Raw genomic sequence first — 144179 nt, 5'->3', positions numbered from 1 at the left:
TGCTTGGAGTGTAACGGTCTAATACGTGAAATATGTTTTGATCTTTGGAAACTTTTATATTATTGCCTATGATCTTGAGAGCCGGTATCTTGTGTACTGTAGAGCATCTTAACTATTGTTTGGCCAGCCTTGTATAATTTTATATAAGATTGCATTTCATTGGCTTTTCTTTAAATGATCATTTTAGTATATAAAGTTGCCACCCTTTCACCGTAAGACTTTTCTTAGAAGTTAACATCAAGTTGCACCTTCGGTGGCAAGGTTAATATTTTAATTGTTAGTGTTTTGTACCAATTGCATCCACCCTACGGGGGGTGCATAATTTGTGTGCTTGTGTAAATTGTTGAAACTCTTAGTTTAAAGTAATCTGGTGTGTTGCAGATTTTCACCAGTGTAGTCTTTCAGAGGCTGTTTTGAGCGGTCGTAACTACAGCCGTGTCAAAAGGGAGCGGCAAGGTTCTCTGCCCGAAAGCTCATACAGTCAAAACTTGTTTCTTTCTGCCTCTGAATCAATTGTTACTTTGATATTTAGAGGGTGCTTTCTGATTATAATTTTCAATCTGTTTCTTTCAAAAAATGCTTTTAGGTACTATTAAAGCGAATAAAATTCCCATTTGTTAAAAGGAATTTGGTTATGATTTTATCAGTTACTCCCTGGCAACTACTTCGATGCTTACATAGTGTGATTAAATGTGTTAATGTTCTTGATGAATCGCTCGTAAATAAAATAAATTGTTAAGAATATTATTTGAAAATAAATCACGGTTCAACTTGCTCTTTGCGAATGCTAACAGATACAATCTGAGCAGTGATTCAGGACGTATGACAGGTGGCGTCCAGGAGCATTGACGAATATGATCGTTTTGCTGGTCATGTTGTTATGCTATGGGTAAGCATACCGCGTACTGACCACCAAATCTTTGAACACGCTACAGTCACCGAATAACGTTATTGTGTCACTGAGCTACTTCCCCATATGTCTCTTGACACGGATGCATTCGTCGCAGACGTCACATTTAATTATTACAGTGTGTGACCGTATCGAACAGCGGAGATAAGAGGGTTGGAACGAGGTGATATTAAGGCGAATGGACTGGATTGTCCGTCCTCCAGACTAAAATACCATCGAGCTAGTGTGGGTTGCATTGGTGCGAGTTATTGTAGCACGTCCGCATGCACCAACGACCATCCAGCAGATATCATCAGCGCTGGTGGAGGAATGGAATTCTCTACCACAAGAACTCGTTACCAGCCTTGCGGTCACCATGGTAACACGTTGCATAGCATGCTTCAACGTCCATGGTAATAACACACCATACTGCGAACCATGTCCCGCCTATTGTATCGTCTCATTGTGTATTTCTGTCAGTTACCTTTGGACAAGAAGAGAATAGAAGCTTTCGAAATGTGGTGCTACAGAAGAATGATGAAGATTAGATGGGTAGATCACATAACTAATGAGGAGGTATTGAATAGAATTGGGGAGAAGAGGAGTTTGTGGCACAACTTGACCAGAAGAAGGGATCGGTTGGTAGGACATGTTCTGAGGCATCAAGGGATCACCAATTTAGTACTGGAGGGCAGCGTGAATGGTAAAAATCGTAGAGGGAGACCAAAATATGGATACACTAAGTAGATTCAGAAGGATGTAGGCTGCTGTAGGTACTGGGAGATGAAGAAGTTTGCACAGGGTAGAGTAGCATGGAGAGCTGCATCAAACGAGTCTCAGGACTGAAGACCACAACAACAACAACCTTCCGTGCTTGGCCATAGCAGTTGTTTCTATGTATGGTCCAAGTTTCGTCGATGTATATTACTTGGCAGGGACACATCACGAGAAATTTATTTTCTCGACTAAGTCTTGCACACCAGTCTCATGCATATAAGCTCAGCTTAAGCGTTAAATGCAAAACTACTCTATACACTAATTATACTTCGGCTGCATACAAGGAAGTTTCAGAGGAACGATTTATATAGTTGACAGCCAAATCTAAATGACACCGTATAATTATCATAACATTCGGAATACATAAAAAACTAAATCAGAACAATTACGTGCGAAACAGAGAATTGTTACTACACAACGTGATCGTGACTGAGGGATATAAAGACAGTGTTTACGAAAATGATTGAACGAAGTCGGTCTTAGCTTACTAAACACACTTACAATAACAACTGTGGTGGTTTTCTTAACATTCAGTGTAGTTATACATAGGTCATAGATCGGCTGTGTCATTTTCAAAGTAATATTCTCGGTATTTGCCTTAAGTGATTTCGGGAAACTGCGGAAAATCTAAACCAGGAAGAGCGTCTTCCGTAATGGGAGTCTTCCGCTGTATGTCTTCGATCCTTCGATTTCATAAATGTTTTAAAAGTGGCTTGAGGATGTGTATCACATGTAATAATTTAAGGCTTAGTACCGTCAGTGATCGTGCGTGAAGTGAAAGACTCATAATATCTTCACATTATGAATGAAAAGGCATATGACAGTGGTGTAATATTCAACGATATTTATTATTTTACGAACCGATTTTCGGTTGTTATTCCACCATCGGGTACAAAGACAAAAATTTATAGGTGTGAAATTTTTATAGAATCAAAGACTTTAAAGTAGGTGCATCTGCAGAGTGTCTATGAGGGTTTTCAAAGATTGCAGTTGTTTGTGTTCGATTTAGGACGAAAACGAGAGGGAATTTTGCAGTTAAATGCGATATAAAACTATTTAACTTATATAAAATATATGGCACGTTACATAATTAACTACATGACAAATTACAATAATCGTTCTGAGAAGAGAATGAAGCTGAACGGTATACAGGCAGCACGTTCCACGGGGGTAACTGACAAAAGTTATCTTGTCCTTAACACGTGTCGTACTAAAAACAGGTGAAATGTTACAACTGAGACTAAATAGGTAAGTGGGACAATTGTATACTGAGGTAAGAAAAGTCATAGAATACATCCAAGTATTGTGTTGGACCTTCTTTTGACCGACGTAGTGCAGCAACTCAACGCGTCTTCGACTCAACAGGTCGTTCGGAGACCCTGCCTGCAGAAATATTTAGCCATACCGCCTTTGTGCTGTCCACAACTGCGGAAGTTTTTCCGGTACAGGATTTTCTGCACGAACTAACATCTCGGTTATTTCCATAAATTTTCGATGGGATTCATGTTGGGTGATCGGAGCGGCCAAATTATTCGTACGAATTTTGCAGAATGTTCTTAAAACCAATCGCGAACAGCTGTGGCCCGGTGACATGGGGCATGATGATGAGGTTCCATACTCCGAGGAGTGTAGGGGACGATGCGGGAGGGACCCGCACCGCTGTACTAGGCAAGGTCCTTGTGGAGCTGCTTTGCCATTGCCTTGCTCCGTCCGTAATGGAGATGTGTGATGAAGACGACACAATAACACCCAATCATCACGAGGCAAGAAAAATCCTTCACCCCGAACGGAATCGAACTCGGGACCCCGTGCGCGAGAAGCGAGAACGCTACCTCAAGACCACGAGCTGCGGACACATGGGGCATTGTCACCCATAAAAATGAATTTCCTGAATGGCTGTAAATGGTCTCCAAGTAGCCGAACATAACCATACACAGCCAATGATAGGTCCATTTGGATCAGAGAACCTAGTCCATTCCACGCAAACATAGTCCACACCATTATGGAGCCACAACCGTCCTGCACAGTGCCACGTTGACAACCTCGGTCCATGCTTCGTGAGGTCCGCGCAGAACTCGAACCCTACTATTGGCTCTTACTAATTGAAATGGGGTCTCATCTGACCAGGTCAGGCTTTTCCAGTAGTTTAGGCTACAGCCGACATGGTTCAAAGCCTAGGAGAGGCGCTGCAGGCTACGTCATGCAGCTAGCGAAGGCACTCGCGTCGGTCGTCTGCTGTCTTAGCCCATAACTCCTAAACTCACCCCACCGCCCTAGCGGGAGTGTGCGTCGTACGTCTTACACTGATTTCTGCCGTTATTTCATGTAGCTTTGCTTGTCTTTTAGCACTGACGACTCTACGCAAAGCCGCGGCTCTCAGTCATTAAGCGAGGGGCGTCGGCCACTGTGTTGTCCGCGGTGTGAGGTAACGCCTGAAATTTGGCATTCTCTTGATCCTGTGGATCCCCGTATATTGAATTCCCGAAGGATTTCCGAAATACGAAGCCCCACGCGTCTAGCTCCACCTACCATTCCGCGTTCAAGCTCTGTTAATTCCCGTCGCGCGTCCATAATCACATCGGAAGCCTTCTCACACTAGTCGCCTTAATACAAATGAGATCTCCGCCAATGCGCTGCCTTTATATACCTTTTATACGCGATACCACAGCCATCTGTGCATATCGCTATTCCATCACTTTTGTCACCTCAGTGTAATTGTACAAAGCAAAAAATTAACACAGCAGGAAATCTACGCTAACTGAAATAAAGGAAACGATGGGGGAGACGAGTAGGAGGGGTAATTTACAAATTGTTCTGGATGGTACTATTAGCAGTCTCTGCAGTTGGAATTGGCGGCTAACGAAACTTCGTCCAATCATTTGGTACTAAGCATAGGCAAGTAAACATACGTTTATTAATTCCCATTATTTCAAGGAAGCTCTTCTTTCTACCTTTGTGGATGCTATGTAAGACTTCAAAAAGACTATAATACTTCCAATCCCAAAGAAAGCAGGTGTTGACAGATGTGAAAATTACCGAACTATCAGTTTAATAAGTCACAGCTGCAAAATACTAACACGAATTCTTTACAGACGAATGAAAAAACTGGTAGAAGCCGACCTCGGGGAAGATCGGTTTGGATTCCGCAGAAATGTTGGAACACGTGAGGCAATACTGAATTTACTGAATAGAAGAAAAATTAAGGAAAGGCAAACCTACGTTTCTAGCATTTGTAGACTTAGAGAAAGCTTTTGACAATGTTGACTGGAATACCCTCTTTCAAATTCTGAAGGTGGCAGGGCTAAAATACAAAGAACGAAAGGCTATTTACAGTTTGTGCAGAAACCAGAAGGCAGTTATAAGAGTCAAGGGGCATGAAACGGAAGCAGTGGTTGGGAAGGGAGTGAGACAGGATTGTAGCCTCTCCCCGATATTATTCAATCTGTATATTGAGCAAGCAGTAAAGGAAACAAAAGAAAAATTCGTAGTAGGAATTAAAATCCATGGAGAAGAAATAAAAACTTTGAGGTTCGCCAATGACATTGTAATTCTGTCAGAGACAGCAAAGGACCTGGAAGAACAGCTGAACGGAATGGACAGTTTCTAGAAAGGAGAATATAAGATGAACATCAACAAAAGCAAAACGAGGATAATGGAACGTAGTCGAATTAAGTCGGGTGATGCTGAGGGAATTAGAGTAGGAAATGAGAGGCTTAAAGAAGTAAATGAGATTTGCTATTTGGGAAGCAAAATAACTGTGATGGTCGAAATAGAGAGGATATAAAATGTTGTCTGGCATTGGTAAGGAAAGCATTTCTGAAGAAGAGAAATTTGTTAACATCGAGTATAGATTTAAGTGTCAGGAAGTCGTTTCTGAAAGTATTTGTATGGAGTGTAGCCATCTATGGAAGTGAAACGTGGACGATAAATAGTTTCGACAAGAAGAGAATAGAAGCTTTCGAAATGTGGTGCTACAGAAGAATGCTGAAGATTAGATTTGTAGATCACATAACTAATGAGGAGGTATTGAATAGAATTGGAGAGAAGAGAAATTTGTGGCACGACTAGAAGAAGGGATCGGTTGGTAGGGCATATTCTCAGGCATCAAGGGATCACCAATTTAGTATTGGAGGGCAGCGTGGAGGGTAAAAATCGTAGAGGGAGACCAAGAGATGAATACACTAAACGGATTTAGAAGGATGTAGGTTGCAGTAGGTACTGGGAGATGAAGAGGCTTGCACAGGATAAATTAGCATGGAGAGCAGCATCAAACCAGTCTCAGGACTGAAGACCACAACAACAACAACATGTAAGACTTCATGCTTCTCATTGTAACTGTCGCCGAAAACGGGTTTGTAAATTAATGAATGCCGTTGAATATTACACCAGCGTCGCGTGTTTTCCATTCGTTGTGTATAAAGTATTCCACCAAGAATCAACACAACAGTCAATTAACGTAACTTCTTGGGGTTTTTATCAACGGAGACATGAGTCTCATTCAGCGTGAACGATGTTATAGTTAAGCGTTGAAGAACGTTTCTAATGTGTGATTTTCACGTAAAATGCTTATGAATGTACAAAATTTGAAATTTTGGGTATTCTAGTTTTACATTTTACGTTACCCTGTAGGGTTAACGTTAAAAATCTTCCATTTGCATAAATGTTTGAACGGAGTTTTTTTCTATAATCAAGGACGAACCATTTACAGGAAAGCATTTAATAAAACGGAACCTCTGCAGGAGACGACTAAAATTCTTGTACAGTTTGTTCTCTAGATCGAGAATCGCCTAAAGGACTCCCTTCTGTGCTATTCTGTAAGTTGAAGTATAGCCGGCCCGCATCTCGTGGTCGTGCGGTAGCGTTCTCGCTTCCCACGCCCGGGTTCCCGGGTTCGATTCCCGGCGGGGTCAGGGATTTTCTCTGCCTCGTGATGGCTGGGTGTTGTGTGCTATCCTTAGGTTAGTTAGGTTTAAGTAGTGCTAAGTTCTAGGGGACTGATGACCATAGATGTTAAGTCCCATAGTGCTCAGAGCCATTTGAACCATTTTTTAAGTATAGCCGGAACTAAAAAAAAAAAACTGCGTTCATTACTATTCACTTGATGGCAAAGAAAGAAGAATCGCAACTGATATACTCGTCTGCTTACTCAAATATGTGTCAGGAGCATTATATCGTAGTAAGGTTTACTCGATCAATGTGTAATAGTGTTATTGTGCTACGATCGAAAAGCCATTTTATTCACACGCTGTGCGCGTGCTTCGTAGGTCCTCAGGCAGCAGAGGAATGTATACTCAGGTGTAAGACAATGTATGGTCGACGGTATTTCAAAAGGACATCTAAATTGTTGTGACAATATATCCACTGTCGCTGTTTCCGCGCCATTGAAAGCCCAATTTTAAAATAACGGACCCATATTTCGTCAGAAATTCCGACAAACGTGCACTACAAGAACCGACTTCGAAATTCTTTCCCTGTGCATTACATCGCATTATATAAAGCTCTCAGTAATCCAGCAGAGAGCAGTTATTAGCCTTTAGAACGAAAAAGGAATGAGTCCAGAGCACCGTTTCGCTGATGAAGACTGCACGCGATTGATATTTCACGGTTTAAAGAGCTGTTATCTTAATTTGAGAGAACGCCGCTTTAAAATTGATTTAATGCGGCAAGCACGTATCAGCCAGTGAGGTATCTCTGCAAAACAGGGCAGTGTCAGGGCGCTGCAGTGCGACACTGACCGCATTCTGAAGCCGTGACTTTCCGACCGCGTTTAGTTCCACCTCAGAGTGGAAGAGCGGTGTAACCGCCAAAGGGTCTATGGCACTGCCGAGGTAATTTTCCTCCGACGAATTTAATAGCACAGGGCTTCAGTAAACGGGCTTCTAATTGGCCCGCGTTGCCGTAACGCTCGTGACGTTGACTGGCGGACGCTGTTAATTGCGACTAGCGACTTGTGGGGCCTGGTGACGTAACGCCGAGTGGTTGCCTTTAGCGGTTCTGCAATAACAGCGTCGATCGCCGCTGGTAAAAGCACCGGACCAGCCGTAAATTTAAGGACTGAAGAGAAATTGGTCCTTCTATTTATTACTTTCCTTTACTGCTCCGCAGCGCGTTCTTCATGCATAATGATAACCCAAGCAAGAGTATGGCCGCAATACACGACTAACGCACGAATCAAAGAATGACCATAGTGTGTTACTGCGCATTATGTCCGGCGAGTAAACTGACCAATAAAAGCAAAGAAACGGTCTGTTTAATATCTCCGCCAACGGCCGGTATCGACCAGGCCTCACAGAAGGACTGTATGAACTTCTCGACACCTATTTGGTTTATACTGATAGGACGTGCAGGACACGACTAGGAACTGAAAATTATGCAAACAGGAAGACGGACCTCTCAACCGTTTAAATAAAATCGAGTCTGAAAATTTTATGCGTGTTTATACAGGGTGTTACAAAAAGGTACGGCCAAACTTTCAGGAAACATTCCTCACACACAAATAAAGAAAAGATGGTATGTGGAAAAGTGTCCGGAAACGCTAAATTCCATGTTAGAGCTCATTTTAGTTTCGTCAGTATGTACTGCACTTCCTCGATTCACCGCCAGTTGGCCCAATTGAAGGAAGGTAATGTTGACTTTGGTGCTTGTGTTGACATGCGACTCATTGCTCTACAGTACTAGCGTCAAGTACATCAGTACGTAGCATCAACTGGTTAGTGTTCATCACGAACGTGGTTTTGCAATCAGTGCAATGTTTACAATTGCGGAGTTGGCACAGGCCCATTTGATGTATGGATTAGCACGGGGCAATAGCCGTAGCGCGGTACGTTTGTATCGAGACAGATTTCCAGAACGAAGGTGTCACGACAGGAAGACGTTCGAAGCAATTGATCGGCGTCTTAGGGAGCACGGAACATTCCAGCCTATGACTCGCGGCTGGGGAAGACCTAGAACGACGAGGACACCTGCAATGGACGAGGCAATTCTCCGTGCAGTTGGCGATAACCCTAATGTCAGCGTCAGAGAAGTTGCTGCTGTACAAGGTAACGTTGACCACGTCACTGTATGGAGAGTGCTACGGGAGAACCAGTTGTTTCCGTACCATGCACAGCGTGTGCAGGCACTATCAGCAGCTGATTGGCCTCCACGGGTACACTCCTGCGAATGGTTCATCCAACAATGTGTCAATCCTCATTTCAGTGCAAATGTTCTCTTTACGGATGAGGCTTCATTCCAACGTGATCAAATTGTAAATTTTCACAGTCAACATGTGTGGGCTGACGAGAATCCGCACGCTATTGTGCAATCACGTCATCAACACACATTTTCTGTGAACATTTGGGCAGGCATTGTTGGTGATGTCTTCATTGGGCCCCATGTTCTTCCACCTACGCACAATGGAGCACGTTATCATGATTTCATACGGGATACTCTACCTGTGCTGCTAGAACATGTGCCTTTACAAGTACGACACAACATGTGGTTCATGCACGATGGAGCTCCTGCACATTTCAGTCGAAGTGTTCGTACGCTTCTCAACAACAGATTCGGTGGCCGCTGGATTGGTAGAGGCGGACCAATTCCATGGCCTCCACGCTCTCCTGACCTCAACCATCTTGACTTTCATTTATGGGAGCATTTGAAACCTCTTGTCCGCGCAACCCCGGTACCAAATGTAGAGACTCTTCGTGCCCGTATTGTGGACGGCTGTGATACAATACGCCATTCTCCAGGGCTGCATCAGTGCATCAGGGATTCCATGCGACGGAGGGTGGATGCATGTATCCTCGCTAACGGAGGACATTTTGAACATTTCCTGTAACAAAGTATTTGAAGTCACGCTGGTACGTTCTGTTGCTGTGTGTTTCCATTCCATGGTTAATGTGATTTGAAGAGAAGTAATAAAATGAGCTCTAACATGGGAAGTAAGCGTTTCCGGACACATGTCCACGTAACATATTTTCTTTCTTTGTGTGTGAGGAATGTTTCCTGAAAGTTTGGCCGTAACTTTTTGTAACAGCCCGTATATTCTGTAGAATCGGTAGCACACAATGAGTTTGCAGCCGAGGGTGATAGCGCAATGTTTTCAAATGGGCGATATACTGGGATCGAATCTCCTTGCTGGCACTCCTTTTTTCTCTTCCCCACAACAGGTGTGTTTCTAACAACAGATGAATTATGACTATGCAAATTATCACTATTTAATTATCCAGTTACACTGAAGAGGCAAAGAAACTGGTACACCAGCTTAATATCGTGCAGGGCCACCACGAGCACGCAGAAATGTCACAACACAAACTGGCATCGACTCGACTAACGTCTGAAGTAGTGCTGGAGGGAACTGACATCATGAATCCTGCACGGCTACCCACAAATCCGCAAGTGAATGAGGGGGTAGAGTTCTCTTCTGAACAGCTCGTTGCAAGGCATCCTAGAAACTCCCAATAATGTTCGTGTCTACGGAGTTTGGTGGCCATCGGAAGTGTTTAAACTCAGAAGAGTGTTCCTGAAGCCAATATGTTGCGATTCTGGACGTGTGGTGTGACGCATTGTCCTGCTGAAACTGCACAATGGTTATGAATGGATGCAGGTGATCAGACAGGATGCGTACGTGCGTATCACCTGTCAGACTCGTATCTAGATGTATCAGGGGTCCCGTATCATTCCAACTGCACACCTCCAACACCATTACAGAGCCTCCACCAGCTCCTGAACAGTTCCCTGCTCACATGCAGGTTCCCTGGATTCATGAGGTTGTCTTCATACCCATAAAAATCGATACAATTTAAAAAGAGACTCGTCCTACGAGGCAACATGTTTCCAGTCACCAACTATCCAATGTCAGTGTTGACGGGCCCAGGCGAGGCGTAAAGCTTTGTGTCGTGCAGTCATCAAGGGTACACGAATGGGCCTTCGGATTCGAAAGCCCATGTCGATGATGTTTCGTTGAATGGTTCGCACGCTGACACTTGTAGACGCGCAGCACTGAAATCTGCAGCAATTTGCGGAAGGGATGCACTTCTGTCACGCTGAACGATTCCGTTCGTTGTCATTGGTCCCGTTCTTGCAGGATCTTTTTCCAGCCACAGTGTTGTCGAAGATTTGATGTTTTAACGGTCTTCTGACATTCACGGTACACTCGTGAAATGGTCGTACGGGAAAAGACCCACTTCATCGTTATCTCTGAGCTGCTGTGTCACATCGCTGGTGTGCCGACTATGAAACTACGTTCAAACTCACTTAAATCTCGATAACTTGTCATTGTAGCAGCAGTAACCGATCTAACAAATGCGCCAAACGCTTGTTGCCTTATATAGGTGTTGCCAAACGCGGTACACCGCGCGGGATTAGCCGAGCGGTCAGTGACGCTGTAGTCATGGACTGTGCGGCTGGTCCCTGTGGAGGTTCGAGTCCTCCCTCGGCCATGGGTGTGTGTGTTTGTCCTCAGGATAATTTAGGTTAAGTAGTGTGTAAGCTTAGGGACTGATGACCTTAGCAGTTAAGTCCCTAAGATTTCAACACACATTTGAACATTTGAACATTTTGAACGCAGTGCCGTATTCTGCCTGTCTACATATCTCTGTATTTTGAATACGCATGCCTATACCAGTTTCTTTGGCACTTTAGAGTATTATATCTATAATCTTTATACTGAAAAAGGACAAATAAGTTTTAAAGAGATACAAAAAAAGATACAAATGAACTTAAATCACTACAGTAATTTCATATATGTTATTGTACGAACATTTGTGACAAGTATTGCGTGTAACCTATGAAGCACTGCAAGAAACAGGGTGACAATAATCATAGAAATGTAAGTACCAATAGTTATTTCTACAAACAGCACTTGTAATGAATGCCGAATTTATGCTTGTGCATGGTTTTTGAAATGTATCTGTTGACAGCGAAACTTGGTTTACAATCATAAACGATTCTCGAATCATCACCCAATTTCCTGTCGTAGCACGTGTATCTATTTCTAGAATTATGTGAAAATGAAACAAGTAGCGGTAGTGAGATTCAGTCCACAGACCTCACGCTTATGAAACGAAGAGCTTACTCTCTCGGCTAAAAACTCCATCGATCCTACTGACCACAGGAAGAATATAAGGACGTCTAAAATTCTGAAAGTCGATTTTCTCACAATCGGCTTGAGAGTTGTGTCTTCCTATTTATTTGTGTTGAAGTTCAGTTCGTTGCATTACCTGCTATCAGTCTCGTCATTCTGCTAACTGAATTTCGACCCTGCATTGTACAAGTTCCATGTCCTCGTGATTAACTTCCATTCAATGTTCTGCTGCCACTGAACTTGGCTTTGCTTACGGGCTCCACATCGGCGGACAGAAGGCCCTGTTTACCAACTGTATACTTTACATTCCGTATATGGTTCAAAAGAAAACAATCTCGAGTTGATACATTCGTCGGTCTTGTATTGGGGACTGAACTAGCTAAGCATAGAGTAACGCCGAGTGTCGCAGTAAATGCTTATCTGGGATAAGCCATTCATGGGTGCAACACTACAATCCTAAAAAGCTAGAATCCAAAAACGTTTCACAGTGTACTCTTTTATCTCACTTTTAGAAATGTGACAACGAAATTTTGAACCACCTGTCACAAGATGTTGGAAGGCCATATAAGCTACAGTCAGCAGTGTACCTTCTGTTGAGATAATGGTATGTCCCAGAAAACTTTATTTAAAGAACGGTGCGGGGATCATGGAGTGCAATTTTTCCTCCGACCTGTGTAATTTATCTCCAGACTCACTAATTTCGCACTTAATTCCAAACGTCATGTAAATGATATGCATTAAATTGGCCGACACATACCTGAAGCTTTCTAGCTGTTTTAGGACGTGTGTTGAAGAAGCAAGAGAATGTGTTGAAAACGCCACAAAACCTTACGCACCTAGAAGTTGCACCAACATCCTTCACTGAAATAAACAGAATTATGATAATTCTAAAAAAAAAAAACAGACCTTCATATGGTGTTCATAGAATTCCAAACAGTATTCTGAAAAGATGTTCCAACTTTATAAGTAACGTTCCCAGTAAAAATGCAGTCTGATACACGGAATTTTTCTGGACAGATTAAATTATATAATTGTTACACCTCTTCATAAGAAACGTAACAAGACTGGCTTGAACAGTTACCGTCCAATTTCATAACTAATTTCGTCTTCCTGAATATTCGAAAAAGTAATGTACTCAAGATTAGTCTCATACTTACACGAAAATAGTTTACTTAGCATATCACAGTTAGGACTCCAGAAGAGTTGCTCCAATGAAAATGCTATATATTCATTCACGAAACAGATAGTACAAGCCTTAAATAGTAAAATATCGCCAGCTGTATTTTTTGTGATCTTTTCAAAGCGCTTCGTTGTGTAGATCGTGCTACCCACTCAGAAAAACTGATGGCTTTTTTGCACAGCTGGTGTGAATCATACTCGACAAACAGAATGCAAAAGCATGTGCTGAATAAATCATACACTGTCAGAAGCGTCGAAAATTTTAGTTACTCGGGAAAATCCACACCCTCCCACAAGGCTCAACTTTTTGTCCACTCCTATTCCTTACACATATGAATGACTTTCCACTTAACGTTCAATAAGCAGAATTGGTACTTTTTGGAGACAGTATTAGTGTTACAATAAATTCCATTAGAGAAGGCAACACAGGAAATGGTAACAGATATTTTCCAAATGATTATAAAGTGGTTCTTCGAACACGGACTCTCTAAATTTTGAAAAGAAGAAGAAAAACACTATATTTCGGTTTGTAAACTACACAGTCGTATCAGTAGTTGGTGAAGCACACAAGCAGTAGTTAGTAGGGTAGAGTGTTCAAAATTTTTGAGGTGTACATATTAAGGAGACCACACCCTGTGTATCTAACCCATGTTAATTTAGGCAAGTATTTGACCCATTTCTGAAAATGCTATTTGATGCAGGACATTAATATTTTTCCTGTATGTTGCATGATGCTAATAGAGTTAACTGTACTAAAATCTACTTTATCCATTTTAGTTTTTAAGAAACAATTTTTTTAAATTTATTAACAAAAATATTAAGTTTTTTCTGCAGAAGATATTTTTTTTGTGAACTTCCCTGTGGGGGAATATTAATGAATGTGGTACCGGAGGTGGTTTCCTATGTTATGCAGAGTCTCTGAAAATTTCATTCATTTATGATACTTTCTGATATAATGGGGCATATGTATTGAAAATTTTAGTTTGCGGGAAATTGGCTTACTTACTTACAGTTAATTAAATCTGTACTGCTGCATATGATGGCTCTTCTTTGGCCTCTAGCAGGTGTTACAGCTTCTTTTTCACCTTCCTGGATGGTTGTCTTGCTTTCTTGGCCATTTCAGATGCAGACCTGTCTGCATCGGCTATCCTCATTTTATAGCAATGTTGCGGCCAGTGATCATATTTTTACCAGAATTGATTCCCAGCTTTTTCAGTACCCAACACTTTCGAATATTACGACAATTGAATGTAATAACAGCATCATGAACTCCTAGTTTCATTGTATGCATGCCTACAAATACAGTTTTAGGAAGGCGGTTCCAAATTATGCTGTTGAAACATTCATTTGGGTTCTGTGTCTGCCCATGCAGACATTTCCTTAGAAGGTCAGGATGAGCCAAGTCTCTGAAAATAGGTTTAATTGCAATAATAACAGCGGCAGGAAGAGGATGCTGGCGAGAATGAGATTCTTCAGTTGCCTGAGCCGTCCGCAGCTCGTGGTCATGCGGTAGCGTTCTCGCTTCCCGCGCCCGGGTTCCCGGGTTCGATTCCCGGCGGGGTCAGGGATTTTCTCTGCCTCGTGATGACTGGGTGTTGTGTGATGTCATTAGGTTAGTTAGGTTTAAGTAGTTCTAAGTTCTAGGGGACTGATGACCATAGCTGTTAAGTCCCATAGAATATGGCCCGCGTGTTTGAAAGCGTGTTGTTTACAAACAGCAGAAAGAAAAGAACACCGACCGTTGCATTTCAAGGATAGCAACACACCCAGGAGCAAAAAAAAAAAATCCCTAACGTGCAATGTAAGGGATTTAAAGGTCTAAAATATATGCAGAAAAGTGGGTGACAGAAAAGTGGGCGTGGCACACAAACACACGTGGTAGGAAAATGCTCTTTAAATGCTCGGAAAAAAATTTTTTCAGCAAAATCCTTTTCAGATTTTTTAAATAAGACCTTAATCTATCGAAATATGATGAAAACCGCAAATAGATTTTTTCGACCTAAACCACGGTGTGGTCCCCTTAATGAAAACGTGAACCGGAACAAGTATATTACTGAGATTCTCGAATAACTAAGGTCATCTACATTTGCTTCTCGTATAACTGCTAATCTTGGAAACAAATAAAATCAACCTTCTGACATATTTTGCATATAATGTCTTATGGAATGATTTTTTGGGGTAACCCATCACTTAGAAAGACAATATTTGTTGCACAAAAGCGAGCAGTTATTTAATGTGTGTTGTTCACCCACTGACGTCCAGCAGCTGCGCCTTGTCAAAAATAATCAGTCAAAACTTTTGAAGAACAGTGATGTATATACGTACAATACTAGAAGAAAAAATGACTATTATTGCCTATTACTAAAACTGTCAGTGGCTCAGAAAGGAGTTCAATATGCGGCAACAAAGATCTTCGATTATTTTTCCAATAACATGAAATATCTGACAGGTAGCAAAGATTTAAATCTGAATTAAAATTGTGTCTGTTGTACAACTCCTACTACTCCATTGACGAATTTCTAGAATTTCTAGTTAGAAAATAGGTTAATCATTAATAAATAATAAATAAAAATGAAATAAAAAACCTTGTTTTTAAGTGTAATTGCTAAGCGGGATTTTAATAACGTGTTCATTAATGTTGACGCCAATAATGTGTACATATCTCGTTCCATATTATTCCGATAAAGGCGTCGTTCCAATTATCTACGAAACGTGTAAATAACTAACTGTTGGAGCGAACCTCGAATTTTGAACTTGGTACCCTAGATTTTGCAGGCTATGCACTTACCGACGGAACTATGAAAAACGACTCACAACTCTCGACCTATCGTCACATCTTCAGTTCTACCGGTACCTCTCTACCCCCGTGACTAGCACTGCTTGAAGAAAGGATATCACAGAGAAACTGCTAAGTCAGAGTCTAAAAGGTTTGTTTCCAGAATGCATCTTCTGTGTTATCTTCGCCTATTTTCGTATTTTTTCTGGCTATTTATTATGCAAGTAAAATACGTTCTTTGCCTTCACCTCATTTAAATGTCTTTCGATATTATGTTGAAAATGAAATTACGCAGAATAATTTCATTACATTTAGAGGGTGACATTATTGAACTATACGAAAAAAAGTAAATTAATTACAAAGTACGGTGTGTACGAACATTATTCAACATGTAAATGTCACTACAGATATTCGTATTTAGGTTATAATATGTTCGATATGTCTGCCATCATTGGCGATGATGTAACGCAGACATATGGGGAAATTCTGCATGATCCGCTGGCGAGGTGGCGCAGTGGTTAGCACACTGGGCTCGCATTCGGGAGGACGACGGTTCAATCCCGTCTCCAACCATCCTGATTTAGGTTTTCCGTGATTTCCCTAAATCGTTTCAGGCAAATGCCGGGATGGTTCCTTTGAAAGGGCACGGCCGATTTCCTTCCCAATCCTTCCCTAACCCGAGCTTGGGCTCCGTCTCTAATGACCTCGTTGTCGACGGGACGTAAAATACTAACCACCATGATCCGCTAAACTGTCGGAACATCGATACTGTCGATGACCTCATGAATGGTTATTTTCAACTCAGCAATGGTTCTGGGCTTATTGCTGAACAACTTGTCTTTAATATAGCCCCACAAAAAGGAGTCGCATGTGTTCAGATCCGGAGAATGTGGCGGCCAATCAAGGCCCATGCCTGTGGCCTCTGGGTACCTCTGAGCCAGAATGCGGTCCCCAAAGTGCTCCTTCAGGACATCAGGCACTCTCCTGTTTCGATGGGGTCGAGCTCCGTCTTGGATGAACTACACTTGTCGAACTCAGGGTCAGTTTGGATAATGGGGATGAAATCATCTTCCAAAACCTTCGCGTACCGTTCGGTAGTCACCGTGCCATCAAAGAATACCATAGCGATTATTCCACGACTGGATACTGTACACCACACAGTCAATTGTTGAGGGTGAGGAGACTTCCCGATCGCGAAATGATCACTTTACGGCCCACAAATAAGCCAATTTTGCTTATTGACGAATACATCCAAATGAAAGTGGTCTTCTTCGCTAAACCAAACCGTACTGCGTTTGCTAATTCCCACCGTACCCCGCGCTCAAGCGTGCAGTTCAGAAATTATGACGATTTTATTTCATATAGTTCAATAATTGTCACTCTGTATGTACTTTATCGAAAAAAGAAATATTTATGTCAGACATAATTTAATCAATTACAGAAGAACTAACTGTGGAACCATACTTCATTGGAACATTGTAGAATGAAAGCATTACCACAAGTTCAAAGCTCTCTTCCTAGAAATCATCCTGCCGATCTATTAACGCTTCACTAGAGTCTGTAAACAACTGCATAGAGTACAGCACAACTTCACAATGTCCCGCATTTCTTGAAGACTTGTGAAGTTGCTTTTGCTCTAAATTCTGAAGGTATTTCTATCCCTTCAGAATTTGAACTCTGCTGAAGCCTGTAGTTCCAGGTATTCGAAACAGAATATTGGCCATATCGCCATTAGTAGAGTTCACCATATCATCATAGGGATGTGACAGACATTTACCTTGATCTGCAGTCGTAAGAATTGCAAACTTAGTTTGACAGTGTAGCCCAGTGAGTTTCAATGTCTCCTTCATTTCTGCCTGAAGGATTTCTCTTTTCATGTTTCTCAAAACTTCCTCATTTCATCACCAAAAATTCCTTTTCGCACAATGATCAGGCCGTCTTCAAACTATTAACCTAAAACAGCGATAACATTTACATCTGTAAATGTCAGATTCCTGGTACATTCGTACAAGAAACCCTGCAAAAAATGACAGGTTTCCGTGGACCTGTAATTCGGTTCACCGTTTAAACTGCATATTTCCGTTACGTCCGAGTACAAATACGAAAACGATAAAATGGGACACTTCAGCTTCACAGACACTCAAATGAAAAAGACGTAGTTTCGGTTTGCTTCAATCAGCCAACCACAGTTCAGTACACGAGACTTCATGCATATGTAACACAGAACAATGGAATCGTTTGTTTCAGTATTTACTCAATATTGCTTCTATCATTTAGAGAATCAAGTTTGTGGTGGCAGCCTGATGTTTAGCGTAGCTCGCTATGTGCTCTAGACTGAAAGGCTGTAACTTCTTTGTGAGTTAGCGAAGCCAGTTAACTTGACTCTATAAGAATCTGTCATACCAGCCGTGCCACGTATCCCGTGCTGTGATACAAGCAAACTGAGCAGACGCTAAAGTGCCTTACTCCTACAGCTACGCACATATTCGGTAAATCACTGCGAAGTGCATGGCAAAGGGTATTTCCAGTTGTACCACAGAGGTATAACTAGTGTGTTTTGTACTTATCCTTGCCTACTACAGATATGTACACTTTAAATCATGTAATGCGTTAAAAATATATCGAGAACTAGTTCTTTTGGCAATATCTTTTATGCAAACGTGTTGGAAAATGTGACGTCGGTGAAAAGAAATGGAATTTGTTCGGAGAAGCATATTTTTTTATTACGTCGCACCTAGGGACTCAGTACTGCAAAGGGTAAATAGCGATAAATTTAAATTTATACATGAATCTCAGTCTTGACAAACAAAAGAAACATCTAACTTCAACACTAAATTGCTATCATGTACCAACATTAACAAAAACCTCTTTTATTAATACCAGTTTTACTCGGTAACAGGGAACATGTTTAACTTAGCAACAGCTCGTAAAAACCGTCAATTCCTTGTTAAGCCGCTAAATACTATCAACTCAAAGTTATGTTTCGCGTTATCGTGTACGCGGAATTCACATGTCCGTAACACATACATGTCGAAAATAAGACTTCGTAATTTGATATTTGTACAATGAAATATAAAATTAATTGTATTCGTTGAGAAAAATAAAATTAACCTTTGCTTGTTGACTTCTGAACTTCAAAATTTGTGTTATCTCCTGGAATTGAATCGATACCGCTGGCGTTTTTAATCAAACAAGTCAGAATCAAATATTCGTTCATAAAGTACAATAACTAAATCGTTCATGACGCCGCACTTGCGTAGAAACAAAATTAATAACTCACAAAAGAAAATTACACGAGGAGATTAACCGCTAGGTGTGTGCGAAGACAAAACTTAATGATGGAGTGTGAGTAGTAATCTGTCGAGCTCGAAAAGTAGTTCGTCCCACTCATTATCCACGCTTGTTTTGTTGTGTGCAGATCTTTCAAATGACCTCAAACTAGCAATCAGAGAGAAACGGAACGCAAAGTAGCAAGAGTCATCGAAATACGAGTACAAAGGCAGATATTATACCAAAGTTAGCCGTTACGGTGTGTACGTTCTGCCACGAGAAACATTTCGTAACCTCGCAACCGCTATATTTTGTTGATTTGTTGATTTTTAATTGATACAGTTTCCTTTCAGTAAGGGTAACGGATGCTTAACAGAGATAATACGCGTCTTACTGTTCCTGACCATGTTGCCTAAGGCGAAACTGCGTCCCTTTCCTTTACGAATTTCTTCAGTTTAAGTGAAAAAGTTGCTCCGAAAGGAAAACCGTTCACACCATTTACTTCGTTTACTGCGTTCATAACACACTTCCAAACAATGCTATGACCCAATCTTGCTCATGTTAGGAGTTAAAATTCATTCCATTTTTACATGGAAATTTTCCGTTGCTTTATTGCTTTTCCATATGAAACTATCACGCAATGAAAGTTCACGATAACCTTAATAATTGTTCAAGTAATAATATAGTCCGACAGTAGATGCCATTGACTGGGAATGATAATACCGATTTGTTGTACAGACAGTCGTCTTTCATTCGCTCCATTTCCGAGTGGAACGGGGAAGGGAAGTATTATCAGTTGTATAAAGTACCCTCCACCATGCAACGTACAGTGGTCTGCAGAGTATACATATATAGGTGTAGGTAATGCCTCAACTGTGTGGAGGTACACTGTTGAAAGAATTTCTCCGCATGTTGTGGCCAGTGGTTTCTCGGGATTTTAAACTCATCTTTCACCATCAAGAACTTGAAACAAACACGCTGCTCTGTATCACAAATAGGATAGACTGAAAATGGAGATGTTGAACCTCAGACCTAGTGACTTGGCTCCTAGGTAAGTGAGGCAACCTAGGCTGTCAACTCCTGGTACTGTTTTGATGTTATGGAAGAGATTATTCCGATGTTCATACTTTTTAGAATGAGACTTTCACTCTGCAGCGGTGTCCGCTGATATGAAACTTCCTGGCAGATTAAAACTGTGTGCCCAACCGAGACTCGAACTCAGGACCTTTGCCTTTCGCGGGCAAGTGCTCTACCATCTCAGCTACCGAACCACGACTCACGCCCCGTCCTCGTAGCTTTATTTCTGCCAGTATTTTGTCCCCTACCTTCCAAACTTTACAGAAGCTCTCCTGCGAACCTTGCAGAACTAGCACCCCTGAAAGAAAGGATGTCGCGGAGACATGGCTTAGCCACAGCCTGGGGGATGTTTCCAGAATGAGATTTTCACTCTGCAGCGGAGTGTGCGCTGATATGAAACTTCCTGTCAGATTAAAACTGTGTGCCCGACCGAGACTCGAACTCGGGACCTTTGCCTTTCGCGGGCATGTCGTCTACCATCTGAACTACCGAAGCACGACTCACACCCGGTCGTCGCAGCTTTACTTGTGCCAGTATCTCGTCTCCTACCTTCCAAACTGTACGGAAGCTCTCCTGCGAATCTTGCAGAACTAGTACTCCTGAAAGAAAGGATGTTGCGGAAACATGGCTTAGCAACAGCCTGGGGGATGTTTCCAGAATGAGATTTTCACTCTGCAGCGGAGTGTGCGCTGATATGAAACTTCCTGGCAGATTAAAACTGTGTGCCCGACCGAGACTCGAACTCGGGACCTTTGCCTTTCGCGGGCATGTCGTCTACCATCTGAACTACCGAAGCACGACTCACACCCGGTCGTCGCAGCTTTACTTGTGCCAGTATCTCGTCTCCTACCTTCCAAACTGTACGGAAGCTCTCCTGCGAATCTTGCAGAACTAGTACTCCTGAAAGAAAGGATGTTGCGGAAACATGGCTTAGCAACAGCCTGGGGGATGTTTCCAGAATGAGATTTTCACTCTGCAGCGGAGTGTGCGCTGATATGAAACTTCCTGGCAGATTAAAACTGTGTGCCCGACCGAGACTCGAACTCGGGACCTTTGCCTTTCGCGGGCATGTCCTCTACCATCTGAGCTACCGAAGAACGACTCGCGCCCGGTCGTCGCAGCTTTATTTCTGCCAGTATCTCGTCTCCTACCTTCCAAACTTTACAGAAGCTCTCCTGCGAACCTTGCAGAACTAGCACTCCTGAAAGAAAGGATGTTGCAGAGACATGGCTTAGCCACAGCCTGGGGGTTGTTTCCAGAATGAGATTTTCACTCTGCAGCGTAGTGTGCGCTGATATGAAACTTCCTGGCAGATTAAAACTGTGTGCCCGAACGAGACTCGAACTTGGGACCTTTGCCTTTCGCGGGCAAGTCCCCGAGTTCGAGTCTCGGTCGGGCACACAGTTTTAATCTACCAGGAAGTTTGATACTTTTTTCCCAGAACGAGTGTAACTACATACTTCGGACACTCATGTAAGCCACATGTCTTGTGACTATGTGTCACATTCTTTGGTAGGCCATTAGACATCTTATACACGACATAGGGTTTAGTTTTTATTCACTCAGAACAACTGAAGTTAGCGCAACAAGAGGTGTGCATTGGATCGGAACGAAATTTGTTAGGTATAATGGTACAGCTGAGAGATCCACTTGGCCCCAACATCAAGATACGTAAACAAGCACAAGTAGACAAATACTGTCCAACATCAATGCTGGACCACCTCTTGCTGCGAAACATGCTGCAACACGGTTCGACATCGAGTTGATGAGAAATCTGATGATGTCCTGAGGTTGTTGGGTCCACAAATCTTGAACAGCCACTCGTCCGACCCATGTACAGAGTGACATGGCAGCATATGGTGTTTCAGCTTGACCACACTATATAGGGGACAAGCCGGGGAACAGGCAGGCCATGGAAGGGTCGGAACATGACACAGAAGTCTTGAGTAACTCAAGCTGTATGCGGGCGTGTCATACCTCTCTGGAAGAGTTTCCCTGGTAGACACATAGGAGAAGTCCCACATGAAGTTGAAGAACATCAACATAAACCTGGCCCATTATGGTACCACTTACCACAACTAAAGGGGCCCTGCTATCGTAGGCAACACGTTTTGCCAATCCGTGGCAGTCCAAGTCGTTCTGGCTTGACACCACTGTACATGGATGTCTCGGTGTTGACGACAGTACACGATAACGACACCTAAACTGCGAATTCGCATCTGCAAGGCGTCTAGAAATGTTTTGTGTAACAACTGGTGCCCGTGTATCTGCTTGTATCGTGGTGCGAGTCACTGTAGCATCACTGATCGCTTGCCCTTCGATCCTATCACCTAATCGTCTTTTTGGTCGCTCCAGACTCGGAACGTCGCACATGGGTGCCTGCTCTCGGAACCATCGATATGGCGTGCGCCACGGCGTGTCGCTCAGCCTGTGGTTTTCATGCAGACGATTAGACCCCTCTCAAAATGGCTTAACTGTGTGAAATGGCGTCTAACACGTCTACCTGACATTCTACGCTTATTAACGTACTCCTCGAGTCGGAATGTGATCATCACGTGTGTGACTCGTGCACTATACACAATTTAAATAGGGCCCCTGTCCGATTTCAGCCCGACGGCAAGGTCTGTGGTCATACGCAATTGCACCAAACTTGTATCTTTTGCATACCGAATCTCACTGTACCTATGTGCAAAGTTTCGCGTTTGTACATTTCTTCCCTCTGGATGCCGTATTTTCAATATTATTGACTTTCATTCAATACGGGAAGCGTAAGTTGCGTCAAGTATAGAACATTATAAAACATCTAGAAATTACGAGTCTTGTAGGCAGGAAGATGAAAAAAAAAAATATGAACAGAGACAAGTAACGCGGGGCGGGGAGAGGGAGGGGTGGAGTTTCACACTATTAGGGCTAGCAGCAGTGGTTTTGAGGGAAGGGGTGAAGCCGTGGACGGTGGACAGCAAGAAGAGTAAATGGGAGAAAATAAAAAAAGAAGTATGCGAGTACAATGTCACATGGCTACTAACAGACGTTGAGGACTGTAAAAGTATCCTTCATGAGCAATTCTACGCACTTGGATGCAAGAAGCTGCAACGATAAGCGTCAGCTACCGTGCGAGAGCGGACTGCCCTACTTTACTTGAAACGCGGTACGAAACCTCAGTCCCCCATGTGCTGAATGCTTTTCTTCCGAAACAAGTCCCGTTTCCCAAAGATGGCATACTCAGTGTAGAATTGCAGGGTGCTTGAGGACATAAATAAATCCGCGACACCTAAAAGGAAGGCCGTGGCTGTGAGGCGTCCGTGTTTGGAGCACCGCGAGTGTTCGCTGGGGTACCGTTAGAACCGGCGGCTACGGTACCGAGGAAAAAGGAGGAAGTGAAGAACACGAGCAAACAGTTACAGGACACTGTTATTTAGTGTGTACGCTCTGTGGATTGCTACCCATGGACTTCATTTTCTGCGTACCATTACACTGTATGCTCTCTGTGAAGCGTGTATGTCTTCGCTGGATCGTGCAAGTATAGTGCACATAACATCGACAGGAAAGCAATGACAACCGTTTCAAATCATTCGTGTCTTCAGACGTTTCATAAGTGTTTTTGTGTGGTAACAGCGTCTCGTGCCGGTTATTATGCATAGGTAATCTGCTAAGTTTTAGCATCAGACAGTTCAGAACTTCCCTTCTTTTAATTTTATCCTGTAATATTGCTTTCAGTTACGCAGCCAATCAGATAACTAATCTTGGTTGCTCGAATATGTGTCGAATTATGTACAGTGACACGTCAAAACATAATAACCACATGCTTAACAACTATATGAAATGTTTTCGCATTTGCGAATAGGGACAGTCATCAGGCGTGTAGTGAAATAACGACAATGGAAATCGTGCAGGACTGAGAGCACGATTGATTACCAGACCCAAAACTCCCATACGTCGTCAGCTATGATCTCTCAGTGCCTGTCTCTTCGGACATGGATCCTTCTCCGAAGTAACATTGCAGAGTACTTCTGAACAGTACAGGCACTGCAATCCCGTGCTTAACAACTTGTTGACCAAACTTAGGAACGCACGGCAGGAGCGATTCTGTATGGCATGGACTCGGGAAGTATTTGGTAGTTTTCCGGAGGTATGTGACATCGTATGTCGGCACACAAGTTACGTAATTTACATAAAATACGGGCCGCTAGTTGTGGGCGCTGAGACAGCTACCGGTAGCGTCCCGTTGGTTTCAGATCAGGCAAATTTGGTGTCCAAGATATCACATTGAGTTCAGTATCATGTTCCTTGCATGATTCTGATCTTGTTACACTGACAGTTATGCTGCTGAAAGACATGATCGACTTCGGAGGAAACAACATGTATGAAGGGATGCTGCTGGTCTGCAAAGAAGTTCTTGTAGTACGCATACGTCAAGGTGTCTCCGGTTACAAACGTAAGACCCAAGGACGCCCGGGTGGATGCCCTCCTTAGCATAATACGGCACAATCTGCGTCCGTGGACCACTGGATGTCCTGACCAACCTTCGCCTAAAGTCTTGATGTAGGCATCTCTGGGCACGATCATTGATCCGGTGCAACGGGAAACGTCATTCATCCGACCAGGCGACACACTTCAATTAATTCGCTGTGCAATCTCGATTATACAGGGCTATTACAAATGACTGAAGCGATTTCATAAATTCACTGTAGCTCCGTTCATTGACATATGGTCACGACACACTACAGATACGTAGAAAAACTCATAAAGTTTTGTTCGGCTGAAGCCGCACTTCAGGTTTCTGCCGCCAGAGCGCTCGAGAGCGCAGTGAGACAAAATGGCGACAGGAGCCGAGAAAGCGTATGTCGTGCTCGAAATGCACTCACATCAGTCAGTCATAACAGTGCAACGACACTTCAGGACGAAGATCAACAAAGATCCACCAACTGCTAACTCCATTCGGCGATGGTATGCGCAGTCTAAAGCTTCTGGATGCCTCTGTAAGGGGAAATCAACGGGTCGGCCTGCAGTGAGCGAAGAAACGGTTGAATGCGTGCGGGCAAGTTTCACGCGTAGCCCGCGGAAGTCAACGAATAAAGCAAGCAGGGAGCTAAACGGACCATAGCCGACGGTTTGGAAAATCTTACGGAAAAGGCTAAAGCAGAAGCCTTACCGTTTACAATTGCTACAATCCCTGACACCCGATGACAAAGTCAAACGCTTTGAATTTTCGGCGCGGTTGCAACAGCTCATGGAAGAGGAAGCGTTCAGTGCGAAACTTGTTTTCAGTGATGAAGCAACATTTTTTCTTGATGGTGAAGTGAACAGACACAATGTGCGAATCTGGGCGGTAGAGAATCCTCACGCATTCGTGCAGCAAATTCGCAATTCACCAAAAGTTAACGTGTTTTGTACAATCTCACGGTTTAAAGTTTACGGCCCCTTTTTCTGCTTCGAAAAAAAGTTACAGGACACGTGTATCTGTACATGCTGGAAAATTGGCTCATGCCACAACTGGAGACCGACAGCGCCGACTTCATCTTTCAACAGGATGGTGCTCCACTGCACTTCCAACATGATGTTCGGCATTTCTTAAACAGGAGATTGGTAACCGATGGATCGGTCGTGGTTGAGATCATGATCAGCAATTCGTGTCATGGCCTCCACGCTCTCCCGACTTAACCCCATGCGATTTCTTTCTGTGGGGTTATGTGAAAGATTCAGTGTTTAAACCTCCTCTACCAAGAAACGTGCCAGAACTGCGAGCTCGCATCAACGATGCTTTCGAACTCATTGATGGGGACATGCTGCGCCGAGTGTGGGAGGAACTTGATTATCGGCTTGATGTCTGCCGAATCACTAAAGGGGCACATATCGAACATTTGTGAATGCCTAAAAAAACTTTTTGAGTTTTTGTATGTGTGTGCAAAGCATTGTGAAAATATCTCAAATAATAAAGTTATTGTAGAGCTGTGAAATCGCTTGAATCATTTGTAATAACCCTGTACTTTGCCTAGTGCGAAACGTAGGGGTGGTCTGCTGTGGATACCCATCTCCTGCAGTGGGCAATGAACCAGAAACCCTTCTGCCTCCACCAGCAACGGACTCCTCCTGCAGATCTGTCACACGGTGTCGTCTATCCAGCCTTCCAGAAAGGAAAACCCTCCGACCTGAACGCTCTGGGATCAGGTGCGGGCATCCGACACCTTATCACCTACTGATGTTTAACCGGGCTTCAACCGCGTTACACTTATGCTCACGGCAGTAGCTTCACTGTTTCCAGCATACTCGTTCCCTGGTGCCGCGCCACAACAATCTGCAATTTGCCTAACCCGCTTGTGTCAGCGGTTTCCTGTTTTGTGGCCCCTATGGTCGCTAGAATTGTTTCCCACTCGTCTCTGCTCAGTTTATAAACTTTTACTAACGTATCTCCTGCCCACAATGCCACCAGGCGGCACTGAGTCTCTCCGTGCACAGTGCCAATCGTGTTTTGGAAGTAGTGAGAATAAGTGAGCCGTGGCCGGCTTGCATTGGTGCCGTTTGATCTTTGGCATTTTGTAGCAATCGAGTGGCGTCTTATTTCTCCTTGAGTTACTACCATAACGAGTTGCTGACTTGCCTCTGTCAGTGGCAACAGCACTGCTTATCGATACTAGTACTGCTGTACCATCTTTGGTGTGACCGCTATATTTCCGTCTGGTGGTTTGTGTGGATGTCGGTCGGTTGGGACAGAGCAGCGAGGAAGTCTCCGCGGCGAAAGGTCAGGCCGGGACCTCTGGCGGCGTGCACACGCGGTCGGATGGTGAGGTGCTAGCTGCGAGAGCTACAAGTTCGTTACCTACCGAATCTGAATTTGAGTGATCAGTTAACCTGTTATGAAACCTCAACTGCTGTGACATCTCTTCGTTCACTGCCAATGGTTGTTTCCTGGACCATTCAAAAGTGGTTCAAATGGCTCTGAGCACTATGATACTTAACTTCTAAGGTCATCAGTCCCCTAGAACCTAGAACTACTTAAACCTAGCTAACCTAAGGACATCACACACATCCATGCCCGAGGCAGGATTCGAACCTGCGACCATAATGGTCGCTCTGTTCCAGACTGTAGCGCCTAGAACCGCTTGGCCACCCTGGCCGGCGGACCACAGTGAATCGTCTCCTTAGAAAAATTATAGAATTACTGTGCTGATAAACCTCTTACATTATTTGCTTTTCAAACAGCTGAGCAAAACTGAACGTACTCAAACATTCACTAAAGTGACACAATATTTTTGACGCAACGCAATCTGACTTTCAAAAATCCCTACAAAAGAATGGCCCTGACTAACATTAACCTGTACCTTTCACAAATCACTTACCTCACAAAAATCTCCGTTACTCAAGCTACTGCAATACAGCGAGCGCCACTACTGCCAGCTAAATAAAAGATTCAAACTACAGAAGGCACTAACTACTGATAGGCATAGTTAGCAATTGAAAGATGTTAATAGAGAACAAACAATGTATTTACCTTAACAGTCATAATATTTATAGTAGTTCATGACATCCACTGTTACAAATTTCAAAACTCCATCTCTCTCCCCACATTTACCACTGCTGGCGGCTCACCTCCAACTGCGCAACGCTACGCGCTGTTCACATCCAGTTGCCGCTGCCCAACACTACAATGGCAGACAACAATGCAAACTAGCCACAGACTGCACACAGCACAGCCAGTGATTTTCATACAGAGCGCTACGTAACGTTGCCAATAAGAAAACATAAACAGCCTATTTACAATAGCAGCAATGTATGGTGTGTTGGAGTCGGCGATATTTTGCAGCCCTCTTCCTGTCTGGTCTTTAACTGTTAAATTGGTTGTTACTTATCAGTGAAGTGCACCAGTGGTATTTTCTGCCTTGTGGCCATTAACGCCCCAGTCACCTGCCCTGATCGTTAGCGTTTGCGTGCTTTTCCTCGCCGTGTTGATGCTGTCTTGCATGGCGTGTAGTTCGACAGCGTTTTAGTTGTTTGCTCACCTTCTTTTTCTTAAGTGTGGTTATTGTGCCTTGGCTGTTCTTAGGCGCCAATTTTGAAGACGTAGTGCTGCTGGTATCTTCATCCTTGGCTGATATTTTCGGTTGTCGTACCGCTGGTCGGGTGGAACGGAATTGATTAGGTTGTTGGTCAGTCCTTCAGATGCCCCTGGGTCGGCTTGCCATCGGATTATTTAACCTTTCTCTTGGCTGCCTGTCTCCCCTCACCTTACGTTAGAGCCACCTCCTCAGGCCGACCCTTGGAACACTTCTGAGCACCACTGTTCTGTTGGTTTCAGATTGTGATTTTCATTTTAGTCTGATGTACTGTGCAACACCTTCAGCCGTCTATTAATTTAGTTTGTTTAAAATTTAAAATAAGGCCTTTAGCTGTCTGAAATTAATATTTGGAGATTGATTTGTTTAAAAACTAAATTTTGAAAGTTTGTTCTATCTGAAATCCTTGTTATTCAGGCCTTAAGTCCTGTGTTGTTCATTGTCCAGAGTGTGGCCTTCAGCCGAGCTTTTATATGAACTTTTTTTAAAAAAAATAAGGCCTTCAGCCAACTTAAAGTTGAAGACTAATTTGTTTAATAACTAAAATTTTGAAAGTTTTTTTTATCTTAAATTCTTGTCATCCAGGATCTAAGTCCTGAGTTGTTCAGAGTCCAGTGTGTGGCCTTCAGCCGAGCTTTTACGTGAAATATTTTTGAGATAAGACCTTCAGCCGTCTTAAATTAACATTTTGAAAACTGATTTGTTTAAAACCAATTTTTTTTAAAAATTGCTCTATCTGAACTTCTTGTTATCCAGGCCCTAAGCCGTGAGCTGCTCCGTGTCTTGTGTGTGGCCTTCAGCTGAATATTTACGTGAAATATTTTTTTAAGTAAGGACTTCAGCCGTGTGTATTCTTTAAAGTAATTTTATAACTTGTGTTCAGGCCTTCAGCCATTCTTGTTTTTGGTGTGGTTTTGGGCCTTCAGTCCAGGAGGTATTGCAAGTTTTCTTAACTAGGCCTTCAGCCATATTGTTTTAAATTGATCCTTTTAAGGCAATGTGTAATTAAGTAGTTTTTCGGAAAATAAAGTTTGTGGGTTTTGTGCAACTAACAGTAACTAATTACGGCCCCTTCCACAATTATAACCTGATCCGCTCTATCCTGCGAAACCAGATTTCAATAGGCACACAGTAATGGCACATTCAGTACCCACAAATTTACGCGAAACAGAATTCGAACCCACGACCTCTTCTTTACGAGGAAGTAAAGCTAAACTAAGAGATACAGACTGATTTCAAAATTCCTTCAATTGCCAGCAAACAGAGTTTCGCAGCGCCTTCAACGATCGTATTCACAGCAAACGGAGTGTTCCGGGATACTCTGGGCAGTAATATCACTAATCCGCTACAACACCAAAATTAGTAAAAGTCAATAAAATTTATATTTACTGATCACGAGACGGTTTGAATATTTAATTTCATCTGATACTCAATCTAAGTCGAAAAATGTCAAGTTCGGCTGCAGATAACAGACAACGCAAATGGTAGAAAACTGCAGAAATACGGGTTGGTTGTAATTAAACTTGCGCTACTTGGCAGAATCCTGGTGAAGAAAGAGTGATCATAGGACAATTAAACTTTTGGAAACATTTAAAATGGCACACAGAAGGGAAATAACGAATAAAACATTGAAAGAAACACATTTTAACTTACACATGAGTAGATAAAATTTGATGATTGCGTACCATGTTAATATTCAATATTACAAATGTTGCTCAATGTCTGCTTCCACGACAGTCTGGCACATTCTCTACTGCTCCCTGAAACACCTCAGGTGGGATATTGGCTACTTACCTCCTATGCTCATCTTCAACCTCCAACATGTGTTAGTGTCCAGTTGATAAACCCTGTCCTTCTGGTAAATTAACGGCCGGAAGTCACACGGCTTCATATGTGGTGATCTTGTTAGCTCAGCAGTTTGGAACTATCGGTCAGCGATATGATTTTCTCCAGCAGCGTACAATTAGTCAGCGCCCATTAAAATAAAGATAGGAATCCCACAAAGCTCAGTGTTTGGGCATTTTCTGATCATTGTATATTTCAATGACTTTCCAATTATATGTAATGTGACAGTATACTGTATGCTGATGACGTAACACTATTTATAGATGGAGAAAATCAGGAAGATGTCTTAGCCTTCAACAAAGTAGTAACTGAAATGAGCAGTGACTGGTGCAGAGCGAATCTTTTATCTATAAATAAAATAAAAACTGAAGAAGTTTACTTCACCATTGAAACGTTTAAAACAAGATACACAAAGTGTAAATTACTGGTGTTGCACTGAGATCAAAAACACACATAGGATAAGCATACAAATCATCTATGTGGCAAACATACTCGTATTCTCTTCCTATTGCACAATCTGAGACACATTATTTATAAAAATTTATTATTCATTGCATACTTTGCTTTCTTTCAATCACAACTGCAGTATGGCGTATTACTTTGGGGGTAACTCATTGAGTTAAAATATCATCAAGTGGCAGAAGAACGCAGTTAGGTGTATACTAGGTCTAGTACAAAGACAAAGCTGCAAAAACACTTTAAGGAACTCAAGATGCCGGCCGAAGTGGCCGTGCGGTTCTAGGCGCTGCAGTCTGGAGCCGTGAGACCGCTACGGTCGCAGGTTCGAATCCTACATCGGGCATGGATGTGTGTGATGTCCTTAGGTTAGTTAGGTTTAACTAGTTCTAAGTTCTAGGGGACTAATGACCTCAGAAGTTGAGTCCCATAGTGCTCAGAGCCATTTGAACCATTTTTGAACTCAAGATAATGACCCTATCCAATATATATATCTACAACTGATTAATGTATTCTAAAGAAAGTATAAGCAATTTTAACTCAAGATCCCAAGTCCTTCCCCATAATACCTGATATAATAGTAACTTCGGTCTTCTGTACTTAAGACTGGCATTAACACGTAACAGCCATGAGTATCTTTGATATTCTATAACAAACGCCCAAAGACAGTGAGCTATCCACCAATGAATAGTTTTAAGCATACCATAGAAGTGTCACTCACATGTATGCCATACTACTCAACTGATAAGTTTGTAAACAGTGACACACAGGAGATATACAGAAAGCAATAGGTAACTACGTTATGAAGTATGTCTGTATATGTGTGACAAAAATGTATAAGCATTTGCACTTTTGTCTACATGGCACATAAGTTAAAATCTAATTATATATAATACAGTCAGGATAACATATGATTAATATATTGTATTACTACTACTACTATTACTACTATTATTATTATTATTATTACTGATATTATTATTATATTAACGTTGCCTAGTACCACTGTATGTATTATTGTTTTTACTGTCACCATTATTTTAGCATATGTATCTAGTTGCCCTACACATGAATATTTATATACTTATATTATATTTTTTTCATGTATTCAACACACTGACGAAGACAATTGTATGGAAAACATAACGAAAGGTAAATAAAGATTCTATTCTATTCTGGTTTTCCGTCAACATTGGCTCAAGCAGTGTAACGTTAATAGTAACCACCCTGTATAATGGCGCGTTGCACATGGGAGTTTTCGTTATGTTTTACAATTCAAGTATGTCTTCCGAAAACGGTACAACTTCTCCGAAACTGCAGTGACTAACGACTTGACAGTTACTTTTAATTGTTACTCAACTTGTTAGGCTTCGGTTTACCATTGTATATATCTCTCACAAAGGAAATATGGTTTTATTACAGCTACTTTGAAACTAGATGTACACTTGTAATTTCGCATACATTTATGTGTGCATTGACGCTATAGCATACACTTTACTTCTTTTTCCCGATGTGCTTCCAATTAGCATTGTTATCGAATGAGCTAGCACACATGGGTCAGAAATCGCCTCGCATTCGGGAGGTGGGTAATTCAAATTCCCAAGCGGCAAATATTTATTAATATATATTTCGATTTTCTATGGTTTCTCTAGATCACTGAAGGCAAACGTCCTGTCAGGTCTTGTGGAAGAAGGTTCACAGCCGATTTTCCTCCCCATCCTTCCATAGTTCGAGTTTGTGTTCCGTCTCTAAATCCTAATCTTATTATTGAGATTATTGTATAAGATTCATATTTTATTGTTAGCTTTTATCCGGTTTTGTTTTGTCAGTGGGACAGTTTATGATGCGGTATGTTCATGATGCTGAACATATTCTGTTGTACTAAGTTGTTGATGGCTTCGAGGCTACTTATTGGCTATTGTCTCGGGATCTTTGACTGACGTTTGTTTAATTTCCAACACAAATGGCTGGTACTGTCAAAGACTCACCCTCCGTAGCTCGTGGCGGACTACCGGACTTTTGCTGGCGAACTCTCTGACAGATCATTGAAGAAACGTTAGTTTAAGATCTCGGGACAATAGTCAACAGGAAATGAATCATATCCTTTGGTATTTAAATATTTCCTTTGGGGTATTTCAGTTTCACAATGTCTGACAGCACTGAAGGCGGATGTTGGACCGAATATCGTTTCCTGAACGCCGAATAAACATGCAGTGCGTGAAGTTTCAGTTTATCGAGATAAAAATGCTATTATTTATATTTTCTCGAAGACGTAGAGCAAAAGATAACAAATTATTCTTTCGGTTTTTCGGATGCGCCAGTCCATTCACAGGATCAAGCTGGATTCACTAATTACGAAAGTTACCTATTTCCTATATTTTCCTTCAGAGGTACTACTTGCTTTTGCAATTTTACTGAGTTTAGGTGATTCAGGTAGTCAGAAATAAACTACTATACAATTTTATGTCGTTTTAAGTAGTGTGTGAATATGCTAGCCAACCATTTACCGCATTTCTCATATACCATCAGTGTCTGTGGCACAAACGAAATTCATAGCCTAACATATGTCATTGTTGCACTTGATAAGCTGATGGTGTGCTTTAACTTTTCATAAGTAATCAATTCCGGCAATACCAAACTATTTTCTTACAGAGATTTGTGTTGCTTCTTAAGACGTTAACATCTTTTCCAAACAGCAGTTCTCCTCACTAGAACAATTTTTGTCTCAAACCTCAGCATTACATTTCGTATTGGACGACGACTCCAGACACCACCGAATTTGAGGAATTGCCTCACAGTCGATAGTAGACGTTCAGGAACTGCTGACAGCGATAAGAAAAAAAGAGACCACTGGCCGGTGCATTTTTTACAACGCGTAGGAAAATCTCTCTTTTGTAGCGTCCGCTCTGCTATGGTGCGTCGGTGATTTTCTTGTTGCTGGTACTGCTGTTGTTGCCAAGGACATACGGGAGCATAGTCATTAGTACGGATAACATGACCAAAATCAATGGAATATTGTAAGGCAAACTCTGAAATTTATAAACAGCTACAAAATGGAATAATGTTAAGGCCTGATTACTGCTGCCTGTCTAAGGAACACACTTTCATATACACACACTCTGCAGACCACCGTGCAGTCCAGTGCAGGAGGTGTTTAGCATTGTAGCAAATGTTGCGCATCTGTCCAGTTCCAATCGTGTGTGGACCACGCAAATAATTGGGGTTACACCCGTCTGGTACGAGATGTTCCAGTAGCGGGAGAGGGTTGGGAGGGTCCAGAGGGGGTCCACTGGGGGCTGAACCACACAATAACCTTGGGTTCGGTGTCGGGTGGAGGTAAGGTGGGTAGACTGCTGTGCCCTGTTTTGGGATTGTGAACCACTGAGGGCTACGGCGGGGACGAAGCCTCTCCGTCGTTTCTAGGTCCCTGGTTCAGTACACACAATACACAACTGTATCGTTAATGTATTGTTATATATTGTACTACTGACATCAAAAGCGGTACCATTTGACTGTATTTGTCGGTATCCTGCGTAACATACTACTGCATATACACTGTACACAACTATTCCAGCTGACAATGTTAATTTTTTCTCAAACATGAATGGTTTTGCACTGATTTCCACTACTATAATGTCACTAGAGTATACCGCAATGGACTGGTACAATGATCAGACCGTCACCACCTAAGCATGAGTGAGCTGACAAGCTAATGGAAGGAGCATTTCGATAGTGTAAACACAGTACTATATCTAAGAGTGGATCAGTAGACACATTTCAAAGTTCGAGCCGAATTCACAGTGAACCACAGCAAACAAATGAAAACTAACTAGTATGCACAGTTACTGGCGAATGTTTATCCGACCCCAGGGATTAACGACACCGGTGAAACGGTCCGCGGCTAGCAGTGTTTTGAGTTACACAATACAGACCAATTCAAAGGCGTGATAAACCTCAAAGACTGGACTGAGCTATTCCACGACCATGTAGATGACTTCATCTGACTCAGCCAGTCACTCTTCCATCCAATGCCACATAACACAGAGCGCTGTAACCTTCTGTGGAGAGAAACAATAGAGTGAAACAGAAGTTACGTGGTAAACACTCATGGTTGTTGCGTCCCCCAGTTCTTTATCCTGAATTCCCACATGCTCCAGTACCCAAAAACGTATCATTCCTCATACAGCCTCTAGAGACTAGGAAATGAGATAATGGAACAGATGAGGAATTTGCTCGAACAGTCCAAGGGTGTACTGGCGGTCTGTTGTGCCCAACGGGACTACCAACATACCAGGGTCTTGGCACAGACATCTAAATACTGGGACAACAGCCGGCCGGTGTGGCCGTGCGGTCTAGGCGCTTCAGTCTGGAACCGCGAGACCGCTCCGGTCGCAGGTTCGAATCCTGCCTCGAGCATGGATGTGTGTGATGTCCTTAGGTTAGTTAGGTTTAAGTAGTTCTAAGTTCTAGGGGACTGATGACCACAGATGATAAGTCCCATAGTGCTCAGAGCCATTTGAACCATTTGAACTGGGACAACATCGTTAGAGAGGCTATCGAAATTCGTACCAGGGACGGACTCATCAACTGAGATTGCGGCTACAACCTCAGGAGAGCGTGGGAACCAGCACTAAGTCCAATTAAAAAGACGCCCTCATGAGCTCAGTTCCTGAGCGCACCTGACAATGGCGACATGTCTGATCACCGAAATACTGTGCCCATTGGAGATTATGGACCGACAGTACACCGGTGGACTGTTCGAGCAAGAAATATGCCAAGAGAAACTGAAGAATCACAGATGAGGAATTGCATTGCTCAACTGTGACATCTGATCTGAGACTTAACTGTCAGATTAAAACTGCATGCAGGATCAAGACTCGGATCTGAAACCGATGTCTTTCAGCTTGAGCTATCAAGGCCCTATTTACGACCCACATCTACATCTACATGATTACTCTGCAATTCACAATTAGCTGCCGGCAGAGAGTTTATTGGACCATCTTTAAGCTACTTCTCTATATATAAAAAAAAGGAGAAAATCTGTGATTGAAATTTCATGAGATGGTCATGCTGCAGAAAAGAACACCTTTGCTATAATGACTTCCACACCAACTCGTGTATCATTTCATTTCCGTGGCACTCTCTCCTCTGTACACTCCCTTTCTTTGAACTTTTTCGATATACTACGTGAACCCTATCCGATGCGAATCCGTCACCGCACAGTAGTACTCCAGAAGAGGGCGGACATGGGTAGTGTAAATAGTTTCTTTAGTAGACCTGTTGCATCTTCTTAAAGGTTTGCCAGTAAATCGTAGTCCTGGGTTTGCTTTCCCCAGGACATCAGATATGTTAGTTCACACTTAAGTTACTCGTAATTGTAAGTCCTCAGTGTATTTGTTTGATTTATCGTCTAGCTGAGATCTACCGTTTAACTAAGATTTAATGCATTCTTTTTAGTGAATATGTGGATGACTTCCCAGTTTTCATGATTTAGAGTCAATTTCCGTTTCTTTCACCATAGAGATATCTTATTAAAATCGTTTTGGAAATCGTTTTGATCATCTGAATGCATTAAATGACGGTAAATGACAGCATCATCTGCAAACAATGTACGAGGGCTGCTCAGATTCTCCCAAATCGCTTATGTTGTTCAGGAACAAAAGAGCGCCTATAACACAACCTTGGGGAACGCCAGATATTATATCCGTTTTATTCGATGACCTTCTGTTAGTTGCGGCCAACTGTGACATCTCTGACCGGAAATCACAAATTCAGTCACATAACTGACACAATACACCATAGCAGGCAATTTAATTAAAAGTCGCTTGTGAGTAGCGGTGTCAATAACCTTCTGTAAATCTAAAAATATCGAGTCAGTTTTGCGTGCCCTGTCAATAGCACTCATTCCTTCGTGAAAATAAAGAGCTAGTAGCATTTCATAAGAACGATATTTTTTGAAGCTGTGTTGGCTATTTGTCAATAAATTGTTTTCTACTCTCGCAGTATCTACTACCCTTACTTCACAGAAGTTCTCTTTTACGTTTTACGGAATTAGCATTCCTGGAGAAAAGAACTTAGTGAATTGTTTCCGGAATGAAACATTCACTCTCAGGCGGACTGTGCGCTGATTCGAAACTTCTTGACAGATTAAAACTACACACTGCACCGGGACCCGTATGTGGTACCCTTGCTTCTGAGGGGTTTGGAGGGTATAGATGAGGTACTGACCGAAATGGTGCTGTGAGGGCGGGTCGAGAGTCGTGCTTGGACAGCTTATGTGCAAAGCACTAAATCACGAAAGATAAAGACCCTAGGTTCGATTAAACGGCAAAATGAAAAGCCCTTCTGGAAATGTAGCACCTGCTTCCGTGTCTTCAGGACGCATGAACATTGAAGCGCCGAAGAAACTGGTATTAGCATGCGTATTCCAATCCAGAGATATGTAATGAGGCAGAATACGACGCTGCAGTCAGCAACGCCTATACAACATGACAAGAGTCTGGCGCAGTTGTTAGGTCGGTTACTGCTGCTACAATAGCAGGTTTTCAAGATTTAAGAGACTTTGAACGTGGTGTTATAGTCGGCGCACGAGCGATTGGACACAGCATCTCCGAGGTAGCGATGAAGTGGGGATTTTCAAGTACGACCATTCCACGACTGTACCGTGAATATAAGGAACCCGATAAACATCGAAACTTCGACGTCGCTGCGGCCGGAAAAAGATCCTGCAAAGAACGGGAGCAACGACGACTGAAGAGAAACGTTCAACGTGACAAAAGTGCAACCCTTCCGCAAATTACTGCTGATTTCATTGGTGGGCCAGCATCAAGTGTCAGCACGTGAACCATTCAACGCAACATCATCGATACGGGCTTTTGGAGCCGAAGGCCCACTGGTATACCGTTGATGACTGCAGGACACAACGGTTTTCACATCGCGTGGGATTGTCAGCACAGACATTGGATTGCTGATGAGTGGAAACAAGTTGCCCGGTCGGACGAGTCTCGTTTCATATTACATCGAGTGGATGGACGTGTTCTATCCATAAGTTTAGGTGGCACATGGCTTCTCTTGTAGTTTTGTTTAATCCAGAATTCTGGCGGACAAAACGAGCGTGTTCCGAAAGGAAGCGATAAGCTGTTTCTGCATTACAGGTATTAGCGTTCTTCGCCTGTAGACCTCATGCTTCTTACTACTGCAAAGTGCCGTATCTTCAGGCGTTGGCAGTCTAGCTGTGTGAACCGGATCCGAGGCGACGAGGAAGCAGCAAGTTGCCATGACCGTGACAACGATAACCGAGGTGTCCGTCCGCGCCGCCAGCCTCCTAAACCAGGAGCTTAACGGCGCCGCTACACCTGGCTGGCTACCAGCCAACGGAGACACACTTCCTCAAACGTGGGGCGATGCTCCGCTATAGCACGGTCAACGTCAAACAAACCGTCCGCGTCCGCAGGTAGGAGACTCTGCAGTTACTGGATGGCTTAAACTCAGTGTAGCCGTGCTCGCTTCTTTGGATATCCGTAATGAAATCCCACGTATTCTGCAGACTTTGTTCTATTTCGAAATTTATTGAAAAATTAGGGGTGGATTTCAGATTGGCGTTCGAACCCGGACCTTGGCCTTTGGAAGACAGTGCTCTTACTTACTGGGACACAAAGGCAGGATTTTCGAACTGTCTCCACAATGTCAATACACTCCTCCATTACTTTAAACGGTGGCTATGGGACATGTCTTGACAACTGAGTCTGTGATAGCAGTACCGGTGAAATACAACGTTCGGGGTTTGAGTCTGGCACAGTTTTAATCTGCCAGAAACGGCGAAAACATCAGTAATGTATAGCACTACCAAGAAGCTGACATTCTGTAATGCTCTGTAACTAAAAAGGTCACTGATTGTGACGTTCTCGGAAATCGTTGTAGCTTCGCTTCTCAAGAAGTCTTCGCGTAAAAAAAAAAAAAAAAAAAAAAAAAAAAAAATTAAGAAGAGAGAGAGAAAATGCAGCGTCCCACGTAATGTGTAAACGTCTACTACTTCATAAGCGATTCATGATGTTCAAATAAGGTATTTGGCGGGCAATTAAATACAGTGAGGCAAGTGTATAACTTAATAATTAATACCGTTAAGTTTATGTACTAGCATATTGAACTAGATGAAGTTTCTTCAAATTGAACTATGAATTTCACTTAACGGCGTTTACATGCGTTTGAGAGGAGTTTTACAGAAACTTTTGCAGTGACGCTGTTCACTAAAGGAGGCAGCAAACATCCAGAAGTCCAGATCCCGTCCTGCTATACTACTGCTGGCCTCCCGTCCCCATTTCCTTAACCCCTGCGCCATCGTTGATTGTTTAAACAATCACATTCCGTGTACAAAACAGCCTGATGGTGAAGTTTTACTGCACGAACAGCGTAAATTTTATAAGTGATAAACTGTTTTTTCTTTAATAATTTTATCGGTGATATCAGCGAGAAAAAATCTCACGCGAGCAGATTACAAACTTCACCGTTTCGGAAACGCTCCCACACTTGGCTCGAAAGCGCAAGATCATGCCCTTTTGAATGCAGATAAATTTCCTCGTTTCTGCGTTACGACAACAACTGTACTGTCCATTACAATTATCCGGGCTGTTATGCCGTGGTCGGTTGATGAATTCTGTGTCGATTCCCAACGTTTCGTCTCCGACTGCGGGAGACATCTTCAAGGGGGTCCGTAGCTCGATGGAAGGTCCAACACACCCACTGGCTCGCTAGTAGCGAGCTACGGACCCCCTTGAAGATTTCTCCCGCAGTCGGAGACGAAACGTTGGGAATCGACACAGAATTCATCAACCGACCACGGCATAACAGCCCGGATAATTATAATGGACATGATATTTTCGGCGGTGAAAGTCTACATTTTAGTAACAACTGTACTGTTTCCCGCTTGCCCCCCACCCCCCTCTCCACCAACACGTTTTACATACCTTCCACAGGTAGTACTGAGGTAGAAATGACACATGCCATATGTGAGTTTTTATTGCACGTTGACTACGAGCATGGCGGTGGTCACACTGATGTGAATGGACCACGTAGTATCTAATAATTTGACTTATTATTTCCTTAACTGCTACCACTGTAGAGTAGGCACAATACATTGCGCACCGAGCGAGGTAGCACAGGGGTTAGCACACTAAACTCTCATCCGGGAGGACGACGGTTCAAACCCTCGTCCGGGCATCCTGTTATAAAATTTCCGTGATTTCACTAAATCGCTTCAGGTAAATGCCGGGATGGTTCCTTTGAGAGTGCACGACCGACTTCCTTCCCCATCCTTTCCTAATCTGATGGGACCGGTGACCTCGCTGTTTAGTCTCTTCCCCCAAATCAATGGCTCTGAGCACTATGGAACTTAACATCTGAGGTCATCAGTCTCCTAGAACTTAGAACTACTTAAACCTAACTAACCTAAGGACATCACATACATCCATGCCCGAGGCAGGATTCGAATCTGAGACCGTAGCGGTCGCGCTGTTCCGGACTGAAACACCAAGAACCTCTCGGCCACAGCGGCCGGCTCCCCCAAATCAACCAACCAAACAACCAATACTCCGTGCAAATCCCACGACATATTCGCCAGGGCCGTGTGGTTCTAAGCGCTTCAGTTTGGAATCGCGTGACCGCTACGGTCGCAGGTTCGAATCCTGCCTCAGGCATGGATGTGTGTGATGTCCTTAGGTTAGTTAGGTTTAAGTAGTTCTAAGTTCTAGGGGACTGATGACCACAGATGTTAAGTCCCATAGTTCTCAGAGCCATTTGAACCATATTCGCCAGTGGGTACTACAGAACTGTATGGCTGATCTTGTTTTTCCTGTGTACGTAACTGTTTTTGATGAAGCCTGTTTCACTATGGACGGTTTGCTCAATCGTCGCAACAGTCTCAACGTAACAGTTGAAGAGAATCATGACGAAACACTTGCAGTAACTTGTGGTCGTTCTTAATGCATGATTGGTTAGTAAACATGGATTTGCAATTACGTAGTTTTTACATGAACGAGCAGTAGCTCGCTCTGAACACCTTTTACGTAAACACATATCTCAGATGGTTGGTAAAACGTAGATAACAAGAGATCTTGTTTAGCATCCGGCATATTTATCTGTTTTAATACCACATGATTTTGTTGTTGTTTCATGAGAAGAATCGCAAATATCATACTCTTGTTGACACTGTAGCTGTCTTTGCAAGAACGTTCGCTCCCTGTGGTACCATTCCAGCTTCTCGGGGGCTGTTCGAATGGGTAAGACAGAATTTTGTAGGAAGATGTCATTCTTATTTTGATCATCTGTTATAAACGAAGCACGTTCTGAAACGGTTATCCGCATCCCTTCTGCATGTATTACGTACCCTCTACTATTAGATCTGCCCCTCCTGTCTATGAGAGGTTACTGAAGGTCGACATCGAATTTTAATGTGACTGGACGGTGTACAAACAATCAGCCAGAACTTCGTGTCGTAGGGGTGACTTGCAAATGCCAGGTCGTCTGCATATAGGAAGCTTCTTGTGTAGAGAGGAAGTAGTTAGTCATTGGTGTATATATTAAACAGCATTGGTGCTAAGACACTGCCTTGCAGGAGCCCATTCTTTTGTATTCTCCATCTGCTCCGTCTGCCTTGAAATTCTACAAAGAAACGTATGAGGACAGCATTTCCTAGCAGGTGTTTCTAGAATGGCGACGAGCCTTTTTACTAGGTGAATTTTACCATGGAGATCCAAAATGCAGACATCCACGAACGAGGTCTCCGCCAAGTTACTTATAGTTGGGAAAAAATTATACAGAGGGGCTAGCATCATCACGAAGTTGCGCGGTTGTCCCTTACTTTCTCAAGATGATAATTAGAACTTAATGGATAGTCCACTTATATTCCGATACGCTTAAAGAGAAATATTTTCTCTTTCTAACATATATGTCGCTTACTGGTCACCGCCACTAAATTTTAGAAATTGTGGCTTTTCACTATTGGATAGAGAGCGTCGCTCTTCGCTTCCGACATCCAAGAATGGGATAAGAATAAGCGTAAGTCATCGTGACAGACTGACCGCATTTGAGGGGGTTGGACAAAATGAAAAACCCCGAGAAATGCATGCTTGAACATAAATACAGCCTGCCGGTTGAGCTGCTGTATTTGACGACAAAGGGCACCTGTCCAATACCCTCAACATATTGCAAGTGTTAGTCGTGTTCCCAGCAGTGTTCCGCGTGCCTGGTTTTGAGTGCATTATGTGGTAACTCAGTGAATTTGAATGTGCGCAGATTGTTGGTGCTCGATGGTAGGCGCTTTTGTAAGTAATATTTAGTGTTTCAAGAGGAAGCGCTAGAAGATTTATATCGCATACAGGGAAAGCGGTAAAACACCATTCACTAAGTCACAATGTGAACGAACGTGTATGTTCAGTGATCATAACAGACAGTCATTGAACAGTGGTGTATCGACGAGTAAGAGGATGTATGACCATTGTGTATGACAGACGGTCGTTGAAGAGAGAAGCACGACGGCAAGTGTGTTCACTGACCGTGACAGTTGGTTGATGAAGAGGGGTGTCAGGGGACGTATGTGTTCATTGATCACGATAGGTGGTCATTGCGACGACAAGTAAGAGCACGTGTGTTCAGTGACTGTGAAATATGGTGGTTGATGACGGGTTTGACGACAAATAAGAAGAAAGTGGTGTTCACTGTCAGTGACAGACAGTCGTTGAAGAAGGGTGTGATGACAAATAAGAGGACATGTGTCTTCATTGACCGTAACTGATGGTCGCTGAAGTGGGGTGTGACGACAAGTAAGAGGACGACTGCTGCCAAGTCTCTGTAGAAGTGAATGTCCTCTTGTGTACCCTGATAGCATCAGAACAGGACGAAGGAAGCGCCATAAGCAGAGAATGTCAGGGAGATCTGGAATTACAAAACCAGTTGTCAGTGATGCAAATGCCCATGACAAGAAACAATCGTCTGAAGCTGTAAAACCTTGACTACAGAGCAAAGTAATAATGTCATTTGGTCGGCTGAGTCTTGTTCCACCGTGTTTCCAACTTCTGGTAAGTTCACGTTTTGGTTTATGATTTGATTAACCACACCGTGGCACTCCATGGATCCTATGGTCACTCTGCAGGATCGCATTAATGCCGAGGACTATGTGAACTATTTGGCTGATAAGTTCATCCCATCGGAAATGTTCGTCCACCCAAGGATGATGAAGCGTTCCACAGACAGAGGGTATTGCCGAGAAGTGGTTTTGCGAATATGAAGATCCATTATTATGTCTCCTCTAGCCACCACAGTGACCAGATCTCAGTACTGTTGAGCCTTTGTGGTCTACTTTAAAGATTCCGTTTTTGCTATCCATCTCCCTCATTAGCACTAGGCGGCCACATTCCCCAGGAGGGGAATCCCAACCACAAATTCCATAAGTGAATTTCATTTTCATCGTTGTCTGCAGTTGCCACTGTTTAACAGAAAGAATGGTATATGATACCCTCTGAAACGACACGGTCTGTATTTATCCTTTGCTAAACGACTGGAAGCTTTTTTGAATGCCAATAGTTTTCCTACACCGCAATAGGCATCGTAATGTGTCGTATTCGTAGTGTTTCCATATTTATGACGACGTTCATTAGTCCGGTAACTATCTAGTTTGAAAAAAAAAAGTCTGTTTATCATAATGAACGGGGGCTAAGGAGTGAATAACACATTAGCAGCTCAGACACATACTAATTTTATAACAGTCCTCAATGGTTTTTGCGTTTTCACAGTATTGAATGGTGCCGTTGTTATTTTAAAGGCACCTTCGATTGCTTCACGCTTTACTCGCTCTATATTAATGATAATGTGACTGAGTCCGCAGCTCGTGGTCGTGTGGTAGCGTTCTCGCTTCCCGCGCCAGGGTTCCCGGGTTCGATTCCCGGCGGGGTCAGGGATTTTCTCTGCCTCGTGATGACTGGGTGTTGTGTGCTGCCCGTAGGTTAGTTAGGTTTAAGTAGTTCTAAGTTCTAGGGGACTGATGACCATAGATGTTAAGTCCCATAGTGCTCAGAGCCATAATGTGGCTGATGCTAATGCATCAGATGTGAATAACGACGTTCATTCAGTATCACGTCGCTAACAAAACTTGGATCATAAACTACATCCTAAAAAGTCACAGATTGTCCTCATACCACACTGGAAGCCAATAAAATAGTGTATTAGTTTAGAAACATACATTACTGCCCAGTTTGTGTAGATATGTCTATAGTGACCAGTTATTTACCTTCATCTATGCCACTTGCATCCGTTGCTGAACTAATCTGTATTCTTGTCTTCGTAAGATGAAACCTACCCTAGCACTAAATTCACTGTTTCGAGTGGGTACACAGTCTCCCACTGCAAATTTTTGTCACTATGGATTTTACCACACAGCAACGCTGTGGATAACACTATGTTATTTCTCTGCTTACAAGATTTTTGCTGTTAAAGCTTTGTGTTATATCGTTTTCATCCTAGTTTCATGTAACAAATAATATCTCCTTGTTTTCTAGTTTTCAAGTGATAATTCCTTACACTATCGTCTTTGTCACTAGATTTCTCGATTTTCTGTGAGACATGAAAAGTAAAAACTAGAGAGTTTTTTTTCACTTGGGCTAGAGATGGGTTTGCTTCAGTGTCAGCTTTGCTTGTCGTGGTATCAAAAACATCCTAAGGTGCAATGGGATCGTAAGCAAATATTCTGGAGTGCTTAGTTGTACACAGCACTGCTTATAGACGAGCCCCACTGTACTCCACCTATTGCCATACTGCATCGACTGTGAAGGTGTTACGCTATTCTTACTTACTCATTTGTATTTGTAAAGACGTTTCTTAAACTTTCGACGGAGCTCCATATTTTCAAGGGTCTCATGAAAGTATTCCCTAGCAGTTTGTCAAAGCCTTCACGAGAGGTCCTCAATAAGCGAGCTTTCAAAAATACCCGTCATCTACGGCATATATCTTCCATCGAAAAACGAGTGTCGACCTTGTCTGCATTTCCTCCTGACATTTCGCCTATCGAACATCTCTAGAACGGTATTCTACGGCAATTTGTCGGTCACAATGCATCACGAAACGGTGATGATGTATTGTCAAATAACACACGAAAGTTGTGGACGGAGATTATCCAGAAATATATTCAGTGTCTATTTCATTCCGTTCCTCCGTGTTTACAGAGACTGACGGCATCACGCGTGGTTGTCACATCACACTGAATTTTCAGAGTCAGAAGTCATCTCTAGCTCCTCAACCCCAACCTTTTGACTACTGACATTCACCTAGTCTTAGTACAAAGTTCAATGGAATCATGCGTCTTGTTCATAATGCTGCAAACTTCACAAATACCAGGTATTCAATACTTTTACTTGTGCATTCCGTCCCAGGTGGAATGCTCAGTATTCATAGATATGACAGGAACGATCATTTGAAACAAGAACCTTCATATGGACGGATGCCATATTCCGTGTGGTTTCCAAACCAGAGCACATTAATTTACATTGTTTTCAAGTACCCTATTATTCAGTACATTGCCAGGTTTAGATATTTAAACATGTACAAGAATTAGTAAACATTACAACAGGAGTTTTACCAATTATCAACTGAAAAGTCCGTATTTTTAACACATTCAGCTCCAACAATTGTCGTACGTGACACATTACAGCTGTTGTACAATTCACAATTAATGTTAGAATATCTCGTCGTCAACTACAGTGCTTTTGTTCACTTTTAAAATGGTTCAAATGGCTCTGAGCACTATGAGACTTAAAATCTGAGGTCATCAGTCCCCTGGAACTTAGAATTACTTAAACCTAACTAACCTAAGGACATCACACACATCCATGCCCGCGGCAGGATTCGAACCTGCGACCGTAGCGGCCGCGCGGTTCCAGATTGAAGCGCCTAGAACCGCTCGGCCTCATAGGCCGGCTGCTCACCTTTAGGCAGCATGCTGTGTTCCTTGTGTGAGTGGCTCTTTACGTTCCATAGTGATGACAGCAATGTCCTTCATGTATCCGAGCACTTCATCTCGTGTATTCGCCTTTCGTTTGTACACTTCAGATTTCAACAAATCCATAACCCAAAATCTAACTGTGTTACGTTTGGCGATCTTGTTGCCCAGTTGATTGTAGCACCACCATGTCCAGCGATTAGGGTAAGTGTAGCTGAGAAGTTCCCTCATACGTTTGGGAAAATATAGAGACGTTCTGTCATGCTGCAAGTACGCTGTAGTCCATATGGCCAAAGAAACGTCCTCGGAGTATTCAACAAACGACTTTTGCAGGAAATGCGACTAATTCTGTTCCGTCATTCGCTGTTCTGAAATGATTAGTCCTATCAACATGTTACCGGTCACGACGTATCAAACAGTGATCGAAAAACGAACTGGGAAATTTGCTTCCACTGTAGCGTGTGGATTTCCTTGCGATTACCGATGATTATTACATATACTGTTGATTAAATTCCATATAAACGTGGCTTCATCAGTGAAACGTATTAATGGAAGCAAGTGACGATTGCCATTTAATAAGAAACAAAATTCAAGAAGCGTGGAATATCGCCAATTAGAAGATTGTGGATACGCTGTATGTAAAATAAGTACAACTTTTCCGCATGTAATGCCCGCCGTACAGGTATTCGTGGGACGTTGATACGTGCAGAATGTCACCATACGCTGATAGTAGGACTGCACTTCACCATGTCAACTATGTGTTGCTGTTGCCGAACAGGTTGTTAAATTACACGCTTCGAGGAAAAGTAGGATCTTGGAATACTACCTGCTTTACGAAATGTGCTGAAAACTAGTAAACACTCTAGGATCAGTAATTCGACGAGTCGGAAAGCACTGGTGGTATTCTTTGGCCGCGCGGAGTGGCCGCGCTGTTAGAGGCATCATGTCACGGATTGCGCGGCTCCTCATGCCGAAGGTCGAGTCTTCCCTCGAGCATGGGTGTGTGTTGTTCTTAGCATAAGTTAGTTTCAGTTAGTTTACGAAGTTTCCTTCTTAACAGATTACCGGTTTCGGTCTTTAATGACCATCATCAGATCTGTTTCATAAAAACAAAATCCTAATGTACTGCTGCCACAGTGGCATCGTCAAATGTTAAATGCTGGTGCTGATTCCGCATTTAACATTTGACGATGCTACTATGGCTGCGGTACATTAGGACTTTGTTTTTATGAAACAGATCTGATGATGCTCATTAAAGACCGAAACCGGTAATCTGTGAACAAAAGGTTTGTGACCATAGACGTAAATTAGTTTATATTGTGAGTAAGTCTGTTGTGACTTGGCAAGACAGCCAAGCCACTATGATTGGTAGCCGAAAGGCACGCGTTTAAGCTCACGCAGGCTGGCGTGAGGTGTGGAGCATTTAAGGAAGTTTGACTTTAGCAAAAAAGGTCTTAGCTGTTGGAATACTTAACTTTAATCCATAATTGGTGAACATCGGTCTGACGGTACATGCATCACAAGATAAATAGCAAATGATAATGGCGCCTTGCTAGGTCGTAGCAAATGACGTAGCTGAAGGCTATGCTAACTATCGTCTCGGCAAATGAGAGCGTAATTTGTCAGTGAACCATCTCTAGCAAAATCGGCTGTACAACTGGGGCGAGTGCTAGGAAGTGTCTCTAGACCTGCCGTGTGGCGGCGCTCGGTCTGCAATCACTGACAGTGGCTACACGCGGGTCCGTCGTATACTAGCGGACCGCGGCCGATTTAAAGGCTACCACCTAGCAAGTGTGGTGTCTGGCGGTGACACCACAAAGTCTAGGGACCTAGGACCTCAGCAGTTTTGTCCCTTAGGAATTCACATACGTTTGAACATGTTTTTGGTATTCTTTGACAGCTGGAGGAGCACACCACCGCAGAAACCGTGAACATACGTAATATCCGTATATTCTTCGTTAGCGTAGTTCTGTAGCATTTTAGTCAACTCGTGTAGAAACACAGTTAACCAATACTTCTCTTTCGTATACTCTCTGTCCCTCCCACTACTTCACTCAGAACACACAATGGACGACTGCGCATTCAGCGGGCTAATTTAATGGAAGGAAGACGACCCGAGCAAAGAGGCTGAAAACAACTAGGTAGGTTGGGCTGGACTGAAACGTCAAAGAGGTTGGGTGGACAAGACACATACGTGCGCGTCACTAGCCCCGGATTAAAATAAAATTACACTAAAATTACAGGTGTTCTATGTCGAAAACTATTCGGAATACGGCATATTTCCTTATGATTTTATTTTATTTATTTATTTATTTATTTATTCATTTTTTTTAAATTTTTTTTCCCAGATCAACGCGTTCCTATCATATCCCGAATACTGGCCATTCCTCCTGTAGTACAATTTAGGTTTATATGGTCTCTACCTTTCATACATTAAGTCATAATCTTGTAAGTGCTGCTACTAGTGCGGTAAAGCAATATTTGTTCAATTGGAATGTGGGCAGGCAACGGCTTTGCCGCTGTGGTAGTAGCACCGGTTCCCGTCAGACCACCGAAGCGCTATCGGGCTTGGCTAGCACTTTGATTGACCGTCCGGTTCTGTTGAGCGCAGTTGACAAGTGCGTTGCACCCACCACAATTGAGGAATTACCTCATTGAGAAGCATGGCTCCGAAAACTGGTAACGACAGGGAGAGCAATGGGCTGACCACATGCCCCTCCATATCCGCATCCAGTGGAGGATGACGCGACGGAGGATGACGCGGCGGTCGGTCGGCGCCGTTGGGCGTTGCGACAACTGTTCGGACGGAGTCTAAGTTTTTGATAAACGGCAACATAATCCACAAATCAAGAAGATGTTGCGTGCCAAAACGACGAATAAATGAAATGAAAAGTACAGAAGCAGATGTAATATCCATCTTCTGTAGCATATGCGGTAATTTAGAAGCTAGTGATGCGTTTGGAGACGTCTCTTACTCTTTACGTCCAGCGTGTTTCTCGTAGGTCGCAAGCGCTGTCTAAGGCGTTCCACCGGACGGCAAGCTGCCATCACTGCATGCCTCTCTGATCCGTTGATAGGACATTGTAGGACGTAGCATATCGGTGCCAACCGAGAGAAAATTGAACCAGTTAGAAGATTCTTTGGAATGAAGTCCGAGAAAATCAATCGCGCCATTTTTACTCACATAGCAGACCACTCTTGCGTCGTACGTGAATTACTCTGATAAAGCTAATACCATCTGTGACCCTTTTCTTTTCTACCGTTACATCTGAACGAAGCTGCGGTACGCCAAAGAAACGCAGTGCGCTTCATCAGGTCAATGGACTGCGACGCTGGTGCCCCTCCCTCTGCTTGTTGCGGCAGTAAAACAATGGCCGTGTCCGAAGTGACAGTAATGAGACAATTTATAATCTGGGGGAGGAACGCGCCTCGCATACGTCTCTCTGCCGGCAACAGACGTCGGCGGCAGTTAGCCGGCTCCACTTGTCTTCGGGGTCATCGGTCCACGTGGGACGCCGTGCCGGGTCGGCCTATGCCAACAGGAAGGGCGTTTTGCGGTCCCTACACTAACGGCACCCACCTACTCGCCGGCCGCAAACTTCACAGAAGAACATGCGGCGTGCGCCCTCGCGCTGGAGTTGACTTGTGAAGCGCTGACACACGCCACACACCTATGCGCCGAAGACCTGCATAGGAAAACGGTACCGTTGTTTGAAAGAACTCGCATACTTTGGTAACGTTTAATTGCATTCTACTGCTTTTGAACCTCACGTTTCGTCTGAGCAAGCTAATGGCCACTTCCATTCTGACGCTTCATTTTCATGTAAATAATGCAGTACGCTTTTTTGTTGGAAACTATTTCGTCACGTTAGCACCCGCAACGATTCACGTATTCTGCTACAATTTAAAACTAAATACCACAGACAGAATAATTTTTATCAGATGTCCTTGATATCTTTGAAGTGCAGTCAAGTTTCGGCAAAGTTTGTATTTCTTTGTTTTGTTCGTAATATCACTGTCATTGCAGCCAAAGAAAACAAATGTTTGTATCGTCAATAGGATGTGTATTGCGGACTTTGCTTCTAAATACTTAAGCCCCACAACGCTTTCAATGTGACTTTCCGTTTCTGATTCTGTTTTCCACTGGCTTGCTCAACTTTAACGCTTTGCTTAAACTTTGCGCAACTTTTTCCATCAGCATTGTCAGTCCTTCCTTCTTTGTCATGTCACTGAACTGAATGCCTTTAACAGTAAGCCATCATGGTTGTTGACAATCCTAGATGCGGCGACCACTTTTCATGCCTGCGCTGCGATGAGACTTCATGCACTCCTTTGAACTGGAACATTGCTCTACCTAGTCACATGATAAATTACCGCTGGGTTGCCCTCCGCGTTGTCGAATAATACGTAGCCTCAAAAAGCACCTAGAGAACCCGGGAGATTTTTAAACAGATAAAAAATTGGTTAAAATGGCTCTGAGCACTATGGGACTTAACTTCCGAGGTCATCAGTGCCCTAGAACTTAGAACTACTTAAACCAAACTAACATAAGGACGTCACACACATCCATGCCCGAGGCAGGATTCGAACCTGCGAGCGTAGCGGTCGCGGGGTTCCAGGCTGTAGCGCCTAGAACCACTCGGCCACCACGGCCGGCAACAGATAAAACTTAATATCTATATGGGAGACTACCGTCCACTTTTTTAATTTAATTTTTCGTACTGATTTGCCGCCGTTTATTTAGTTTTAATAAGGACGGTTTCATTCCAGCCTGTTACATAGACTATAATGTATTTGGAGAATATATTTACAGTACCTGTGACACACACACACACGGAAATGGCTATTTAAAACTCAAAAATGGTTCAAATGGCTCTGAGCACTATGGGACTTAACATCTATGGTCATCAGTCCCCTAGAACTTAGAACTACTTAAACCTAACTAACCTAAGGACAGCACACAACACCCAGCCACCACGAGGCAGAGAAAATCCCTGACCCCGCCGGGAATCGAACCCGGGCGTGGGAAGCGAGAACGCTACCGCACGACCACGAGATGCGGGCTTTAAAACTCACACCGTAGCTAAAAGCAGGAGTACAGCCCCTAAGTAAACCTGCAGTGAAGAGCTGTTTTATATCTTACGGATCATAGACATGCGAAAAAGGAGCGTTTTAGCTAAAGTCCAGTAGGAAGTGAACGTAGGCTTTCAGCCAAGGATGGAAGCATCTACGAAAAAGCTAGGCTTGTAAACTGATCGAATGTCGCTGTGGTTAAAATCTAGAGCTCATGGCCAAGAGGCGCTACCCATAACCGGCGCCAAGGCAACTGTGGGACGCCACGGTTCGTAAATGATGGTGGTAAACAAAGGCTGTGGAGATGTGTACAGGCAAATATATAAGGATCTGTTGAGCAACTCACTGCCCAGATGAACCAAGTGGTTACCAATAATGTCTTCTTAACGACGGTTCAGCGAACGTTCCTGTGTTTGGGCCTCAGCAGCAGTCACTGGGCTCATACACCCATTCTCAGTGCTGTTCATCAATGGCTAACACTAGAATTAGCACGCTAGTACCGCAACTGGTCGATGGGTAGATCACATAACTAATGAGGAGGTATTAAATAGAATTGGGGAGAAGAAGAGTTTGTGGCACACTTGACTAGAAGAAGGGATCGGTTGGTAGGAAATGTTCTGAGGTATCAAGGGTTTACAAATTTAGCATTGGAGGGCAGCGTGGAGGGAAAAAAAACGTAGAGGGAGAACAAGAGATGAATACACTAAGCAGATTCAGAAGGATGTAGGTTGCAGTAAGTACTGGGAGATGAAGAAGCTTTCACAGGATAGGGTAGCATGGAGAGCTGCATCAAACCAGTCTCAGGACTGAAGACCACAACAACAACAACCGCAACTGGACGTCTACGAAGTGGCGACATGTGACCTTCTCACATGAATCACGTTTTACGCACCATGGCCCTACAGCTGTCGTCCTAAGGGTCCATACCGGAGGAAGGAGTGTTGTGGTATGGGGAATGTTTTCGTGGCATTCTCTGCCTGACCTCGTCAGTGTGAACGACACAATGAATCAACAAAAATATACGTCTGTCCTTAGTGACCTGGTGTGGCCGAGCGGTTCTAGGCGCTTCAGTCTGGAACCGCGCTGCTGCTACGGTCGCAGGTTCGAATCCTGCCTCGGAGATGGATGTTTGTGATGTCCTTAGGTTAGTTAGGTTTAGGTAGTTCTAAATTCTAGTGGACTGATGACCTCAGAAGTTAAGTCCCATAGTGCTCAGAGCCATTTGAACCTTAGCGTATGTTAGTTTGAAAGGTCTCTGTTGGATTCCTTTCATGTTAATTTCTTAAATCTGTTGACATTTACGGCATAAATTCCTCTTCTAAATTTACTGTGGTGTTTCTGACTATCTGGGAGGAGACTGAGCAGTGAAACGTGTTACTTTTACACATAAACAAGAACGATCTGTCACGCTACTACACCTTAAAACACAGTTTATATGTAATTCATGTCACACAGTCTCATACGGAACCTACATCCGCTTTCTTTTATATACTGTATATGATAAGATACTGTCATTCCCCTTCCCTTCTGTGTGAGAGGATGAATGAGCAAATGTATTTCTAGTTGCAAGCTTGATGGTAGCAGACAAGCCTGTCTGCTAGAGAGCAGTAGGACCAACGTTGGAACAGGTAGCTACGCTTTCTAAAAGCAGAGAGGTTTCTATTGTTAGTATGGTCCTGTGCGTTCCTTTTAATGTTGGTATAGGAAGCTGCCTCTCTGCTCACTTCCGTCTGTATCTGTTAAGCACACTCGGTAGGGGCCCAGGTCAGTCTGTGTGCGGCGAGCGTCTGAAGTGGTAAGATCTCCGGCTAAGCGCGTGTCTGCTAAGTCCGTAGGGCAATGGACTTCTTAAGTTCAGCCTAACGGAAAATTTAATCACCTTTATTTCAGGTTTAGCTCAAAAATATCTAATGTTATCTTAAATTGCAACGCAGTGTAATTCGAGTGTGAAGTTCAGAATATCTTCCAGTAGTTGCTTTGTCACTACTTTGTGAGTAAAGTGGAACCACGTGTTGATCAGCAACTCTAACTAAGATCATCAATCTTAAATGCGAATGTGCGTGAGATTATAACGTCTCGTCTTGACAATATTTTTCAATATAGCAACTTTTCTTTTGTTCAACCCACATGGGGTGTACTTTGTGAGACCAGTACCACGTGCTTATACAATTGTTTGATCCATCAGATTAATAGTAAGACGATAGTAACCAGTTCGAGGTTTATCTTTTGTAAATTGCGTTTCGATGTAATTTATTTTAATTATCAAAATTACTGTGGAGTTACACTCTTTGTGTAAACCAAGTTGACCACGTGAAGCATGTAGTGTAAGAATCAAAGTAGCTATTATTTTCGGGAAGATTTCACAGAGAGTTAGTATCAATTTAGTATACCAGTGTGTGGTAATTTCATGACAGACAGGATTGCGCTACGAACGTAACTTTTTTGGGTGAAAATTGAATCGGTTGGTTGTGGTTAATTTCCTCTTGGATATGTTTCAACGTTCTTCGTGTGTTATTTTATGAATGCAGTGTTGTACGTAGTCTCCCAATCTTGGCTCCCTATTTCATGTGTTCCGTAAGATTAGAAACTCACATTTACACAATCCTAAATAAGGCACCAGTTTAGTTATGAATCAAGTTTGATATGCTGAAATTTTAACGGAACAATGATCAATGTTAAAATAAATATCCAAATATAAACTGATTTATTTCTTTTTACTTAAATTGTCTTTTTGTCTATATATCACTGGTTATCGTAAGATAAGTACTGAAAGATTATAATTAATGTTAGTCTGGTTGGGAATTTGGTAAGCTAGACTGGATACGTGGTGAAATAGTTGCGCAGTAATGCAAGGTTAACTTCCTCAGATAGCTCACAGCCTTTAACCCACTTTTATGGTCTTGAATATCAGCACCGCTTTCAGAACAAATTAATGCAACAACATTACACATGGCGACCCTGTTCTGTGATTCCGCTAGACTCTGGAATCTCTGAAACGTTAGATTGCGAGCGTTGTATAATCGTAATTTTTTTTCCCTGCAGCGCTCAAACAATTTCTGCGTTGTTTCTGAGCAGACTTTCAAAAGATTCACGGCGTTGTTGAGCAGCTTTGTGTTGTTTGTCTTGTTTTGTTTTCTATATTTGTGTTTTATATGTATGTGTTTTTTTTCTTGCTTATAAATTCCACTGACTTTGATCAAAGATATAAATTTGTTTTGCGTGTGAAAAAGTGAGTACTAGGTTGGGTACCTTTCGTGTGACTGTCGTAATTTTTGGGGGATACTGTTATTCTGATTAGTGTGTTGCGTACTGGGGGGGGGGGGTGGCAAAAATTTGACTGCAATAATCCGAAACTTTGAGTGGAACGTATGACGTGCAATACAAACTGATAAGTGTGCCTGTAATTTTACATCAACTCCTTTACTGGATACTACTCCTTTTACTTTAGTTTTGCCTCATGGTAACGTAGGATAAGTGTTCTCTTTGTTACATTCGTAGAAACCTTCTTCATTTATTACTGACATAGGTGATCCAGAATTGATTACTGCTGAAAATGTAGGTGATCCAATCTTTACTTCAATGACAGGGTGGGAAATATTGAAAGGTCTCTGTTGGATTCCTTTCATGTTTAATTTCTTAAATCTGTTGCCATTTATGGAATAAATTCCTCTTCTAAATGTACTGTGGCGTTTCTGACTATCTGGGAGGAGACTGAGCAGTGGAACATGTTACTTTTACACATAAACAAGAACGATCTGTCACACTACTACACTTTAAAGCACAGTTTATATGTAATTCTTATATGTAATTCATGTCACACAGTCTCATACGGAACCTACATCCGCTTTCTTTTATATACTGTATATGATAAGATACTGTCATCCCCCTTCCCTTTTGTGTGAGAGGATGAATGAGCACATGTATTTCTAGTTGCATGCTTGAGGGTAGCAGACAAGGCTGTCTGCTAGAGAACAGTAGGACCAACGTCGGAACAGGTAGCTACGCTTCCTAAAAGCAAAGAGGTTTCTATCCTTAGTATGGTCCTGTCCGTCCGTTGTCATGTTGGTATAGGAAGCTGCCCCTCTGGCCACTTCCGTTGGTCTTTGTGAGCCACCCTCAGGAAGCACGCTGGGCAGGAGGGCAGTTGCAGTGTGGCCGTGGCGAGCGTCTGAAGTGGTAAGATCTCCGGCTAAGCGCGTGTCTGTTAAGTCCGTAGGACAATGGATTTCTTAAGTTCAGCCTAACTGAAAATTTAATCACCTTTATTTCGGGTTTAGGTCTAAAATATCCGATGTTATCTTAAATTGCAGCGCAGTGTAATTATCGTGTGAAGTTCAGATTATTTTCCGGTAGTTGCTTTGTTACTACTTTGTGAGTAAAGTGGAACCACGTGTTGATCAGTAACTCTAAATAAGTTCATCAATCTTAAATCCGAATGTGCGTGGGATTATAACGTCTCGTCTTGACTATATTTTCAATATAGCAACTTTTCTTTATGCTTTTCTTTGTGTTCAACCCACGTGGGGTGTACTTTGCGAGACCAGTACCACGTGCTTATATAACTGTTTGACCCATCAGGTTAATAGTAAGACGTTAGTAACCAGTTCAAGGTTTTTCTTTTGTCAATTGCTTTTCGATCGAATTTATTTTAATTACCAAAATTATTGTGGAGTTATACGCTTTGTGTAAACCAAGTTGACCACGTGAAGCATGCGGTGTAATCATCAAGGTAGCCTTCAGCTATTCTTTTTGGGAAGATTTCACAAAGAGTTAATATGAATTTAGTATACCAGTGTGTGGTAATTACATGACGGACAGGATTGTGCTATGAACGTAATTTCTTTGGGTGAAAACTGAATCTGTTGGTTGTGGTTAATTTCTTCTCGCTTATGTTTCAATGTTCTTCGTGTGTTATTTTATGAATGCAGTGTAGTATGCAGTCTCCCAATCTTGGCTCCATATTTTATGTGTTCCGTAAGATTACAATCTCACTTTTTTTTTCAATCGTAAATAAGGCACCAGCTCAGTTATAACTCACGTATAATATGCTGAAATTTCAATGAACAATCTTAAAATAAATTTCCAAATATAAACTGATTTCTTTCTTTTTATTTAAATTCTCCTTTATATATATATATATATATATATATATTACCGGTTTTGTATGACTATTAAAAGATTATCATTAATGTTAGTCTGCTTGGTAAACCTAGACTAAATATCTGATGAAACAGTTGCCCAGTAATCCACGGTTAACGTCCCCAGACAGATCACAGCTTTTAACCCACTTTCATTGTCAATTAGCACCGATTTCAGCATACAAAATTAAAGTTACAATATTACAATATTTTTTTGAATAACTGGTTTTTTATGCAAAAGAGTGTCTCGGATGTCGTCAAAAGTAATACCATTTTCGTGAACAAGAGTCTGTGTGTCAAAAGTATTGCTTACGTTGCTGGAAGATTCAATCTGTATTGTATCTAGTCTAATTCCTACTGACGTGCTGTTATTTGCGGGAGCATCTTGTGGCATCTCGACTATTTGTACTGTTCTGTTATTTCTTCCTGACGTATTAGGTTCGGGATAATACCGACTGTCTGGTTCATTCATGATAAGCTGTTGTTGTGGTTGATTCTACTGCTGGTAAGACCAGCTGTTATTAAACGTACGCTGAAAACTGTGGTCTTTACTCTTACGTATGTCATAATAATCGTTGCTATACGGCGCATTGCGACAGGATCTGAAATGGAGCGTTTTCTGTACGTAGTGATTTCCTTGTTGCTGTGCGTTACTATTTGCTGAAGCCGACGCTATACGTGTAGGCGGCGAAACGTTAAAGCTTGGTTGACCTTTCACACTACATTGTTGGTTAGGTTTGCTAACCGACTGGTTTTGTTGATGTTGTGGGGAAAAGCCAAACTGTCTTTGCTGTTGCTGATAACTATGAGGATACTGATAATTAAAATTTTGTCTGTTATTGAAGTTCTGGTGGTTGTCATTCCTGGACCGTCTATCACCTTTGCTATTAAAATAGTGTGGCTGATCGTAGTTGCCGTATGCTTGTTGGCCTTGGTTATGATGTGAAAAATTTTTGTTTACGAAGGAATAGTCTGATTGCTGAACTTCCAAAAGCTGTAATAGATCTCTAAATACCGAAATATTTTCTTTCTGCTATCCTGTTAAAAGTGATACTCTTAACGATCGTGGTAATTTAGAAATACATAATTGGATATATCACTGTATGGCTCATAAATATTGGTTTTGTTGTACCATATGTTCAAAGAATTGCGTCACAGTGGGAAAATTTGAGTTCTCATAATTCGGTAACTGCAAAAAGGTGGGAATTTAAGGAGATGGGACCTGGATAAGCTGACTAAACCAGAGGTTGTAAAGAGTTTCAGGGAGAGCATAAGGGAGCAATTGACAGGAATGGGGGAAAGAAATACAGTAGAAGAAGAATGGGTAGCTTTGAGGGATGAAGTAGTGAAGGCAGCAGAGGATCAAGTAGGTAAAAAGACGAGGGCTAGTAGGAATCCTTGGGTAACGGAAGAAACATCGAATTTAATTGATGAAAGGAGAAAATATAAAAATGCAGTAAACGAAGCAGGCAAAAAGGAATACAAACGTCTCAAAAATGAGATCGACAGGAAGTGCAAAATGGCTAAACAGGGATGGCTAAAGGACAAATGTAAGGATGTAGAGGCTCATCTCACTAGGGGTGAGTTAGATACTGCCTACAGGAAAATTAAAGAGACCTTTGGAGAAAAGAGAACCACTTGTATGAATATCACTAGCTCAGATGGAAACCCAGTTCTAAGCAAAGAAGGGAAAGCAGAAAGGTGGAAGGCGTATATAGAGGGTCTATACAAGGGCGATGTACTTGACGACAATATTATGGAAATGGAAGAGGATGAAGATGAAGGTGAAATGGGAGATATGATACTGCGTGAAGAGTCTGACAGAGCACTGAAAGAGCTGAGTCGAAACAAGGCCCCGGGCGTAAATAACATTCAATTAGAACTACTGACGACTTTGGGGAACCAGTCCTAACAAAACTCTACCATCTGGTGAGCAAGATGTATGAGAAGGGCGAAATACCCTCAGACTTCAAGAAGAATATAATAATTCCAATCCCAAAGAAAGCAGGTGTTGACAGATTTGAAAATTACCGAACTATCAGTTTAATAAGTCACAGCTGCAAAATACTAACGCGAATTCTCTACAGACGAATGGAAAAACTGATAGAAGCCGACCTCGTGGAAGATCAGTTTGGATTCCGTAGAAATGTTGGAACACGTGAGGCAATACTGACCCTACGACGTATCTTAGAAGCTAAATTAAGGAAAGGCAAACCTACGTTTCTAGCATTTGTAGACTTAGAGAAAGCTCTAGCATTTGTAGACTTAGAGAAAGCTCTAGCATTTGTAGACTTAGAGAAAGCTCTAGCATTTGTAGACTTAGAGAAAGCTCTAGCATTTGTAGACTTAGAGAAAGCTTTTGACAATGTTGACTGGAATACTCTCTTTCAAATTCTGAAGGTGGCAGGGGAAAAATACAGGGAGCGAAAGGCTATTTTCAATTTGTATAGAAACCAAATGGCAGTTATAAGAGTTCAGGGGCATGAAAGGGAACCAGTGGTTGGGAAGGGAGTGAGACAGGGTTGTAGCCTCTCCCCGATGTTATTCAATCTGTATATTGAGCAAGCAATGAAGGAAACAAAAGAAAAATTCGGAGTAGGTATTAAAATCCATGGAGAAGAAATAAAAACTTTGAGGTTTGCCGATGACATTGTAATTCTGTCAGAGACAGCAAAGGACTTGGAAGAGCAGTTGAACGGAATGGACAGTGTCTTGAAAGGAGGATATAAGATGAGCATCAACAAAAGCAAAACGAGGATAATGTAATGTAGTCGAATTAAGTCGGGTGATGCTGAGGGTATTAGATTAGGAAATGAGACACTTAAAGTAGTAAAGGAGTTTTGCTATTTGGGGAGCAAAATAACTGATGATGGTCGAAGTACAGAAGATATAAAATGTAGGCTGGCAATGGCAAGGGAAGCGTTTCTGAAGAAGAAAAATTTGTTAACATCGAGTATTGATTTATGTGTCAGGAAGTCGTTTCTGAAAGTATTTGTATGGAGTGTAGCCATGTATGGAAGTGAAACATGGACAATAAATAGTTTAGACAAGAAGAGAATAGAAGCTTTTGAAATGTGGTGCTGCAGAAGAATGCTGAAGATTAGATGGGTAGATCACATAACTAATGAGGAGGTATTGAATAGGACTGGGGAGAAGAGGAGTTTGTGGCACAACTTGACTAGAAGAAGGGATAGATTGGTAGGACATGTTCTGAGGCATCAAGGGATCACCAATTTAGTATTGGAGGGCAGCGTGGAGGGTAAAAATCGTAGAGGGAGATCAAGAGATGAATACACCAAGCAGATTCAGTAGGATGTAGGTTGCAGTAGGTACTGGGAAATGAAGAAGCTTGCACAGGATAGAGTAGCATGGAGAGCTGCATGAAACCAGCCTCAGGACTGAAGACCACAACAACAACAATTCGGTAACCTAATTAACTGATCCTTGATTCCGCGCTGTGTCGTCTTCGACCAATATGCTGACAGAAAAGCATTCTGAAATTCTTCTACCGAATAACATTGTCTCGCGATCGGTCTTATACGAGTTGCCGGTTCGCCTTCCAAAAAATTGCAAATACATTCAAGTTTATGTGTTACGGGACAAGTTGGTGGAAATGCAAAACTAAATTGTTGTATCCAATCCAAAGTGTGAATCTGTGTTCTGTCATTTTTAAATACCTTAAATTTCCTAACAGATAGAAAGTGCTTGTAATCAAAATTATCGTCTCTGAATGTCTGAGCACGTACTCTCTGTAAATTACGTAAGTTATACTGGCTGTGTGAGTGTGACAAATGTTGAGAATGTGGCGTATGCTTTGACGTGTTAGAGGCTGAAATATTTTTCATTTCTGTCACTTCTTGCTGTAAAGATGACAATTTTCTACGTAATGTATTATTGGATGTACCTATCTCATTGTCTGCTTTATGTTTTGGAATTCGGGTGTTTGATTGAACGGATCTGGTGACGTATCGTTCGCTGTTCAACTGTTTGATTTCGTCTGATACTGTAGCAATGTTGTTGCCTACGTATGTTTTCGCTTTCGTAAACAACTTACGCTTATCTTCCGGCCTCTGTGCAGTAATTGTTTCCATGACTTGTTTCATTACTTTATTCTGTTCCTGTATAAATTTACGGTAACGCGTTTCACTGTTTTGTAAGTGGTGATTAAAACGTTCGTCAATTTGGCTTTTCTGTTGGTCAAATTTCGTGTCTAGTTTCGCATCCAGTGTGCGTGAAAGTTCTGCTGACATTAGTTTAAACTCGTCGCGTAACTGTGTTTTCTGAACATTGTTTAGCAACTGCACTAATTTCATCTCGAAGTAATTTAGTAGTGGCAGCATGTGTATTGCGTATCTCTTCACTGTTATTCCTGGCACAGGCCTTAATTTCCCCACGTAATTGTTTTTTAGTTTCATTACATTGCTCCGCAACGGCTGTAATCTGTTCAGTAATCTGTTCAATAGACGTGACAAGTTTTTCATTAATTTGTTTGAACGACCTGTCGTGGTTTTCATTCGACTGTTTGAAGCTTTCATTTAGTTTGAAATTGTTATCGTGTTTTTCATTCGACTGTTTGAGATTTTCATTAATTTGCTTGTTCGATTCATTAACTTGTTTGTTCGATTCAATAAGGTCTTCGTATTTTTCATTCAACTATTTGAAATTTTCATTAAGTTGTTTGTTCGATTCATTAAGTTGTAGTAATACTGCCATAACTTGATCCATGCCAACATTAGCGACTCTATTTTCTGTGCTATGTGATCGTGTATCTGCATTTGTCACGTATTGTGTAACCATTTGGTCATTGTCTGAGTCACAAAAATGTTTGCTAATTGGATGTGCACTGTTGGTCACTACATCGGAATCAAATAAATATGACATATTTTGACTACATTGTTCATTTTCGTTTGAAACATTTATCTGTTCACTGTGTAAATTTTGCAAATCAAGTGTGTCAAACTGGGCGGCGTTCATTGAATCGGAACGTGCCGCCTCATCAATTGTTAATTTACTGTGGGCATAATTGAATTTGTTTGCTCATCATTAGGATTAAAATCATTACTAGTGGTCGGTACACACTGGTTACCTGTAATTGGAATATCATCATAATGACACTGAGCGTCGCTAGTATTATCAGTCAAATTATGCAAGTCAGCTTTTTCACTCATCGCACATCGCGATGTACTGTTAGCAGTTTTTCGCGGCATTTTCACAAGTCAAAGGTAAGCACAAAATCAAACAAAGACAAAGTAAAAATGGAACAAATACAATAACAACTAAGAGCAATAAATTGCCGATTATCTGTGAAAGAAAGAGTGACAAGTTAGTAATTGCGTGGCGCCAGATGCAAACTACATTTAACATTAAGTAAATAAGAACAGGTATATAACTGACAACTTCTCAGAAATTCACAAAAATACGATCCTGGCAGGGTCGCCAAGTGTAACCTCCCAACAGTATATATATATATATATATATATATATATATATATATATATATATATATATATATATATACACTCCTGGAAATTGAAATAAGAACACCGTGAATTCATTGTCCCAGGAAGGGGAAACTTTATTGACACATTCCTGGGGTCAGATACATCACATGATCACACTGACAGAACCACAGGCACATAGACACAGGCAACAGAGCATGCACAATGTCGGCACTAGTACAGTGTATATCCACCTTTCGCAGCAATGCAGGCTGCTATTCTCCCATGGAGACGATCGTAGAGATGCTGGATGTAGTCCTGTGGAACGGCTTGCCATGCCATTTCCACCTGGCGCCTCAGTTGGACCAGCGTTCGTGCTGGACGTGCAGACCGCGTGAGACGACGCTTCATCCAGTCCCAAACATGCTCAATGAGGGACAGATCCGGAGATCTTGCTGGCCAGGGTAGTTGACTTACACCTTCTAGAGCACGTTGGGTGGCACGGGATACATGCGGACGTGCATTGTCCTGTTGGAACAGCAAGTTCCCTTGCCGGTCTAGGAATGGTAGAACGATGGGTTTGATGACGGTTTGGATGTACCGTGCACTATTCAGTGTCCCCTCGACGATCACCAGTGGTGTACGGCCAGTGTAGGAGATCGCTCCCCACACCATGATGCCGGGTGTTGGCCCTGTGTGCCTCGGTCGTATGCAGTCCTGATTGTGGCGCTCACCTGCACGGCGCCAAACACGCATACGACCATCATTGGCACCAAGGCAGAAGCGACTCTCATCGCTGAAGACGACACGTCTCCATTCGTCCCTCCATTCACGCCTGTCGCGACACCACTGGAGGCGGGCTGCACGATGTTGGGGCGTGAGCGGAAGACGGCCTAACGGTGTGCGGGACCTTAGCCCAGCTTCATGGAGACGGTTGCGAATGGTCCTCGCCGATACCCCAGGAGCAACAGTGTCCCTAATTTGCTGGGAAGTGGCGGTGCGGTCCCCTACGGCACTGCGTAGGATCCTACGGTCTTGGCGTGCATCCGTGCTTCGCTGCGGTCCGGTCCCAGGTCGACGGGCACGTGCACCTTCCGCCGACCACTGGCGACAACATCGATGTACTGTGGAGACCTCACGCCCCACGTGTTGAGCAATTCGGCGGTACGTCCACCCGGCCTCCCGCATGCCCACTATACGCCCTCGCTCAAAGTCCGTCAACTGCACATACGGTTCACGTCCACGCTGTCGCGGCATGCTACCAGTGTTAAAGACTGCGATGGAGCTCCGTATGCCACGGCAAACTGGCTGACACTGACGGCGGCGGTGCACAAATGCTGCGCAGCTAGCGCCATTCGACGGCCAACACCGCGGTTCCTGGCGTGTCCGCTGTGCCGTGCGTGTGATCATTGCTTGTACAGCCCTCTCGCAGTGTCCGGAGCAAGTATGGTGGGTCTGACACACCGGTGTCAATGTGTTCTTTTTTCCATTTCCAGGAGTGTATATATATATATTGCATTCACTTTTAGTGTAACCTCCCCACAGCAAAAAATACCTCCCAACAGTAAAATATATAATTATGTCATTCACATTCTGCGTAACCTACCAACAGATAAAATCCGTAACCTACCGATAATACAATGTGACTAATCTGTCAATAAAACTGTGGCTCACTTATAACCTTTCAATAATTGACTGAGAATTTAAACTGGAAAATTTGGATGTCAGCAGTGCTGCATCATGGCCCTGAAAGATCATTCTGAATAAATTGAAATTCTTACCCCAATAAGGTCGCCAGATAACCCATATATATCTACTCCTATAAGAAATGTTTCTGGCACAGCCCAGTGCAATGCTGCCCGATAGATTTGTTATGTATAAAAAGAAACAGCTGCTGTTTCTTTACAATAATCAGGATGACCATGGATTGGAGAAATTAGTAAATTCTTTAAATTGAGATGAATGATTGTCAAAAGTTAATTTTTATACGAAAGATTATTACTAAGAGATTTTTTTTAAATATTTACATGGGACTTGATATTACAATAGTACATATGCGCGAGGCTGCTTTTACCTTATACTACAACGCTCAGGCAACGCCATCGCTCCACACGACCGGCCGAGCCAACTCCATACACCAGACTGCTAGCTACTACCACTACTACTGCTACGCAGTTCCTACTGCTGACAACACTGCTCTCTGGTCTGAGATTCTATTATAACTTACATATCGCAGGCAGCGCGTGTGCAATCCATCGAAATTACTCGTACATCTGCTTGAGTGCGCTAGCAACAAATTCCTTAATCATGGACCTCTTACATGGTCATTCATGCTTTTGGCGGAACCGTGTGTTATTAAAGATCCTATCACTTCGGTTAAGGGTGCATTGTACTTCTGATTATGTCTAACCTTGAAAGTTGACGTAATTATTTCTATACATAATATCGTTCATACTGAGACAAAACAGTCATAATTCGCGATCACTGTTAGAGTGCAAATCGAGTTTTCGAAACTACCTCAGCAATTAGCAACGCTCACGGCGTAGGAACTCAGATTCTGAGAGGCAAGAAAATGTCTTTAGAGGAAGCCTGAACTACGCCACTGAGGTCAGCTCAAATTTTAATACGGCTGCGAATATCCTGGAAGCAAATAGAGTCCTTTAGTTCCGCAAAACCCAACAGTTTGTAACTGAAAATGCACTGTGGGTCACTGGACAGGAATGATGTCAGCATAGTATTAAGGATCCAACTTATGGGAGAGATTAACAACTATGAAATTGTTAATGACGGGGCAAAATTTATCTTTGCCGAAACGGGAGGACACGTTGGAATGGGTTCTGGAACAGAATTACACGCGTCATCGCTGCACGTAGTTGCGTTCCCCGTCACGTAGGCCTCATTGAAGGATGTTTCTCGCATATTACAGGGGACTCGGCGTAATTGGAGGGTAAACGTATTGAACGTAGCGAGTCGCTAGCGGCGAGCACACCGGGAACCCGTTGAGGTAGCGGAGGCGCGGCAATCACAGATTAGCCACGGGCGACCGTGTGTGAGAGAGGAGGGGTCATAAGGGTTTAAAGAACCCACAGCCGCCGCCTTAAGAGAACACAACGAATTCGCCGTGCGGACGGCGCCCATTTGTCCGGACTCCGGCCTAGAGCTGGCACGACAGTCGAATTCCGTCCGTGTTCGCCAGAGGTTTTTGCACTTCAGCCAACGCTATTTCAGGTCATGTGGCAGACTGTAACCTAGCCCGTATCTTTGGAGAATCGCGTAGTCTAGACTTGCAACACGTTGAGAATAATTGATATTGTGTAATGGTTTCGATAGAATAATAGTGAAAATAAATACATATTTACTGTAATTTCTCATAATAAGAAATGAGAAGGAACGATACGCACATAATTTAAAGAATTTATAGCCACGATCAAGTTCAAAACAGTTTTTTATTGACCGTTTTCGACAGGTAAGATTGTCATCTTCAGGTCTTTAAGAACTTATGTCGTTTTGGGTCGTGTTCTATTGTGAGTTTATTACTCATTACATGTTAACATTTGAGTGGAGAGTATATTGCACATTCCACACAAGTTTGTCGAGAATAAAATTTATAAACAGGGTGGTGACAAGTGGAAATATACGAGGTATGTCCACAAAGTAAGTTCTGTTTGGTTATATAAAACAAACGTGTACAGATATAGAAAAAAAATATTTATTGTACAAAGCTCTACAACTGTTAAACTACTTTTCTTCCGAAATTTTGTAGGCTCTTATCACAGCGTGGCACAAGTTTTTGTATGCCTTCTTCATACAAGGTTGCCGCCTGTGTATTCAGCCATGTGTAACATTTTCTTTCAGCTCGTCATCATCGATGAAGGACAGATTTTAGGTGTAAGAAGAGATGAAAGTTGCTAGGAGCAAGGTCCGAGCTGCACGGAGGATGATCAAACGCGTCCCAGTGAAATTCCCGTTAGAGTTGTTTGATCACATTCGCCGTGTGAAGTGGGACGTTACCGTGGAGAAAAACCACCTTTTGACAGTAACCCTCTGCGCTTGTTCTATATTCCGCGGCACAATTTCTTAATGGTGTAGCAGTAACCATGTGCACTGATTGCTTGGCCTCGTGGTAAGAAATCAATCAGAAAAATGTCTTTGTGTCCCATAAAACGGCGCACATGACTTTTCGAGGTGTCAAGATTTGCTTAGGCTTAACCTTTGTTGGGGATGAAGTGTGCCTCCATTCTACTGATTGCCTTCTTGTTTCAGGGGTGTCATACGATACCCAAGTTTGAACCCCCGAGAAAACCATTGCCTTCTTCATTGTAGCATGTCAAAAACTAAAGTTCAACGCCCATCCGTTGTTTTTTGTGTTTTTCAGTAAGAATTTTGGGTGCCCAACGTGAGAAAAGTTTGCGAAATTTCAGTTTTTCAGTGACAGTTTCGGGAATTAGTGATCGTGAGATCTGCGGGACTTCCATAGCAAGGGTATTAAGTGTAAACTTACGGTTGTGCTTAGTCTTCTCTTCAGTTGTGTGAACCAGTTCATCAGTAACCACAGACGGGCGTCCACTCCGTTCTTCATCATGCACTTGATCACGTCCTTCATTGAACAGTCTGACCCATCTTCTAACCATGGAATCACTCATAGCATGTTGTCCGTAAACGTCACAGATTTGCCGATGAATTTCCTTTGGTTTAACTTTCTTTGGATTTAGAAAACGAATCACAGATCTGATTTCACACGCGGCGGAATTTTCAATTACGGCTGACATTATAAAGAAGCACTACAAAGCACACGTCGGCAGCATCGATCTGAAAATGGCGTACATGTCTTCTCCTTGAGTCAGAGTAACTGCCGCCCATGCTCGGAACTGCGTTCGTAGCGTTGCCGCAGATAGAAATAGAAACCGAACTTACTTAGTGGACGACCCTCGTACAAAGCTAAAATACACCTTGTTGAATTTGGCGTATCTACTTATGCAGCAACTCTTTGATGCTTCTTAGTTTCTAAAATCCACAAAATGCAGTAAAAATGCACGATTCTTGCCAATGTTTACATTTACATGACGAGTGAAGCACATCTTGGAACCTTATCGCTCGAAATACACAGTACTACTCATCATGTAAATTTAAGAATTGGCATAAATGTGCACTTTTACTGTATATTGTGGATTTTAACCACTGACAAGCATCAAAGGAGTGCTTATATGTAACCATACGAGCTTTTTGATTGTGACAAACCTGTTTGTAATTTTATTTTTGACAAATCTGTGCGGAATGTGCGATTTACTCTACACTAAAATGTTAACATGGCACGAGTATCCAGTTATCTTCTAGTAGGCGTTAATAACGAATGTGTGTTCACCCTTCGCTTTATGACGTCCTGAACTCTGCTAAGGGCTCTTTCAATGAGGTGCCTGAATGTCTGTGGAAAAACGGCATCACATTTTAAAGTAAAAGCTGAAACCAGAGAAGGTATGGACGGTGGATGCTAGAGCCTGGAGCGAAGTCGAAGTTATAACTCATCTCAAAGATTTTCCGTTGGTTCGGCTTGTAGCTCTGGGCAGGACAGTTCATTTCCAGAATATTATTTCCCACAAACCACTGTTTCACAGTTGATGGTTTATCAGGCGTACATTGATATGCTGATGCAATCATCGTGTCCGATATGTTCCTCCACTTTGCTCAATACACAATTCGGTAAACTGTAAACATGTCTTTCCATGTTTAGCACTTTCACAAGCGCAATAAGGGGTCCATCCCGTAAACACGAAAAACACTCCCATACCGTAACACCAACACCTCCATACTTACTCGTGGGCTCTAAACATGAAGGCAGGTAATGTTCTCTCTTTATTCGCCAAACCCACATCCTTCCATCGGATTTCCACAGGTTGTAGGGTGATTCATCAATCCAAATCACTCGTTTCCAATCACGCAAAGTCAAATGGCATCGATTTTTGCGCCATCTCAAGAGTCGACTACAGAAATGAGTGGCTCCCCGCGCACACCCATTGAGCTAGTTACAGTGCCAGTAGCTGTTTTTGAACCCTGGATTTCATTCGATGTTTCACAGTCACCCTCCGCAGTGCTCGACGTTTCCCGTCCGTCAGTACGTGAGGTCTGCCTGCTCTTTGTTTAGTTGTGGTCGTTCCTTAGTGTTTCCACTTCACAGCCACGTCACAAACAGTCTATTAGGGTATCGTTAAAGGAGTTGAAATGTCTGATGGATTTGTTACTCCTATTATATCCAAATGATTTTCCACATTTGAAGTTACTCAGCTATCATGATTGACCCATCGTGTATCTGCCTTCCTACTGACAACAAAACACTCCCCGCCCTTAGCCGGCCGCGGTGGCTGTGCGGTTCTAGGCGCTCCAGTCCGGAGCCGCGCTGCTGCTACGGTCGCAGGTTCGAATCCTGCTTCGGGCATGGGCGTGTGTGATGTCCTTAGGTTAGTTCGGTTTAAGTAGTTCTAAGTTCTAGGGGACTGATGACCACAGCAGTTGAGTCCCATAGTGCTCAGAGCCATTTGAACCATTTGAACTCCCCGCCCTTCTCTTACACTGGCGGTCCGCCTATCGTAATAACCACTGCTCAGTGCCGCATTACATATCGGTGTCCGGATACCTCCTATAATAGTGTATATCAAGCATCCCAAAACAAGAACTACACTGACGGAAAAAAATCTGCAGCACAAAAAATAATTTGTGTAGACTAATGAAATTTCAGGAATACATGTGTGAAGGTAAAATATTGAAGTGATTAATATTACAAGATCGCATGTCAATGTAAGAACGAGGTAAGCCATTCCAAATGTGAAATGCTAGTATATTAATAACCGTTGTAACCCCCAGAATGTGCAAACATGCTTGCTTCATTTTGTGCACTTCCGGATGTCAGTGTGTGGGAAGGAGTTTCATGCGTGTTGCACATGGTGGGTCAGTACGGAGACGGTTAACGCTGTTTGTGGACGACGCTGGAATTGTCTTCCGATGAAGTGCCACATGTGCTGAATTGGAGACACATCTGGTAATCGAGCAGGCCAAGGCAACATGTCGACACTCTGTAGTGCACGATGGGCTAAAACAGCGATATGTGGGAGAGAGTTATTCTGTTGGAAAACACTCCCTGGAATTCTGTTCATGAACGGCAGCACAACAGCTTGAATTACCAGGCTGACGTAAAAATTTGCAGTCAGGGTGTAGTTAGAGGACTGCTCCCACCATCATACGAAATCGCACGCCAGACCATTACCCCAGGTGTAGGTCCAGTGTGCCTAGCACGCAGAGAGGTTGGCTGCACGCCCTTAACTGGCCTCCTACTACCCAACGCACGGCCATCACTGGCACTGCGCCAGAACCAGCTTTCATCAGAAAACACAACAGACCTCCACCCTGTTCTCCGATGAGCTCTCGCTTGACACCACTGAAGTCGCAAATGGTGGTGGTTCGGGGTCAGTGGAATGCGCGCTATAGAGCGTCTGGCTCGGCTCGGAGATGTCCTCGAAGTAACGGATTTGTAACAAATCGCTGTGCCACTGTGGTGCCAACTACTGCTCAAATTGCTGCTGCAGATTCAGTACGATGCACCACAGTCAAACGCCGAGCGCGATGATCTTCCCTCTCGGCAGTGCCAGGTGGCCGTCCAGAGACCAGTCTTGTTGCGATCGTACAGGGTTATTACAAATGATTGAAGCGATTTCACAGCTCTACAATAACTTTATTATTTGAGATATTTTCAAAATGCTTTGCACACACATACAAAAACTCAAATTTTTTTTAGGCATTCACAAATGTTCGATATTTGCCCCTTTAGTGATTCGGCAGACATCAAGCCGATAATCAAGTTCCTCCCACACTCGGCGCAGCATGTCCCCATCAATGAGTTCGAAAGCATCGTTAATGCGAACTCGCAGTTCTGGCACGTTTCTTGGTAGAGGAGGTTTAAACACTGAATCTTTCACATAACCCCACAGAAAGAAATCGCATGGGGTTAAGTCGGGAGAGCGTGGAGGCCATGACATGAATTGCTGATCATGATCTCCACCACGACCGATCCATCCAGTCTCCTGTTTAAGAAATGCCCAAAATCATGATGGAAGTGCGGTGGAGCACCATCCTGTTGAAAGATGAAGTCGGCGCTGTCGGTCTACAGTTGTGGTATGAGCCAATTTTCCGCGGGCTACGCGTGAAACTTGTCCGCACGCGTTCAACCGTTTCTTCGCTCACTGCAGGCCGACCCGTTGATTTCCCCTTACAGAGGCATCCAGAAGCTTTAAACTGCGCATACCATCGCCGAATGGAGTTAGCAGTTGGTGGATCTTTGTTGAACTTCGTCCTGAAGTGTCGTTGCACTGTTATGACTGACTGATGTGAGTGCATTTCAAGCACGACATACGCTTTCTCGGATCCTGTCGCCATTTTGTCTCACCGCGCTCTCGAGCGCTCTGACGGCAGAAACCTGAAGTGCAGCTTCAGCCGAACAAAACTTTATGAGTTTTTCTACGTATTTGTAGTGTGTCGTGACCATATGTCAATGAATGGAGCTACAGTGAATTTATGAAATCGCTTCAATCATTTGTAATAGCCCTGTAGATTCTCGTGACCACAGCTGCCAGCAATGATGTTTAGTGCCTATATTTCTGCCAAGTCTTTCTGCAATATCGCAGAAACAACATCCAGCTTCTTGTAGCTCTATTACACGACCACGTTGGAACTCAGTGGGATATTGATAGTGGCGTCTTTGTCGCCTTAAGGCTTTCTTGACTAACATCAACTCACCAAGTCCAATCTCAAAGGTAACTAACGCTCATGACCGTTCCAGCGTATATTTAACGCAACCGTAGTTTTCATCTGCTACGAGCGACACTCTTATGCGACTGGCGCGAAATTTGACCAGACATAATCTTTCAGATGATGCAGAAACACACCTAACAACTTTCTGTTATGTCGCACAATTCCTTCTTGTTTTTTCCAGCGGAGCATCAAAGCCTGGTGATCAGATTACCAATCACTACTAATTTCGCAGCAATGTTAGCGAGACACGGAAAGCTGGAAAGCTGAAGGCCTACTACCATCGATTCGGAATAGCCAATGATGCTACGTGTCCATTTACAGGAGGTTATTGGTAATTAAATTGTGCACCACGCGTTACTGGAATGTAGCAACTATGGCAAGCGGAGAAATATACTATTGAGAAGTGTAATAATGAAAAGCGGAAATGGTAAGAATGAACGGATACCATTTTATATAGGACTACTATAAATTCTGTAATTCAATCGAACTTCGAAATGTATGAATTTCAGTCACCACTGCGGGAAAAAACTCTGTACGAATTTAAGGCATAACCACCGCAAGAGATGTTATGTTATATTTAAAAATATCTTTTTTCTTGTAATAAAGTACACCAACATATGTATCATTACCCTCTATAATGGAAGATATAATAAAAATAATAATAATGACGGAATATTAAATTTGGGGGGGAGGGGGGCACTGCAAAATATCACGTATATTTTAATAGCGAAAAGTAGTGTCTTTGGGCGACCTTACTTTCATAACATCATATCACTGCACCAGTCTTCACGACCCATTACTCTAACAACTTTAATAACTACACGATGTCGATTGCCATAGCAAATTACAGAGTTCGTAGATAGCCTCTTACAGATTACTGAACTCCTAAAATAAATACTACTGTTCGTTTTGCTGCTCTTCGTGCTTTGAAACGGACTCGATTTTACTGCCCGGCGGTTACTAACACTTGAATTTATTACGCTTAACTGTGGCCCATCACCATCTTCATACTCATTTGCTACCTGCGTTAAAGAATTACTGAAAATAATCTTATGTGGGCAGCCCGTAGTTACCACCTCTTTAAAACATACCGGTACCAATATTTTTACATCTTCATTTTTCCATTTACAGCATTCATTTACTACCGTAATGTGGTCTCCACTCGTCTGTTATTTTAATGACTATTAACAACAGAAAACTGGACACATCTATACGAGACTGAGATTAAACGTTGATCTCCAGACAGTAAAGGCTGTCTCTTTCGGAGCAAAAAGTCCTTGTTTTTCTTGTTATCCCTATTGGAGCAGTGCCATCCGTGCAAGGTTTTTCCATTTAGGATATTCAACTGATGAAGTGAAAATCTAGAACGTAACAACCTCACTGCTAACCTCTGAGGTCAGAAACTACTGCAATAATTAATGTAAGTTTGAGAGTTTCAACCTGGATGATCAGAGGAATGATGCAACAATTTTCTTCAGAGCTCTGCCTGTTAAAGCACTTTTAACGTCATTCTGCACAGGAAATACTTGTGTAATATTCACCAGTTAAAGTTGTAAAGCAGCCAGTTAGTGGGCTTTATTTTGCATATCGGAGAAACATGGCATAATGTTTTCGGAAAATGAAACAACGTTGCACCTTTTTGCGTGATGAGCAGTTTCAGTCTACTGCTTTTTGCTACTTCGTTTCTTGTGTGGATGTCCCATGCCTCATCGTTTTAAGAGACTCCATTCCAACTATGATTTCAAACATTTTTCCGTTCCGAAAGTGCAGTATACATCTTCCGCAAAGCATTTTTAGAGTTTCCCCATGCAAAATGTAACGTGATTTCTCTTCTGATGGATTCGTAGCGCGATACATTTCATATAATTTTAATAATTTCCCAATCTTAACATTGCGCAGTTTGTTGATGGTTTCTTCGTGGTTGTATTTTGGAATGTCTTTCCTAGAGAAGGATCATTTTCGATAGAAGTACAGTCACGCCTAAATTCAGTTCCACATTTCCTTAACAACTGAAAATTGAGTAGCAGGCTGTTTATAAGTATTTGCCAACTTTGGATGAACCGCTGTTTGTGATGAACCATCCACAACTAAACATTTTACGATGGAGGGATATTCCTGTTTATCTTCCTCTTCGTTTTCTTTTTCCTTCGGCCAGCAGCTACACAGGGTCGGCATGGTTAATATGGATTTGATATGGTTAATATAAGGGGTGGCTGTGTGCGCTTCCTATCACCAGCCCGTTACCGCCAAAGGGGGTTGGTTGATCCCAACTGTCTGCATGCAGTGTTATTCATACGAAACAATACGAACGTTTTTTTCTAAATGGTTGCGAATCGTGTAACAGGCGAGACTTGGGTACCATCCCAGTATTCCCCTAGTCAAATGTGAAAAACCGCCTAAAATCCACGATGGCCGGCTCACCAACCTTCGTTGTTAATCCGACGGGCGTATTCAATCCGGGGCAACGTACCTACCCGTCCTGGAAGTGTCGCTGTAACGCGCACGGAAATCGAGGCAGGTCGGACTGTTCCATTTTATCTTTGTGAACGAAAAACGCAGAGCACTGCTAATCTACAAAGCTGTAGAAACAAAACTACTTCATTTAAACTGTTGCACAACTTGCGCAACATGAACCAACACATAAACATAACTATTTCCATCAGTGCCATATCTATGGCGGATAACAAATGGTTGTCATGTTCACGCTTCTCATTATAAAAATACTGAGCTCGCTCTACATGTTTTAATAGGTATCAGGTGTATACTGTATTTTTACGCAAAAGATGCAGATGGTGTCCTGGTTACTGCTATGTTGCAAAATTAAATGTTCCTGCCTAGGTGTAGTTTGTTATGTTGGCAGCTTTGAAAAATTTCACGACACAATTCCTTAGAAATTAATAGCATTAATTTCGCAATGACTATGACCAGTTATAAAGCCCAACTTCATTTGATAATTACATGTATGATATACGGGAAGAAAATTTGTTGTGTCGGGTGCTATATCTCGATAGTCTAGTTCTATGACCCACTGGTTTAGTTTGTTATGTCAATAATTTAGTGTGTCAATACATGGGTAAGACAAAAATTCAAGGAAAAAAGCGTCTCACTGGACAATGAAAAAAAGGGAAATTCGCTGTTTTACCTGTATTTCTTCCACAATAATGCAAAATTGATAGGTCTGGTAAGACTGAGTACACACCGAAAGCTTAACTGCCCAAGAGGACATGGAGATTGCTGTTACTGTGGACGTCAGCAAATTAAAAATTGCTCATTAAGACACTAAAAATCCAGTTTTTATAGGTTTGGTCTTCTTTAGCGCGTGCTACGTGCACGTTATTTAGGAACAACGAACATTGCAGACAAATAATTGGATTAAAGGGACGAAAACTCTGAGATGGCCAGTCAGATATGAAGAAATACACAGAGTGAAGTTTGAACACTGCCTGTACAGACTTATAAGAGTTTTACAAAAACAGATGCTAGGCAAGCCTCCAAGTTCCATTGCTGTATTTGACCACCAACAGCAACTGTGTACGTCGTCAATACGTTGCAAGTGACAGATATGGTCAGCAGAGGGTTTTGTGTAGGTGTGAATGCGTTTTGTCGGAGCTAAACGAATTCGAATGTGGACAAATTATAGGTGCTCTTCTTGTGGGTGCTTCCGTAACCAAGGTAGACGAAGTGTTTGCTGCTTCAAAAGACACTGTACTGAAGATTTATACCGCATTAAGGCAAAGCGGGAAAACATCATCCGCTACGTCACAACGACGACCGAGGCTTGTGTTAGGTTATCGTAACGAACGATCTTTGAAGAGATTATGACGAAAAATAAGAGGAGAACAGCTGCAAAATCACTGCAGAATCTAACGTCGCACTCTCGAATCCTGTCAGCATCTAAACAACACGAAGCAGAGGATTTCACGCGGAACTGGAATTACAAATCCATTAATCAGTGATTCAGATGAACATAATAGATAAATCTGGTGCCGAATCCATAAAATCTGGTCTGTGTGACCAATGGAAGAATTTCATTTAATTGCCTAGTTTTCGCCTCAACAGTGAAACATAGCAGGTGTTCGATGATGATGTCGGAAGCCATATCGTAGAACTTGGTATTTCATGGGCTCCATGGTGCCTCTTGAAGGTCGCATTACTTCTAAGAATTATATGACAATTATAGCTGATCTAGTCCATCCCAGCGTACAATGTTTGTTTCCCAATTGTGATGCTTTGTTCCAAGACGACAGGATCACTATTCACACAGCTTGCATAGACCGAGACTGATTTTGTGAGCACGAGGATGAACAGTCGCATATTCCATGGCCACTACACTCACCAGATCTCAATAACATTAAGTCTTTCTGGAGAGGACGGTACGCGATCGCTATCAACCATCATCGTTACGTGGACTTGCCACTATTTGGCAGGAAGAATGGTATAGGATTCTCGTGAGAGCCGTACATGACCAGTATTTATCCATTCCGAGGCCACTGGAAGCTGTTTAGAATGCCAACGGTCTTCCTGTGCTGTATTAGGCATGTGTGTTTGTGGTGTATCCATATTTTGTCCACTTTCTGTATATTCGTTCTCACTTTAAGGGCTCATTTACAACCAGGACTGACGTGAAACAATGTCTGCTGGGGGACGGGGGCCCTCCTTAATGCATTGATTGGGCTTTTGAGCGGTGACCATCAGGTTTATCAATTGCTGCTAAGGTATGGGGCCATTCAAGCAGAACCGGACCAGTGAACGCTAAGAAGTCAGTGCCTGTTGTCTCACATTCGCAGCGAGTGACTTCGCGCCACAATGCCGGCAACGGACCACCTGGTGAACAGGTGCACTTCAGTATTCCAACAGCAAAAGCCTGCCTGCCGATATCTCAGTCGTCTCCAAGTATAAAATGACACCCAACAACTGACCCAGAGACAATAATACTAAGACCATATTACTGATTTTTCATAAATCTGAGTTTGTGATGAAGAGATCTGAATTGTTTCAAAATAGCTTTTGTAAAGGGTAATTGCATTCAGGCCAGCTTTTTCCTAGAGTAAGACAAATTTTCTAAAACAATATACCTTTCTGGAAGAATATACTTTAATTCTTGAAGCTAACACACCTAATTCCTTAAATTGACATTCATTGGTAATGGTATATTGAAGTAGAGTTAATAAATGTAATTAATATAAATTATTACAATTAATATACACTCCTGGAAATTGAAATAAGAACACCGTGAATTCATTGTCCCAGGAAAGGGAAACTTTATTGACACATTCCTGGGGTCAGATACATCACATGATCACACTGACAGAACCACAGGCACATAGACACAGGCAACAGAGCATGCACAATGTCGGCACTAGTACAATGTATATCCACCTTTCGCAGCAATGCAGGCTGCTATTCTCCCATGGAGACGATCGTAGAGATGCTGGATGTAGTCCTGTGGAACGGCTTGCCATGCCATTTCCACCTGGCGCCTCAGTTGGACCAGCGTTCGTGCTGGACGTGCAGACCGCGTGCGACGACGCTTCATCCAGTCCCAAACATGCTCAATGGGGGACAGATCCGGAGATCTTGCTGGCCAGGGTAGTTGACTTACACCTTCTAGAGCACGTTGGGTGGCACGGGATACATGCGGACGTGCATTGTCCTGTTGGAACAGCAAGTTCCCTTGCCGGTCTAGGAATGGTAGAACGATGGGTTCGATGACGGTTTGGATGTACCGTGCACTATTCAGTGTCCCCTCGACGATCAGCAGTGGTGTACGGCCAGTGTAGGAGATCGCTCCCCACACCATGATGCCGGGTGTTGGCCCTGTGTGCCTCGGTCGTATGCAGTCCTGGTTGTGGCGCTCACCTGCACGGCGCCAAACACGCATACGACCATCATTGGCACCAAGGCGGAAGCGACTCTCATCGCTGAAGACGACACGTCTCCATTCGTCCCTCCATTCACGCCTGTCGCGACACCACTGGAGGCGGGCTGCACGATGTTGGGGCGTGAGCGGAAGACGGCCTAACGGTGTGCGGGACCGTACCCCAGCTTCATGGAGACTGTTGCGAATGGTCCTCGCCAATACCCCAGGAGCAACAGTGTCCCTAATTTGCTGGGAAGTGGCGGTGCGGTCCCCTACGGCACTGCGTAGGATCCTACGGTCTTGGCGTGCATCTGTGCGTCGCTGCGGTCCGGTCCCAGGTCGACGGGCACGTGCACCTTCCGCCGACCCCTGGTGACAACATCGATGTACTGTGGAGACCTCACGCCCCACGTGTTGAGCAATTCGGCGGTACGTCCACCCGGCCTCCCGCATGCCCACTATACGCCCTCGCTCAAAGTCCGTCAACTGCACATACGGTTCACGTCCACGCTGTCGTGGCATGCTACCAGTGTTAAAGACTGCGATGGATCTCCGTATGCCACGGCAAACTGGCTGACACTGACGGCGGCGGTGCACAAATGCTGCGCAGCTAGCGCCATTCGACGGCCAACACCGCGGTTCCTGGCGTGACCGCTGTGCCGTGCGTGTGATCATTGCTTGTACAGCCCTCTCGCAGTGTCCGGAGCAAGTATGGTGGGTCTGACACACCGGTGTCAATGTGTTCTTTTTTCCATTTCCAGGAGTGTAATTTAGCATCTCAAGCTGTAAAACATAACAAATTAATCTCTATTAAATTGGTTACCAAGTACCTGAATAAAATGTATCATTATAATCTTCTTTATTCGCTTCCGCCTTTGTTCTGCAATTTTGGCAGGGTTGGCGTTGTTACAATCGGATTTAGCATGTTTAGTGTGAAGGGGTGGCCAGGTGCCCTTCCTGCCGCCACCGACCCCCCTGAGACTGAATCAGTGTACCCCAACTGTTTGCATCTTGTGTAAATCAGGAAAGAGTGCGAACGTGTTTCAAATGTCTGCGAGTCGTGTAACTGCGGCGGAAGGTGGGGACCAGCCCAGTGTTCACCTAGGGGGATGTGGAAAACCGCCTTAAAGCAGATTCAGGCTGGCCGGCACGCCGGCTCTCGTCGTTAATCCGCCAGGTGGGTTCGATCCGGGGCCGGCGCGCCTACCCGAGTCCAGGAAGCAGCGTATTTTCGCTCTCGGCTATCCTGCCAGGTAAAATTCATTATTATAATATTAACTATAAATGGAATGGTGGAACATGGGATTAAATTTGCAGACACATACATTCCCGTTCTTCTACAGTGCAGAAGGAGAAATACCTTTAAAATGCACCCGAAAATATTATGTAATAAGCGCTTTTGTGTTTTGTAACTGTACATTACGAGCCTTCAAGTGCCATACGTGGATTTGATATAGGGTAGTGCATGTTGGTTCTTGTAGTTGCTTCAGTATCTCGACGGTTAAAAACGTTACAGTCGTTGTAAAGAAAACAGTAGGTACCCATTTGCGTACTGATATACTAAGTAATCAAAAGTATCTGGACACCACCAAAAATATACGTTTTTCACGTTAGGTGCACTGTGCTGCCACCTACCGCCAGGTACTCCATATCAGCGACCTCAGTAGTCATTAGACGTCGTGAGAGAGCAGAATGGGGCGTTCCGCGGAACTCGCGGACTTCGAAAGTGGGCAGGTGACTGGGTGTCACTTGTGTCATAGGTCTGTACGCGAGATCTCCACACTCCTAAACATCCCTAGGTCCACTGTTTCCAATGTGATAGTGAAGTGCAAACGTGAAGGGACACGTACAGCACAAAAGCGTGCAGGCCGTCCTCGTCTGTTGTCTGACAGACACCGCCGACAGTTGAAGAGGGTGGTAATGTGTAATAGGCAGACATCTATCCAGACCATCACACAGGAATTCCACACTGCATCAGGATCCACTGCAATTACTATGACAGTTAGGCAGGAGGTGAGGAGACTTGGATTTCATAGTCGAGCGGCAGCACGTAAGTCACACATCACGCCGGTAATTGAGAAACGACGCCTCGTTTGGTGTAAGGAGCGTAAACATTGGACGATTGAACGGTGGAAAAACATTGTGAGGAGGGACGAATCACGGTACACAATGTGGCGATCCGATGGCAGGGTGTGGGTATGGCGGATGGCCAGTGAACGACATCTGACAGCGTGCGTAGTGCCAGCAGTAAAATTCGGAGGCGGTGGTGCTGTGTTGTGATAGTGTTATTCATGGAAGGTACTTGCACCGCTTGTTTTGAGTGGCACTATCACAGCACAGGCTTACATTGATGTTTTAAGCACCTTATTGGTTCCCACTGTTGAAGAGCAATTCGGGGATTGCGACTGCATCTTTCAACACGATCGAGCACCTGTTCATAGCGCACGGCCTGTGGCGGAGTGGTTGCACGACAGTAACATCCCTGTAATGAATTGGCCTGCCCAGAGTACTGACCTGAATCTTATAGAACACCTTTGGGATGTTTTTGAACGCTGACATTGTGCCAGGCCTCACCGACCGACCTCGATGCCTCTCCTTAATGCAGCATTCCATGACGAATTTGCTGCCATTTCCCTAGAAACCTTTCAGCACCTGACTGAACGGTTCCTGCGAGAGTGAAAGCCGTCATCAGCGCTAGGGTGGGCCAACACCTTATTGAATTCCAGCATTACCCGTGGAGGGTGCCACGAACTTGTAAATCATTTCCAGCCAGGTGTCTGGATACTTTTGATCACGTATTGTATTTCTCACCAACCTCGTTTGACATCATGAACTGTTTAAAATAAAAAAGGATATATTCAATTCGGAGCATAATAGGTAGGTTTCCCTGAGCAAAAAGGGCTTTCAAAGCATCTTGGTATACTTATTGGCAAGTTCACTGGGTCTCAGAACGTCTTCTTGAACTCAGTTACACACATCAAAAAAAGTTCTGCATCACTGGTTCCCAGAGCTCCTGAAGACAGACGTTGACTGTAAATACTGTATCACACACACAGTCCCTCTGACTATTTAGAGATGTCACTAAACCCTCCCAAGGATGTAAACAACCATGCATGAGCAGTGACTAATACATTCCTGGAAATGGAAAAAAGAACACATTGACACCGGTGTGTCAGACCCACCATACTTGCTCCGGACACTGCGAGAGGGCTGTACAAGCAATGATCACACGCACGGCACAGCGGACACACCAGGAACCGCGGTGTTGGCCGTCGAATGGCGCTAGCTGCGCAGCATTTGTGCACCGCCGCCGTCAGTGTCAGCCAGTTTGCCGTGGCATACGGAGCTCCATCGCAGTCTTTAACACTGGTAGCATGCCGCGACAGCGTGGACGTGAACCTTATGTGCAGTTGACGGACTTTGAGCGAGGGCGTATAGTGGGCATGCGGGAGGCCGGGTGGACGTACCGCCGAATTGCTCAACACGTGGGGCGTGAGGTCTCCACAGTACATCGATGTTATCGCCAGTGGTCGGCGGAAGGTGCACGTGCCCGTCGACCTGGGACCGGACCGCAGCGACGCACGGATGCACGCCAAGACCGTAGGATCCTACGCAGTGCCGTAGGGGACCGCACCGCCACTTCCCAGCAAATTAGGGACACTGTTGCTCCTGGGGTATCGGCGAGGACCATTCGCAACCGTCTCCATGAAGCTGGGCTACGGTCCCGCACACCGTTAGGCCGTCTTCCGCTCACGCCCCAACATCGTGCAGCCCGCCTCCAGTGGTGTCGCGACAGGCGTGAATGGAGGGACGAATGGAGACGTTTCGTCTTCAGCGATGAGAGTCGCTTCTGCCTTGGTGCCAATGATGGTCGTATGCGTGTTTGGCGCCGTGCAGGTGAGCGCCACAATCAGGACTGCATACGACCGAGGCACACAGGGCCAACACCCGGCATCATGGTGTGGTGAGCGATCTCCTACACTGGCCGTACACCACTGGTGATCGTCGAGGGGACGCTGAATAGTGCACGGTACATCCAAACCGTCATCGAACCCATCGTTCTACCATTCCTAGACCGGCAAGGGAACTTGCTGTTCCAACAGGACAATGCACGTCCGCATGTATCCCGTGCCACCCAACGTGCTCTAGAAGGTGTAAGTCAACTACCCTGGCCAGCAAGATCTCCGGATCTGTCCCCCATTGAGCATGTTTGGGACTGGATGAAGCGTCGTCTCACGCGGTCTGCACGTCCAGCACGAACGCTGGTCCAACTGAGGCGCCAGGTGGAAATGGCATGGCAAGCCGTTCCACAGGACTACATCCAGCATCTCTACGATCGTCTCCGTGGGAGAATAGCAGCCTGCATCGCTGCGAAAGGTGGATATACACTGTACTAGTGCCGACATTGTGCATGCTCTGTTGCCTGTGTCTATGTGCCTGTGGTTCTGTCAGTGTGATCATGTGATGTATCTGACCCCAGGAATGTGTCAATAAAGTTTCCCCATCCTGGGACAATAAATTCACGGTGTTCTTATTTCAATTTCCAGGAGTGTAGATGGAGGGGTCCGACAGCTGATCAGTTTCAGTCATTCTACCAGGAAGGAAGTACACGGGCCGGCCGCGGTGGCCATGCGGTTCTAGGCGCTTCAGTCCGGAACCGCGCGACTGCCACGGTCGCAGGTTCGAATCCTGCCTTGGGCATGGATGTGTGTGATGTCCATAGGTTAGTTAGGTTTAAGTAGTTCTAAGTTCTAGGGGACTGATGACCTTAGATGTTAAGTCCCATAGTGCTCAGAGCCATTTGAAGTACACGGCTCGTGTTGTCTGTAGTTCAACCATGCCTAGACGTTCAATACCGCGGTTCGATCGTGTCCACATTGTAAGTTTGTGCCAGGACGTGCTCTCAACAAGGGAAGTGTCCAGTAGTCTCGGAGTGAACCAAAGCGATGTTGTTCGGACATGGAGGAGATACAGAGCGACTGGAACTGTCGATGACATGCCTCGCTCAGACCGCCCAAGGGCTACTACAGCATAAACTCTGCGCAATAGGTTGCATGATGTGCAACGTCCATGGCGAGGTCCAGCTTTGCAAACCACGACATAATGCAGCGCGGTACAGATTGGCCCAACAACGTGCCGAATGGACCGCTAAGGATTGACATAACGTTCTCTTCACCGATGAGTGTCGAATATGCCTTGAACCACACAATCGTCGGAGACGTGTTTGGAGGCAATCCGGTGAGTCTCAAGGCCTTAGACACTCTGTTCGTCGAGTGCAGTAAGGTGGAAGTTCCCAGCTGTTTTGGGGTGGCGTTATGTGGTGCCGACGTACGCCACTGGTGGCCATGGAAGGCGCCGTAACGGCTGTAAGATACGTGAATGCTATCCTCCGACTGATAGTGCAACCGTATCGGCAGCATATTGGTGAGGCATTCGTCTTCATGGACGACAATTCGTGCCCCCATCGTGCACATCTTGTGAATGGCATCCTTCAGGATAACGACATCGCTCCGGTAGATTGACCAGCATGTTCTCCAGACATGAACCCTGTCGAACAACCTGGAATAGACTGAAAAGGGCTGTTTATGGACGACATGACTCACCAACAAATCTGAGGGATCTACGCCAAATCGCCATTGAGGAGTGGGACAATCTGGACCAACATTGCCTTGATAACCTTGTGAATAGTATGCCACGATGAATACAGGCATGCATCAATGCAAGAGGACGTGCTACTGGGTATTAGAGGTACCGGTGTGTAGAGCAATCTGGACCACCACCTCTGAAATTCTCTCTCTATGGTAATACAACATGCAATGTGTGGTTTTCATGAGCAATAAAAAGGGCGGAAATGATGTTTATGTTGCTCTGTATTCCAATTTTCTATACAGGTTCCGGAACTGTCGGAACCGAGGTGACGCAGAACTTCTTTTGATGTGTGCACATAGAAATACACTTCTGTATTGCCGCCGACTCGAGGGAAAGTAATGTGCCTGTTTAACAGGGGTAAGAAGCCAATAGGAGTGAAAGAATGAAAGAAGTTAACTAATCTCAGAAATTTATGAAAAATTACACACATGTTCCTTACGTACACATCATTGTGGATATTACTACAATAACATGCTTGTTTTATCTTTTGTGTGTTCACTTACGTGAACTCAAAACACAGCATTCCTTGATCAGCACCCACTACACAGTGAATATACGCACACATATAACATAGCATCAGAAATGATCTCCCATTGATAAAAGTTGGCCTCATGGCTGAGAATCAAGACATCTGACTACTTACTGTTCCACTGAATTTACTACAGGAGTTTAACTTAATTCTCACAGTTTCTTATCGAAATTCTTACATATATTTACTTTTTTCCTTATCCCACTCTTTGAATATAGGGTTATATTATTGAACCTTCTGTATGCTCGCTGTTTTCCTTTTTGCATCATGACATAAAGTGATGTTGTAGCCTTATTGACATTAATTATATGGGAAGTATGGCACGAATTTCAATGATAACTAACGGAATAAAACCTGTACATGATTCAGGTCCAACGATCTATGACAGACGGCTGTCTGTAGGTGTAGTACTGTCTAGGCACGGTCGTTCTTATACAACTAAATAAAGGAAAACGATCTGAACGGGGAAGTACAGCAGTGCATACCTGTGGTTAGTACGCGGAAATCTGTCAACCCACGCGTCGCGCCGAAATTCTGTTTCGCATGCATCAACCGTGTTTCTAGAGAATGCAATCTCTACCGGGAAAAGGGGGACTGATTTCTTCGAAGATTCCACTGGGTGTCTTAACATTTTGTTCAAAAAATCCTTAAATGGATGAACTCCGATGTGGTTACAGATCTACAAGAAAATTTGGGGAATAACACGAAGAAATGTTTCGTTCAGCCACTTTGAGATGTGTGTGTGTGAGTGTCCTCATCGTTCCAAAAACCAGGTTAGAACGCGAACATGACTGCTAAGTAGTAGTGGTCTTCTTCAACATGATCTGTTGTTCAGTGAGCTGTTACAACAGTGAGGTACTCTATTACAATTGTATTCGTTATCGAAGTGAACAGTAACAGCTACCATCTTGCTACTGGCGAATAAATGTGAATAATTTTACGTTCATGTAAACATCGTGATTGACACAACATTGTGAAAACGGTATAACTCGAAAGCAGAAGGAAAAATAGTGTTTAAGATTCCGTCGACGGCTAGGGCATTTGAGAGGGAACACCAACTTAATCTGGAGTGTATAGCAAACGCTGAGAAAGATTTAAGGCCTAGATAGAAACTATTCCTGCATATGGCTGAAGTAATTTAGGGAAACAACAAATATCCTTCCAAAGAAAAAAGTGACCTGGTGGATCTAGTTCGGTAGATCTGTGAAATAATGAGTTGGTAATAAGTTTTTGAAACTGCGGCGATTGCATATGCGAAGGTCCTCTCTAAAATTCATGTGACAGAGAAGCCAGTTCACACAATGTGCAGCCGTCAGACGAAATGGAAACGGGAAAGCAAGTGCTTGTATGCCTTGTCGGCGTCAGGGGGCTGAAAATTAACATGATAATTTCTCTAAGCGGCAGAATGGTGGCGGACGAATAGGGTAACTACCAGAAGAATTACGTTCGCCTTAGACAGCTTCTGTTAGGACAGTTATGCTTTAGTGGATTGCAGTCTGTCAGTCTGCAGTGTACAGCAACATTTCACAAGTGACGGTTTGGAAAGAACTTTAATGCAATATACTCCTACAACGCCCATCACCTAGTTTCAGTACTATGGCTTGGTGAGTGTGATCTCCCACCTCCTTCATTTTTCCATGTATTGTCCAAATTAGACAATGTCCAGTCCAAGTAATAAGTAAAGTCTTTTGTGACGATTTGAGAGGAGAAAAGACTACAAAAAACTTTCTAGATTAGTTAGCTTGTCGTATTGAGATGGCTCCAGTTTTTCTTGTTTAGAGGTCTGATTCTTGAAGCTGAAAATCTCACATCAGGTCCTCACGGATGGTTTGAACTAAATAAATTTTATGATTGTTGTTGCAGCAAATTCTTGCGTAAATATATTTTCTCATATTTTAGTATATCATACAGTATTTTGATTTTTCGCAATAACAAAGCCGAAATGACATTGTTCGCACAGAAATACAAAAATACGTCCGATCACTTTAGAGGCAAGCTTACGACTCACACACTCTGCGGTAACAACCATGTTCCAAAAATATTACAATTTTTCTAAATAAACGAATTTCTACTACTTTCTGTTACATTATGAATTTCGATTACTATTTCATAAATGACCCAGAAATAAACCCAGTAAACAGTACAAGATTACGTGATTAATAATAGAAATTTTAAGGGTGCCAATAATTCGTAATTTTAAATATTTTTTTAAAATAATTTTAACTGTACATTCGGAAGTAGTACTTATCGATTATAATATCGAAACTAAAGTATTTTTTAAAGTAATTCCTTCTCATAAATTTTAGTTTGAAATATAACATGCTTTGTATAAAACCATATGAAAGTTTTCAGAAAAGCATCTGAGATATAATATTGTCGCAGAAGAAGCTGAGTAGCACCGGGGTGTAGTGTTTGTAATACACTCCTGGAAATGTAAAAAAGAACACATTGACACCGGTGTGTCAGACCCACCATACTTGCTCCGGACACTGTGAGAGGGCTGTACAAGCAATGATCACACGCACGGCACAGCGGACACACCAGGAACCGCGGTGTTGGCCGTCGAATGGCGCTAGCTGCGCAGCATTTGTGCACCGCCGCCGTCAGTGTCAGCCAGTTTGCCGTGGCATACGGAGCTCCATCGCAGTCTTTAACACTGGTAGCATGCCGCGACAGCGTGGACGTGAACCTTATGTGCAGTTGACGGACTTTGAGCGAGGGCGTATAGTGGGCATGCGGGAGGCCGGGTGGACGTACCGCCGAATTGCTCAACACGTGGGGCGTGAGGTCTCCACAGTACATCGATGTTATCGCCAGTGGTCGGCGGAAGGTGCACGTGCCCGTCGACCTGGGACCGGACCGCAGCGACGCACGGATGCACGCCAAGACCGTAGGATCCTACGCAGTGCCGTAGGGGACCGCACCGCCACTTCCCAGCAAATTAGGGATACTGTTGCTCCTGGGGTATCGGCGAGGACCATTCGCAACCGTCTCCAAGAAGCTGGGCTACGGTCCCGCACACCGTTAGGCCGTCTTCCGCTCACGCCCCAACATCGTGCAGCCCGCCTCCAGTGGTGTCGCGACAGGCGTGAATGGAGGGACGAATGGAGACGTGTCGTCTTCAGCGATGAGAGTCGCTTCTGCCTTGGTGCCAATGATGGTCGTATGCGTGTTTGGCGCCGTGCAGGTGAGCGCCACAATCAGGACTGCATACGACCGAGGCACACAGGGCCAACACCCGGCATCATGGTGTGGGGAGCGATCTCCTACACTGGCCGTACACCACTGGTGATCGTCGAGGGGACACTGAATAGTGCACGGTACATCCAAACCGTCATCGAACCCATCGTTCTACCATTCCTAGACCGGCAAGGGAACTTGCTGTTCCAACAGGGCAATACACGTCCGCATGTATCCCGTGCCACCCAACGTGCTCTAGAAGGTGTAAGTCAACTACCCTGGCCAGCAAGATCTCCGGATCTGTCCCCCATCGAGCATGTTTGGGACTGGATGAAGCGTCGTCTCACGCGGTCTGCACGTCCAGCACGAACGCTGGTCCAACTGAGGCGCCAGGTGGAAATGGCATGGCAAGCCGTTCCACAGGACTACATCCAGCATCTCTACGATCGTCTCCATGGGAGAATAGTAGCCTGCATTGCTGCGAAAGGTGGATATACACTGTACTAGTGCCGACATTGTGCATGCTCTGTTGCCTGTGTCTATGTGCCTGTGGTTCTGTCAGTGTGATCATGTGATGTATCTGACCCCAGGAATGTGTCAATAAAGTTTCCCCTTCCTGGGACAATGAATTCACGGTGTTATTATTTCAATTTCCAGGAGTGTAGTAAACTGTTGCATGGAGGGTCATGAGTTAAAAACTCACCTGAACTGTACAATTGTAATTTCTATATTCGGTTCGAGTACATTCTAGAAGTATCCACAAATGTCAAGAATCATTCTACTGGAATGTTCTGTAGCCGTACGTATACTGTATGTGTTCTGGCCGGTGGCAGTTCTCTCCGCGCTCTTGTCTGTGCAAGTGCTGAATAAACCTTCGATAAGTGAAGTTAGTGTTCGTCATTCATCTGATTACACCTTCTTCTACGTGACATTATTCTGGTGGAGACGCTGGGTATCGATCCCTGTACCCCTGACGCGAGAGCCACCGCCCTGTTGTCTACCAGCCTGGTGACCTCATCTGGATCTTCACTCCTGTTCGGGAAGTTGGTCTCTCTGAGAAGTTCCTCAGGCGCTATTTGGACATTATAAGGTTGTAAGACAGTTGTCTGATGTCACTTACGAAGTTGAAGATTTCTACATCGACACAAGACGACGAAATATCAGAGATACGGTCCACGTCCTTCAAATGAATCCCTATAAGGATCCAGCAACCCAGGGTAAATTCGAAGCTCCAGTGACGGGCAATAAGCGGAAAGGTGAAGAAGAGCATAGCGGCAAAAGAAGTTCTAAGAAGATCATCGCCAGTGCGAGAATCAGTCATCAGGAGTCGGAGTATGCAGGGCCGATGACTCGTTCCCAGACTAGGAGGACGTAACACCGAGACGCTGTTCTTGTAAGGAGGGAGCAATGTCGCGGAAGAAGATGAGTAGCACAGTCACCGTGGTGTAGCGGTTATGATACTAAACTGTTGCATGGAGGGTCGTGAGTTCAAAATTCACCTGATCTGTAGAGTTTCAATTTCTATATTCCGTTCGAGTACATTCTAGAAGTGTCCACGAATGTCAAGAATCACTGGACTGGAATGTTCTGTAGCTGTAAATATACCGTATGCGTTCTGGCCGGCGGCATTTCGCTCCGAGCTCTTGTACGTGCAAGTGCTGAATAAACCTTCGGTGAGTGAAGTTAGTGTTTGTCATTCTGCGTCACATTATTGACCTGTGCGAAATTCGAAAAACAATACTGGTATCGACAACTACTGTTGAGGAAAGGTAATGCTAGAGGAGAATGGCCCGTTACAAGAGGCATAGTGTTACATGAGTCTAGTGATATCTAGATCTTTGAACGCGGTATACTAACCGGTCAACGTTATTGTGATACTGTACTCCTTCCCAATGTACGTATTTTCAGGGCTGCATTCGTCACTGACTTCAATTTTGTGGATGACAATGCGCGACCGCAACAAACAGTGCAGGTGGAGGCGCTCTTGGATGTTCGGCGAATGGACTGGCCTCTCCTTTGCTTCCGACTTGAATCCTGTCATGAGTGCTTGGGACGCTTTGGGCAGACGCACTGCTGCACATACACGTGCACCAACGACCATCCAGCAGGTGTCAACGCAGCTAGTGGAGAAATGGAACACTCTACCAAAAGAACTCCTTCCCAACCTTGAGGCCAGCATGTGAGCACATTGCACGCCATGTTCTGACGCCGGCGGTGATCACACACCCTATTAAAAACGATTTACCGCATTTTGTAATGTCTAGGGGAGCTCCATGAATCGCGGTGAATCGCGGTCTACCTTCTATCTTGAACAGAAGTGACATTCCTGCCCGCCTCATTGTGTATTTCTTTCAGTTTCCTTCTGTACTACACTGAAGCAGTTCTCTCTGTGTATGGCCCAAGTTTCGTCTAAGTATGTTACTTGGTAGTGACATATCATGCGGAAGCTACTTTCGTCCTTACGTTTTGCACGCCAGTGTATTTCCTCCTTAACATTTCATTCATTACGTACATATTCATTTCTAATCAGATCTCCTCTTGTGCAGCCCTTCAGACTGTTCAGCAATATCATCGCTGATGCCTATATCACCCTACCACATTTGCTTTTCTGTAGCCGATTCTCGTTACCAGAAAACTGTAAAAATGTCACTATAGGCTTGTCTTATTCGATTTTTGTGTCCTTCAGAGTTCAGTAGTTAACTGTTCGGCTTGTTGTGGAACATGAAGTTTGAAGTCTTATCAGCTCCCAGTTTACATAATTATCACAATCTTAGGCTCTGTTACATTCAAAATATCAAAAAATTAATACTTGTACAATTACTTTGTTAATAATTGCTAACTTCGACCTTACAGATTTTTACCTTGATAGCCATAACTTTTGTATTCTGAAAGGAAATTATACATCTAGATGAAACTCGTAGTGAGTGTTACTTCATCATTTGTAAATAGTAGAATATTAAGGATAGGGCGTTTAGCTAACTTAATTACTGGACGATACCCAGATTTAAACTTTCGAAGAGCGACATTAGGATAAACTGATTAATCTATAGTGGTATAACTATGGTCACCACATACTGTTTGATGTGTTTCCATTGTAATTTAACAATACCTATAATATATATTCTAGTCCATTTGATGAAGAACATATTCATAAATTGTGAAAGCGACGCAGACCTTAAGAACAATTTATATCCGTTATTTATAAGAATTTTTTGTAAATATACATGAGAACAAGGGAACCAAAGTATGTTGGATCCTAGACGTACAAACAGACCTTGAAGAATTGGGGATGCAGGAAACAGGAGTGTGCTACACGCTAACTTTCAAATAAAAAAAAATCTGCGTGTCACAGGTTCCTGGAACGGAAGTAGACCCAGGAAAAAGACATCATGCACAGAAGAGCCAAGAAGGAAGCAAAATATGAGAATGAAAAACATATTGCACAAGAAGAGAGACCAGAGAAGCTAATTTAAGTGGCCGTCAAATGACCAAAACAAAAAGGAGAAAGAAAGAAATATGTGTAGGAGAAAAGAAATTGTCACATTAGTAGTTGTGTTGAATTAGTAATCTTTCAGACACGTATGAACGTCAGTTATTACACGTATTCCGACGGATAAAAGGCAGATACAGAAAATATATATGGGCTGTTTTCAGTTAAGCTGCAGAAGTGATACAAACACACTTTTCAGAATGCCACTCCCAGCCTCCTTCCTACAGTATGCTGATGATACTGTATATCTACGAGAGCATTCGGAAAAGTAATACTTACGAATATTTTATTCTATTCTCTGTATCTGTTTAGGTATTACATTTAATAAATATTACTCGGTCGACTTTCCCGGTTGCGAGTTGCAATTCTCTGCCGCTAGACTGCTCCGAATAGCAGCGTGTAACATGGCGGTGTGTAAAGTAGCTACATCGATGCGTGAGAAACAGCATGCTGTACTCGAGTTTGTACTCGCAGAAAACGTACCACCATACATAGTGCACCCAACCATTCAGCGTAGCAATACCAAACCACACACGAGCCCTCAGACATCTGCAACATTCTGACGCTTTGGGTTCATTGTCATCGATCATCCGCCGTGAAGTCCTGAGTTGGCCCCATCCAATTTTCATCTCTTTCCAAAACTTAAAGAACACCTTCGAGGACTTCACTTTGATAGTGATGCAGTGCAAGCATTGAAACAAGTAAAAAAGTGTACTGTGACGGTATCAACAAACTGGTCGAGCGTTGGGAGAAACGTCTTCGTCACTAAGGTGACAATGTTGATAAATAAATATGTTGACATGAAGAATACCGATGCAGAATGTTAGTAACGTTTGTTTTATTTAAGACGCTTTAAGCGTTTTCACATTAACAATTCGGAGGCATTACTTTTCTGCACACCCTATCATCCATCCATCATTGCCTGTAATATATCCTCTCCTACGTTCTCTCCCAAACTTCCTTCTGTGATGCTCAGAATATAAGGAAGGCAGTTTTCAGCATGTCTACAAACATTATCATAAGTGTGTTGTAGTCAGTTACATTGATAAGAGAGAACAATATGACCACCTACCTAATTGCTGCTATGTCCACCTCTGGCACGGATAACAGCGGCAACACGTCGTGGCACGGGAGCGATGAGGTTTGGTAGGTCGCTGCAAGGAGTTGGCACCACATGTGCACACACAAGTCACCTAATTCTCGTAAATTCCGGGGAGCGAGGCGATGAACTCTGATACCACGTTCCATCACATCCCAGATGTGTTTCGGTCGGGTTAAGATCTGGCGAGAAGGAGGACAGCACATCGATTGGAACTCTCCACTGTGTTCCTTGAACGACCCCGTCACATTCCTGGCCTTGCCACATCACGCATTACCGTGTTAAAAAATGATACTGCCGTCGGGAACTATTATTATTAGCATGAAGGGGTGTACGTGGTCTGTAATTAGTGTACTATACTCCTTGTCTGCCATGGTGCCTCATACGAGCTGCACTGGACCCATGGATACCCACGTGAACGTCCACCAGAGCATAATGGAGCCACCGAAAGCGTGTCTCCGTCCCGCAGTACAGGTGTCAAGGACCTGTTCCCTTGGAGGACGACGAACTCGCGCCCTCCCATCAGCGTAATGAAGAGTGTATCTGGATTCATCAGTCCGTGCAACGTTCTGCTACTGCGCCAACGTCCAGTGCCGATGGTCACGTGCCCATTTCCGTCGTAGCTGCCGATGTCGTGGTGTTATCATTGACAAATGCGTAGGTCATCGGCTGCGGAGTCCATCGTTAGGAGAGTTCAGTGCACTGTGTGTTCAGACACACTTGTATTCTACCCAGCATTACAGTGATGTTAGTTCGGCCACAGTTCGCGGTCCTATTTTGCCAGTCTGTCCAGCCTACGACGTCCTACACCTGTAATGAGCAGTGGCCTTGTAACGCCGGAAATGCATATCCTCCTATTTCCATCTATTGTACTATAATTTTTTTCCTTCTTTTGTTACCTGAAGATATGACATTTCTGTATCTTTATATGTTGTAATTGTTTTACAATTTATGTCGATGTATAATTGGTTTATTTTGTAAATATTATTTCTATTTTTACGCTGGGTCTTGCCTAGGGAAAACTATGCTATAGAACGATTACATTAATAGGTCGAGTAGAGAACCAAAGTGTTTAGGATCTTGGGTAGTGTGAACTCTGCCGCGTGGAGCGCGGGCAGAGCGGAGTCTGTCTGGAGCAGGGCAGTGGAGCAGGTGTGTTAGTGACGCTCCCGCGCGTTGCCGCGCTTTCGGGGTTTGGCAGCATGTAATTGCGCTCGACTTGCTATGGTAGTTTCTGGCACGGTGTCGCGGACGGGAAACATTAGCTGGCACACATCAAGAGCCCATTTCGCCTGGTGACCGTGTCGAGAAGAAGGCGCGCCAACATCCAGCTTTTGCAACAGCGACGGCCGACAATAAGTGATTGTCGCCACCCCCTCGATCGACGACTTCAAACCTTCAATCAACCAACAAGGAACACTGAAAGCACGTACAGTTGTAGAACTGTATGGCAGACCTCAGCTTTTTAAACTGTTCCATTTGCATCACTAAAATACAGCAACTTAGCATGAACCTTTGTTGCTCATTGTCGCAATTGCGTTACCAAGCAGGGTCCCTTCCTTTTCCGAAATGAACCCGAGTGTCGTTGAAATTCAAACGCCAGCATTAAAGTAATATCATTTCATTTCGCTGCTTTCATTTCAAAGTTCAGTTAAAGTATTCATAGCTGACTACAATAAAGAAACAGAACTATGTTTAGATTACACAAGCAGAAATTAAGAGTTCGAGTTTTGTTACCATATTTTAGCTTACCTGTGACTGCAGCTCTGCTTGGTAGGTACTAAATTTTACTATTGTTAATTGTTCAGAATCATTTAATTCAAGTTCAAAGTTAAATCTCTAATTTCTAAATTGCGTAGATTCAAGTAGCTTTTGAGATGATTTTTGAGGTAGCCCAAGACTAACCTTATTTTATTTCGTACTGCTTCAGAAACAAAGTTCACTACTAATTTTAGTCACTAAATTAACTTTCAGTTTTCTGGTTTTATTAATTCTTTTGCTAAATTAAGTTAGAGTGTAGCGAAATTTATTACATCTAACAAACATTCAGTTTTCACACAACACGTGTCAACCATCAGTTGCCACGATTTCAGTGCTAATTATATGTGCATTAACCTTTCTTTTTCAGCTATAATAGCAGTTGTCCATAGGACTGGCGACAGTAATTTTCCCCAAATCTCAAATATCTAATTAACGCCAGTTAATTGTTAATGTAATGACCGCACACTTACTTTATTTATTAACTTAAGCCTTTTTCAAAATTAAATTCCACCAATTTCATTTGCATTTTTCCTTTCATTTAAATGTAACCCTTCCTCCCTCTTTAACGACAGATTAACTTCGGTGACGATTGCTTTTCCCAAATTTCCATTAGGTACGCGGTTTAATTTTTCACTGTCATTAAGGTCGATAAGTGAGGGGGAGGCTACAGCCTACCAACTCCACTACATTTGGCCGTGGTTTCACCTTGGTATCAACACGTGTTGAAGACACTCACCACAGCACTCCTCGAACACCCGACAAGTCTTGCAGTTTCCGAAATGCTCGTGCCGAGCTTCCGGGCCGTCACAAACTGCCCTCGGTCAAACTCAGACATATCCCTTGCCTTCCCAATTCTACACACGGATAGCACGCTCACTGATACTACATGCATCGTGCGTGTGCCTGACGTCCGTTCCTCGCCAGGTGACGCTCCTGTCGAATGGACGAATTTATATCGATAGCAGGTCTGTGACCATAATGTACTGGCTGATCAGTGTAAGTTTACTTTGGAGGCCAATAAGGTACTTTCTTTTCTTTCTTGTACTGTAGCACCCAATGAACTATTCTTGTCGCACTCTTTACATCTGGTTTCAGACCACCACCAGCGGGAACACAAATGAGCTGTCTAGTCCACCGACAGTTCGCCATCATCACGGATGTCAGAGGAACGATACACCCGGTTGTGCAGCCCACGTGCACATAGAGACGCCGCCTGCCATCCCAGAGATAACATCTCTCGCCATTGCCGGTGCTTCCATTCTGTAATCCTCCCGCCTGGAACGTGGAAGCACAGCAGCCACTCGTGTAGCAACGCCGAGCTGTCTTTAGGAAACAGGGATAGGCGCGCCCGAGGGTGCCTTGCGCAGCCGACAGGCCGAGAAGAGTGTGGAGTGAAACTGCTGCCACGCGTTCCGATACAAAGTGCCTGAGTCGTATCAAATCATGTGGCGTGTCGCAAGGAGGCAGGAATGCTGTCAGTGCCACAGCGGCAGGCGCTCCCAGTAGACCACATTGTGATGGCGACACACAGGAACCTCGCTTCGACTCCCAAATGAGCCGAAGGGCAGAGAGGTAAACTTGCCTACGAATGGGGAAATAAACTGTTTAAGTTAGATTTCGGGTAAGGTAACAAGCCACACAGCTGCTATTGTTTGAAAAACGAGCAGCCATGCAGTTTAATCGATATCTCCCGCTGGGAACTTTGTAATACCATGGCCTGTAGCTTTCCCCTGGAAAAGAGGGAAGGAAAGTTCACGACACAGTTATCGTCCCAATAACGGGAGCGGTACTTAGAGAACTTGTCAGATTATCACTAATGTCTTTCGTATTTCATACATAGATAAATAAAATTTCGAAAGCATTCACATTAAATGGTTCGAATGCCTCTGAGCACTATGGTCCTTAACATCAGAGGTCATCAGTCCCCTCGAACTTAGAACTACTTAAACCTAACTAACCTAAGGACATGACACACATCCATGTGCGAGGCATGATTCGAACCTGCGAACGTAGCGGGCGCGCGGTTCCAGACTGAAGCGCCTAGAATCGCTCGGCCAGCATTCACATCGCTGACATCGTTAAAATTGGAGTGAAGCGTCATTTCTTTATTAATGTTGGGCTACTCGATGGTAGAATTAACTGAAATATTTATTTCATTTATATTTCATCCGACTAGTCTGCTGCATAGAGGCCTAACTCCATATAACGGTGCATACAATACAAAAAACATTTTTCAACTGGAAGAATGAGAATTATAAAACGCTGTTATAAAAATTTTCAGTGTGATGGTAAGCAGTAATACAGTACAAGAATTTACTTCATTCTATGAATGTTAATAATGGATATGGAAAGGGGACAGGCATCATCTACTAGTTGAAAAAATCCCAGAATTAATTTGGAATAACTTGCAAAACCCAAATCAGGGTGGCTACATCAGATATGCAAGACTTCCTCTTTAGATGGCCAGTTTTTACTACTATTCAATTAATTTTATTGGAAAACAGTTCTACAACACAACTCCATTGAAATTAGACTGCACATATATGAACAGTATCTACCCATTTCAGTGAATCACACTGCCAGAACATAATTAAAGGGACCTATAAGTTCATGCTGGGAGTAGGAGCTGTCATCCGGACACAGACCTATACTAATAAATTGTACCGAGAATTTTAATTTAATCATAACAATAATTATAATAGATCAACTAAAATGTAAAGAAAAATTACAGCCTTCTCGGAAATGTGAATGAAATTCTCTGAAAAGTTTCAGACTGGCAATTATATAACAATGGGTGTAGAGATAAAGTGAATCGTCGATTCATTTAGCATTGTGACACGAAATCAGGAGATACCTTACCTCAATATTTCGACCGAGAAATGTTAATGGATTCTTTGCATTTATATCCACTTCAAACGCAGATCTAATTACGATTAAAGACAGTCCTTTGTAGGCCCGCCAGGTTAGCCGAGAGCGCTAATGCGCTGCTTCCTGGACTCGGGTAGGCGCGCCGGCCCCGGATCGAATCCGCCCTGCGGCTTAACGACTGAGGCTAGTGTGCTAGCCAGCCTGGATGTGGTTTTTAGGCGGTTTTCCACATCTGCCTAGGTAAATACCGGGCTGTTCCCCATGTCCCGCCTCAGTTACACAGACATCTGAACACTTTCGCACTATTCTGTGGACGACACAGACAGTTGGGATACACTAATCCCGTCCTGGGGGGTATGGGGTGGCGGCAGGAAGGGCATCCGGCCATTCCTTAAATTAACCTTGCCAAATCTGATTAACCATGCTGACCCTGCGTCATTGCGGGAAAAAGGCACAAGCGAAAGAAAGACAGAAACAGTCCTTTGTAGGCGGCCTTCAAATATCAGTGATTGTGTCTGGCAATGCCACTTTCAAAATATCGTGTTTAATGATATATTGTGCCATTTTTTATACTGCTGTGAACATGTTGTACCACATCTTATCATTCTCACATGCAGAGAGTATTGATTCACGAAATCATTGTCATTTAAAGAGGGCCACGAAGTGAGTATAGCCGTTGGGAACCTGTGAAGAGTCATTGACGCTAATAGAACAGTATTGTAAACACTGTGCATGCATAACTGAGCTCCAAGTCGTTGTTCCTTCGTACCAGCCTCGGCTCTTGCTCATTCAGCTGTGTGTTGGATTCTATCGATGTCTGTCGAGTCAGCTCAGTAGTTGCGCGCCCAGGAGAAGATATTGGCGACCCTGTTGCGTTTCGGGATGCTACTGGAGTGTGCTCGGTTCCTCTAAGAAGACTGTTGATGATCCATCTGCGAAGTTCCTGGTGTCGGTAGCGGTGTTGCCGGTTGATCTCTTCTCTGCCCCTGGTAAGTGTCAGCACTCGAAGGCGCCTGAGTGTTGAACGGGAACATGGATAGCGGTAGGCCTTGTTACTGGCTTTCGTGTTGAAGTCCAATAGTGGCAGCAATGTGATGTGTTGTTGATAGACCGCCAGTTTCTACATCAGAAGATTGTACGAGGCGAGCAGTATGAAGTTCATCTGGTGAAGACCATCATCTTGATTACATATTCGGCTAGTTCATAGACTGGGCTATAATCGAGTGCTGTTACTGTGAATGCAATCGGTCCCCATGATCATTTCGTGATGAGAGCTGGAGATCTGGAGTATTGAAAGGGAGCTGGTGTAAGGCTATGAAGCAAGACTCGGTTCCAAATGACCGAAAGTATCCTCCTTACTCTGCTACATTCGCGTAACAGGCTGTTAACTACTGTGTCAGTGCCTCGCTATGGCAACATCCTCCAAGAGATAACGAATATGCTCGTCTCGCTTCCCTAGGTTTTCTGTCTGGGTCTCCTTTCTACTGCGTGCGTGTCTTTACTCACAGCCAGTGCCGTTGGCGTGGCCCACTTGCGACATTCTGGCTCCCTTCCTGCTTCCGCCTATGTCTCTGACATGATTTGAATTTGCCCATGGCAATGTGTGTGAGTTTTAATAAAATTTTTCTGATTTATACCTCTTCTTATTCTGTGCCCTTAACACGTTTTCTGTTGTGGAGCCAACAGAGTATACCTTACTGTTGCAACAGCATGTCACCACATTTCGAGAACTGCCATAATTTCTTTTACTGGCAGCTAAATAAATTACAAGATCAATCATACTTTTCTGTGTTGATGTGTATACATATCGTAAGCGTCTATGATAGCAAAGGCGAGCCTGAGGTGGCCCAGCACAGCCGACAGCCAGTCGAATGAAAACGCCGCCACACTTTCCGATGCACAGGGTCCTCGTGGTATCAAATTATGTAGCGTATCGCAGTACGGCAGGAATGCTGTTAGTCATACAGCATCAGGCGCTCCCAGTAAGCCACATTGTGATGGCGACACGCAGGGATCTCTCTTCGACTTGAAATCGAGCGGAAGCACAGAGCCAAATTATGACCGCATGTCTGTGTATAATGACACAGACCAAAAACTATTTAAAAGAGAAAGCAGTCTCTGATTTAGTAACATTTTCTGTAGTGGGACTTTCTCTATGTTTGTTCAGACATATCACTCAAGTGTGACTATTGCTAAACATTCACAGCAATGTTCATCATCTGTTAGTTCATCAACGTTTACAAGATGTTGCGATAACTGTTATCATTTGATGTTTCACTCATCATCACTAAGTTACTAAACCAGCCACTGTCTCCAAGTAACATATGAAACTAATGGCGTGAACTGACGGTTTCTCCAATTCTTTTGCTTACCCTTCCAGAATTTGAATGTATAATTTCTTTTAAGCTATGTTGCTGTATGTCTGCGTTTAAACTGATAAACTAAAAAAGGAAAAGAAAATCTGCATGAAACAGAAGGACCACTATTTGAAGGGGAAAATATGACAACTTGTAGCAACAAAATCAAACCAAAGATTCTTTAAAATCAGCTTCCCTATCCATCTTTCGTCTCATTCAGTGGAAGAACCGTCTGAAATTCAACTTGATCAGAAGAAAAAAAAAATAGTTCATGATACATAGAAAGTATGAATGATAACGCCTTCAATAATAAATGGATAAATGAAGGTGTTATTATATCGTACATTGCATTTCGGAACCCGTGTGCGTCATCACCAAGTGTAAATCGTTTAATACATTATTTGAGCGAAGTGATGAAAAATTTACATTCCTGTGGTCTGACGATTAGATACTAAATTTCGAAATTCGTAAATTAGAGAACGGAAAATAAGTTGAAGTAAAAACTTTACAAAAGATCCATGAAGAAAATTTTTAATGGTGTAAAGTCATCAAAAGTTGAATGCTCCATCCCGTAACTGCGTATCACATTACTCATGGCGCATACTTGTTTGTACACTCCAGAATACTTCATGGATACTGATAATACGGGATGAACAAAGATGATGGTTGTTATGTAATGCCAGACACCAGCAATAGAATATAATTTGACACAAGTAAGGTACTGCACTTAAAGTAAGTCGTAAAAGTTACTAAAATAACTATGGCGTGTGAAATCTGACTGTTCATTTAAACTGAATTCATGCTTTGGTTTTTGTTGGTTATATTTCTATTTGCTCTAATAGTTCAAGTGTCTTACCATTGCGTTCATTGCAGAATACTATCAAATTGCATGTACCTTTTTCATAATGTGTTCAATTTCACATGTATTCTGTGCAAGGACTCATTTTCCAAAATGGTGGAGTGTGAGAGCATTCGTGTTTTCTTAGGGACACATTTTTGAAACTTCTGCCTGCTGATTCACGACATAACAGACAAGACAACTGGGGTAAAACCGGTTAAATATCCCACTATCGCTCAACATTTGGGAATATTTTTATGCTGTGGACTAAAAAGTGCCTTCGTTATTCTTAATGGAAACGTAATATCTATATTAAGATTTTTAAATACGTTAGCAACTTTTTATGAAATCGAGTCTAGATATAGGATAGCAAATTTTTTCTTCTTTATTATTATGGAAATTTTTCATTTTTTGTAATTAGGTATATAAATTATCTATTGCTCTGGCTGTGTAACCGCCGCTTATCGTTGTATCTTGTATTGTGTCTAATTCTGTGCTAATGCCACTTTTTTCTAAATTGAATGTGCTCTGTGTAGCATGACTGTGAATACTGCATATTTGTATGTTATGGTATGGTATATGAGTTCTCTATTGTAATATTTGTGTGTCTTTTTTGTATATGCTCAGTTTATGTTTTTGTTGAAGGTTGGTCAAAGAATTTTTTGGTTTACGTATCCTCAAGCTCTACTATGAACTTGATATTGTCGTGGAAAGAGTAATTGAAAAACGTAACCTCATCTTCAATCCCATTTTTTGTGCCATCATACAGTAGTGATGCATCATCATTGTACCTCCAGTAGAACACTATGACATTTTGAAACATATTGTTTGTTGGAAAAATTTCTCAGCTGTATGAAAAGTAGATCTATTGGGAAGTTTGAAACACCACTGCCTGTAGCAAGGCATTCCACTTTCCCAGTAAAAATAATTATGTTATATTGTTAACTGTGTCAAGTCAGAACCATCTCGTATTTCTAAGATCCCAATCTTCAAACAATCTCGCTCATTAGAATGCATGTCCTGGCCTTGTGCCATGTGAAGAGAAAATTGCATATACAAAGCACCACACAGATTTTGCTCTGGAGTATTACTGCTGGATTTTGTTTAAACTCATTTAAATTGTTTTCAGAAAGTAAAGTCAGTATATTAGTGATATATGCTTCCTTGTTCACAGTTACTACAGATTTTCCATTGCCAGCTTCCCCATTTATGACATTATTATTATTATTATTATTGAGTTTCTTGTTTATGGTGTTTTCATATTTTTTTCATTATAAACTGCTTTAGGTGTTTCTTCATAGTTACTTAAATATTTCTGAATGATTATGCATATGTTGTGTGCTAGGACAGCCTGTTCAGTGCAATTTAGGCTGTTTCTGCAGTTTTCTTGCTCTATATTTTTAGACTTAACAATATATCTTATTGTGACATGAGGCTTATAGATTTTGTACAGAGGTCTCAATCTTCAAACAAAGTGGCTCATTAGAATGCATGTCCTGGTCTTTTGCTCTGTGAAGAGAAAATTGCATATATTGATCACCTCACAGATTTTGCTCTGGAATATTACTGCTGGATCTTGCTTAAACACATTTAAGTTGTTTTCAGAAAATAGTCAGTGTATTAGTGATATATGCTTCCTTATTCACAGTTACTACAGAGTTTCCATTGTCAGCTTTCACATTCATGACATAATTATTACTGAGTTTTTTGTTTATGGTGTTTACATGTTTTCTCTCATTATAAACTGCTTTGGGAGTTGCTTTATAGTTACTTACATCTTTTTGAATGATTTTGCATATTTTGTGTACTAGAACAGTCAGTTCAGTGCTGTTCATTCTATGTCTGCAATTTTATTGTTGTATATAGTACTTAGTAAATATATTCCCATTGCTTAGTCTGGGATCTACATGAAGATTAAGCCATTTCCTGAGTAAATGCAGTTCCTTTTCACCAAAAGTGACGTTAGTCTGATTAATGGCTCGTTGATTAAACTATGCTGTATTTTATGTTTAGTTGTCCTGTTGCTTCTGAATTTTTAGTTGCATAGCTTCAAACATTTTCTTGTCTCTGTGTGTGAGTTCAGCTTCCACTTCATTTAAAATTCATTCCACGCACTCTTTGGCATATTCTAGTGATAATGTGTGTGGTACTTTAGCTAATTTAAGAACATGTAATAATAACACTCAATAATTTCTCATTTTTTACTATACTGAGATTTTATTTCTGACTTGATTTACAGATACTCACATTTGGTTTTAGCAATGTGGGCTGTGGAGTATTTGCTTATTATCTTACATTCTGTGTCTTTTATTCTAGGACTTCGCTTAAAATCACATGACAGGCATTCTTTGTTGAATTTGATACCACCAATTACTTTTACCAGTTTTATTTTATGGTTTTTGAATGGGTATACAGCTATACCATAGTGTATTCCGCTGGTATCATACAGTGTCTCCAGGCCTTTTCTAGGTATACCTCATTCTCTTGCCCCCTTTTTTTGCGGGTTCTTCGCTATTCCTGACTGAAATTTATTGCTGAACTCAATTAATTTTTCCTCTCTCATTCCTACCGCCTAGGCCATCCTCCCCCTTAACTCTGTCTTCTAATCTTTCCCCGACTAAAGCATTTAAATCCCACATGTTTGTCAGATTAGTACCTCCGTTTGCATACTTAGCTACCCACTCAATTCCTTCATATATTCACTATATCTCTTCATCTTTCGTTTGTAACATACATGTGCACATTTCAGCTATTGTTGTTGCCGCTGGTTTGCTGTCGATGTTGATATGAATAATTACATCGCCGAACTGTTCACAATAACTCCTATATCCCTACTTGCCTGTTCATGAGGAATCCTGCTCATGCTACACAATTTACCCGTCTGAACAAGAATCCCTCACTTCACTGACCCGACGCCCTATGTCTCGAATGAGTCTCTGCATTTCCCTTTTCGGGTTATCTAGCCTTCCTGTCACTTTCAGATGTCCAACACACCTATCTCCGACTCTTTCATTAGTCATTCAATCTTTTTGTCACGGCCATCTCCACCTTGATAGTCTCCTCCAGGACATATGAATGGAAGTGTTACACGCCAAATGTCCTGTGCATTAGGTTAAGTTTATATAATACATTAGTTCCCATAGCCTTCTGCATCCTCACGCCGTAGATCACTGACGATTCTTCCATCTTTTAGAGGCAGTTTCCTACCCCAAGGGCAAGAGAGTGGCTTGAGCCCTTTCTGATCCTCTGCCATTTCCGCCAAGGTCGTTCACAGGACAAGAGTGACTTCATATACTGGATGCCTTCAACCGCCGTTGCTGATATTTTTTAACTCATAATGTAACCAGAGGCTGGGATTAAACTCGAGAAGCAGAATTTTTGAATAGTAGTGAAAGAGGTCACCCCCATGTCACGGTCTCTGCTAATGTCTGAAGATGACCAAACGGCTTTCGCACTAAGTAAATTGTGCTGTTAAACTTCAAGAAACAGCATGCAACAATAAACAGAACACTATGCCTAAGACTGCGAAGAATGTAAAGATACATGTCGCAACGAAAATGGACAACACTGAATTATGCTAAACTATTATATAAACATGCTCAACAAATTCATTGTGTGTTTCTTCTTTCCTTTTTCTTGGCATTTATCCCACATCTTCATTGCTTCGCAGGGTAAGTTATGCATATGATAATGTAGAGTTGGATATTGACCGGATGCCCTCTTTTCAATGGCCTTCCTCCTCTACCCCCGCCCCCACATCCCCGCCCCACGCCATCCTCCAATTCCACACGTACCACTTGGATGGAATTTCTGTACTCCATCCATCCGTGTCCAGTTTTATCCCATGTGGAAGGGTGCGGACGTTTTCTAAATGTTTATGAATCGTGTAACAGGCCGGACTTGGATACCATCCCGGATGTGGGGAACTACCTAAAAACCACAGCCGGACTGACACACTGGTCCTCATCGTTAAAAAGCCAGACGGGTTCCTCCCGGGATCGGCGCGTCTCCCCGAGTCTCGAAAGCGGGGTGCCAAATGGTGTGGCTATCCGGTCGGGTAATAAAAGCTGTAGATATTCCGCGTATTATTACAAAAATTTGTAACAAATAAGTGTCTCTCGTTCCCAGCCGTTATTCCTTCCTAAGTACCCTTCTGACCAATGCCATTTACAGAAGATTGAAGGACAGTGTGGAGAATATGGGAATTGCTTGACATCTGTAAATAAGAGTATGGCAACGGAAAATTTTCAAAATTGATTTCATCATTCGAGCTAATGATTTCGGAAACTGATACATAATATTAACTATATTTTTATGTATTTTACTATGGTTAATGATCTTTTTAGTTACTTGTGGATCCATTTTCCTCGAAAAATCGTGGCTATGAGGGTTTGTCTTACTTTCGAAGTGGCACGCCTCGCAGTTTTATTAACGGAAAACGTGACGCTAGATTATTGACACGAGTTATAAAAATTATATCACGTTATCACTAAAGGATCAATATTAACATTAAGAAAAGGTAACAACAATTAATGATGAATGATGGTTTCCAGACCCATTTTCATGGGAAACATCAACATACTCTATACGAAGTGTCTGGAGTTTTTGGTAGTGTACGTATAGTTTACAAAACTAACCTTTTCATGTCTCTGACAAGGAAAGTTTACTGTCAATGTGTAATGCCACTTTTGAATTATGACAGTGAGATATGGACTCTTAATGCCGAAAACCCCGAAACACTGAGGATCGCTTAGCGAGCATTGAAGGGATGCATATTAGAATTTACTAGAAGAGAAATTAACACAGACAAACAAAACAAGGGACTAACATGAATTGGGAGACTAGCAATGATGACACAAATGAAAATATTGGATGAAAATGATAAAAGCTGCATATAAGTTGAAATATTCAAATAGCTGGTTATCGAAAGGAGACCTAGGGATAGAAAGTGTCACGCTGGATGTTCATGATGACGTACTTTCTACATAAAACCGTTGACAGTTCGTCCAGAAGCTCTCTCTCTCTTTGGTGATGATTGCAGAAGATGCGGCTCTATATGTCAAACAACTGATACCAAGTGGCTGAAAATCATCTACACTGAGAAGACTACCTCAATAGACAGCAGCTAATATTCTACCATTACGTAAACCGGTATTAAAACTAAAATCCAAGAAAAAATCAAATCACTGGAAGACTAGTAAAAATAATACACCAGCACTGAAAACATTTATTGATATTTGGTAATCTTATTAATTTTACTCACATAACAGTCACAAACAATTGTAGTCAAGAAAACAATAAAATTTCCCTTTCTGTTGACGTAGCTGTTCCGTTCAACAGATATATTGTACTGCTTTTGACCAAAAAAGTCTCTTATTTGCAACACGTCTGTTACTGCGATTGAAAGATGGGAATCCACTAATCACAGTCTGCACCTGAATATTATGGAAAACGAAATACTAGCTGAGCATCATGCACAAAGTGATAGGTAGGCATCAAGAACACAGAACAAAATTCCTGCGGATACTGGAGTGAAAAGGCCCATTCTCTTAGCTTAGAATCATGTTACAGACAGACAATGTTGAAAAAAGAAAGAGCAGAACAGGACCGTAATACAAGAAAAAAGTTTCTAGAGAAATAAAATAAATTCGCTTCGTCGGATCATTAGAGAGTTGAAAAACAAAGTGGATGAGCCTATTGTATGCCTAGAAGATGTGGAAAATTCTGAAGTGGTAGATGTTCTGTGCCTCTCAGAACACCACGTAACTACAGGGATGAAGAAATTAAATATCAGGTATTATAAACTTGCCCCTCCTGTATGAACCATGGACCTTGCCGTCGGTGGGGAGCCTTGCGTGTCTCGGTGATGCAGATAGCCATACTGTAGGTCCAATCACAACGGAGGGGTGTCTGTTGAGAGGCAAGACGAAAAGGTGAGTCCTAAAGATGGGCAGCAGCCTTTTCAGTAGTTGCAGGTGCAACAGTCTCAGTGATGAACTGATCTGGCCTTGTAATATCAAGCAAAACGCCCTCACTGTGTTCATACTACACATGACTGAAAGCATGAGGAAACTACAGCCATAATTTTTTCCGAGGCATGCAGCTATATTGTATGATTAAATTATGACCGTGTCTTCTTGGCTAAAATGATTCGGAGGTAAAATAGTCCCTCATTCGGATATCCAAACTGGGACTACTGAGGAGGATGTCGTTATCAGGAGTAACAAAACTGACGTTCTGTGGATCGGAGCGTGGAGTGTTAGAATGCGTAGTTGAGTAGGCAGGTAAGAAAATTTTAAAAGGGAAATGAATCGATTGAAAATAGATAAAGTGGGAATTAGTGAAGTTCGGTAGTAGGAGGAGCATGACCTCGTCGGATGAATACAAGGTTGTAAATACAAAGACGGGTAAGGGTACGCATGATTGGGTTCAGTAATGAATAAGACAATTGGATTATGGGTAAGCAACTATGAACAGCATAGTGAATGCATTATCGTAGCCAAGGTAAAGGCCACATCTGCCACATGTGTATAAGTGTATACGCCAACTAGCTCCACAGACGATGAGGAGATTGAAAAAATGTATGATGAGATTAAAAAGTCATTGAGATAGTTAAAGGAGACGAAAATTTAAGTATCGTGGGCGATAGTATTCGATAGTAGGGAAAGGAAGAGGATGAAAGTTGTAGATATAGATAGACTGTGGGTATAAATGATAAGAGGAGGCCGCTGGGTAGAATTTTGCACATACCCTAATATAATAACCATAAACATTTGGTTTAAGGCTTACGAAAGAAGGTTGTATACATAGAGGAAACATGAAGAGAACGGAAGGTTTCTGTTAATTATATAATGATGAGACAGAGATTTCGAAACACGGCTTTAAATTGGAAGACATTTACAGGGGCAGATGTGGACTCTGAGCACAATATTTTGGTTACAATTAAAGAAATTGCAAAAAGATAAGGAGATGGGACTTGGATAAGTTGAAAGAACCGGAGATTGCTGCGACTTCCAGAAGGAGCACTAGGCAACGGTTGACTAGAACATGGGCAAGGAAAACAGTAAAAGACGAATAGATCGCTTTAAGGGATGATATAGTGAAGGTAGCAGAGGATGAAATATGTAAAAAGACAAGGCCTAGCAGAAATCATTGGATATCACGACAGATACTGAATTTAACTGAGGAAAGAAGGAAATATAAAAAAGCAGCGTATGAAACAGGCGAAAGGGAATACAAACATCTATATACAAGATTTATAGGAAGTACAAAATGGCTAAGCAGGAATGGCTAGAGGACAAATAAATGGACTTAGAAGCATATTTCACTAGGGGAAAGAGAGATACCGCCTACAGGAAAATGAAATACGGCTTTGTAGAAAAGAGGTGTAGCTGTATGAAATCAAGAGCTCAGATAGAAAACTAGCCCTAAGCAAAGAAGGGAAAGCTGAAAGTTGGAAAGAGTGTACAGAGAGTCTATACACGGGAGATGAATTTGAAGACCATAAAATAGAAACGGAAGAAGACAAAGATGAAGATGAGGTGGGAGACATGATACTGCAAGAAATTTTTGACAGAGTGCTGATCCAAGACCTAAGTCCAAACAAGGCCCCAGGAGTAGACGACATTTTGCCAGAACTTTTGATAGCCTTGGAGAGCCAGCCATGACAGAATTCTTCCATCAGATATGCAATACGCATGATACACATGAAACACCCTCAGACTTCAAGAAGAAGGCAGTAATATCAATTCCAAAGAAAGCAGTTACAGAAGTAGCAGTTTAATAAGACATGGTTGCAAAATACTAACATGAATTCCTTACAGAAGGGTGGAAGAAACTGATAGAAGATGATTGTGGGGAAGAACGGTTTCGCTTTTGGAGACCTGTAGGAACACACGAGGCAATACTGACCCTGCGGCTTATCTTAGAAGATAAATTAAGGAAAGACAAAGATACGTTTACAGCATTTGTAGAGTTAGAGAAAGCTGGTTTTAGTGTTGACTGGAATACTCTCTTTGAATTTATGAATATAGCAGGGGTAAACCACAGGAGGCGAAAAGCTATTTAAAACTTTTAAACTTGTACAGAATTCAGATGACAGTTGTAAGAGTGAAAAGGCAGGAAAGGGATGCAGTGTTTGAGAAGCGGTTGAGACACCGTTGTAGCTTATCCTCGATGTTATTCAATCTGTACATTGAGCAAGCAGTAAAGGAAACCAAAGAAGAAATTTGGAGTAGGAATTAAAGATCAGTGAGAAGAAATAAAAACCATGAGGTTTGCCGATGACGTTGTAATTCAGTCAGAGACAGCACTGGACTTGGAAGAAGAGCTGAACACAATGGACGGTATCTTGCAAGAAGGATACAGGACGAACATCAATATAAGCAAAACAAAGATAAAGGAATGTTATCAAATTCAGACAGGTGATGCTGAGGGAATGAGATTAGGAAACGAGGCACTTAAGGTACTAGATGGGTTTTGCCATTTGAGTAGCAAAATAACAAATGATGACCTAAGTAGAGATGATATAAGACATAGAGTGGTAATAGCAAGAAAGGCGTTTCTGAATAAGAGAAATTTGAGAGCACCCATTATAAACTTGTTAGGAGGTATTTTCTGAAGATGTTTGTTTGGAATGGAATCATGTATAGAAGTGAAACATGGACGATAAACACTTTAGACCAGAAGGGAACAGAAGTTTTGAAATATGGTTGTACATAAGAATGCTGAAGATTGGATGATTAGATCATACAACTAATGAGGTCATACTTAATACAACTGAGGAGACAAGAACTTTGTGGCATAGCTTGACTAAAGTAAGGGATCGGTTGAAAGAACACATTCTGAGACATCAAGGGATCACCAATTTTTGTATGAAGAGTGAGGGGCAAAACCTTAGAGGGGGATCAAGAGCTGAATACAGTAGGCTGATTCAGAAGGACGTAGATTCCATGAGTTTTTTTAAGATGAAGAGGCTTGCTGGAGAGCATGGAGAGCTATATCAAATCAGTCTTTGGGCTAAATACCACTTCAACAACAACAAAAATAACAACAACAACAACAACAGAGACTTGTATCATTTTCGCCTAGAATTAACTTTGAAAATGGAGGAATTGCAACACATTTAGAAGTTAAAAATGTTCAAACAAATAGTTTTTGTGTTGATCATAACCTAGAAGCATGTGCTCTTGAATTGTTACTGAAAAATACTTCTCTGATAATTTTAACAGTCTACAGATTCAATCTGGGAGAGTTTGAATTATTTATAAGAAATGTAGATGCGGTAGTGAGCTGTCTGTCAGACAAGAGGACACAGTAGTTTTCAGAGATTTTAATATAGATTTCTCAAATTGTTTCAATTATATTTCAGTACTCCGTTTTCGCACTCATGTGCAGGAAGATAGTAGAACTTTGACTGATAGCATTTTTATAGGCAGTCCACAGGGTGAAACAATGAATGTGTACCCACATACCAATTAACTGTCTAATCAGGATGCACAGTTAATGGATATAAACAATATGCAGCTTACAATCCTGAGCCAGGTTCATGCAAAGCAGTGAGGCTTGTTAAGTGTAAGTTGAAAGGGGTGGTATGGGGTGAGCTGTACATAGAAAGAGGTGCTAATGTCAAAGTCAGCTTATTCCGTTATAAATTTGTGTCATTATTTAGAAGTTATGTTTCTAAATAATTATCCAGAAGACCCACAAAAAAGAAAGAAGTTAACAGTCGACACTAATCGATTTGAAATCTCCTGTAATAAGATTTGACTTTACTTGCATATACAGTGAATACCGTAGTATTCTAAGGAAGCTCATTTATATGTCCAGAGCTATGGCTGTAATGAGGAAAATAAAAAATGCAAACGCAAATAGTAAGATTAAAATTATATAGGATATTGTCAAATAGAAGACAGAAAAGTCAGTCACTGTACAAGTACCATAAAACTGAAATAAATGAAAATGCTGTGACTGGTAATTCACAAAATGCTGCTACTTTTAAGAAGCACTTTTTAAATATAACAGCGAAAATAGGATTAAATTGTTCCACTAAAGAAACAAGAGAATGTATTAAAAATGTCATTTGACAAAACTTTATGCAATTAGAAGTAGCCCAAACAGCCTTCACTGCAATTAATAAAATTATAAAAATTTTAAAATGCAAAAGCTCAAGTGGTGTTGATTGAATTTGAAACAGAACTCTGAGCACTTGTTATGCCTTAGTAAGTAATATCCATAGTGATATATGTAGTACTCCTTTGACACAGGGAATTTTCCCAGACATGTTAAAATATGCAACTGTTCAACCTCTCCATAAGAAAGTCGACAAGACAGACTTAAACAAACATCATTCAGTTTCTATGCAGACATCTTTCTCCAACATATTCGAAAAAGTACGGTACTAAAGAGTAGCCTCACAGTGAAATGGAAACAATGTACTTAACATATCACAGTTTGGATCCAAGATGGGTTACTTGACCGAGAATTCCATTTATACAACCACTGATCGAATAATAAAAGTGTTAAATAATAAAACATCGCCAGTTGGTGTTTTTACAATCCTCCCACAGCGTTTGGTTGTGTAAATCATGTTACTCTCTTAGGAAAAATACAAGTTTTATGGAATTGATGGCTTTATGCACAACAGGTTGGAATCATACTTAACAAACAGATTGAAAAAGGTAGTGTTGAATAATTCAGTGTTGGGAAAACAGAAAATTTTAATGATGGGAAAAATTAAAAAAGGCAGTACCACATGGTTCTATTTTGAGTCCACTCCGATTCCTTAGACTTTTGAATAACCTTCCATTTGACGTTCAACAAGCAGAATTTGTACCTTTTGGAGTTGGTACTGGTGTCATAATAAATCACATTACAGAAATAGCAACAGAAGAGGTGCTAAATGATTTTTTCTAATAAATTATGAAGTGATTTTCAGAAAATGGGCTCTCCCCAAAATTTTGGAAAAAGAAAACACACTGTAATACAAGCAGGAGTAAGTAAATAATGTAGAATGCTCCAAATCTTTGGGTTTGATGGATCTCTGAACTCGAGGAAGCATATTACTGAGCTTCTCAAACAATTAAGTTTACTTACTTCTGCTCTTTGTTCAACTGCTAATCTGAAAAAAGAATCAACTTCCTCACACATTTGGCATATTTACACGCAATAGTGTCTTACAGAATAATTTTCTGGGGTAACTAATCACTTGAAAAGAAAGTATTGCTGGCACAAAGCTGAGCAGAAGATTAACATGTGGTGTTCATCTGTGGACGTGAAGTAGGTACCATTTTAAATGAGTTAGGCATTTTAACTGCGCCATCACAATGTGTATATTAGCTAATAAAATCCATCATGAATAATCCATCACAATGTTAGGACAACATTGATGTCCATACCTGCAATACTAAAGGGAAAATTGATCTTTGTTACCCATTGTTAGAGGTTTTTGTGGCTCAGAAGCGAGTTCAATATGTAGCAATAAAAATTATTTTACCATTTGTCCAATAACATAAAATGTCTGACTGATACAAAATTATGTCTTAAATCTAAATTAAAATCATTTCTCACAACAACTACTTCTATTCCACTGACGAAATCTGCTTAAAACTGATAACCAGTAAAAAATAAATAAATAAGTAAGTAACCTTGTTTTAAGTGTAGTTGCATGAGTAGGACTAAAATAATAATGTGTTCATTAATGTTAACACTAATCGTTTATATGTATTGTGTAAACTGACTTGTTCCTCATAATTTTGATAACAGAATCATTCAAATGATCGATGGAACATATAACTAACTAACATGCAAAATACATACTCAGAAAAAATAGAGGATTTTCAGAGTTGACATTCGAAATCGTTTGTAAGAGGAAGTTAGTTAATATTGTAAATCTTCTAACAGACTTTTCCAGTGCAGGACTCATTCATAGTACAGCTCAAAAAATTCTCTTTGGTTGGTTTCCAACTAGTTAGTTAGTTACTGTTCCATAGATCAATAGCTGAATAAACGTTATGGTGTGGAACCTGTCAATAGAACAAACACAGAACATTAATATACAAGTTAACAACTAAATAAAAATCTTTAATTAAGTGACCACATGATGACAATATTCAGGTGGTTCTTTATTTTGACTAATTATCTCTACTCAAGAAATCCTGTTTGGTACAGTAGGAGTTGTTAAGGAGGAAGCTCTTTAACTGACATCTGAAAACATTTCTGCTTCCTGTCAGACATGTTACTTGCATGGATTGATCATCAAAGAGTTTCACCCCTTTCTGTGTCAAAGACAGATTCAGATTTTCCTTCTTGTGTTGTAATTGTAAATTTGTCTGTTGCTCTGAAACCTAGATGAACTGTTGACACAAAATTAATTAGTAAATGTACTGTGAAAATGAAGTTAATCAGCTGCTTAAAGAGAAACCTACAAGATGTATTTGTGTGAACTCTGCCCTTAATTCTAATTATGTCCGTTTGTGTAATGGATACTTTTTACCTATGTGTGCAGTTGCCTAAAGTATTATCCAATAAATCGTCAACGAATAAAAATATGCAAGAGGTTTGAACTTACTGACTTCTAGAACCCCAAGTTTTGCAATTATTCTTTTTGCAAAGCTAACTGAACGAAAATGTCTTTCTATTTAAGTATTCATCAATATGTACACATAATAACTTCCAATTTTGTACCTTGTTTCTTATTTCTTGTTGGCATACTTGGTTAACAGGGGTGTGATATTTTTGACAGTACAAAACTGAGTGTACTGCTTTTTTCTTTTCTTTGAAGTTAGAAGCTAGTCCATTTGTGTGGAACTATTCTGAAACTTTGACAAGAAATCTTTTTCTATTTTCTCTGTTGATGTTTCTTTCCTCAGTATCATAACAGTGTTCCTCGCATCTCCATAAAGGGCTACTTCATATCAAACGACAGACCATCAACATAAAGCAAGAACAATAATGTCCAAATGATCGAATTATGTTGGACTTCCATTGTAAATTCTCCCCATACAGATGATGTGGCGTCTCTCCTGTATTACTCGAACGGCCCAGGGTGGCATTCTACATTGTGTTTGCTGAATGAGAACTAAACTGGTACTGTCTGTGCTGTGTATTCCATGAAAACTTAATTCCTTGAATAGAACATTACAATAGAAACAATCAAATGCCTTTTATAAGTCACAGAACATTCCAACTGGTAGTGTTTTATCATTAAATGTATAAATAAGAGAATAGGATGGCCCTTTTGAAATCCAAACTGAGATTAGCTAAGTACACCATTAATACAGAGGTGAGTGACAAATCTAGTACATTGCCTAGTCAAAAATTTTAGAAAATGATGTAATGAGTGGCACTGGGTGGTAGTTATTGACATACGTAGAATCACCTTTTTATTATAGAGAGGCCCAATTACGTCATATGTATTTCAGACTTTCTGAGAAAACACTCTGAGCAAATGATGCTTTACAAAAGCTACTAAGAACATTGTATATTATAAGGCCACAACTTTTATTGCCTTATTAGACATATTATCTGCCTCATATAAACTTTTGGTTTGATCTTCCGTGTTTCAGATGGGGATGTGAGATTAATTTTTAATTCACTGCATGTCCCCTGTGTTGGTCATCTTCAGAACAATCACAAAACTTTCGGCTTAAACTCCATGACACAGAGCACCTGCCTGATCATCGGTGGCTCCTATAACACTGTTACACAACATTATATTAATATCACTTTCCATGGTGTTTTATTAAAAGACATGTTTTTGTTACAAGTATGACAAATGTCTTTATTTTGTCAGTAACTCCTCTGCCAATTTCTGTCATAAAGGCTTTCCATTTCTTTCCCATGAATATTTTCCTCTTATTTTGTTGTTAAAACCTAATTAAATCCTTTTTCTAATAATTGCTACAGCGTGAATCCATATTAACGTGTTTCTTGTATTGAAGCTTTTCCCATTCTCCTACAATTTTTACCTTCCATACTACCCCTCCATTACCAAGCTGACAATCCTTGATGCCTTAGGATGTGCTCTATAAACCGATACGTTCCTAAACAGGTTGGAACATACATCTCTTGTCTTCCAAACCCGATTCAGGACCTACTCATTAGTTACGCAATCCACCCAACTAATTTTCAGCATTCGTTGGTAACACTATACTTGAAAAACTTCTACTCTGTTCTTGTGTTATCGCTCATGTTTCACTTCTGTACGAGACAGTACAAACAAATATCTTCAAAAAAGACTTCCTAGCCTTAAGTTAGAATCTCAGTTCCTAACCTAATTCCTTCAGCATCATCTGATTCAATTCGACTGAATTCCATTATCCTTTCTTTTACTTTGTAATCTCCTTTCAAGACACTATCCATTTCGTCCAACACCTCTTCCAAGTCCTTAGCCGTCTCTGACAGAATGACAATGACATCGGCAAACCGGTTTTTTTCATCTCTTCTGCTTGAACTTTTCGAAATTTCTCCTTGGTTGCCGTTTTCCTTTCTCAATTTGCTGATTCAACATCTGTGCTAGGCTACAACCCTGTTTCTCAACTAATGCTTCAGTTTTGTGTACTTTGACTTGTATAAGTGCAGTCTACTTCTGTACAAGCTAAAAATAACCTTTCGCATCGTGCATTTTACCCCGGCTACCTTAAGAATTTCAAAGAGTCTGTTCGAGTCAGCATTGTTAAATACTTTCTGTAAACGTACAAATATCATGAACGTTGTTTCGTCTTTCTTTAACCTATCTTCGAAGACATATCGTGGCGTCATATGGCATGGCATGATCCTGTATCTCTCCATAACCCAGTGATCTTCCCTGAGGCCGACCTCTACCAGTTTTCCCATTCTGCTCCAAATAGTTCATAACGGTATTTTACAGTCATGACTCATTAATTTGACAGTTTGGTAATATTCACACCTAACATCATGTCTTCTTTGTAACTGGCATTATGACATTTTTCATTCGTCTCCTAAATATTGCCAGTTGTAATAGTTCTGACATGGCTGAATCTCCCAAACACATCAATAAATATAAGTTAATGTCGTCTACTTTATGGGCCCATTTCGACTTACGTTCCTCGATCCTCTATAATCAAAGAAAAATAACAACAACAACAATAAAAATAATGACAGTAATTATGGCAATAACCAAAGCTCTTAATGACTCTGTTAGCTGAGGAATAATGTCACCGATAGTAGAAATAAAGTTCATTATTATTATTAAACTATATTTACTAGTCTTATTATAGCAAGAGCGGTAATGCGAGGTGTGGATTGCAGACCGTAACATGTATACGCACGAGGTGAAAAGTACGTTGAGTAAAGCCATAAAAAGTTATAAAGGTCCAATAAAACTTATTTTTCGCCGTGAATTACCTTGAAAGAGGACAGTTAACTGAACTCATTCCATCACACACGCACACACACACTCACACACACACACGCACACACACACACACACACACACACACTTAGGTGCAATTGCGCGCATGGGTATGCGTCATGTGGGCTGCAGAGGGATGATGAAGAGTTAGAGAGAGATAGAGAGAGGGTATAATCCATATAAAATTTTTATTATAGGGGTCTCTTCTGGAGACGTTAAAGTTTAATCGCACCTTGCTGCTGCAGCCTTGCTTCAAGACTGTAATTGGCCCAACATCGTTCGACACGGATTTCGCAGCTGACAGTGTGCTGTAAGATTTATTTCACTGCGCTCCTAGAATTAACATTCCTCTGTGAGAGATCTTGACATACATCTGTCGAAAACTTCTAATTTTCCGTGTTTACTACTCTGTGTTTTGCAGCTGCTCTCCTATGTACAATATTGCCGTGACGGGCAATGGTAGTCCTCGTGGGGCAGTGCCTCGAACCGGCCATGAGCACTTCTTTAGAGTTTTAAGTCTTAGACTCTAGAAACAGATCAGCATACACTTCCTGAATGACACACTGTATTTAGCTACCCATTAGCTCTCTTTCTGTTAGTAACTACACAAACGAAAGTAGAGCTCGTTTCATTTTAGGAGTGTGATGAAAGTTAACATATTACAGCTTTTAATATTAAAATATTTCTCTGCGCATAAGGGTATACTGATGGAGAGCGCTAGCAGTAATCGTTGAAACGTCGTGCGCAGAATTGCTGTTTCGAGTGATCTTTGTATTTGTTTCCTACTTGAGGTAGGAACATGGGGTAGAAAGATTTTGATTTAGCAAATACCAGCGGATATTTGTATAACCTTTCGAATATCTGTCTTACCATAGCTATGTTACAGTATATAAAGCAAGGTTTGAACGACGAACCGAAGCTGGCATCTACACAGATTGTGCGAATCGATTAATCTCTTCTGCAAAGATTTAAATTGGGCCGAAATCAAAGCTAAGCTAATGGCAACATTTGTATGTGCACTGTTCAGATTTGACCCGCAAAAACACCTGAAGAAACACGTTTTTCAAATCAAAAATGGTTCAAATGGGTCTGAGCACTATGGGACGTAACTCCTGAGATCATCAGTCCCCTAGAACTTAGAACTACTTAGACCTAACTAACCTTAGGACATCACACATGTCGATGCCCGAGACAGAATTCGAACCTGCGACCGTAGCGGTCGCGTGGGTCCAGACTGTAGCGCCTAGAACCGCTCGGCCACACCAGCCGGCAAACACGTTTTCCTGAGAGGTGTTTGTAGAGCATCACTTTTGCACTTTAAACTTTTGCGAATCGGTTCAAAGCTTGCATGAAGGTAGGTAAATCGATAAAGCCAAAAGGCCTTTTTATGAAAAAATGTTTATCCGTTTTCGAGATAGGATGCTTTTATAGTGGAGATAAACGTAGGACGTAAAATTCGTTCTTACGTGAACAGACTACGCGGAAACAATTTAAAATACATTCTTAAGATGCAGTTGAAAACTCACTTTCAAAAATCTAGCTTTATTGGGATTTTTCATGGAAAAACATTTTTGTGAGTTTTTTACACGCGTAACTTACATGTTTCAAACTCTTGCGAATTTGATCAGATCTTGTAAGAAGGTAGACAGATACGTGTATGATCGTCCTGTTATTTCGTAAAAGCATTATCCTGTGCCACGACATAAGCAACATGGTTCGAAAGACAATAAGAAAACCTATACCGGATCAGTCGTCGCTAAACTCAACAAAACTCTACATCGGTTGCTGTGCTGTGGAGGTCTAATATCACAATTATGGCTCAGTAACAGCTGGGAACTAGAATGGAAAATGCTTCCACCGTAGCACAAAAAAGGTGAATATGTCCTGGACCGAGTTAGGGACGTACCTTGCAGCTTCAAAAACATGCAAATCAAAACACCTTGACGTATTCGTCGTTTTTTAGTAGTTAACCCTACCTCCACAACGCAGTGGGCTCTCTTAGATGCATGGTGTTGGCGCACCTAAACCTTGCAATTTACAGGCTAAAATCCTGTGCACAAAATCTAGAACAAATCTCATTCTCAGTAAACAATATCTTTGGCTGTGGTTTTGCTTCTAGAAGAAACACTGCAACAATTTTTTAATTTGTGAGTGTGTTGTGAGTGTGTTGATTCTTTTCGCCGAGGGGAGCACATGAATGGTGAGGGGTGTAAGAACGAATTGACACACATTTATGCGAATAGCGTCTCTGTCAGCATTTTGGTGGACCCAAGTTCCATTCCTGGCACTAGCTCGTATTTTCCCTTGCTGGGAGGACTTCAATGGGGTGTACTCCGGCTCATTATGCCGATCGAGGAGGTAGCTAAGTGTGAAGTAGCGGTTCCAAGGTCAAAGAAACCGACAACGCCCGTAAGAATGGTGTGGCTACCCTACGTCCCTCTGAACCTCATCTAGAGAACCCATTCGCAACGGACGACATGGTGGTCGGTCGCTCTCTATTGCTCCATCAGGGTCAGAAAAGGGAGATTTGCTTTGCTTTCCTTTACGTTGGCTGTTATTTCCATAAATTACCGAGTAAAAACCTGTAAGAGTATATGGCAGCCAAAGCTGGTGTCAGCTTTCTCTTAAACTATTGTCATGGCTAGATGGGCTTATCGCCTTTGCTGGCTATATGGCTGTACTGTCGATAAGCAATAACTTCACTTTGCTTCAGTCAGTCTTCTGACTGACCCCCCACGAATTCCTCTCCTGTGGCGACCTCTTATCTCGGAGTAGCACTTCCAATCTACGTCCTCAATTATTTGCTGGATGTTTTCTAATTTCTGTCTCCCTCTACTGTTTTTACCCTCTACAGCTGTATCGAGTACCATGGACGTTAATCCGTCCCTTCTTCTTGTAAGTATTTTCCATTTATTCCTTTCCTCACCGATTCTGCGGAGAACCACCTCATTGCGTACCATATCAGTCCGCCTACTTTTCAACACAGTTCTACAGCACCACATCTCAATATGCTTCGATTCTTTTCTGTTCGCATTTCCACACAGTCCATGTTTTACTACCATACTATGGTGCATTGCAAAAGTACACTCTCTAAATTTGTTCCTCAAATGAAGGGCTGTGTTTCCCACTAGAAGACTAATCTTGACCAGGAGTGCCCTTTTTGCCAGTGTAAGTCTGCTTTTTATGTCCTCCTTGCTTAATCCGTTCTGGGTTATTTTGTCTTAACAACTTTTACTTCGTGATCACTAATCCTGGCGTTAAGTTTCTCGCTGTTATCATTTCTGCTACTTCTCATTACTTCAGTCTTTTCTCGATTTATTTTCAATCCATAATCTGCTCTCATTAGACTGTTCATTCAATTCAGCAGATCCTGTAATTGTTTTTCACGGAGGGTAGCAATGTCATAATCGAATCTTGTCATTGATACCCTTTCACAATGGGTTATAATCTTCACATATCACCTGTATATTTTGGTTACTCTTCTCAGCTATTATTATTATTATGAGGCTTTTGTTTAGTTAGTCCACCCGAGCTGTTTCCCTAGCGTGATGGCGTGCCTGTCCCTGGCACTTTGGTACACTGAAGCTAAAGTTAGCTATAATTGTAAACGTTGTATATTATAAAGTTCCATCTGTCTTTATTCTTGAACCTCAGAATGTCAGTTTACAATCAGAACTAACCTTAGCTTGACTGTACCAAAGTGCCGCAATGTGAATCACCAGGTGACAACTACGGACCTTAAACTGTTATTAGAACACCATGAGTGTAAATGACAGACGTCCCTTATCTTTCTGATTTTAGCAGACGTATAAAATGTACAACCCTCATCTATAAAATGACACATACCAGGCACACTCGCCTGGGTGGTGTTCCGTGGACATGAGCTGCGCAGTAAGCCGCTTCATGTGTGGTTTGCTCACTCCATTTGCTTGTGAGCTGGATCTTCTGGAAGTTTCTTGTCCATTTATTTGGATCCAGTTCTTGTGCTCATTTTCTTTCTAGGGATTCGATTTTTCACGTATCCAATGTCATTTTATGGCTGACTGGTGTGTACTTTATACCCCAATTTCAAACAGTAAGATAGGGGATGTCTGTTATGTATCCTTATGGAGATGTGATCCCAATATAAGGTTCGTAGTCCTCACCTGGTAACTGACACTGAAGCACTTTGATACATTGATGCTAAGGTTACCTATAATGGTTAACATTGTATATTATAAAGTTCCATCTGTCTTTATTCTTTAACCTCAAAATGTCACTTCTTGGCCAGGAAACTAGCTGTGATTTAGTGACTAATAAATGAATATTTGGTAGCTGTTGTAGTTTTGTTAGCTGAAGTACTTGGAGAATACTAACTGTACACCTCCTGTACCGCATGTATCGCATGTGTTATATACATATATCCATAATTCTCCGCTGTTTTACACCATACGAATCCGGAGATGGTATTCAATTTATCTGTATTTTTCAGCCCTGTGGCATGCTTTTACACCCTGATATATGTTGACCTCGCTGCAGTCTTCGTACTCGTGATACGCTCAACATTCAGAATAAGAGACAAATTGCATTCATACTTTTAAAGTGTTGCAAATCTAAGAAATGAAAGAAAGAAATTTCAGCAGGTCGTTTTGAAACATTTTTACATATGATCCCTTTCTTATCACTATCTCTAGTGGTAGCAGGTATGTCTTACGCCCACAGTAAACGCTGCTTTTATACACAGGATGAGTGACGTATATACGAAATTTGGTTGAAATTGCTCCAAGAGTCCCTAAGTTACGATTTTATGTCACCCCTTTTCATTCGCGCCCCAGCAGTAGGGGTACAGAGGATCCCTATTGTCACAGTGGTTTTTTTTTCCAGGCTGCAAGTGGTATGTTTGATGGTAAAAATTGTTCCTGACGCTACAGAGATGGGCTGACACATCACTGTCATAGCAACCCTCCGTCTCCCCACTCCCCACGCCTCAACACTACCCCGCCCCCCTCCACACACACGGTCACAACTATGAGCCGAAAGCTCATCAAGATTGTCACCCACAAACGACTCGAAAAACTGTAGATTCGATACTAATATTGACACATATGACGGCTTATTGTTCACAGACCCACCCTTTGCGTGGAAAGTAGGTGAATATTACTCTTACAGTGTATATATTGTAGTATCAAGTATCAATAACAACCCGTGGGCGTCTTGATGTTGGCAACAGAATTGCATGTTTCTACCTGATGCTGATAGCAGTTACGCAGGATGTGGCAGACCCAATGGTGCATACCCGCTGAGCCACACCTCCAGCAACTCTGGACCATGAGCATGAGCTGGATAGCTGATGCCAATAGGTCGACAACACACAATATTTAAACTACGGAAACTTGGCGCCACGCACTCCGATTGGTCGTTGGATTTCCCTGTTGCCAGATGGTCTGGACAACCCATGTCAGCGAATGCTTTGCCAGCCGGAGATCGCGATGTATCCAAGGAGGCCCACATGTTCGGTGGTTGAACGTCAGCCTTCCACTCTTGGGGCTTGGGGGCGAATCCGCCAGGGTCCCGAAACATCCATTGTAGTTTCATGATAAGACGTACTGGGAACAAATCGGTCAGCAGCTGTTAGTTCGCGTACAGAAAGTTTTCTACAAATTGCGTCTGCCCTGAAACGGGACTTTTTGTAGCTACGTCATTGTTTATCAAAACTAGACATAGTTGTCTCACTGGGAATTCCGCGATCGTTCAATAAGTAAAATATGGAGTTTCAGTCTTCGATCGCTATTCTTTATTTTCAATTACCGGTTTCGGGCTAGCTGCCCATCTTCAGATCATATGTTGTAGTTACAGAGTAACTTGTCCGTACAGAACACACTGTTCACTGTCATAAGTAAAGTAAATTTCTGTACGGACAAGTTACTCTGTAACTACAACATATGATCTGAAGATGGGCAGCTAGCCCGAAACCGGTAATTGAAAATAAAGAATAGCGATCGAAGACTGAAACTCCATATTTTACGTCATTGTTTACTTAAAGCAGGTGCTCGAACTGGCGACCCTCTGACGCGACACAAGGATGGTAACGTCGCACGGTGCTTTGCCAAACTCTTTCAAAAGTTCCTGGCATTGCCCTGATGTGATTGTCGCCATGTTCAATGCGATTCATTAATTCCTCTTCGTTTCTAGGTGGTTCGCGTCCAGGTGGGTGAACTAGAACCTTCAAGAATCCCCACGGGAAAAAGTCCGGTGGCGTGCAATCTGGTGATCGCGGGGACCATGTCCTACGAGCACGTCTGCCAATTAATCGGATGTCGAAGATTCCATTTAAGTATCCGAGCCCAGCACGACTGTTACGTGCGGGCGCCTCATCATGCTGCAACCACATTCGTAGTCGTATGTCCAAGGGAACATCTTCCAGCAAGCCAGGTGGAGTTTCTTGCAAAAAGTGAAGGTAATTTGCCTCACTAAGTCAAGGAGGCAGACGGACCAGCCCAATCAGACGGTCATCCACAATGCCTGCCCAAACACTGAGTGAAAATCGTTCCTAGTGTCCGTGGACGTACGTGACGTGAGGATTTCCCCTAGCCCAGTAACGAACGTTTCGAGTGCTGTAAAGGCCCTCCCGATGGATGCTGTACTCGTCGGTAAAAGACACAGTGACAGGGAAGTCGGTATCTCGTCAACATGTAGCAGTAATCGCCGCAAAACCCTAGCCGTGTTCATAGTCCGCCACAGGATTTACGTCTTGGACAGGGTGGAAACTAAATTATGCTGGCCATCATCTCTCAAAACCTCCCAGACTAACCGGTGAGTGAGCCCGCATCTCGTGGTCGTGCGGTAGCGTTCTCGCTTCCCACGCCCGGGTTCCCGGGTTCGATTCCCGGCGGGGTCAGGGATTTTCTCTGCCTCGTGATGGCTGGGTGTTGTGTGATGTCCTTAGGTTAGTTAGGTTTAAGTAGTTCTAAGTTCTAGGAGACTTATGACCACAGCAGTTGAGTCCCATAGTGCTCAGAGCCATTTGAACCATTTAACCGGTGAGTGACCCCCATGACATATCCAACCGCTCGAATACTTGTCGTAGGTGCTTCCTCGAAGCGCTCGAGAATAGCCTCTTCAAATGCAGCATCCCATCGAGTTCGAGGTCTTCCAGCATCACCTTGATATGCCGCTAACAAGTCTGCTTCGCCAAGTCACCGGTGAATTGCTGTAAACGTTAGCGGAAGTGAGTGGCGTCTTGCTGGGTACCGCTCCTCTTACAACCGTCGAGCTTCATGCCAATTACCGTGGGCTAGTCCATAAACAAAAACCATACCTCGTTGTTCTTCGCGCGAATACGGTGCCGCCATGCTTATTGTATGACTACATCGCAGGTGACGTGTGTGTGCTCCGAAGCGAAGCTTACGTGTGAATGCCTCTGACGTGAGATGGAGACGAACAGCAAGACCTATTGGAAACGTTTGCGTATCACGTTGGGGCAGTGACGGGGAGACAGACGTTTATATGTGTGAACTGACAAGCATAGCTCTGCCCGTCAACCGACGAACGGCAAGAGGGCAATCCCACGGCCAAACGGAGCGCTTGACGTCAAGATTCCGTAGTCTAAAAATGGTGCGTTGTCGACCTGCACAACATTAGTAATTTTTGTACCTACTGGCATCAACTATCCAGGGTTAAATTTCGTGACTCAATGTTTCTCCAACCTGTATATTAGAAGCTGTAGAATGCTAACGCTCATCGGCTTTTCTAAATATCGTTTTTCTTGATGATCTCCATTATATTCAGAGGAGAATTCTATTCGAATGTCTGTAGGTATCAATCTATCTGTTTTCTATGCAGATGTTCAGAAATCACAGATTAGAGTTTTTATTTATATTATATGAAATTTTAAAGTTACTGTGACGAAATATGATGCCACGTCGACAGCTCGGCTAATGGCGAGATCAAGAACTTGACAAAGAAGCTGCAACCCGGAAGCTAGTCGAAAAAATGAGAAATATAAATAGATGAAATATGATTTCTGTGAAGCACCTACACTCACTAATCTTTTATTTGTTGGGGAACTTGAAAGTTCTTTTTACTGGAACTCAAGTAAGAGATTTAGAGACTGTTTGTGCTCATGTTTTAGAAGGCTCAGCACTTTCTGGCAATATTGTAGGAATGCATTAGAATATCCAGTACGACAGCAGCCTGATGACTGTATCAAAGATAACTGAGTACAGTTTGAACACTTCATGTAAGAAAAGCTTTCATTTTATGTCGTGTGAGAATGTTCTTTTCATGTGTGTTTCTCATGACGACTGTACTGCGAAGAATTGTAGAAAATGAATCCCAGCATAGAACCCAAGTCGATACAGCATTTTCTTTTTCTACTTCTTTTAAAAGTTTGGCCGTAGCTTGTTGTTACATCCTGTATAATTAAATGGAAGCGTCTTTACTCGAAAACTATGGCCGTTATGCGAGTTAAAGTTAAATTCATTTACTTACATTAAAAAGAGACCGCTTAATGTTTCCGTGTTCCTCACAAAATTTATTAGTAACTCAGGACTAAAAAATGAATTTATCTCTGTTTACTGCGAGTATTTATTTCATGCGTACTCCTCGAAATATTTATTGTGTTCCTTTTTTCGTTGTCTTCAGTTCAGTGCCACTTTCCTTAACTTCTGCTTTTGCATTCTTGCTTACTCTCAAACCTGAACATTGCTTCCTTTCTTTCTCGCTTTAAAGATTTATTTTATTTATACAATTGTCAGGCTCCTGTATTCCATTAATTTTATTTTTTCAGATGAAGAAAGACGTAATTCCATCGGTTTTCGTTTCAAAACACCACTGTACTCAACGCTGCTGACTTCGGGCATGGATCATTTTCAAGGGCAGCTAAAAACATAACAGTAATCCGTAATGAAGAGAAAGGTACTACATAAAAACTGTACGCTTGCACTGGAGATCGTGGTTTCGCGAACATCCAGTTTTGTTGTCTGGCTTCCATGTTGTAACTTTATCATTAAGGTATTCTGTTATGTTTATATATGCACTTCAAAACTAGCCATATCCGAAACAAATAGCGCTGAATAGAGTAAAATTTAAGGTACCACCCGGTAGAGTGATGTATCTTCAAATTTATGGAGCGTTGGTGTCCACCCAGAAGAAAATGATTTATTTTCGGTTCTCTTGTCTATCCTTAAATTATTTTGAGCCATTCGTTCATCGCAATGCGTTTATACCTTAGCTTTACTTGTGCGTAGTGGGGGATCTCATACAACTGGAATATGTCGGCATCTATACGATGCACATGCTCGCACGTGTACAGTGGGAAAGTGGCACGTATGTCGCTCATCAGTACTTTCTATCTCACGGAGTGGGTCGTGATTCCGTCAGGTGACGCAGTCATCTGATAGCGTGTGACGTCAGCTGCAAGTGAGCATCGTAATTACTGATGCAACTGGGAAAGCTCCGTACTGTGCGGCAGATGGCGATCCAGACGTGTCGGGGTAAAACGCGGAAGGAAACTGGCATCGAAATAGGCAGAATGGAATCCAACAGTGAACCGGAATATCAGGAAGCTTTCTTGTATGTGTGAATTATAACTCTACAAGTTCACTGGAAGCCGAGATTCACTTGTGTCATATAATTCAACAAACAACATGGATCAACGTCAAAATCTACATGTAAGCCCTGTGTGGCAACTTACTCTCTAAGAGGATACTTCATGTATAACTCATTTCATCGTTGTTTCATTCGCGAATATTTTGCCGTAAAAACAATTGTGAGTAACCTTCCCCATAAGCGCTGATTGTCATCGTGGTCATTTCGTGATATGTAACGTAAAAGAGACTAACATAACTCTTCAGGGAAAGTTCGTTATGGGGATTTTGACAGTAAACCTGTGAAGGTCACTGCTAGCTTTGAAAAATGGAATACATTTCCTGACATGAAAACTGAGCTTCCTCACACAAAAAATTAAAGAATTAAGTTTAGTAACGCAGTCTTACTGGAAGAATTTATTGATATTTATCTGGGCATTAAATATTTACTTTACGAGTGCGATGATTTATTGTAGCTATAGCAAAAGAATGTGAAATCATATGAGCAAGAACACTGATACCAACTTACAAGCATTAAAGTGTTTAAGCAGGTAGCTTATAGCCATTTGCATTGCAGGAGGAATATCTTCCCTATTTCTTCTTCTTGTTTCGAATGGGCCTACTTTGGACCACGCTTGTTCAACCGTTGGGCATTGATCTTTGCCCTGTAGTGTTGCATCCTCTGCCGATGTAACTCCTTCCTTTCTTCTGTCTACGGGGTACCTTTCCTTCAGGGCTTTACCTCCCTGTTTGTTGTAATAACATACGAAACATGAGGTATAAAATAAGAACGCTTTCTGTAGTACAAGCACTCTGTTTCCTGTATCATCTCCGATCCCTACCTTCTTTGCTGGAAGGCAAACACAGAAAGGCTAACAATAATATTCGTAATTATTACTGCCATTGTTGACCTAAAAGGCAATTAGAAAATCATGAAGTTCTATTGCGTTTTCAGATCAGGTGGGAAGTGTGCTAACTCTTGAATACCACTCAGTCTCATTCGCTTAAAAAGGAGGTAGTACGACCGTGAGAATCAGTGCAAGGAGTGTTTGAAAGCAAATTCATAAAATGGATCGCAGGAAAGTGAATAAGTGACAACAATAGAAGTATTACATGTGCTTGAACAGATGACGCCGGCCGGAGTGGCCGTGCGGTTCTAGGCGCTACAGTCTGGAACCGAGCGACCGCTCTAGGCGACTGATGACCTCAGAAGTTAAGTCGCATAGTGCTCAGAGCCATTTTTGAACACATGACGCACAGATAACCGAAGCGGAAGAGAAATGAACAAAGTAGAGTGATAAGCCAAAACATTTTCATCAACTGCTTAATAGCTTGTTTATCTGTCTTTGGAATGAAATACATCACTGGTTTTGCGTCTGGAATCCGACAGTTTGTTAGTAAGTTTGTAAAGGTATGTGGCAGTAGATATCGACGCACAGGTCGTGTAATGCACATAATTAACGCGCCTCTGATTTGTGTACGTAGTGATGGCGCCCGATAGCTACCCAGGTGGGTTCCATAAGATTTAAATCGGGGGCAAATTTGGTCGCCGAGACGTTAAAGTGAGTTCACTATAATGCTCCCCGAAACACAGTAGCACGGTTCTGACACCGAGTACACAGACAGTAATACTCCTAAAATATCGATGACGTCATCATCGGGGAAGACATCAAACATGAAGGGATACAGGTGGTTTGCAATTGTCACCCTGTCTTCGACAGCTACCATAGGTCCCATGCAAGCGCAGAAAAATGTCTTCCATAGCATAATACCGCCTCCGCCAGCCTGTGCCCGGGGTGTGCTGCGCGTTTCGAGACGCCATTCGCTTCGACCATGGCGTTTGTGGAGAGGACCATCGGCCTAGTGTATCAAAACCTGACTTACCCGAAGAGCCCACACTTTCCCTCTGATCGACGGTCGAGTCCCGATGGTTCAAATGATTCAAATGGCTCTGAGCCCTATGGGACGTAACATCTGAGGTCACCAGTCCCCTAGAACTTAGAACTACTTAAACCTAACTAATCTAAGGACATCAGACACCTCCATGCTCGAGACAGGATTCGAACCCGCGACCGTAGCGGTTTCGTGGTACCAGACTGAAGCGCCTAGAACCGCTCGGCCGCACCGGCCGGCAGTCCCGATGGTCTCGAGCCCACTGTAGTCGTAACTGACGATTTCGTTGGGTTAACATGTGAACACGTAGTGTTCTGCCGTTGAGCTCCATGTTCAACACCGATATACACTCCTGGAAATGGAAAAAAGAACACAATGACACCGGTGTGTCAGACCCACCATACTTGCTCCGGACACTGCGAGAGGGCTGTACAAGCAATGATCACACGCACGGCACAGCGGACACTCCAGGAACCGCGGTGTTGGCCGTCGAATGGCGCTAGCTGCGCAGCATTTGTGCACCGCCGCCGTCAGTGTCAGCCAGTTTGCCGTGGCATACGGAGCTCCATCGCAGTCTTTAACACTGGTAGCATGCCGCGACAGCGTGGACGTGAACCGTATGTGCAGTTGACGGACTATGGGCGAGGACGTATAGTGGGCATGCGGGAGGCCGGGTGGACGTACCGCCGAATTGCTCAACACGTGGGGCGTGAGGTCTCCACAGTACATCGATGTTGTCGCCAGTGGTCGGCGGAAGGTGCACGTGCCCGTCGACCTGGGACCGGACCGCAGCGACGCACAGATGCACGCCAAGACCGTAGGATCCTACGCAGTGCCGTAGGGGACCGCACCGCCACTTCCCAGCAAATTAGGGACACTGTTGCTCCTGGGGTATCGGTGAGGACCATTCGCAACCGTCTCCATGAAGCTGGGCTACGGTCCCGCACACCGTTAGGCCGTCTTCCGCTCACGCCCCAACATCGTGCAGCCCGCCTCCAGTGGTGTCGCGACAGGCGTGAATGGAGGGACGAATGGAGACGTGTCGTCTTCAGCGATGAGAGTCGCTTCTGCCTTGGTGCCAATGATGGTCGTATGCGTGTTTGGCGCCGTGCAGGTGAGCGCCACAATCAGGACTGCATACGACCGAGGCACACAGGGCCAACACCCGGCATCATGGTGTGGGGAGCGATCTCCTACACTGGCCGTACACCACTGGTGATCGTCGAGGGGACACTGAATAGTGCACGGTACATCCAAACCGTCATCGAACCCATCGTTCTACCATTCCTAGACCGGCAAGGAACTTGCTGTTCCAACAGGACAATGCACGTCCGCATGTATCCCGTGCTACCCAACGTGCTCTAGAAGGTGTAAGTCAACTACCCTGGCCAGCAAGATCTCCGGATCTGTCCCCCATTGAGCATGTTTGGGACTGGATGAAGCGTCGTCTCACGCGGTCTGCACGTCCAGCACGAACGCTGGTCCAACTGAGGCGCCAGGTGGAAATGGCATGGCAAGCCGTTCCACAGGACTACATCCAGCATCTCTACGATCGTCTCCATGGGAGAATAGCAGCCTGCATTGCTGCGAAAGGTGGATATACACTGTACTAGTGCCGACATTGTGCATGCTCTGTTGCCTGTGTCTATGTGCCTGTGGTTCTGTCAGTGTGATCATGTGATGTATCTGACCCCAGGAATGTGTCAATAAAGTTTCCCCTTCCTGGGACAATGAATTCACGGTGTTCTTATTTCAATTTCCAGGAGTGTATGAACGGTGTGCTCCGAAACACTTGTGCGTGCTCCAGAATTGTGCTCTATCTGCAGAGACGCCACAGATCTCCACGTATCCTAATTGACAGAGCAGACAACCCCCCGAATCCCATGTTCTGTGAAAGAGTCGTGAACGTCCAACATTTTAGCGCCTAGTGGTAATTTCACTGTCATTCTACCTCTTTCCGCAGATGCTCGCGACATTGGGACGTGAACATTCTACCAGCTTCGCCGTTTTAGAGATACTCTCTCACAGGCTCTGCGTAATAATGAACTGCCCTTATCTCTGGCTACCGTCGCAGGTTCGAATCCTGCGTCGGGCATGGATTTGTGTGATGTCCTTAGGTTCGTTAGGTTTAAGTAGTTCTAAGGTCTAGGGGACTGATGACCTCAGATGTTAAGTGCCATAGTGCTCAGAGCCATTTGAACCGTTTGAACCTTATCTCTGTGTATTTCCCAATGTGCAGCCCATATCTTCGCTAGGGTGATTCCCCGTCCGCGTCTGCGCCGCTTACATACTTTTGTCACCGCGTCACGTGCTCGAAACGCACCACTAGATGGCATCCAGCATCGCCGTGGGTGGTTGTCATAACGTTTTCGCTTTTCATTCGGTTGAAAAAATAACAAGGAGATTCCTTACCACTCCTCGAAATGAAATCGCCTTAGCCAGACACGAAGAGTTACAACTACACGTTTATCGCATGAAAGTTAAAGCAAGTCCGGAACGCGAATCAAGGAATGAGTTCACTATGAACCACACGTTCGTCGTGATTTATTAGTAAGATCGCACAACAAGGGCGCAATTTCTACACGGAGCCTACCAACATCTCAGCACTTCACCGACCAGCAACATTAAACATGTACTTTATGTACCCACTGGAACAAATCCTGTAAACCACACAGACTACCTCATAGGTAACCAAGCTGTTCGCAATCGATACTAAGTGCAGAATCGCATCTTTGCAATAGCCCTGCGACTACAAGCACGCGAAATAATTAAAATCTGAAAAATAGCAAAATACAATATGAAAGTTTCAATGTAACAGCCAAATTTCAACCACTCCGTAACGCACAATTCCTGTCCTGTAATATTTACCACAGAAATTGGATGAGAATCTCTATAATGCCCTGGCGCTTATTGATCCCGTGAGAAACTCCGCCGATTCTCGACGCATCTTATCTATCCTCTCTTAATTCGGTCTGAGTGGATTCTACAATATTCAAGAATCGGTCTCGTAAGTATTTTGTAAGCTACATTTTTCGTGGATGAATGACATTTGCATAAGAGTCTTCCAAAGAACCAGACGCCAGCACCTGGTTTTTCTATAATCACCTTTATGCAATCATTTCACATTGGAAAGCTCCGTTTCTAATGAGTTATCGCCAACAGCGTAATCGAACAGTAAAGGATCTCTTCGCTAAGCCATGCGCCAAATCCTACGTCCAAACTCTAAGAAAAAAGAAAATATCGCACCACGAAGGAATTATCCGGATGGGACGGAAATTTGAAGACGTGGCAGATGTCGTGTACATGTGGCGACAAAAAAATGAATACCAGTTCAAAAAAATTGGATGATTCATTCAAGAGATAGAGCTTCACATAGTGAGCTAGTCCATAATGAGTTAGTGCAACTCTAGCCCTTATGCAAGCAGCTGTTCGACTTGGTATTGATTGATAGAGTTGTGGGATGTCCTCCTGGGAGACGTCGTGCCAAATTCTGTCCAACTGGCTCGTTAGATCGTCAAAATCCCGAGCTGGCTGAAAGGCGCTGCGCCTAATGCTCCGACCGTTCTCAGCTGGGAGAGACCTGGCTGGTCAAGGTAGGCTGGCCAAAGTAAGCTTTGGCAAGCACACAGACAAGCACTAGAAACTCTTGCCGTATGCGGGCGTTATCTTGCTGAAATGTAGATATCGAAATAGACGACAGAGGGATAGAGAAACAATTAAAATCGCTCAAAAGAGGAAAGGCCTCTGGACCTGATGGGATACTAGTTCAATTTTACACAGAGTACGCGAAGGAACTTGCCCCCCTTCTTGCAGCGGTGTACCGTAGGTCTCTAGAAGAGCGTAGCGTTCCAAAGGATTGGAAAAGGGCACAGGTCATCCCCGTTTTCAAGAAGGGACGTCGAACAGATGTGCAGAACTATAGACCCATATCTCTAACGTCGATCAGTTGTAGAATTTTGGAACACGTATTGTGTTCGAGTATAATGACTTTTATGGAGACTAGAAATCTACTCTGTAGGAATCAGCATGGGTTTCGAAAAAGACGGTCATGTGAAACCCAGCTCGCGCTATTCGTCCACGAGACTCAGAGGGCCATAGACGCGGGTTCACAGGTAGATGCCGTGTTTCTTGACTTCCGCAAGGCGTTCGATACAGTTCCCCACAGTCGTTTATTGAACAAAGTAAGAGCATATGGACTATCAGACCAATTGTGTGATTGGATTGAGGAGTTCCTAGATAAGAGGACGCAGCATGTTATTTTCAATGGAGAGAAGTCTTCCGAAGTAAGAGTAATTTCAGGTGTGCCGCAGGGGAGTGTCATAGGACCGTTGCTATTCACAATATACATAAATGACCTGGTGGATGACATCGGAAGTTCACTGAGGCTTTTTGCAGATGATGCTGTGGTGTATCGAGAGGTTGTAACAATGGAAAATTGTACTGAAATGCAGGAGGATCTGCAGTGAATTGGCGCATGGTGCAGGGAATGGCAACTGAATCTCAATGTAGACAAGTGTAATGTGCTGCGAATACACAGAAAGATAGATCCTTTATCATTTAGCTACAAAATAGCAGGTCAGCAACTGGAAGCAGTTAATACCATAAATTATCTGGGAGTACGCATTAGGAGTGATTTAAAATGGAATGATCATATAATGTTGATTGTCGGTAAAGCAGATGCCAGACTGAGATTCATTGCAAGAATCCTAAGGAAATGCAATCCGAAAACAAAGGAAGTAGGTTACAGTACGCTTGTTCGCCCACTGCTTGAATACTGCTCAGCAGTGTGGGATCCGTACCAGATAGGGTTGATACAAGACATAGAGAAGATCCAACGGAGAGCAGCGCGCTTCGTTACAGGATCATTTAGTAATCGCGAAAGCGTTACGGAGATGATAGATAAACTCCAGTGGAAGACTCTGCAGGAGAGACGCTCAGTAGTTCGGTACGGGCTTTTGTCAAAGTTTCGAGAACTTACCTTCACCGAAGAGTCAAGCAGTATATTGCTCCCTCCTACGTATATCTCGCGAAGAGACCATGAGGATAAAATCAGAGAGATTAGAGCCCACACAGAGGCATACCGACAATCCTTCTTTCCACGAACAATACGAGACTGGAATAGAAGGGAGAATCGATAGAGGTACTGAAGGTACCCTCCGCCACACACCGTCAGGTGGCTTGCGGAGTATGGATGTAGATGTAGATGTAGATGTAAACGTAGGAAGGCTTGCCACAAGGGCAACAAATCGGGGCGTAGAATATTGTCAACGTACCTCTGTTCTGTTAACCGCCAATACTTTTGTATCCCGCCTGGAAGGCGGCGCATGGGTCTGTTTCTGAAAACTGGAAGGTTGGCTGAACAACGAAAGCGAGTAGGAGCAGGAAAAAGTGAAAATCTCTCGCTACTGCAGTGTGAATTAGAGATGTTTACTATAGGCAAAAACAAGTTAATAAACAGTTAAATAACTTGGCAATGATGAGCAAAGCCTTAGACCCGTCGTAAGTAGTACATAGTCTCAATAGCAAGCCAATACCCTCTGAGATTGAAGTGATGTTTCCAGGCAGTCTGCTCTTGATGAAAATCTGAATCTGGAGCGGAGCTTGTAGAGCTCCCCAGCGCCGGCTAGAGGACGTTGTCGTCGGTGTCGGTCGTAGTGCCAACTTAAGAACTTGCACCTACGCCGTGGCATCGTAGCTATCGATACCACAAATACCAACCTGACTGTCGTCCGCAATACACCCTGATAACCTAGAGTAATGGTATGGGATGTCATTTCATTTCATAGCAGGACCCATTTGATTGTCATCCACGACACCCTTACAGCACAGCGGTATGTCGACGATATTCCACGCCCCGTTTTGTTGCCCTTCATGGCAGGCCATCCTGGGCTTACAGTTCAGCAATATAATGCCCGCCCGAACACGGCAAGAGTTTCTATGAGTTGTCCTCGTGCTTGCCAAACCCTACCTTGGCCAGGAAGGTCGCCGCATCTACCCCGCACTGAGAACGCTTGGAAGATTATGGGTAGGGCCCTCCGACCACCTCGGGATTTTAACGAGCTAAAGCGCCAATTGGACATAAGTTGCCAAGATGTCGCTCAGAAGGACATCCAACAACGCTGTCAATCAGTGGCAACCCGAGTAACTGCTGGTATAAAGGCCAGAGGTGGACCAATGCGCTATTGACTTGTTCAATTTGTGAGGCTCTTTTTCTTGAATAAGTCATCCAATTTTTCTGAAATGGTAATAATTTCATCGGCCCTTGGCAGGTCTTGCTGCATTTCGCTACAGTCCTCTGGGGTCTCGATATTCATACAGACATCAGCATAATCTGTTTCATTGCCGCTGAATTGTATTGGCTGGGAAGTGTCCAGTTCAGTCATAAAGTTGGTTCCATCATCGATAAGCTCATACTTCGTTAAACGTCTCAAAGCTGATGGTTCTGAATAATCAAGTCTACCGAGATGTATCAACTTCCGCCTGCCCGAGCAAAGGCGCTAAATAACTGAATCGACTTCTTGTGCGAGAAAGTGCGGATGCAGCCTGCGTAGCCCCAGGATCACGACCAACTTCTGCTCCCGATGACCCGCAGGTCTTGTACCATCGTGCCCTGGAGCCGGGTGAAACTACTCAGTGCAGACCCGCTAGAGTAACTATTCATTTGGTGGTTGCCGTTCATCTTCTGTGCGGACGCATATCACCGACAAGTCTACAGATCCGTGTGGCAAAGGTCACTCGTGACTTCGTGCGCTTCTCTCAGCAGCTCATCTACATCTCTCTTACTGATCCCCATTACCGACGTCGATGCTACAGTACTTACTTCTGTACTGGTAGTAATTTCAGTGTGCACACTGCAGAGTTTTTTTTTTTTTTTTTAGGCTATGGTCGGTGTGAGTAGTTCCGAAACAATAGCTGCACACGGCGACTCTTGCGAATACGTTGGTATCCACTACCTGTTCTCTAAATCCAGGGTAAGGTAGAACACTATATGCGTGTCTACCTTAGAAGAACACTGACATGTGGTCAAAGGAGAAGTCCATCACTGACGCAATTGTTACCAGGTTTTTCCTGACACTAACTCTCATGTGTTCACTGTAGATCGATTTTGATCATACCTGTTGATCTCCAAAAATAGGGTAACATACTAAAATATCGTATGTATTCTCAAATCAATGCGTCTGCAAGGTACAAACGCACACAAAATCATATGTTGTCTTAGTATGTTACAGAACTGCTTATTCATTGTTTGTCTAGTGTACAGCCTGATTTCTGAAGGCAGTCGATGATAGTCAATATCGGTCTGCTATGAGTACAAGCTGCTACTAAATCATGTCAAATAAAGTTGCGTTCTGCAACATATTATACAATGAAGACCCAAAGAAACTGGTTCACCTGCCAAATATCGTGTAGGGCCCCGCGAGCACGGTGAAGTGCCGCAGCACGACGTGGCATGGACTCGGCTAATGTCTGAAGGAGTGCTGGAGGGAACTGACACCATGAATCTTACAGGGCTGTCCACAAATCCGTAAGATTACAAGGGGATGGCGATCTCTTCTGAACGGCATGTTGCAAGGCATCCTAGATATGCTCAGTAATGATCATGTCTGGGGTGTTTGGTGGCCAGCAGAAGTGTTTAAACTCAGAAGAGTGTTCCTCGAGCCACTCTGTAGCAATTCTGGACATGTGGGATGTCGCATTCTCCTGCTGGAATTGCCCAAATCCGTCAAAATGCACAATGGACATGAATGGATACAGGTGGCCAGATATGATGCTTACGTACGTGTCACCTGTCACAGTCGTATCTAGACGTATCAGAGCTCCCATATCACTCCAACTGCACACGTCCCACACCATTACAGAGCCTCCACCAGCTTTTGAACAGGCCCTTGCTCACATGCAGGGTCCATGGATTCATGAGGTTGTCTTCATACCCATAAACGTCGATACAATTTGAAACGAGACTCTTCTGACCAGGCAACATGTTTCCAGTCATCAATAGCCAATGTCTTTGTTGACAGGCCCAAGTGAGGCGTAAAGCTTTGTGTCGTGCAGTCATCAACGCTATACTAGTAGGCCTTCGGCTCCAAGAGCCCATATCGATGGTGTTTCGTCGAATGGTTCGCACACTGACACTTGTTGATGACCCAGCATTGAAATCTGAGGCAATTTGCAAAGGGTGGCACTTTTGTCACATTGAACGATTCTCTTCAGTCGTCGTTGGCTCGTTCTCGCAGGATTTTTTCCGGCCGCAGCGATGTCAGAGATTTGACGTTTTACTGGGTTCCTGATATTTGCGGTACACTCGTGAAGTGGTCGTATGGGAAAATCCCTTCATCAGTACCTCAGTACCTCAGAGGTGCTCTGTCCATTGCTGCTGCGATGTAGTATATATTGGAATGATGTGGAGTTTTAAAACATGTTACAGGGAGCACATCAAGGGTAATCACTTCCCCTAAACCGTTGTGGTACCTTTTGATCCGTTATTGTTTACACTCTTTAATCAGTCGAGAAGTAATGGGGTAAAGTGTGTTCTGGTGCACTTTTGATATCAAAGTAATACACTAATTAATTAAACTGATCAATTAAACCACTGCTCCCCTTAACCTATTGTTATGCTAAGTGGTTTTTGACCCCTGGGGATAATCTGTACATCTGAGAACACCACCACACCTCTCCCTTCTTCTCTACTCCTCTGGGAAAAGAGCCACTTTTTCCCTCCTGTGTAATCCCCCAACCCTTCCCTCCACAACTTTACCCTTCCCTCCCTATCTAGAAATAGGTAGAAAATGACTCAGACTATGATGAGCTGCTGGAAAGGAAGGATGTCAAGACACGAAATTCAAATCAGTGTCAAGTGACATAACAATATATTGTTCAATTCAGTTTGCATACTCTTCATTTAATCAGTTTATATAAGGCAGGCCCCTCCTCTCCCCCAATTTCCGTGCCATAATAACTGAAAGAACGAAGGAATGGAATGAAGTGCAACATATTAGCCACCCTTTTGGGTCACCTGCATGTCTGTCACAGAGTAACATAGCGGTTGGGCAGCTTCTGAGGCTATAGTTCTATGCACCACCACCAGGTGGCAGCAGTATTCCAATTGGCTCCGACCCCTAGATCGCTCTGCCTGTGTTGAGCGGTCAGATTGGAAGCATCTTACCATGGAGGACTTGTGTGTTAATGAAAGAAAGAGAGGGATGTTATGGTATAGTATGAATTTTACTGGATATTTTAGCTCAGTATGGAACTATGATAGTGCAGTGTCTCAGTATGTAGCTTCCTCCTGGGAAGGTACTGTCACAACGTGTTCAACTTAGGAGACGTTGGTGTTGAATGGAGAGGTGTTTAAAATGTGTATTAAATGTAAGCATACAGCTGACTTCTGCGTCCATAGCCTTCTACAGGAGGAATGGGAGGAGATGATAATGGATGAGCTTAGGGGGGGGGGGACTACTTTTCAGCAAATTATGGTGATGCAGCACGATACATTTCACAGCTCATAGAAGCTACTACCTGTGTTGGAGCATTTAGTGTTTCTAGAAATTACCGGTTATTCCACAGTGAAGGAGACAACTTAGTCCTACTCTACAGAACTGAATAAGACAGAATGAACCAGAGGTGTTCATCTTGGTGTAAGGGCCATGACTGAGCCAATTCACAAAACTGACACGGAGGGCAACGTTTTTTTTTTATCCAACCAATTCCCTTGGAAGCCAAAAGGAATACAGCATTCACCCTCTCCCACATCTGAAAAGTGGAAAGAGCCAATAGGAGTGCAGTAATACTACATTTGGTCACATGGTTATGACATAAGAGGCATACAAGATGGAAGTACTCTCAGTTAAAGTCAATCAGTGGAAGAAACCTGAAGTGTCAACAGCAGCCAAGCTCCCCATCCACCTCCATCTGACAGAAGGTTAAGAGTTAGTACATGTGGTTTAGTTCCATGACTTCCTTCAACTCCACCTCTTTGACTATCGATTCTTATTGCTTCTTCTTCTTTGTTCAGCAACCTCAGTCACGTTCAGACTGGTGGCAAACTCCATCATGTCTGGACCAGCAGCTGCAACCACCAGACTGTTGGGACCTGCAGCGACTCTGACCTGTCGGGGCAAGCAGCAGCAGCGGTAACACGGGGTCCTGTAGTGCACCCAACCAGTATGTTGGAGCAGGACAATGTGCTGTTGTGATTCATCTTGCTCGTCGATTTCTGTAATGAAGACACTCAGCCAGTACCCAACTCTCAGAAGAACCTTACAGGGCTCCTACACCATCACAGTGTAAGTCAATAATGGTCTGCAATATATGCACCATCCCAGAACATTCTGGTGTTACTACGAGGACAGAGTGTTGATGTGGTGGATGAGAAGCTGCCAATTTCTCTAACGCTTTTCACTTAAACCTATAATTTTACAGCTAGCGGCTAAGAGCGCTTAAATATTGGTATAGAAGCATCAGAGGACAATGATTGATGTGTTGTTTTAGGGACTAAAATTGCATCGAGAAGTGTAAAAGTGTGGCTTGTGGAGTTCAAACAGGATGAACTGTGTCATGCAGCACCTTACATCAGTCAACAGATGACCTCTGAGTATTTCCATCTCATCCACCCCAGATCTTTACTGTGCTGGTCTGACATTATCTATCACATCATTGTACGACAGCATGGTACTCACGGTGAGATTTGGAGGTGGATCCATTTATCTGAACATTACACTGTTACAAACTTGTTTGGCCTATGTGTGAGGCTATTCCTTGTGTTGGAAAGACTAATGTGTGGGCTGCCTTGTGAGCGGACGATTTGGATGGGATTCGGTTAATGAAAAGGGGACATGCAGTTCAAGGTTTATTTTTCCAAAACAATTAATTAATTGTAATAAATTACACTGTGGCTTAGAAATTACAGTGACACAAACAAATCAAGCTGCTTACAATATGAGGTAATAAAAATGATCTCAATGTTAAGAATATAAGAAGTACATAGTTAGATGATGTCATAAAAAGTTACAAGTAATGGCTTAATTCATATGGTTTGTATATTACATACCACTATTATTTTCGCTCAATACATGTAATTCCCTGTTAGTCGGGCTTCATCCACAGATCACTGAATACCACTGTTTGCGGAAGGGAGGCTGTATGGAGAACACATCGGTTGGTTACATGGTGCCATCTACGTGAACTACGTCTATAAACTTCAAGGGAAGTAAACCACTTGAAATTTGCATGAGAATTACATAAAATGAAACATAATTGAAGTCTTACATAGACGACCGACTTATATTTGCCAGCAAGTAATAAAATTTCCATGTTTACTCCATGTGAGTCCGTTATTATTATTAAAACATTTAAATCACGTCAGGTGGGTAAAACATTTTAAAAAAATTTTTCACAAGGAGTGAACATGGAAATTTTATTACATTCTGGCAAATATGAAATAGGTCGGTAGACTATGCAAGAATTTTACTTATGTTTCATTTTATGTAATTCTCATCCAAATTTGAAGTGGTTTACTTCCCTTGAAGTTTATATACGTAGTTCAGATAGATGGCACCATGTAACCAACCGATGTGTCCTCCATGCAGCCTGTCTTCCGCAAACAGTGGTATTCAGTGATCTGTGGATGAAGCCCGACCAAGAGGGGATTACATACATTGATCGAAAATAATAGTGGTATGTAATATACAAACCATATGAGTTAAGCCATTACTTGTAACTTTTTATGACATCATCTGTGTTCTTCTTGTATTTTTAGCATTGAGAATGGCTAGCATCTAGCCGAAATCTAGATCTGCACAATAAAATTTAAAAAGGACGACTGATCGCTGAAATCCTTAATTTAGCATATTATACAACAGGAATACTATTCGCATAAACCGTATGCATCAACCACATTAACAAGAACGATAAAGTTAGGATTGTCATCCAACACTAAGACGCTTTAACCCTCCCATGCATGAGTTTCATATATCTTGATGGTTCATTTACGAAAAGGGATGGTACTGGCACAGTGGCATCGAACCTTGCACTTAATGCCTCAGCATTCCTGTTTCATGAGACGATACGAACTTTACGGGGATCGAGATTCCCCACACACGCAATGTATGAAAAGGATCACCTCTTAAAACGTATGTTTCTGCTTCTCCCTCGGATCTGAACGATTCAGAAAATGCTGGATGGTTCATAGACGAGCCAGCGGGTAGAACAATGGAAGAATATGAGAGATTTACTGCATGTATACCTCTAAAGCCGCTTATGGGATATTTTGAACTCATGTGGTTACTTGTTCTGAATGCTAAACAGGAACTTATTCTGGCACAGAGTGAAATGGATAAAAACTCATACATTCAAGGAGCTGAAGAGGAAAATGGTATCACCATCAATTAAGTAATATGGAACATGCCACACGTCACAGTACCAGATGAGCAGCGTTTGAAGCTTTTAAAAATTCTGAATGCTGGTGTATTTCTACCATTATCTTTCTGTTCAGGGAAGGTTTCCGAGTACCTAGCGCTACTGACTGCAAACATATAAACGTGGGCTCTGTGGTGTCACCACCAGACACCACACTTGCTAGGTGGTAGCTTTTAAATCGGCCGCGGTCCGCTAGTATACGACGGACCCGCGTGTCGCCACTGTCAGTAATTGGAGACCGAGCGCCACCACACGGCAGGTCTAGAGAGACGTACTAGCATTCGCCCCAGTTGTACAGCCGACGTTGCTAGCCATGGTTCACTGACAACTACGCTCTCATTTGCCGAGACGATAGTTAGCATAGCCTTCAGCTACATTTGCTACGACCTAGCAAGGCGCCGTATTCAAGTGATATGGAGATTCTATTAATGTATCATCAAGAGCGATGTTCTACAAATGTGGATTAAAGTTAAGTATTCCAGAAGCAACGTACTTTTCTTTATAGCATTCATTACGTATCCTGTTTCAGACCTCACGCCAGCCTGCGTGAGTTTAAGTGCGTGTCTTTCGGCTTCCTCTCATTGTGTCTAGGCTGTCTTGTCTAGACACAACAGGCTCTTAAAAATTCTGCTCAACTGGAGTTGTCAAGCTTCGTCATACTGTCCTTTCAGACGAATAGAAGAGGGAGTATGGCAAATGATTCCACCAAATTTGACAACTGCAGGTTTACTGAAGCCAGAGTCGCACATGAACTCCAAATTCTACCCATATGACAAATTATACTTGAGCGAAATGAAAATGTTTACAGTGCAGCATATGAAATGTACAGGGTGGCAATTATTGACGTTTATGAAATAAAATCATCATAACTTCATAACGGTTTGCGTTAAACGTTTAAACTGCACGGATGGCGGGGGGTGCACGTGGGAATTAGTATGCACTGTGTAGTTTGGTTTAGCGACGAAGCCACTTTCATTAGGATGGGTTCGTCAATAAACAAAATCGGCGCATTTGGGAGCCTGAGAAGCCGCATTTCGCGATCGAGAAGTCTCTTCACTCTCAGTGGGTGACTGTGTGGTGAGCAATGTCCAGTCACGGAATAATCGTTGCAGTATTCCTTCATAGCACGGTGACCACCGAACGGTATCTGAAGGTTTTGGGAAATGATTTCATCCCTATTATCAAAATTTCAGGATTTTCACATAAATTCTCCACTGTTTTGCCGAAAATTGATTTATTCAGCAATTAAAAAAAAAATTCTCGGAGTTACTCATATTGGAACCCCTCATATCAGCCGGCCGCGGTGGCCGAGCGGTTCTAGGCGCTTCAGTACGGAACCGCGCGACTGCTGCGGTCGCAGGTTCGAATCCTGCCTTGGGCATGGATGTATGTGATGTCCTTAGGTTAGTTAGGTTTAAGTAGTTCTAAGTTCTAGGGGACTGATGACCTCAGATGTTAAGTCCCATAGTGCGCAGAGCAATTTGAACCAAACCCTCATATCGTATTCAGATCAACATACTTTTTCAAACAGATGGTTGCTTGAAAGAGGTAGCCCAGGTGATTCTATCCAGCCTTATCCCCAATCTCAGCCACTGCTAGAGATTGAAATAGTGAATGATATACCTCCACTTACTACCCAGCGTTGTCAACATATTTTAGATAGATTCTCCTTGCAGAACTAGTTGCTCTGGACACAGTGACCTATCAATGCGCATATCATGCAAACTAATAGGGTGTGTAAGGTCTGGCTCCAACACATACCCATACCCTCCATTTTTCTGTATAAATCCTTGCACACTTTTTCAGGCAATATCGTAACTCGCCACTTGGCAGTGACTGTAGCACACTGTGCCCATGTGGGTTACTAATATCCAAGTACATTACATAAACCAAGGGATGCGTTGAACATCTTAACCCTACGTGGTCTATTTGCCTTTGACTGCCTATGGATACATTGACAAAGTACACCAGGGATCCCTCGCTAAAAGAAGCCAAAGAAGCTTGTCAGTATCAGTCAATAGTTCAATTTAGTGCTTCGTTTTCTCGAGGTTAGCAAATACAACCCAGATGCTGTGTAATAAAAGCTGGGATCCAGAGGCTATGTGGTCACGTATAGACTTCGGAATTTCTCGAAAGCATCCGAAAGCAAGCGCACCTACACGTCTATGTAATGCTGCACATACTCCTCTAAAGGCGAAATGTTGAATTACCACCACGCATTACAACCTGCTCATACTCTGCATCCGATATGGCATCGCCTGTAAGGTTGCTGAAGAATGCAGTTATGTCGAGTAGATTGGTTTTGTTGAGTTTTGCCATACTATACAAGTACTCATATGGAAGAACATCTCCCTAGTCACAAGTTGAAAGTTTTTCTTGTTGGGGAATGCAGCTAGAGTGATGAGCATATCCTTTTGAGGCAGAGTTTCAACAAGTTTCTGGAGTATTGATTGAATAAAACGCAGGGAGTCAAGGTTGTGGAGCATAATTCTTGGCGTCATGTGTTTGGAGACTGAAATACATTCATTTTTCAGTACTCATAGGCTGGACACTGATCAGACTGTGACAGACGCCGGAACAACTAATATACGTTGATACTATGACATAGTGCACTGATAATGGCTAGGCACTAGCTGAAATCTATATTTGCAAAATAAAAGCTGCAAAAAAAGGATGACTGATTGCTGTGCTGTATCATTTGCAAACTACAAAGTGAGCGTCATACCTGCTCAAATTATGAAAAGAGATGGGTTTATATAGCGATAACTGATACCTCAAGTTGCACGCATTATGGGCGGCGCTATGGATCTTCCCCGTAAGATGACAGTAGTCGGTACGAGGAGTTTCCATTTTTCTGTCTAATGGCAATCAGCTGCGTTGTTGTACAAATCTTCATTCTCCTTTGATTTGGTCATAGGGATGTTTTCGCTGTAAAGCTTATAAAGCTCCCATGAAAGTTCCTAGAGCCCACTGAGGAGCCAAACGGTAGGTTCAAATGGCTGAGGTCATCAGCCCCCGAGAACTTAGAACTACTTAAACCTAACTGACCTAAGGACAGCACACTCCGCCATGCCCGAGGCAGGATTCGAACCTGCGACCGTAGTGGTCGCGCGGTTCCAGCCTGTAGCGCCTAGAACCGCTCGGCCACTCCGGCCGGCCCAAACCGTAGGATTATCCCCAATATAAGGTTTGTATCAGATAATATTTCAATCATAGGATGATGCAACTTGCTACACTATCACAAATGGTATGTGTTTTTCTGTGAAGGTAGTAAGAGAGGTTGTAGGGTCGTTTTCATAGCGGGTCACTGGAGCAAGGAGGCACTCGAAGTCGGCATACACCACAGATGGGCATCGCTGCTGATGGTGAGTGTTCTTAAAATTAATGAATTTATTTTCTTCAGTAGGTATAATAACACGTACTGGGTCTTTGAAAGCGCAGTCTACTGGATGCTTTTCCAATAACTTCTCTGAGGAAAAGACATTCAGACACCTTAAGCAAATATTCTATTTACCATTGTGTATAATCAGTTGGGATGGAATGAGTCGGACATATCCCTGATCCCGCAGCAATGATAATTGTCTTTCTTCATTTCCCTCATCTGGGAACAGCAGCATGTTACGATCACCAGAAATTTTGAGAAATCGATTGTTCTGATGATTGTATGTTTATCCAGCTTATTCTGCTCACCTGACTTGAATTACTTCAGACTATAAACATGAACAGATATTCTGGTATTCTGCGCCTGAAATTTAGGTATCTGCTGGATCTTGACAGGGAACTCGATACCACCAGAGTTATAACACTTAGGAACGTCAGCACCGCTAAGACAAGCATGGTCGCTTTCATTTTTGATGTTAATACATGCCTTCTTGTCAACTATAGCCTTAAGAAGCTTCGTATAGCTGTACCCTCTAGTTACTGGATCATATTGTACATGTATGTGGATGTCAAGGTATAGTATTTGGCTGAATGATTTAGCCACCCCTCTAACTTCCACCTCAGAAAAACCGGTCCACTTTAGCACTCAAGGCCGACCCATGAAACCATTTCGTGATTGAGGTGCTCTGTGATATCACACCATTTTCCCTCCACAGATAGTGAAGGCTTGTCTTCTCAAAATCAGAGGCATGTTTGGGGGCGGGGGGGGGGGAGGGGGGCGACAATTCCATGCACAGCACAGAGCTGCATTGAACGGTGGGATACTGTGGATCGTTAACAACCTTGAGGAACTCTGTTTTCAGATTAAAAAGGCACACTTCCATGAACCATACAGGGTCATGGTACCTTCCTCCTGGGTTCTCCATACTAGTGAATGAGATCCGCTCTTCAGAAGTGTCCGACATCACCGAGTATTCCTGTTGTGTTGTCAGAAGAGCCAACACCGTGTTACTAGTGGAGGCCGAAATGCACGCGTTTTAGCTCACGCACGCTGGCGTGAGGAGGGAAGGACTATACTAACGTGAGCTCTGAAACATGACAAGGAATTAGAATTCACAAAGCGGACGTAATTAGTTTGATAACTTTAATGCATTAATGATGAACGTCGCTCTTGAAGGTACAAAGGAAGTAGGTTACAGTACGCTTGTTCGCCCACTGCTTGAATACTGCTCAGCAGTGTGGGATCCGTACCAGATAGGGTTGATAGAAGAGATAGAGAAGATCCAACGGAGAGCAGCGCGCTTCGTTACAGGATCATTTAGTAATCGCGAAAGCGTTACGGAGATGACAGATAAACTCCAGTGGAAGACTCTGCAGGAGAGACGCTCAGTAGCTCGGTACGGGCTTCTGTTGATGTTTCGAGAACATACCTTCACCGAGGAGTCAAGCAGTATATTGCTCTCTCCTACGTATATCTCACGAAGAGACCATGACGATAAAACCAGAGAGATTAGAGCCCACACAGAAGCATACCGACAATCCTTCTTTCCACGAACAATACGAGACTGGAATAGAAGGAAGAACCGATAGAGGTACTCGAGGTACCCTTCGCCACACACCGCCAGGTGGCTTGCGAAGTATGGATGTGGATGTAGATGTAGATACATGGTTCACAATATTAATATCAATCGTAACTGAATAAGGCGCCTTGCTAGGTCGTATCAAATGACGTAGCTGAAGGCTATGCTAACTATCGTCTCTGCAAATGAGAGCACATGTAGGCAGTGAAGCATCGCTAGCAAAGTCGGCTGTACAACTGGGGCGAGTGCTAGGGAGTCTTTCTAGACTAGACCTGCCGTGTGGCGGCGCTCGGTCTGCAATCACTGATAGGGTGGACACGCGGGTCCGACGTATACTAACGGACCGCGGCCGATTTAAAGGCTACCACCTGGCAAGTGCGATGTCTGGCGGTGACACCACAATTCCAATTGTAAAAAGGAAAAGTTACAGCTATCGATTTGAATATATACTTACCCAGTAATTCCCATTTCTCAAATTGATCAGGGTGCTTGCCTTTGGCGCTGCTGCTGTTTACTGCAGCTGAACGCTTCATGGAGGACATGGGTGAGTGTGTTATCGAAAACTCGATGCACTGACAAGGACACAGGCACACTGACATGACCATGTATGATATCAAATGAAGACGACTGTGGTGGGGACATGCTTTATATACCTTGACTTATTCAGCATTAACCATTAGGAGTGTAATATTCTGAGGAGAGGTGAAAACCTGAGTCTGGATGTTTGGACAGGGAGAGAGAGATATAGAGAGGGAGATAGAGAGAGATAGAGAGGGGGAGAGAGAGAGAGATAGAGAGGGAGAGAGAGAGTGAGAGAGGGAGAGAATGCCACCATCTGATACTTTGTTCGCAAAAATAATGGGAGGTCCCTCAGGTGGGTAGGGCAAGTGTGTCAGCTCAGACCAGTAGCCCCTGGTAGCCCTGATAGCGATTTCTCTTCATGGTGCAACGGGCAGAAGCCGCATGTATGTGGGGTATGATAGTTCCACTGGCTGCTGCATGGCAACACACATGGCATGTGCTGGCATGCATGACCTTGGACACTCCATTAGCCCTCTGGCTTTCTCACTGAGCGCAGTTAGCAGTGCTTGGCACTTTGCCTGATGCCAGTGGCACCCACCTGGCAAATGTGGCCCAACTTGTAGAGTGTGCAGATGTGCACACTCAGCGTTCTGTGATCTGGCCAGCAGACACACATGTTGACAACCCAAAATGGCAGCAATATGTCACAATTCATTCCAGTCCTTGGTGCTTGCAGTTATTATATCATAGAGAAAGGGGGAGGGGAGTCACCCTGTCTCCCACAAACTGATTAAATAAAGCATATAGAAACTGAACCATATTGAACAATATATTATTGTATCAACTGACATTGATTTGAATTTCTTGTCATGAGGTCCTTTCTCTCCAGCAGCTCAGCACAGATTCATTTTTTTCCTACCAATTGCAGTGGGAAGGGTGGGGAGGAGGGAGAGTGGGAAGGGAGAGGTTGGCTAGAGGATTTCCCAGGAGGGGAAAAAGTAGCCCAGAAATGAATTGGAGAGGAGTGACAATACCTTTTCCCAGAGGGATGGGGGAGGAGAAGGGAGCTGGGAGATGGGGAGGGGGGTTTCTCAGAAAGATGGATTCTCCCCAGGGGGTCATAACTCAACCCCCCAACCCCTGGGGGGGGGGGGGTCATCATAAACTACTTAGCATAACAAAAGGTTAAATGGAGAGGAGGGGTAGGGTTGATTTAATTGATCCATTCAATTATTTTGCACACCATTTTGATATCAAAAGTGCAACAGAACACTCTTTACCCCATTGCTTCGAGAAACCAAGCTATTCTTTCTGTTAGTTTTGCTCGTAAGCAGATTACAGCTATAAAATGACATCAGTGTTGATTACAGCCTATTTCGTCCCGACAGAATTCCATACGTAACGTTTCCAGATGACTCTGTACAGTAGTTTCCGGCAGCAACATCAGCAGAGGATGAAGCACGTTGCAGCTGTTTATTAATGCCAAAATAATATTCGACTCGACCTTGCCGCCGCAATTTTCAGCCTTTCATTCAGTGAACCTTAGTAAAGAATTCAAATTAGCAGCAGTAGATACAAATGACGACACGAGTGCTCGAAGAATGAGAAAGCCGCGCAGTGATTGCGGTGACTTTTCACGCACGGCGTCCGTTCCTGAATGTACTTCTCCGAGCACGATTTTCATTACGTGCCGTTAAACAGGCTTCAGCCGAAGCCCGGCTGGACTCATGTTTGGCGGAATGGCCTTGAATTGCGCAAGTACGGGTGCTGAAGAACACCACCTCATAGCCAAAAATAAGCTGGGAGTGGACGCAGCTGCAGTTGGAAGACTCAGAGATGGAGACACACTCGACGTACCAAATGTGTCGGAAAACCTGTCTACACAGAGAATGTATTTCATCAGCAACACTCATTTCATTTTTGACAACGTAGCTGTCATGTTTGTAAGCAGCTATATAATCCAAATAAATTAATATATGTGTTAAAGTTTAATTTATTATTTATA

The sequence above is a fragment of the Schistocerca cancellata genome, chromosome 9 (assembly GCF_023864275.1).
Source record: "Schistocerca cancellata isolate TAMUIC-IGC-003103 chromosome 9, iqSchCanc2.1, whole genome shotgun sequence".
Classification (NCBI taxonomy): domain Eukaryota; kingdom Metazoa; phylum Arthropoda; class Insecta; order Orthoptera; family Acrididae; genus Schistocerca; species Schistocerca cancellata.
The sequence above is the reverse complement of the archived record's forward strand: the minus strand, read 5'-3'. Positions refer to the sequence as shown.